Source organism: Nyctibius grandis, chromosome 5, assembly GCF_013368605.1.
Source record: "Nyctibius grandis isolate bNycGra1 chromosome 5, bNycGra1.pri, whole genome shotgun sequence".
NCBI classification, from domain to species: Eukaryota; Metazoa; Chordata; class Aves; order Nyctibiiformes; family Nyctibiidae; genus Nyctibius; species Nyctibius grandis.
In genome coordinates, this window is record NC_090662.1 from 75,791,533 (window position 1) to 75,935,711 (window position 144,179).

At 42.6% G+C, this 144,179-nt stretch overlaps 4 protein-coding genes and 1 pseudogene across 10 annotated transcripts in view; 2 read left to right on the forward strand and 3 right to left on the reverse strand.

The window, feature by feature from the left end:
- Positions 1 to 8,402, forward strand: part of GABARAPL1 (GABA type A receptor associated protein like 1) — a 9,288-nt gene extending 886 nt beyond the window's left edge. The window contains exons 2-4 of the mRNA XM_068401486.1: positions 3,092 to 3,170; positions 4,162 to 4,280; positions 5,685 to 8,402. Coding sequence (XP_068257587.1) covers positions 3,092 to 3,170; positions 4,162 to 4,280; positions 5,685 to 5,750 — 264 coding nt within the window. The 3' untranslated portion in view covers positions 5,751 to 8,402. The remainder of the gene's footprint in view (positions 1 to 3,091; positions 3,171 to 4,161; positions 4,281 to 5,684) is intronic.
- Positions 8,403 to 25,946: 17,544 nt separating this feature from the next.
- LOC137664066 (killer cell lectin-like receptor subfamily G member 1) lies at positions 25,947 to 31,715 on the reverse strand (annotated as a pseudogene).
- An 8,324-nt stretch (positions 31,716 to 40,039) lies between these two features.
- Positions 40,040 to 57,242, reverse strand: STYK1 (serine/threonine/tyrosine kinase 1). The gene is made up of 10 exons (XM_068401352.1): positions 56,999 to 57,242; positions 49,538 to 49,642; positions 48,494 to 48,640; positions 47,262 to 47,510; positions 46,762 to 46,943; positions 44,971 to 45,054; positions 44,506 to 44,714; positions 44,216 to 44,256; positions 43,840 to 43,936; positions 40,040 to 43,144 (listed from the first exon to the last, which is right to left on the reverse strand). Exons 2-10 carry the CDS (start codon positions 49,602 to 49,604, stop codon positions 42,940 to 42,942), a joined length of 1,281 nt encoding a protein of 426 aa, XP_068257453.1. The 5' UTR covers positions 49,605 to 49,642; positions 56,999 to 57,242; the 3' UTR covers positions 40,040 to 42,939.
- A 5,242-nt stretch (positions 57,243 to 62,484) lies between these two features.
- Positions 62,485 to 66,618, forward strand: SYCE3 (synaptonemal complex central element protein 3). Of its 7 annotated transcripts, none has more exons than XM_068401984.1 (4): positions 62,490 to 62,556; positions 63,946 to 63,988; positions 64,629 to 64,737; positions 65,658 to 66,618. In XM_068401984.1, the coding sequence occupies exons 1-4, from the start codon at positions 62,501 to 62,503 to the stop codon at positions 65,825 to 65,827; spliced, it is 378 nt and encodes a 125-aa protein (XP_068258085.1). In that variant the 5' UTR covers positions 62,490 to 62,500; the 3' UTR covers positions 65,828 to 66,618. The 7 variants fall into 7 exon arrangements, with proteins under 7 accessions (XP_068258088.1, XP_068258085.1, XP_068258091.1 ...); XM_068401985.1 differs by lacking the exon at positions 62,490 to 62,556 and adding an exon at positions 62,868 to 62,894; XM_068401988.1 differs by lacking the exon at positions 62,490 to 62,556 and adding an exon at positions 63,372 to 63,436 and having other exon boundaries at positions 63,946 to 64,019.
- Positions 66,619 to 74,286: 7,668 nt separating this feature from the next.
- On the reverse strand, positions 74,287 to 100,380 carry YBX3 (Y-box binding protein 3). The gene is made up of 9 exons (XM_068402265.1): positions 100,035 to 100,380; positions 96,168 to 96,231; positions 94,366 to 94,399; positions 89,719 to 89,808; positions 88,948 to 89,070; positions 82,345 to 82,439; positions 76,021 to 76,192; positions 75,265 to 75,365; positions 74,287 to 74,824 (listed from the first exon to the last, which is right to left on the reverse strand). Exons 1-8 carry the CDS (start codon positions 100,318 to 100,320, stop codon positions 75,300 to 75,302), a joined length of 930 nt encoding a protein of 309 aa, XP_068258366.1. The 5' UTR covers positions 100,321 to 100,380; the 3' UTR covers positions 74,287 to 74,824; positions 75,265 to 75,299.
- Between the last annotated feature and the right edge of the window lie 43,799 nt (positions 100,381 to 144,179).

A 144,179-nucleotide genomic window follows, 5' to 3' on the forward strand; every position in this document is an offset into this window, starting at 1 on the left:
TGCTTCCTCATCCTTAGGTCCCTTTGGAAAACTTCTAGCTTTGTAATTACTCTTAATAATTGGGAAAAAGAAATGACAAATCGAATTAATTGTCATTTTTTTTTGTTCCTTTTTAATAAACGTTTTGCAAATGTTCTTTCTTTCCATCCCCACCGGAGAGATCTGTCCTAGATTTACTGCCCAGGGGTACTGAATGCAAGGTAACTTAGAGTCCCCCGTAAACCTAAGGGCAAAAGGAAACAGTTACACCACGTTTTACCTGCAGGATAATGCCATTTTTTTATCTTGGGAGTGGCCTTCAACTGGACTTGCAAAAGTTTTTGAAAGTCAGTATTTGGGTGCATTTGTCCTAGTTTTTGGGACCCCTACCATATCACAGCAGGTTGAGCACGCAGCGAGTCAATGGTGAAGTGCGTGTGGTTCTGTGTTCCATGATGAGGACCGCAGAGGGCTCTCTAGGTCAGGAGCGAGACAAGCTGTAAACTGAGGATTAGCACAGCAGGTTGTACAGCAGATCATGATAAATGTGTCTGGAAGAGCCCTGTAAGGAGCCCAGGACCACACCTGGTCTGGCAAGAGGTGAAAGAGGTCGAGGTAGAGGGGCATCAGCAGATCTTTATGGGGAAAGCCAGGACCAAAATAACAAGGTATGCTGTAGTTCAGGATAAATGAAGACGACGTATGGCAAGGCCCAGATCTGAATTGTCAAGGGTAGCTGCTTGTCAGAGCTGCATACAGAGCAAATGAATGCAGTAGACATCTGTTATTCACATCACTTCTGTCTCTGCCCTTTCCGACAGCAGGATCCTTGAAGATGACGTCCATTTGGCTGCCTACACTGCAGTGCCCTGATACATCTCAGCATTTTGCTGAGATTATACTGTTGGCAGGGTCCCACATTACCAGAGTCACCACCTAGCAACAACAGACATACGGATAATCTGTATCTGCCTTTTGGATTTTCTTTGTAGGTTTGTTTGTGTGTGTGAAGGGTTTAGTGCTTCGGAAGAGATACCTGCGTTATCAGGCAAACTGACTATAGTTGATAGACTAGCAGAGCACCTCCATTCCTTCCCTGCTTCTTTGCAAGAGGGAGATCTCTCTTAAGCTCAGTGATGATCTGATTTAAATCTTTCCTAGGGGCTTACAAGCCCCAAAACTCTCACCTCTTCCTCATAGGCATGACTTCTTTATTATCTAATGACCAAGCTACAAGCCACCCTTTTGAGTCGGGGTCACATCAGTGCTGCTAGCTAGCAGTTCTGCTTGTCAGTAGTTTTTGAAACTGGAGGCAAGAACTAGAGGTTTCTCTCCACTGCAATTTATTGTGTTAGTTATTGCCTTGTTGGATGTGTGGGTAAAAAAAATGCGCAAGGTGCTGTTGCCATTCAGCCTGCACCTGTTCAGTGAGATTGTGGAACTGACCTTCCTTCACAGCACTTACCAACTGCATCTTGTATGGAAATACGTATCCTGCCACAGACTGTCTGAAAGAGCTTGAGTGACTTCTACTAACTGAGGTGCCTGGAGTTCTTGAAGTAGCACAGACAACAATGTTTCTATTTTAAAAACAAATTTAGAATTTTCAGGGGTTTTGGCTGTGTTGGCAGCATCCAAATGGAGCACAGTGAAGAGATGTCCAAGCTAGCATCTCTATGGTGTGACATGCTTTGCAGACATTCGCTTGGGTCTAGAAGGAGTCGAGTTGGGTTAGCACGGCACTTTGTCCAGGCTAAATACACCAAGCTCATCATCGTAGCTTTTTTTCTCTGGCATAGTGTCTCATTGATGTGACACCACCATTTTGCTTCCAAAGAAGGCTTAGTCCATAGGAGTTCAGCCTTTTCTGTTACAGAACAGATACAGTTGCTGATTTGGGTTGCCAAAGAGCTAAGGGAGCATGGAGCCCTTAGAAATTAGTCCCACAGTGTCTCACATGGAGTATTTACAATTATAGGGTCTAACAGAATTAAAAAATTGAGGTTCAGAAAATCCAGCTTCTTGTTTACATGGTCAAAATGGCTTCTGCAGAACAGCAAGCCACATAGATTGCATCATGTAATGTATCTCTTACCAGTTCAAAAATTCATATCACCAAAAAAAAAGCCCAAAAAAACGCCTGCAATTTTTTTTCTGCACAAATGCAGTGGTTCCATGGAAGCATACCTCCAGCCTTTGGAAAGGTTTCTGAGCGTTTTCATGGAAGGAGCCTAGGTCACTTTGGAATACTTCCTGCTTCTGTGGTAAACATTTTGCCTAGCTCTGGTAACAAAAATTTTCCTGGAGCTGAAGATCTCTTTGTCTGACCTCAATGCTGCTGAGCTTCATATTTTTCTATGTCGTAATGACATTAGAATATAATGAGGATCAGTATTTTGTGTCAAAGGTCTCTGTAGGTCCAGTTGCCTAGATGCTAGCCTGTTTATTAAATATTTATATGAGTAAGGAAATGTCCATAACTATATGAAGTAAGGAAAATAACGCTAAAGGATATGAATTTCAGAGTAGAAAATAACTACTGAAGAACTGGGGATTGGAAAAAAAACACATTCACCAATGACTTGTAGTTTGTCTTTAATTCTTTACTTCATTTTAGAGCACTTGGTATTGGTGAGTGCAGAAATTAGGATGTAGCACTACTGGGACTAGGGCTGATTTTGTACCGGGCAGTTTGAAACTGTAACCTGGAAACAGTTCAACTTACTTGTGATACTTCTTGTGTTCATGTATTAGCCTCCTGGCAGCTCCTTCATGCAAAATTAACCTGCATTGGGACCGTCAAGGTGACCTGATTTTTTTTTTCCTCAGCTATTATGGTTTATTTTTATGTCTGTTCCAATCTCCATTTTTACTCACTGTGCTTACTCCTGCAGTCCTGGGCTCCTAGCACAGCTAATGCCAGTGATTTTAAGTCTTCTTCTCACCTGTCTGTTCTTTAATGTTGTGTGTTTGTTATAGATTAAAGAAATTTCTAAAGGCCTGGTAGCACCATCTCACTCAAAGGGTAATATCCTTTCCCACTGATACTTTTTGGTCCATTTCATTTTATGGTACTCATGGGTTTTTTCTTGCTTTCTCTCACGCTCTCCAGGTAATTGTGGAAAAAGCACCAAAAGCCAGAGTACCTGACCTAGACAAAAGGAAGTATCTTGTGCCTTCTGACCTCACAGGTAACAAAGTCTACCTCCTTTCTTCCTGATTTTCAGCGAAAAGGTCTCAGAAGTGCTTTTTACTCTATGATCAGCACCAAGAAAATACACAGGCAGGCACAGTGTCTTACCATTACTCCAGTTTACCTCGCTGTCCTTGTTATGTTTATGTACCTTACAGCCTGGGTTACAACATGCAGAATTCTCTGAGATCTTCTGAGGCATCCCACTGACATAGCTAACATGCCTGTGTCACTGCTGACTTCTAGCCATGATGAAAATGACTGAGTTGTGTATCATAGGCAGCAGCATAATCATCAGTCAATGATGACCTAGCTGCAGAGTTGCCAGAGGCTGTATCCTTGTTGCAGGAAGAAACAAGTTCTTGAAATAGTCCCATTGTTTTCCACACCTGTGGTTGGAGCCATGGCTACAAAGTTCCTTTTCCGAATGGTCATGGCCATTTTGTGTGTGATTACATTTGTTTTCGTTGAGAACATGAAAGAGTTAAAGGAGCAGCATTTCTTTTTCTTGCAGTGTATAACGGATTGTGGAATATTTTCTTGCGCAACATAGCTCAAGCAAGTAGTCCGGAATTTGTTTTCAGGAATTTGTTTTCAGGAATGGTATGACCATTTACACTGAGGCTAAATTCTCTAAGGTGTCTTTAATCTATAGGATTTAAATGTTAAGCTAGTTAAGGGGTCTTCCCACCAATCCCTGCAGTAGAGCATTTCACACCATCGTAGGTGAAGTGTGGATTTAGAGGGTACATGGCCTGAGAAACTGCTGGCTCCGAGTGGATTGGCTCCTAATATGGTTACAGTCATGAAGTTACTGCTTTCTTTCCCACATTGTTCATTTTTCTCTACTTTTACACACAGCATGTGATTTCCACTGCCAAAAGAAAACAACCGTGGTTAGGGTTAAAAAAACAAACAAACAAAAAAACCCAAACCCAAACAGAAACGTTATTTCTGTATCTAAAGCATTCTTTTCTGTTCCTCTTCAGTTGGCCAATTCTACTTCTTAATCCGAAAGCGTATCCACCTGAGGCCAGAGGATGCCCTGTTCTTCTTTGTCAATAATACCATCCCTCCCACCAGTGCTACCATGGGCCAGCTGTATGAGGTAAGCCTGGCCCATCTCTTTCTCCTTTTGTTGGAGTGTCCAGAAGAATGCATATCCTCACTGAAGGACAACTGAGCACTACTCAACTGGCAGTGGGTGAAGCTTGGTCACAGATGCCTGAACACGGACCCCCTTAGCCTGGGCTATATCACATCATCTGTTTAGGGAAGTTCCATCCTACAGTTATAAAGAGGAGCCCGGGGAGCCTCATCGTTTTAATTGTTTGTTTGCTAGTTGAAAGGTTTGTCATATCTTTCCTCTGAAATATTTCAATACCACTTTATTATTTATATTTCAGAGGAAAGATTGTGTCTGGGGTGGAGGGGGGTGGATGGAACATACACACAGCTTTCCTGTTCATACAAAAGAGATTTCCTTTTAGCCAGTAAAAGAACACAGTATTACTGGGCAACCAACTGTCTATAAATATGTTGTCAAGGAACACTTATTATTTGTTCAGAATTGCTTTTTCATAGCTTGTACTGTATATGTGAGGACCTTGTAGGACACTGTGAACATTGCAGCCCAGCATTTCTGCTGAGCAGTGTTATTTGATCAACATTAAAAGCATATTCTGTGCCCATCAGAGGAACATTCCTCAATTACATAGCCATTATATCATGGCTGATTTGCAGCCTGGATTGATTTCTTGGTGATTTCTCCTGCTGCTGTGTTACTGTGTTTTAATAGGAGAGCTCCACTATGATGCTGTGAGCTTTATTTGACCTATCACATTTTGACAATAACTGGACAATGTGTATGTGGACTGATGAAGCTGATATCAGATTAACACATGCAGGGAGTTTTCCAGATCTGGACATGTAGGAGGAAGGTATGTCTAACTGTCCAGAGATGAGATCAGGACTCTGTTCTTGGCGCTCTGCAGAGTTTTTGTGTCAGTGTAATGACTTACCATCTCAGCTTTACTGCCCATATGTAAAACAGGACTAGAAATACAGCTGCTTGTCAGAGTGTTGTGAAAACTGACAACTATAACCACATCTACCAAATACTGAAGTATCTAGAGATTATTTTTGACTTGTTAAAGGCTTCCAAGTCTCTCCTCTTGGCCTTAAGGCCATACCAGTGCTGGGATTGTGCTGCAGAGCCTGCAACAGTCAGAGCTGTTTCTGTTGCATGTTTGCAGCATGCTTTGGCTGTGGTTCTTCAAGTAAATTCAAGTAAATGTGACATGCCTGAATTTAGCAGTAGATCTGTGGCGAGAGAGAGGCAGTTGCTATATACTCTCTTTGGTAGAGGAAATGAAGCCTTCGATGTAAAGGGGCAGAAACAGTGAAAGAGAGGTTATGCTCTCTTGTTACAATGGTATCTTGATTGGGCTTTTTCCCATGTAGTGAGTTACGGGACTTTAGTTTGTCACTTTTTCCCTTTCTCCCCTTGCAGGATAACCACGAGGAGGACTACTTTCTCTATGTGGCCTACAGCGATGAAAGCGTCTATGGCAAGTGAGCACCAGCCCCCCAGGCATGCAGGCGAGATGGACTGATGGAATGGATTTAGTGGGGGGGATGTTGGAGAGGAGGAAGGAGGATGCCTGAGAAGAGGGGAAGAGAACTGGAAGTGAACCACATGCACAATGCCATCACCTTCCATGCATTAATTATAACCATTATTTTTTAAATTTAGGGGAGGGAGGGTAAGGGGACAGTGTGTGAAAGGGTGAACTGAAAGGCTAACGAGGGGTTCTACACTGAGGGATGGGGAGACTCCACTGTTCATCGTTCTTCTCTTGCCACAGCTGGAAGTAGTTAGCCAGTACTGGAGGCTGCTAGACAAGCCAGTGTGGTAGAGCTCCAGGAGAGTGACTGGGCAGAATGGCCATTTTTATGTACGTCTTTCACTGGATGAAGAAGGCATGCCATGTATCGTACACTGACCTTGTCACACCTTGCCCCTGGCATGGGCTGCACTCCTGTGAGCATTCATTGAGCCGTGAAATACTTCACTCTGCCCACACAAGGCTGTCCTATGCTGTCAGTCCTCACTCCAGCTGCTACCTGTGAAGTGTTCTAAGAGTATTGAGTTTCCCATCACTTCTGTCAGTATTAGAAGGGCTAACTCTGAGGGCTGGGAACTTCTCAGCTGTGAGACGTGAAGGTTGGGGAAAAGAAGGAAGGATTTTATTTTTTTCCTTTATTGCTTTAGTTGCAAGTGCTGGACAGAAAAATTTGAGATGACCCCTTTGTTCTTTTTGGTGAAGCCAACTGATAAACTCATAAGCATAGGGCTAGAAAGGACCTCAAGAGAATGACTAGCCCACTCCATCTCTGAGACAGGACTGAGTATACCAAACATGTCTACCATGGTTGATCATCAAACTTGTTCTTAGTGAATTTCACTGAGGCAGATCCTGGAGGCTGCTGAGATTGTCTGTTCAGTTCCTAGCTAGCCTACAAGTGGGAGAGCTTTTCTTGCTACCGGACTTTAGTCTCCCTTGCTGTGCATTAAGGCAACTAACTACTAATGGTGTTGTTATTGGTGAACACAGAAAATTATATCAGTGTTGTCCTTGTACCAATCTTCTGCAGGTTTGAAGATGGCAGAAGTCCTGTGGGTTTAGCCTTCCCTTCCATGTCTCATCCCTTTACAGCTCTTGCACCACATGCACAAGCGGAAGAAATCAGTCACACCCACCTGTGTTTTGCTGGCTTTTTGTGATTGGACAACAGTGCCACTCTGCTGCGAGAGAGATGCTTTTAGACTTGAAGGGGAAGGGGAATAGATTCTCTGTAGATTTTTTTGTAAATTATTTTATTTTAAGCCAGTGTTGTTCTTGGAAAGGTACCAGATAGATGCTGTCTTGTGCAAGCCTTATGCTCTCATGCCAAAGCAGTTTCTTCCCAGTGGCACAAACCGCAGATTTTCCCATAACTGCCATAACTCTGATGAAGGGGTGGGGTTTGGGGAGTGAGCTGACTTTCAGGAAAATTCTGGAATTTTATCTAAGAATCAGAGAACTGGACCTGAATTACTGTAAACATTCCTACATTTAAGGGAGGGACCAAGAGGGAGGAAGAGACAAGGCAGATTCCAAAATAAGTTGAAGGTGTTTGCTTAATTTACATGAAGTTAGATCCCAGCTCTGCATTCCTCAGGAATGAGAAATCAACATGAGTGCTCCTCTGATTGTGGGAGACAGGAAATCAGGTTTCAGCCTTCTCTGACTGTTGTTCCACAGAGGCACATGAGGCAGAAGAGCAGGCTGGGAGTGTGAAGTGGGAGTCAATGGCAGAACTGTGTCAAGGTCAGGGAGACAGTGTAGTGCAGCAGGAGGGTCACTGCCTCTGTGTTATGGGAAGTGGCAGGTGAAGGGGAGAGAAGGGAGGGTGCGCGAAGGATGTAGACAGAGGAGTCCTAATGGGCAGACAGAAAATGGGGGAGCAAAGGATGAAGTGAGTGCATTAGTATTCCCCAGTCTTTCATCCTGAACTTCAGGTTGCTGTTCCATCATGTGCTTCTCTGGAATAAATGTGTTTGGATGAGTTGTACCTACTGCCAACTTAGATAACTTCAGTTTCTGCCTGCAGTGCTAAGTCCTGTCTTTTTGGGCCTCTCTCCTCCAATTATCAGGATCTTTTCACATCCTTTGAGTGTAAGTCTGCAGCAGTCTCTTGTTTTAGGAAGCTCTGAATGTTCTGAAGCAGAGAACAGACCCAGGAGGCTTTCTAGGGTAAAAGACAAGATGCACGCAGATAGTGCGCATCTCTCTGCCACTGTCCCACTTGCTCACATGGGTGCTGCCAAGCACTGATTGTGTGTTGTCTCAGATGAGCCCATGCTTGGGCACACTCTGGGGGGAAGGAGTTGGCATCTGGGGTGCTTGGTTTTGTGTTCAGACCTCCCCTCCCCTCCCACTGCTGGGTTTATAAGTGACATGTGTGGGACTAATCTCAGCTGTTTGTTACATGTAGAGTTTACAGTTCAATTTAGTTATTTTACAGTTATTTTAACTGGATTGTGGCATTTACTTTTGCTTTTGCGCTGTCCAGTATTGTACGAGGTAATGATGGTAATTTTTTGTGTTGGTTAGCTGCAGGTTCTTGTAAAGTTCATACTACTTGAGCTAAATCAACCAATCAATAAAGACACATTTGAAAATCACAGGCGTGGTCCAGAACAGGTGACTGTAGCATTTCTCCCCACGTGTGTGCTTGTAAATAAAGGAGCAGCTTTATCAGAATTTCTTGCTTCTACTTTTGCCCAGAACCCCAGATTTCCTCTGTCCTGTCCACCAGGACAAGTCATGTCTGCCCTTTTTTTTTTTATTATGTTGTCACACACACGCACTTGGCCATGTCTTGCCGTGCCACCAACACGAACTTTAATTAGACCTGGATGACATGAAAAGGTCTCAAGGAGCATAATGGATGCACTGAGACATTCTCTGCCATTTTAAGGCCCTGAACAGTCCTAGCCAGCTGACGGGGCTCTGAGGGCACCACCAGCCCTGACTGTCCCTGCCCAGCCCCCCAGGGCCACCCCCAACCCTGCCCATGGCCCGGGACCCCATTGCAGCCCCCCAGGGCCATCAGCCTCTGCCCCAACGACACCGCAGCAGGGCTGGTCTCCAGCTCCCACAGCCATGTCCTGCGTGGCCATGAGCCACGCTGAGCCAAGACCACAGGGCCCAGCCTCAGCCCATCCCTGTCCCCACAGCCCTGCCGTCGCTGGGCCTGATTCTGACCCTAACCTGCAGATGGGAATCCCATCTTGACCTGCCTCATCACCGTGATGAGCCTTATGGTTGGGGCTTGTGGCTGGGCCTGACCACCATCCCTGGGCCTGCCCCGCTCCCCACACCAGGTGCTGTAGGATGGGTCCTGTGATACCCTGCCGGCCATGCCCCTCAGGGAGCCGCTCGCCCTCACTGTCTTGTGACAGCTCAGGCTGAGGTGGGACTCTCAGCATGGGCAGAGAGTGTGGGGGAGGCCCTGGGGAGGCCCCTCCATGCCTCAGGGCCCTCTAAAGATAGGAAAGCAGAGAGAAGGAAATCTGGGACTTCTTGAAAAGTAAACCTGCAGTGGCGGCAGATCCTTCCAGATATTTGTGCACTGAGAGGGAAGGAGCCCTGCTGGGAGCTGGTGAGAGCAGCGGGCGCCATTTGCTCAGCACCATAACTCCACGTCAGGTACCAGCAGCACATGAGGATGAAAGGGATGCATGATGTCACCTGGAGAAGCATCGAGAGACATGCTGCTGCTTCTGCCTCCTGCCTCCTCCTTGTCACCTGCAGTTTGTGCAGGTGCCGCTGGCCAGAGCGGCAGAAACGGGCCCTGATGATGCTGCGGAGGAGTGACCGTCAGCTCTTGCCCTGCTGCACACTGAGCAAGAGGGTTGCTTGGAGTGCTGAAGTCAAGAGTTAACGACACTGAAGCCCACAGGAATAAAACTTGCTGGGCCTAATAGGATCTTCTCTTCCCCACTGCATACAGGGTGCAGCCACAATGTGACCTTTTGTTGCTAGTGCTGAGGGAGAGGCAGTAATTCATTCTGCACCCTGTAAACTCAGAGCCTGCCCATAGCAGCAGTTTCTGTGCTTTTTCACCATCGTGACTAAAATAAGTTCCCCCTGTATGGCAGAAGGGTGCTGTCACTCCAGCCAGATGGGCAGAGATCAGCTAAAAGCTTACACTATCAGCTGAAATAATTTGAATTTCAGCTTCAAAGATAGTGCACATTTTATTGTCTAGGTTGTGGCATTGTCTGCCGGCTCAAGGAGGAAACAGCTATGGAGTTGTATCTATCATCTCCCTCACCCCTTTCCTCGAAAAATGGTGCATCAGTGATGTTTGTACCCGCTGTGCTGCTTTGTATGTTTGTCTCAGTGCCATCACTGAGAGAAACAGCAGGCGGGCGCATTTACTGAATGTGATTTCGTCTGTATGTGGAATGTTAGCCTGTGCTCAAAGGCTGTCACCTTTATTCTGTGGGTTATGGAAATGGGATTGGAGCAAGGCCTGTGGGAAAACTAGGGGCTCAGCTGGTTAAGAGAGGTTAAGTAATTAATACTCTGCCTTGGTCACTATCACTGCACCTGGGATCCTCTCTCCAGTTATCCTGATGCTTGCTTTGGAAGAAAATATTCTCCTGGAGCAGCAAGTACCTAAGGAAGAAGATGGCCTGGGGCATTAAGGCCTCACAACATCACCATGAAGGATATCTGGGCTAACATAACAGGTCCCAAATTATGCTGAAGACTGATGTTTTCACTTCCATAAAACAGTCATGTCTGAGATGAAAGAAACACTGATTAAAACAGAAATAAGACTACCAGAGGGAGAAACTCATTTCACTCCTGTCACTCAATCTCTGATAAATGCTCCCCCAGGATTAGCCAGAGTGTGACTAGAGAGCTCATTGCTGGCAGGGCACTCACAGGACTGACCCAGGCAGAGGACAGCTGACCATGAACAGCAGCTGCCCCAGCTTGTGCTGCCAATCCTTAGGAGGATGTCGCAAGTCCCATGGTATTTGTGTTCCTGGAAGCTTGCATGCGTCTCAAAGAACATTGCTCATGCCTGGGTATACATGTGTTACAAAAATTAGTTAATACTCTCCTGAAAAAGCTGGATCTTGCAGCACCTTTGTGTAAAGTAAGGGTCTAATTCTCCCCGATTTTGCACTCTCACCAATGTCATCTGGATATTTTATTGTTCTTTGGGAATTAAAATTTGTTAATAAATGCTGTAAATAGTAATGTGTGGAAGCAGCAGGAGAACATAAAGATGCTCACTTTCAAGTGAAGGCCTTGCTAGAACTGCATTAAGGTTGAATGTACTGGGTTATTAGCTGAGGAAAAATTGATCTGATTCTATATTCAGCACCTTATGCTGGAAATACACACCGTGCTCACCCCAGACACACTTGTACACACACAGGCATCTCTTCCGCCACATCTCACATGGCATTAAGCACACGTAGATCTTCCCATGCTGCGCTGGCCGCATCATGAATATTACCATGTCAAAGTCCACTCTGTGTCTTCAGTTGTACCCCATACCGCAGTGAATTTGCATGCATTTCCATGATACACTGTCAAAAACCATGTGCTTTCTAAACAGAACCTTGTATGACAGCAAATATGCAAAACATATTTGGTCACTATCACTGCACCTGGGATCCTCTCTCCAGTTATCCTGATGCTTGCTTTGGAAGAAAATATTCTCCTGGAGCAGCAAGTCCGAAAAAAAAAAAACAGTCCGACAGTGTTCACCTGTAGCACATGTAAGCAGAAGGGATGTAATGGAAAGAGTGATATACACTGCACACTTAGAATATAGTTCAAGTTACCACATAGATACCATGTATGAAAAACATTGCGGGAAGAAAAGTAAAAGGAAGATGCATGCATACACCAAATATAACACTTTATAGGCCTGAAGTACAGCCACTCTGTCAAATATAGTGTATCTGGGCAATCAAGAAAGAAATACAGCAAAATATATGCCCGTGCACACTCGTTTTCACGCAGCCCTTAATGATGGACAAACATACATTGCACGCTAACATACATTCAGTGCAACCAGAGCCAACACCTGCATGACAAAAATGGCCACTGAGAAGTGGAAATCAATAGGGAAACATAGGATGGAAAAAATGCACAGGGTAATAATACACAGTCATGGGCTTCAGGTGATTACAGAAAAGTTTGCAAGGGTAAAAGCAGGAGTGAAAAAGGAACCTGGAGTGCTCAGAAAAGGTACTGCAGTCTACGCCGACTAAACTGCCTCTTATCTATGGAATGCAAAGGATGACGAGAAAGCATCAGGCTATAGGAAACCTTGGAGGAAAGGAGCCACTACCTACAGCTATATTTCAGAGGTGAAGAAACAGCGGTCCCTCTTTCTGCCATCCTTTGTAATTGAAGGTGAAAATTAGAGTCTCGAAAAGCAGGACCCTTCTGACTAGGACTGGATTTGATTGGGAGGATAGGAAGGAGGTAAAATTGGAATATCAGCAGTTTGTGGAGCATAGAGGAAGGCAGTAGACTGGCAGAGCAAGGTGTGGGAGGAGACCAAGAACAGACTAGTGAAAGGGCTGCAGGATATGAGTGAACCTGGCAGAATTGCGTGGGAAGCCCAACACTGGAATAGCACAGTGGCTCCAAGTCAGGAGTGAAAAGATACAGACAGCTTAAACTAATGCCAAAGGTACTGCAGAAAAAGCTCCTCCTAGATTAGGTGTGTGGTGGCTCCAACAGGTACCTGTGCATTCAGACTGCTGTCCCTACCGGTAGAACTACAGCTGCCTGTAGGGCTCATTCACAAAGCTGAATATCTGGTGGAGCTGTGGTTATTTACCTAGTTCTCTATCTGTCCTGTTGTGCGTAGTCATTACAGTAGCCATCTGAGCTCCCTATGACCATTGTGCTACCTCAGTGCTCTCAATTAACCTCTTTGACAGTAGGTGGACAGGGATATGGGACGGAGTAGATTTTGCCTGACATCACACAGGAAATCTGTAGCAGGGAGTGAACAATTATCACAGGGATGGTCCTTCTTTTTCTTAAGAGGTATTCTGAGCCCACAAGCTAAATAAGAATATAGTTGCAGGAGTGGTATCACCATGCAGATATGAAGGGCAATGGAGTAAAATATTTAGGAGAGAACAACTAGAAGACAATGGGCAAATCAAGGCTTTTAGGATGAGAGCCAAGAAAGGCAGGAGTCAAGCTGCAATGCACTATGTAAGAATGTATATGAAAATGAGGGAGAAGATGCTAATACAGATTAGAATCTGAACTAAGTGTTTTTCCATTTTGCTGTGATTGTTCAGAGGTAACATTGGACTATTTCAGGTCTCCCTCCCAGTTCATTTGTTCCAAGGGACATACAGCAGAAAATGAGCAGTGACAGGTCTAGTATTTCATGAGTCTGCATTTTATTACTTCACACTTACATAAGAAGGTCTGTATGACAGCCTCAGTCCTTTTGAAAATACTGATCTATTCAGCCTCACAGCAGCCCAGTGGGGTAGCTCTTATTGTGCATTTCCTGGCTGAAGAAAAAGAAAGAAATGAGCATTTTAAAATCCGTGTATGTGCTGTGGATGTTGTGGTGATGACTGTTAGAGTGTTTCATTGTTAGAAAAAAATGTCATCCACTGTCTTGGCCTCAGAAGATGAGAAAGCACTTATCCAGTGGTAGAGACTGAAGGCCCTGCAGCTACCTAATAAAATGGAGAAGTGACATTCAGTTAAGATCACTGCAGTGACTGAGATATTTTTGCTTCTTATAAAAAGTTTCAGCTAATTTTGCCTTGAGGATGTCCTGTAAGCAAACTGTATTTCCCCAACTCAGTCACAGAGGAAAATACCTTTTATTAAAACGTTGACTATTCCAGAAGGAAGTATCAGTGCATATTTAGACCAACTTCTGAGCTCCAGAAAAATCACAAAGCTGCTAAGGCAGCTTCATATTTTAGTATATTTTTAGAGTCTATTGTAGGATATTCTTTCACTGAAACATCCTCATACTTTTCCAGAAAGCAGAAAACAAATCCAAATAGTACACCCCGGGTAGCATGAGCTGGAATTTGCTGTAGCAAACTGACACTTCTCCTCTTGACTCAGGCATTGCAGATCAGTTGCTCCCTCAGCATGGACATTTTCTTCTTTTTCTGCAGTTGGTTTCGGGTTGTCCAGAATACAAAAATCTCCTTGAAGTTACCTTCCTGCCTCATGACCCAACTTTTACATGTAGCAGTTCCAGGTCAAGTTCAGCCTTCTGTATGATGCTGTACACTGGGGATGTAGTTCCTTCCACCAGTGACAGCTGTTTTCACTATTTATTGCTGCCTAACTGAGATGGCTGGTAAGTCACCAATTATCTCATTTCGGGTCAGCCCAGGCTGCTTTAGCTTTCTTCCTATAGAAAGCCAATTAATGCCTTTTTCTGGGGCCAATAATGTGTTACAAGGATGTAAACTTGTTAAGAGTTCCTCTGTGTTTCTTGTTTCTGTTGCACACCTGGATCATTTGGAACAGGGCAGATGTGGTTCAGAGCTTTGGGCGAACTTTCCCCATAACAGCTCTTTGTGCTTTCCTTGTTTTTCCCAGTACATACCAGAATCATCTGATGTGTCAAAGCTGACAAAGCAGTTCAGGTCTCATTTTGTCTGAGTGATAGTTTTGGGCAAGTTTCACCACATGACAAGCCTAGCCTTCATTTCTAAAGGTTTTCGAAGCAGTCTACAGAGATTTGATACTAAAATGGTCATCCTACTTACAGAAAGGCAGATGTTCTTTGAGCTGCAGAAAACAATCATCGATCAGCGACAGGGTAGAAAAAGCAGAATAACATCAGGTCTTCGAAGCAGGAGGTGGGGGGATTCTGTCATCTAGAACAGGGTCAACACTTTCATAGACCCACCCACTTTCAGAAATACTGAAGATAATTTACTATTATTCATAAGCTTAGTTTGAAAATTATTTTCTGTCTCCAAATCACATGGTTTTTTGATTGGAAATATGAAAGATGGAAGCCATGCATAGTCTGGGAGTTTTAAAAGCAGAAAAATGGAAGGCTAAATTATATAATGAAATAACAAGAATTATATATTCTGGCTACAGTTTGGGGATAGTCTGTTTTCTGGGGATTTTTGTGATGCCTCTTAAAAAGTACAGAACAAGAGACAGGGTGAACTACTCTAACCCAGTGTGAGACAGAAATCTCCTAGCTATTCCGGTTTTCCACTTTCAGACAATGGTTATTAGAAGCATTTTCTATTAAAAACTCATGTTTCAGTAAAAGAACTCAAATATCCACTGTTTATCTAAGATATTTATTTGCCTGCCTGATGAGGTGTAGGAGTTGTGAATCTCCAAAGTGTAGAACAGAGATTATAAAGTCATCCAATGGGACAGATTCAGTCACGTTAGTGCAGGACTCAAGACCCCAATATTAAGTAGGATTCACTGCTACAAAGTTTAGAGGCTGTAACCAAAACTTGACTCTTCTGGGATTACAGTGTAAAGGAGAATAGTCTCCTCTGGAGCAAGAAGTAGCAATGAGTCTCTAAAGGATAGGAAAGAGCATCAAAAGCGACATAAAGGATTTACACTGGAAGAAAAATATTAGATGCTTGATCCTGCTTTCACTGTCACTAGTGAAGAGCTTCGGTTTGGTTTCTATGAGAGCAGACTCTGCATCCAAATGCAGAGACAAGATTCGTCTCTAGGCTACATTCATGGCACTGAGATTGGTAGAGTTGTACAGAGACAACTGACAATAACATCTTGCCTTGTCTGTAAGCACCAGCTTAAAATCTCTCTCTCCTTCTCCAGCATAAGAACAAGTAAATTGATAAAAATCAGGATTCTTTTATGTTAAAGACTGTTCTAAGCTACTCTTTTTTTTTTTTTCCTGGAGAGTGTATCACTTTTTTTAACATAATCAAATACATATGCATCAAAATACGTGGGAATCTCTTCTGCCAAACCTGTGTATTATTAGTGAATATTATTCAATTTACTTTTTACACAAGGAGATGTTAATAGATTTCATAATGATCTCATTTCACTATAATTTGCAAAAAAAACCCCAGAAAACAGAAGTAATTAGCAGGTCTGACTCACCTGTGTACATTATTTGAAGACAACTGACAAGTTAAAATGGAATGATTTTAGCCTTCTGCTGAAAAAGATGAAGAAAAATTAAAAGAAATTAACTAAAAATACCAACATACAAATCTGCAGAAACATTATGTTTAATTGGAAGTTTATTTCCAATAAATTACTCACTGTTAGTTAATTAGTGTTACCAAGCATATTTTAAAGGTTCAAAGTGCTAAGAACTGCCAGATCTGGCAGAATGGTGCTCATCCACATCTGCTCCTGTAGGAGGTTGATAAGCCAGGGTTATTTTACGCACATAATATTTTCTTCTTCTTTCCAAAATAGCTGGATAAAATAACACCTACTCTCAGAAGTTCTCAGCTGAAAAGAAAGTTGAGAATTCCACCCTGAACCAGAACCATGAGTAGTGGAATAAATGGGTATTTTGCTCATATGATATCCAAAATGCTTTGTTTCCAAGCAGAAAATCTGCTTCTCTCCAAAGTTCAGTGAAAAAATTCCTTCCTTTCTTGGTGGATGTTGAAAAGAATCCAAGAAAGCTTTGTGGTTGTTGTCTGCAGGTCTCCATTATGAATGCTTCAGCCTATGGATGGTGCCACCCTCCTTCGCTGCCCATTTCAGTCATCATCTATGTCAAGCTGGAAAATGCTATTGAGAAGTGATTAATACTGGATTTTAGACTGGATAGATCCCACCTGGGGACAGCCAGCTTGAAAGAACATAAAGCAAGGTTGCTGCCTCTTTGCTTTTGTGCTGTCAGTGGACCCAGCTGGGAAAAGATGCAAGATTTAGAAAGGAAGCTGGGAACTAGATGGAAAAATCATGTTCTAATTGAACTGATATTTCATGACAGGTCTTATTTGCCAGCAAAGCAGCAGAAATGAGGCATTTGGCTGGGTCTGACATATGCCACCGTGTCAGGGTGTTCACAGCCCTCAAAACCTCGTCCACTGAAAATCACTGAAAAATATATCAGATTATTAACAGATGGCTGGTAACAGCTCCTGAGAGCATTCTCCCCCACATTTCCAAGCAACTACCCCTTCAGTGAACATGTCTGCACAGTATTAGCTATCACAAGTGGTCCAAAGAAGTCAGATCACAGTGAAAAATTCTCTTCTGCCTTTAATATTATTAAACAAAATAGACTACAGATACAAATTCTTAAAAAAGAACTGGATTCTTGAAACTTTTTTTTTCTCTCCAGTGTTTTTTTTTCCTAACACTATGTACACAGCAGTACTGCTTTAAATTATATCAAATACAGTAAGAAAAATTCAGCTCTTTTTAGGCATTTAACACCCTGCAGGCAGCATAGAACAGAAAGCTAACAAGGTTTCCACCAAATCAGTCATTAGGAAAGACTGTCAGATGGCATAATGCTGAATGGGTATTGTCAAAAAATATCAAGGTGTAGATGTCAGTCTTGCAAAATTACAAATAGTCTTGCAAAATTACAAATAACAAGCAAGTGGGCGATAGAGCAATTTCCCATCTCCTAGATGTCTGTGACAGCACGATTCTTGTCACAATAGCACCCATGTAACTGCTTTAGAAAACGTGAACTAAATTTGTGTAAATCTTCTTTTGTGGCCCAACCTCCCCTGGGTCAGGACCACTTTTTCTTGATATATCACCATCTTTCTCACACCACTACCTTTGTAAAATGCATTTTGATCTCTGTGCTCTCTGAAGCACTGGGGACTGACGGCCATATACTGTTTCTCAGTGCAGCCATTCTCTTTCCCTGTCCCCATCCTTTTGACAACCAGTGGAGCAGCTCAGCAATGCACAGTGCCTTTAAGAGAAGGCTGTGCTAAAATATTCATTTTTGTCTTAGAATGTGTAAACACTGGTGATCCATTCCAGAGCCCAAATAATTTCCCACCCCTCCAGTGCTGTCAGTATAGTTTATGGATCTAATAGTAGATTATGGAAAAGTCACAAGTCTTACAATCTGCAGAAGTAACCCAAACCCATTCCTTTCATTCCTCAGACTCTACAGGGACAACAGGTCACAAATTCATGTGCTGAGAAAAGATTCGTATATTCATGAGGTGCTATCCTACATACTAAACAGGAGAATGCTTCTCAGAGGCTGAAAAAACACCCAGATGAGAAGAATTGATGTGCCAATAATCCTGCTTGATTTTCTTTACATTCTGCTGGGAGGAAATACAGAAAACAACAGTATTTAGCAAAAAGTATTCAAAGCACCTCTGCTGTTTTTCTCACATGCTGTGTTAGGTTTTGTAACTCAAAGCGAATAGCTATTAAAGAAAACTAATGAGCAAAGGACTAACATTTGCAATTTGTTTATTAATTGCTTCTGAACTGATTGGGCTTTTAAAATAAACTCCTTTTGTATGCATACAATAAGCACGGTCAGGGAAGAGTTCTCTGATTGGAGAGTGACTTGCAGCACGCAGTGTAGGGCTGAAGCTGCTGTTTATTCTTTACTGTAAGGCACAAAAAACCCTAGAAGATTGCTGTGATGGCTGCTGAAAATTTTTAAATCCTTCTAAGGCAATCGAGATGAGTATTTTGCAAAGCAGAGGAGCTACAACTACTGTAGGATTTTTTCTCTAGTATACCGTATCCCTCAGTATTATTCTTAGTAGCATGATTTTCTCTACCTTGTTGACGAGGGGTTTGCCTTACAAAGCCCTTTGTTCACAAATATGAGCTAGTCCTTATGTATAGCCAAAGGAATAAAGGTCTTCTGTTCCAAAAGCAGCCTGGTGTCCTATGCCATCCTGTTTTATTTGAAATCTGAAATTGGAAGACATCTTTTATTGTTAACTTTTCTAATCTTACTATAAAAGGCACATAAAGAAATGGGCCCTCGTTTGCTTCTCTGGGTACCCTTAGTTGTCTTGGAGTTTATAGGGATTCAGCATGGAAGGGGCAGGCAGGTGAGCCATATCAGGCTCTGCTCCATCACAGAAGTCTGTATACAGCAGGCAAAAAGCAAGGCAGATATAGATACACTTAATACTTTCTTAAGAGTCAGCCCAAGAGCTGTAGTTGCTGCTGTAGTTTGCACTGTCAGACAAGAATACATCCCAGTATTGCTTCACAGCCCTGGAAATGGGCACTAATAGACAAAGAGGGTAAGGCTTAAAACAACGAAGAACTCATGGCCACTGTACTGGGAGCTGGGGAAGGGTGAGGGGAGGCCAGGGACAAAGACAAGACAAGGGCCATATCAGTAACACTGTCCTAACTACTCAAAATGCTGTTATACAAGCCTTTGTATGTCCAAGCCTTGAGACAAAACACTCCTCCTTCCTTCTGGAAGAGACTATGCCCAAAGGCATCCACCTCCCAAAGCAGGCTTTGTAAAAGCACAAAATAACAAATAAGGATAAGATAACCGTGAAAACAAAAGACACGCTGATTTCACTTGCTGGAGGGGGATAAAATCTCCTCTGAGTGCTCTATCCTGTCAGGCTGGTCCTTCCCTGCTCCAGTTCTGTGCTTTTTTCAGTGATTCCCTGCATGAAATAAACAATAAGCACCCTCAACCCCCAGAAGGCATGAGGCTGTGCTAGATGTCTGCACCCAGAACAGATCACCTTGCTCTGCTCTGGTTTCAGGGCTCCCCCTTGCTGTGTGACCCCCTGCCTGTCCTGTCTCACCTTCTGGAAGCTGAGCATGTCCAGCCAGCTGCAGGGGAAGTGCCATTTCCCCTCTCCTCAGTGGGGTCTCCTTGACTGAGCATGCTGCAGCAGGGATGGGATGACAGAGCAGTCTTTCTTGTCCTCCCATCTCTGTCATCTGGCTATCTGTCTTACTTTCCTCTCTTGTAATCTATGGCCCTTCAGCATGCTATCAGTGGAGACCGCACATCATACAGCATTGGTGTATATAGGTCTGGGACTGAGAAAGACATTGAAGAGATTTCTAGACTCCCCATCACTTAAAGGTAATACAAAGTCTGTCTAAGGAGTGCTCCGGGCATCCTGAAACAAGGATTTCTTCTTCAAGAAAATACTCCTTTGATATAAAGGAATCTAGTTATGCTTCCTCTCATGTGTACACTTAACCCTCTAGCAATGCCTAAGCTCCCAGCCCTACCTGATGCGTTGCACCTTCTGATAGCCTGTGTGTCCTCACCTTCCATGTAGAGTCAGTGAACACCAGGATCGGTGGTGTTGCATGCCCTTCTCATCTCCTCAGGTTGCTGCTTTGGATGGTGGGATATCTACTTGATAACAGTGCCCCACATATCATCATCTATGATGCGATGATCCTCACATTTCCCCTATGGCACTCTCTGCAGAGAGTTCACCATTTCTCTCTGCTCACACCTCATAGACTGTACTCTGAATAAGAATGTGTTGTCATTCCTGAAACTTTTATAGATCTTGGAGACACTCACTTCTTTACAGTGAAAAGGAAATGTTAGCAGCTTTCTGAAGTCCTGTGCGGAAACAAACTGCATCTCAGGGCTCATTTTTGGTGACTAGATCCCAGGGAATGGACCATGAGTAGTGAGTCCAGGTCAGAGACCAGATCCTCTGATTTAACTAATGATTCTCAACTAAAAGCAACCCTCAGTATATAAATCCTGCCTTAGAACTTTTCAGAAAATATCCCATCATCTCAAGCAAGCCAGTAAGTCCTGTAAAGGTATCAGCCCTGCAATATTCTCATTTTGTAGCAGAGGAAGAACTCTCAACAGAGAGAAGTACTCATTCTCCTTACGCATCTACTAAACACTGACCGGGACTCAGCTCCCTGGCAGAACCACACAGAGCACCACACTTCAAAACCTGAAACCAGGTCCATTGCTGCTTTTACCAGCACTACCACCTGCAGCCTGTCAAGGTCTCCCAGACAGTAAAGTTTTCAGGAAAGAGATTCTGGGGGAAACATGGCTTCATTGAAATAAATGGGAAAACTTCCTTATAAAAAAACATTCTTATAAAGTCACTTTTGTAAAAGTCTTACAAAGGTCCTATCTACAGCAGGTGTAGAAAAAGTAATATGAATTATGCTTATGAAATAATTTATATGGTAATGATACCAATGCTACCCTGTACCAGCGTAAAGGTCTTTGAAAGTGCCTAGAAATGTCTGAGTCTGGGTTTTCATCCAGGAACCCTCCCATTCCCCTCAGGTCGGGGCCAGCCTTTCCTTCCCACTGGGTTAAATAACTGGGAGCTGAGAGAGCATCACCGCCCCAGGGTGTCCAGGGAGAAGACAGCTATCCAGCACCGACCTTTCCTCTGCACAGCCTCTGAGGGACTCACCTGCCAGACTCAAAACAACCCCACCTGTTTTCTTGCAAACCTCAAGCAGGATTTGTCAGACTGACCGAAACTTCCCTGGGCTGCTGAGTGATGTCTGCCTGTATTAGTCTCACTGGAGTGAAAAACCATCTTTCAAATTGTCATTGCAGTAATCTGAAACAAAAGTGCAGTTTTACAGACCTATCTTTTTTAACTCATTAATTTCTGAGTACAGTTAACAAAGTTATTATGTCATTACCACTGTAATGTAAATACAGGAATTGCTTTCTCTTTACATGGGGACATCTGATGTTGCTGTATTAATTTTGAATAGCAGAGGGCACCCTTCAGACTTTCAAATTAGTAGAGAAAAGACTCACATGTACAGGTTATATGTTGTAAATTTTCACAGGATTTTCCTTGGCCTGCTGCCATGCTGGAGCTACGCTGGTTTTATGTGCTTATGCAATAAGCTTCCCCAAACTGGCACTCACCATTCCACTATGCAGCCAGTGGACATTGCAGGAGAAGGTTGATTACACAAATTCCTCCAGGCAAAGCAATAAATTCTTTGACATCATTCATAAATCCTTTCAAAGGTATGAATCTTTCTTTAAAAGCTTCACAGAACAATGTTTGAGAGCCTGCTCTGATTTCTAATCCTGGATTTGTTCCTAATACAAACAAATGGCAGTGGAATGAATAACTGTTGGTTGTTTATTAGTCATTTAAAAGTTATTTGATCAAAACATCTATTACTGCTAATCCAGCAGATGATTCTAAGGAAATTGTTCGTTTGGGGTTTTTTTTCCTGATATATTCTATAATATGAACATAGATGAAAGAGTAAAATAGAAAATTGACTTATTCTAGAGTGACTGGCAATTCATTGTCATCAATGTTCAGAAGACAGAGCTCTGTCCTAGCAAGCTTTAAAGATATCTTATATTTAATTGGCATAGACTGTTTGACCAGTTTGTGTCTGAAGAGCTTGAAAAACAGGCATATTTGTCTGCCTTATAAGAGGATACTTGGGCATGTGTTGTCAAAAATCCTACTGCAAGCTTATATTTGTTTTGTCTTGTTTAGCGTTAAGTTTCATTCCATGCTATTCAATACCCAGGATCTCCTTGGTGGTAAGTATTTGCTGAACCTGAATTTAATGTATAATCTACAGATTATTTATGCGCTAAGGCATTTACACTATAACAAATGCTAATTAGTTATTACATATAAATAACATTATAATTTTTTCATCCATTAAATAATTGGTCAAAATCTCTTAGTATGGGAGACACCTCATGAACCTCTATTAGATCACTGGGTTTCTCACTCCCATAGGTTAGTACTGGGGCTGGTATCTTCTTACAGTTTGTTCAAGACATATCTAGCCGCCCTGGACTCCATGTTGGGTTAAAGCGCTCATATTATAACCATTTCTAATGATGTCATTGCAAGGGCACTCAGTTATTTTTGATAGGTAATGGCAACTGGGATATGTTCCTGAGGACTGGAGAAAAGTAAATGTCAATCCTGTCTTCGAGAAGGTCAAGAAGGAAGATGCAGGGAATTACAGGCCAGTCAGCTTCACATCCGGCCCTGGGAAGCTGATGGAGCAATTTCCAGGCACATGGAAGGACAAGATGATGATCAGGAGTAGTCAGCATGGATTTATGAAGGCGAAATCATGGTTTACCATTATTTCTTCTACAATGAGATTAGAGTCCCAGGTTAAACCTGTGCATGTGTTAACTTTGCGTCTTGACTACAAATGCTTGACTTCTGAAGGGAGCTGGCAACTCTGTCTGTGAAACACAGAACAGCAGTCCAAACAGCTGGTAACCCTGTGTGAAAAATGAGACAGGATTTCTTAGGCTACATACAAGTTAGTCAACTAAATAGTTCTGGGACAAACTGGATTTATATTCTTACCTTATATCTATGTTGTGTGCCACAGTGCTGGTGTCTCTATTCCCCACACTAATTTGGCTTTCTGATGAGGAAGCAGAAGGCGGCCTATTTCTGCAGCTGACAAGGATTCACCTAGGCCACACCATCCACCACGCTCAGTGGAAAAAACTGGAGCTTACCTCCAATAAGTCAGAAACTTGTCCTACACTTACTGACAAGAGAGGAGAGGTAGCAGGGACAGGGACAGGGACATGGACATGGACCATTGCCTCTGCCAGCCATGTTTCTGGTCTCAGCTCCCTGCAAGCCATCCACTCACTACAGAGTAGCTGGCCCATGCTGCTCCTTCACACCTGGTCTCAAACCATCCAGCTTGCAATTTAGGCAAAGCCTTGTTTTGAAGGACAGTGAGCTTATTAGCACATGGTTACGGAGCCCCAGCCAGCTTCAACAGCAGAGAACACGTCTTGGCACATTCAATTCTTCTAGAATAGATGTGGCCTTAGAATAGCACCCTTAAAGTCTCTTGATAGCACATTTCAGAGGACACCTGGTCAAAACATCACAGAAGTGCTGCATAGCAACAATTCCCACTGCTAATGCGCATATGGGCTATATAGGTCTACATAAATCCTGAATCCAGTATCTGAAAAACCTCAAGGGTCAGAGATAGGGAATTTAAAACCACAACCACATACAGCACTGGGAAATGCATAGAGCACAATAGCTACAGCACAACACTGATCCCAAGGGAACGGACTTGAATATGCGAGGAATTTTTTTGTTTTCATTGCTGTCTTTTTATATGACAACATTCCAGTCTAGAAGCTCCATCACTACCACAAGCGCTACTGACAGCAGGACAACAAAAATAGTAGCACCAATTTCAACAGTTAATCCTCCATAGGACCCATCAGTATCTCCCTCTCTACTTACCAACACAGCACAATCCCATAATCAGGGAAAGGAAAGCAACAAGTGAATTTCCAGACCAGACAAGCAGAAGACTTCAAGAACAGTGGGCTGGCGTTGGCAACTGGCAATCCATAACCTTGCAAGCATGGCATTCAAAAACAACAAAGAAAAGCATACAGGGTAGAGCGCAGTAAATTAAGGCTCTGATGGTAAAGATGCATGGAAAATGGGATTACCTTTGGTATGGATAGTATTCATACATGCCACCTGGGAAAAAAGCAGTAGGGTTTGTGGGGTATAGAGATGTTGGGAGTGGATTGCCTATGGTGAGCCAGCTAATCAGGAGTGGAGTGTTTTTTTGCATAAATAAGAGAGAAAATCAGTATCAATACAAGCTAAGGTACGATGAGAATTTAACATTCTTTAAAATACTTGTGAAGAAAACAGGAAAAGAATCATTTACTATTCTTGCATAAATTTAAATGAACCTTACATGTTTTGAACATCAAAGGGGTGCTAAAGATGAGATTTTTGGAAATGTTCTTCAGGTAAACATGGCAACAGTGACTGTTTTGTCATCTCAAGCATCCTGAGTGATACACTAGAACTGAAATTTTATCAGTAAATAACAGCTATCTCACTGTGACAAACACTCTTCTCTCAGATAATTCTGACATAACTTATTTTGTTACTGCTTAGGGGCATGAACCTAACAACATAATCACCAGTATTTTAAGAAATACCATCATGAACTACCACCAGAGTGTCACTAAAAAGTCATCACAGTCATCCTGTCAGGTAATCAAGGTGGTGTTGCACAGTGTAAGACTTTGGGTGACTGTAGCCTTCTTGTCACTAAAATTGGAATTGTATCTATTCATCCACTGGATAGATACCATAGAAGTAGTGGGTGAGGGGTATGGTGGGACTTCTTTAGGGGGAGTGCTGCTCTGGAGGAAACTTGGAGCATGGGGCAAACAGACCACTCAGTCAAGGGCTGATGCAGTGCCCTTGAACCATGGCTGAGGGCACCTTCACAGGTGGGCCTTAGGACAAAGGGGCTAGAAGATGAGGGGCTGCGCTTATTGGGCTACCGACAAAAGTAAGTTTGTCAGTCTGTAGTCCTTCAGGCAGAGCTGGGGTAGGAGTCTGTTTAATAGCTGTAGCTGTAACTTGTCCTCTGCAACAGAAGATGCTCTTCTGAAGCGTTACTGCAAAGAAAGTATTTCACCCCCAGCCCTCCTGACTCTGTTCCTGCCACCAGCTTCCTTTCTGCCCATTTATCAATCACCCAATGCACTAAACAGTGATATTGGGGAGGAAAAGAGAAAAAGTCACTACTGAAGAAATTGTTAGAGGCAGCCCATGTTTATTTTCGTCTCAGCAGGGTTACAGGTTTACTCCTTCACAGCTAGTTACACAGCAATGCAACACTGGGAGCCATGCTCCAGTTTTCTCCAGGTACAAACATAAACCACAGAAGAATTTAGGTTAGAAGGGACCTCTGGATATAATATGATCCAACCACTTGCAAAAGCAGGCCAACTTCAAATTTCAGGCTAGCTTTCAGCCTTGGTGTATGTCACCAATGTTCACAAGAGAGAGAAATTAACCCAGAGCTTGCATGAGCTCACAGATTACAATCCCATATCTCCCTAGGATTTCTGATGCCAGGACAGCATTCCAGTGACAGTGCTCAGGTATCTCTGAAAATGACTGAGAGAGACTTAGAGAAATCTTTCCTTCTCTAACACTTTGAAGACCGTCTGTCGCTACGCAATGGCTATGAATATGAACATCACCAGTGTGATCCTGAACGGAGCCAGGAGCATCACTCAGACCTCCTGTTGCAGCTGCTCATGCCAGGGCTTTGGCTGCAGCTTCGAATTCCTTGCAGAATGGCAGGTGTCACAGCAGCAAGGAGCACAGCAGGCACTCTCTCAGAGAAGCTTCCTGAGTCATTTTCACAGGGATCAAGCCTTAGCACAGCTGTCCAAAGGATGCTTCCTAACACAAGGTCCACAGAGGTCACTGAAGAGATTTCTTGCAGATCCATGGGGCAAGGATTTCACAGCTGGAAGCATGGATGGCACCTTTCAGCAGAACGGCACAGTTCTGCACAGGGCTGTTGGCCAGGACCCTGTGGGAGACATGGGCAGAGCACACAAGCAGGGAGACATGAGAGAGGGATCCCCACTTTGACAGGGGGAAAAACACTTCACAACTTTGGAGGTGGGAGACTCGCTGCAGCTGGACTTCATGACCTCGTGTCAGGGAAGACACATCCTGGGACACAGGAGGTCTGGCAGTGGGGCTTGCTATGCCCGGAGCTCACCACGAGACTTTCAGTTAGCCAGTCTCATTCTGGGCTCTCCATTTCCCATCACTAAAGAGAGAAAAGATTTGTCCCACAAGGAGTTTTTTGGTGTTCCACTTAAGATTGTTGGAGACCTTGGGACAAAGTATCAAGTATTCCAGTTTAAACCTGTTGTAGGGGTATGTGGAAGGTGAAAGCCTCTGCTTCATTAAGGTTATCCAATCAAGGACCCTTTCAATGCAAAAGGGGGTAATAAGGAAGAAATGATTAAACAGAAATCCACAGAGACACAAACCTGATGTACATAAAATAACAGGGGCAAGGCAAAGACCAAAAGTCTTTAGCCACTAATTGATGGGCCATCAAGAAACTCCAGGCACAGCTTTGGAGAGGGCCAGCCTGGGCTTCGTAACTGCTAAGAAGGGGGAAACAAGAGGAACAGGAGGATTTGGGATATTCGAGGGGGTCCTGTGGGACTGTGCAAAACTTGTTGAGGAACACTTAAGGGAAGGGAGGTGAACAGAGAGGAGGGGACAGGTCGTGTGTGAGCAGCTGCTGATGGTGTGTAAGCACTTGTCTGACCCAGCCCTGCCCCTGATCACCGCAGTCTGTCCTGGCTTCTCATTAAACCCTCCCTTCACTGTCTCTCCCTGCAATCTCACTCCCTGCCCCATGTGTGTCAGTGCTGCAACGACAAGATGCCAGCAACCAGGGTCACCCTGCAAGTGGACACAGTGCCAGCTGTGGGTCAGAGGGGGTGCAGAATGCCAGGTGATGGTGCCAGGCACTGGGGTGGGTGAGGGCCTCAGCCCAGCCCCTGGGTCAGGACCAGTGTGTGTGTCTTAAGTGCAGCTGCTGGGGGGAGCAGGGGGAGTGAGGGGTTCAGCACCGGTGGCTGGAGCAGAACCGTGGGTCACAGCCCCTGTGCCAGGTGCTGGGGGGAGAGTGCTTGTGTCTTCCTCCAGCCTGGGGTGTGTGGGCCACGTGTGTGCAATTCCCTAGCAAGCTCCAAGCTGCACTAGCTGGTGAGTAGGAAGCCCTGGGTCTGGGCAGGGGTATCAGGTGGGCAGAAGGTCTGTGCTAGTATTTGGAGGGAGTCCTGTAAGTGTGCAGTGCCTGTGAGATGAGTGTGGGAGTGTTTCTGCTTCCTAGTGAGCACCGAGCTGGATCTGCTGGTGAGTAGGGTACCTATGGGGTGGGTATGAGGGGCTGGGATCTGGGCAGGGATGTCAAATGGAGAGGTGCTGTGCTGGTACTCAGGGGATCTGTGAAAGTGTGTATGTGCTTGTGAACCTAGAGAGCGTTGTGTGTGTGCCTTCACTAGTGAACTTCAGTCCTGAGCAGCCACAGAGGAGGAAGGGGACTTATCTGCCTATAATTGTGCTTTATACAAGTCCTGTTAGCATTACATGTGGGTGCTGCTCAAGGCAGTGCCTTCTAGAGCACAAGTCTTATGAGGAGTGGCTGAGAGAACTGAGGTTGCTTAATTTGGAGAAAAGGAGGCTGAGCGGAGACCTTATCGCTCTCTACAACTACCTGAAAGGAGGTTGTAGTGAGGTGGGGGTTAGTCTCTTCTCCCAAGTAACAAGTGATAGGATGAGAGGAAACGGCCTCAAGTTGCACCAGTGGAGGTTTAGATTGGATATCAGGAAAAATTTCTTCACCAAAAGGGTTGTCAAACATTGGAGCAGGCTGCCCAGGAAAGTGGTAGAGTCACCATCCCTGGAGGTATTTAAAAGACATGTAGATGTGGTGCTTAGGGACATGGTTTAGTGATGGACTTGGCAGTGCTAGGTTAACAGTTGGTCTTGATGATCTTAAAGGTCCTTTCCAACCAAAACGATTCTATGATTCTATGATTTTCTGTGTCAGTCTGTGTAGCCAGCTGTGTCAGAGTCCTTTGCTTGCATGTGTGTCTATGTCCACATTTGTGTCCCTGGGATACACTTAAACATGCAAACAGGAAAGTAACGGCTGTGTCCATCAGCTTGGGATAGAAACTCAGAGGTCTCTGGATGCACCAGACTGGGCTCCAGCAGTTGGGCAGGAGGAACCCCTTAGTTATGGAGCTGCTAGAGCCTGTGGCCATTCTGAACATCCCTTAGCAACTATGTTCATCGTTGGTCAACTTCCATTGACTATAGGTGGGACATTTCATGTAAAAGGGTTAAGGGAATAGGAAGGATCTCAAGCGTTTTATCTAAAAATACAGAGGAAACACCACACTCACTTTTTGCCACTCAGTTTTGAGCCGTCTTCCCAGACCCAGTCACCGCCAGTTCTATTCTGCAAACCAATCCAGTGGGATTCGGTGTGTATAATCTGGAAGAAGTCCTAGCAGGCAAAGAGAGGCGGAGAGAGATCAGTAGACTCAGGGAAACCCAGTCAATCCTGGGTTCTGAGGGAGGGAGAAAGAAAGAGGCACTGTGTGAGAGAGGGAGTTTTGGGGCCATTTCGCAGTGTCCTTTGAATACCCATGCCCTTCCTTCCTACAGGGACCTGCTTTGTGAGACAGCATTTCAGAGTGCCAGGCAGCCCCCCAACTGTGGGGTCTGAGGGCTGAGCCCATGACAAGCTCAGTGGAGGCAGGCAGAGAGAAGTGAGTCCCTCGTGCAAAGGGGCCAAGGGAAAGCCTTGCCTCTGCCACATGTGGGAAGGTGGCAGGTGGGTGCCAGTGCCTTGCAAAGGCCCTTTACAGCCTCCCTGCCTCACAGAGGGGAAGAGCCAGGCAGTACAGTGCCTTGGACCTGCTCCCCTGTAATCCTACCATCCTCCATGGCAAAGGCCCTCTGCCCATGCCACTGAAAAAGCACCCACCATTTCGCTGGTATCACTGATCACTAGGAGATGAGCTCCCTGTGCCCGGCAGGATTCCTGGCTGGAATGCCAGTCTTTCTTCTCCTTGGAGAAGCTGTAGCAGCTCCCTCTGTAGGCTACCCACTGCTCAGGGCAGCGTGGACATGGACAGCCTGCAAAACAATCATAAATCTCTCTTCCCATTCATAGTCATAGCCTAGTTTATCACAAACAGATTTCACAAATACACCCTCTCCAGAAAATTATTCACCACAGTTACAGTAATGCCATCCTTGGAACTCTTTTGGGACTGGCAAAGACAATGTAATTACCTGCATCAGAGTCTCTGAAGGGGTCTGTAAAGGGTGTCCATTTTCCATATTGGGAATAGGCGGAAGAGAATGTAGGGATCTCTTGGGACCTTCCTTTTCCTTCCCAGTGTTTTTACCTTTTTGTTTTTCCCTCCTCTTTTTGTTCTGTCTTCTCCATACAAACTTTGTCTTTGGCCCATGTTTCCTTCTGTCCAATGGGACAGGCAAAGCCCTGGCACCTGACAGGTTTGTGGCAGGTCACCCATTTCCACACAGCCTCCACCACTAGTGCTGGCTGCTGCTAGGTCACATTCTGTAGCACATTTCTGAAGTACTGCTGCTTAGAACAAACAGTATTTTTGATTCCTATACTTGCCTGAACCTCAGCTTCATAGCATTTCACAGCAAGCTGGTCAAAAGGCTTAAACTTCCTAGGAACAGGAATCATTTTATGGCAGCTGCTCTTCATGGAGGTCTTGCAGTTTGAAGCACCCTCCTTCTCCTTCCTAGCAGGAGAGCAGCTGGTGCTACTGGCACATGGATGGCCACCGAACACCTCAGGGTTCATTCTTCTGCTGTACAGCACTGATCTCCGAATCCACAGAGAAGAAATGGGTCTTCAGGTTATGTCCTCCAGCCTAGCGTTGTATTCATCAGGATGTAAACGGTCCTGAGTGGTTGAGCACCCAGCACAGTGTGCTTGCTACACACTGAAATCTACCCAATCGCCCTTTTCAAAGGCATATTTGATACTTTCTACCCCTTACTCTCTTGTTCCTGCTTGAGAGCGGGTCTGACTAGATCAAGCTTAACATTTAAAAATCTCAGAAAAAAGAAGCAAGTCTTTCTTATTATAGAAAAGGTACTTCCACACTCTTCTTGGATCCCTGAGCAGATTTCAAGAGCTCCCTGACAAAGTTCTAAGTTCAAATCAAATATTTTCAATGGAGGAGATTTATTTACCCTTGATAATAAAGCCCACTGTTGTTCCCACGAATGTCAAGAAGAGGATCCCTAGAATCACTGCAATAATCCAGCAGGTAGTACATGAAACAGGAGAATCTAACAAGAAGAAAAAGAACATAAATGTGAGAAAGATGAGGCTTTCTCAATGGGATCAGCTCTAAAAATACAATTTATATCGAACTGCAGTGTCTGTTTACTTTAGCCTGCACTCATGGTAGAGTCCAATACTGTCTGACCGGGTTCTTTTTGATATTCCACAGATGAATAATTTAAGTTTTACTACCACATTTACTTATCTGGAGATATGTGATGTTGCATGAGATTCTGATTTAGCGGAATGATACAGCTATGTGTTGGGAGCACAAGTGCAAATTACACTTAGCAGAATACAGCAATTTCAATACACAGCTGAATCACAATACAAATGTGATTCGCATTGCCATGCTCTATGATATGCTCACCATCGCAAAGCTAGGTGGCACCAGGAAGGAATATGTGGTTTTAAGCAGCTCAAGCCCATGTCTCTCATCAAAGCTCTTTTTGTCAGTTGTTCAGTTGGTTGTACTCTGTGTTAGGCTGAGCCACGTATACCCTCCCTTCATGCTGGTCTGGCTAACTCAGGAAGACATTCTCACTCTTTTGATTAATTCATGGACAAAAATTCACACAACCAGCTGATCCACCCAACTGATAAAACTGTTAATCTAAAAAAAAGGTACCTCTCTGGTCCCCTTAACATTAAGTTCTACTTTCCTTCTGACACCTGTGTTCAATCACTGCATATTTTATGAGCACATTGCACTTGCCCGTTTCCTTTGAGCCTTCTCCCGTTGTAGGGGCTTATTGATCAGTCATAACTCAGCGTTACATCTGAAGAGAAGTCCAAATCCAATGACTGTTTTAATATGGCATCAGCAGAAATTATTAGATCATACATTACTTACTTGCTCTGTTGGAGATGCAAGTCTCCAACTTTAACCTGCCTTGAACTGCCCATCCTTCCCAACTTCAAACAGCAGGATAGAGAAGAAAAATTTTTAGCATACAACTGCAAGTCCCTAATTCAGACATGAAATCTGTTAGACTGTTTATTCACTAATGCATACATCTTTCCCATTATTAACAGACTTTACCTTTGTTCTTGATGTTCTTTTTCTCCTCTATTCTTTGTCTTCTCATAATCTGTTTCTTGGAAGAAGTGCTATGATTCACATTCACATTCAGATAGACGTGCTCCTTTTTATTCCCGTCACATGCTTTTAAGTGTTGCTTTTTTTTACTTTGCTTTACTTGGAATTTAGAAGTCCAATTAGCTACAAAGTCCAGGTCTGGATCTGAATTTCCCTGAAGGTCAATAGAGCTTTTCTTCCAGCAGTTTGGAATCATTTCTAACAACAAATCATATTATTAGCAGAAGAGTAATACATAGAAGGAGTGATGTCCTAAATCAGCTTTCTGGAATAGAAAATCATTTAAGCAATGACAATAGCTCATGAAGAGCTCTATCCTTTGTGATTAAACTGCCGCTGTGACAGATGCTAGGTGGGTCAATGTTAGACAGGAGATCTTGCTTTCACAGGGAAGCTAGCTAGCATTCTCCACATCAACTAATATAAGAAAGCAACTTAGGCTTGACCAAAGTGACAAAGGTGAGGAATTAGATTTCCTTATGTAGCAAATGGATAGACATGGGCAATTCTAGTGGGATAATTTGCAGAACACATTTCTCTCTTTCACTGCAAGCACCGTCAATAAAAGCAATACAGATGATACATTTGATCTGTATCAATGACATACTGATTTAAAGGCAAAAGTCCTTTGAGCAATTGGACAAGAAAATTGTGAGGGTTTACCTTAATTCCACAGGAGGAAGCTGAAATGTAATAGCAGAACAGGTGGTGCATCTGTCCCAGTCTCCATATGCGACTCTGCAGGATGACAGTGATCATTACCATCAGACTGAAACAGGGCAACTGAGAGATGAGAAAAAAGTATTGTGGCGACCCACACAGGAAACTTACATTCTTTTACCCCAGCACAAAGCTCTACCGTTCCAGAGTTATAGTGAAAAAACCTGTTCCTGCCATGGTCACACCAAACTCTGAGCTAATTATAATGTCGTATTCACTGAGCAACAGAATACATTGAACAAGTTGAATCTGTAGAATCCGTTACTAAAATCACAGGTTTTTACTGCCAGTCCTTTTCCTACAAGAACAATTTTTCTGATCTGTCCTACAATATCAGTCTTTCCACCCAACTCTGGTCTGTGTAGAAAAAAGTCACTCATGCTTGCTTTACAGATCAGTTGGGACTTGGCTTCAGATGGAAAAGAGAAATTATAGTACATTCAGAACAGAAGAGGACTTCAAAAATCACTCATTTTGTTAATTCTGAGAATTAATCAAAATCTGGAAACATAATTCTATGAACATATACATAATTATTTTTCACTTTATAGGTTACCAGGAACATATATGTTTAATTTCGAAAGTTAAAAAGATTTTCCATCCTTTTTCTTCATTTCCTTTCCCTTCTTTTTCTTCTTGCTCCATATATTTTTAAGGTCATGGACAAGAATTGGTTGAGGATGTAAAGATTGGGGTTAGGCTTGGCTGCAGTAACCATGAGATGGTGGAGTTCAGAATCCTGAAAAGAAGGGAAAAAAATGAAAAGCAGACTCAATCCTGGACTTGAGGAGAGCAGACTTTGGCCTGCTCAGCAATCTGCTTTCATGAATCCCATGGCAGACAGTCCTGGAGAGAAGAGGGGTTCAGAATCATTGGTTTTCAGCTCCTCTGAACTCAAGAATGGTCCATCCCAATGAGTAGCATATAAAGCAAAAGTGGCAGTGGGCCTTCATGGATGAGCAAGGAGTTCCTGACTAAACTCAAACATAAAAAGGAAGTTTACAAGAGGTTGAAGCAGGGTCCAGTGACCAAGGAGGAATCTCCTAGCTTGCAGGGATGGGGTTAGGAAAGCCAAAGCCCACCTGGATTTGAATCTGATGAGGGATGTGAAGGGCAATAAGAAAGGTTTCTACAGGTACATCAGCAAGACAAAAACTAGGGAAAAATGTGGGCCCGCTGTTGAATATGCAGTGGAGCTGGTCACAAAGACATAGAAAAGGGTGATACACTCCGTGACTCGGTGCCTTCTTCATCTCAGTCTTTGCTGATGTGACTTGCCTTCAGCAATCTCAGGTCTATGAAAACTATGAGAAAGTTCAGTGCAAGGTAGATTTATCCGTGGTGGAGGAGGATCACTTTAGGGACCATTTAAATGAAATGTGTGTACACAAGTCCATGGGCCGTGATGAAACACACCACAAGTGCTGTGGAAGCTGGCTGATGTCATCGTGAGGTCACTCTCAATAACCTTTGAAAGGTCATGGTGATCAGGAGAGGTCCCCAAAGACTGGAAGACACCAAATGTGACTCCTATCTTCGAGGAGGATGCAGACGACTACAGGCCAGTCAGCCTGACATCAGCCCCTGGGAAGCTGAAGGAGCAACTAATCCTAGAAACCATTTCCAGACACAGGCAGGACAAGAAGGTGATTGGGGAGTAGTCAGCATGGGTTTACAAAGGGGAAAACATGCCTGACCTGCCTGATAGCCTGCTACGATGAGGGGACTTGCTCCATGGATGAGGGGAGAGCTATAGATATTATTTATTTTGACTTCAGCTAAGGCTTTTGACACTGTCTCCTGCAACATCCTCACAGACAAGCTGATGAAGTATGAAGCTGGATAAATAGACAGTGAGATGGATTGAAAACTGGCTATAGGGCTGGGTCCAAAGGGTTGTGACCAGTGGCGTGAAGTCCAGCCGCAGGTCACTGATGAGAAGCATGCTCATGGGGTCAATACTGGATGCAGTAGTGTGTAACATCTTGTGTAACATCTTCATTAATGACCTTGACAATGGGGCAGAGTGCACCCTCAGTAAGTTCTCAGATGATACAAAACTGAAAGGAGTGACTGGTACACCAGGTGGTTGTTCCAACGTTCAGAAAGACCTAGACAGGCTGGAGAAATGGACAGAGAGGACCCTCATGAAGTTCAATAAGGGTAAATGCACATGGTGAGGAACCAGTACACAGAGGGGGCCAACTGTGTGGAAAGCAGCTTTGCAGAAAAGGACCTGGGGATTCCTGGCAGACACCAAGTTGAACATGAGCCAGCAGTGTGCCCTCATGGGAAAGAAGGCCAATAGCCTCCTAGGATGCGTTAGGCCGAATGCTGCCAGTAGGTCAATGGAAGTGATCCTTCCCCTCTACTCACCACTGGTCAGGCCGTGTATCAAGTATTGTGTCCAGTTCTGGGCTCCCCTGTACAGCAAGGGTATGGACTTACTGGATCAAGTAGCAAAGGCCCACTAAGGTGATTAAGGGACTGAAGCATCTTTCATATACGGAGAGACTGTGAGAGCTGGGACTGTTCAGCCTGGAAAAGACAAGGCTCAGGGGGATCTTATCAATCAAAGCTTTTTCTTTTTTTTTTTTTTTTTTTTTTATTTACAGTGAGTGTGGTCAAAATCCAGAATGGGTTTCACGGAAAGTTAATAGAGCCTCCATTTTTGAAGATATTCAAAAGCCACTGGACAATGTCCTTAGCAACTTGCTCTAGTTGACCCTACTTTGAGCAGGGTGTTGATGATCACCAGGGCTGCCTTCCAATCTCAACTATTCTGTGATTTTGTGACAAGTAGTGAAATTTCAGTATGAAAGAGAAGATGACAAAGCATGAGTGTAACAGACACCTGATTCCTCTACAGCAGCTTTGGAGAGGCACCCAGCCTTCCAATACAATAAATCTTTGTCTACTGGAAGGGACTTCTTGGACTTAGTAAGTTAAGACAGACTTTAGGTTGCTCTGTCTTGTGCTGTTGATAAGGTCTAAAAGAGATTTTTCCCAGCCCCTGCTTCCCAAAGATCTCCTCCTCCTCCCTCCCTCCACTTTGTGCCTTGTGTGGTTCAAGGTGATGGTGGATCTATGCCAGCTTCAGGGACAGTTCTGCAGGAGTGAGCCACAGAATGCTGCTGACCCATTTTCATAGAAAAATTTAAGTCTGTGGCTTTCAATATTTCAAACTCAGCCAGACAGAGCGCGAGCAACTGTAATGTAAAACATCTCTCTGGGGGCAAAACAAGCTGGTACAGTTCTTCCTAGTAATTATACCATGCACTTTAACTCACAAGATCAAAATCAGTTGTGCACACAGCAGAAATCACATAAAGGATGAACACTGACTGGACGAAGAACTTTAGCATTGTTTTACAAATCTGTGGCTTCTTGTGGGTAGATTTTTGACACAAACATCAGACTTACCACACTCCCCAGCAAGCTGGATCTAAATTCTGCCCCCATGCCCCTGAGTTCTTCATTGTGCTGCTGCAGCTGACTGCATATTCTAGGGCAGGATGTTCTTCATTTGAAACATGGCTGTATAAAAAAATTTAAATATAGAATGCAGGATTAAATTCAATAAAAGGCTTCCTTTTTATAATTAAGTGTAAGAAATTAAGTAATTAAACTTACTAAAACATAACTAATCAAACTAAATGCTATCCTCCAGCTTAGAGCTGGCATATACCTATGCAGGAAGTACACATCTAAAAAAAAAACTTAGGTTACAGACAATTCAGCTTGCATCTGGCTCCTCTTTCTTGTCACAAACAATAAACCACAGCAAATCCACACTTTGAAAAGATAACAGCAGCTCACAGGAAATGCTTTTTCTGCAGACATTAGCTTCAACCAGACAGGAAGCATTAGCTTCACAAAAAGCTTTGTTGCCTGATGTATTGCTCATAGGAAGGAGTGATTAATAAGAAAGCAAATGAGTAAGATCTGAGTGCTTCTCTTCCATGATGCCATATATAGGTCATAAAGCCATTTCTTTGCGTGTTTCAGCAGATAGGCCTGTTTTGCAATATGTCCATAGGTCAAGAACTTAAGCCGAACAAACAGCTCTGTTTCTGGTTTGTTTGTGGGGTTTTTTTGCTGCTCTGGTTTTTGGTTATCTCAGACTCAAGACTTCACATGAAAATACAGAAATACAATTAACAGCAAATAACCTCGTCTAAACAGAGCAGCATATATTTTTTACAGTGTAGATTTCCACAGTGTATAGTACTGCTCCTATCTCTTCACCTCATCTTGAAGCCGGATTGCGGTGAAGAGCTGAGACCTGCAGCTCAACTGCGTACATACAAGGTCACATACATGCTATTGGTACAATAAAGAAAGGAACAGCTGATCATGACCTGACAGAGGTACAAATATTTAATTGTTTTCATTCTTTTTATAGTGATTCAGGAGAAAAGTAATGAAAGATTTCTCCAGTGACAACAGCTCTGCTCTGGCCTTTCCACATCAAAATATTCTCTTTTTATCTACCCAAGCCCCATGCATCTCCTCCATGTAGTGAATTTTGAAGCACTAATCACAGGAAACTGATCAAACCACTTCTGCTCATGCTGACACTACAACACTTCTGTATGGCTATGTGGAAGGTGAGAGCATCCACTTCATTAGTGTCATCCAATCAAGGACTCTTTAAATGCAAAAGAGGATAATAAGTCACAGAGACACAAACCTGGTGCACGTAAAATAACAGAGGCAACGGCAAAGACCAAAAGTCTTCAGCCACTAATTGATGGGCCATCAAGAAACTCCAGGCACAGCTTTGGAGAGGGCCAGCCCGGGCTTTGTAACTGCTAAGAAGGGGGAAACAAGAGGAACAGGAGGATTTGGGATATTCGAGGGGGGCCTGTGGGACTGTGCAAAACTTCTTGAGGAAAGTTAAGGGGAAGGGGAGTGAACAGAATGGATGGGGTAAAACAAGGGACAGATCATGTGTGAGCAGCTGCTGATGGTGTGTAAGGACCTGTCTGACCCAGGCCTGCTTCTGACCACCTCTCACTGGGGGCAGAGGGGGGTGCAGGACCCCAGGCAGTGGTGCCAGGCACTGGGGCAGGTGAGGGGCTCATCCCAGCCTCCGGGTCAGGACCGGTGTGTGTGTGTCCAGAGTGCAGCTGCTGGGGGGGGCAGGGGGAGTGAGGGGCTCAGCACTGGTGGCTGGAGCAGGACCGTGCCAGGTGCTCAGCTTTGCTACTGGTTAAACCTGCAAACGGGAAAGCAGTGGATGTGTCCATCAGCCAGAACCTCAGACGCACTGCTCTGGGCTCCAGTGGCCAGACAGGAGGAATCCCTGAGCCCGAGAGCTGCTGGAGGTGGCATCCACTTAAAACTTCCCTTATCAGCAAGACTATCAGAATTGTGTGTATTAGTTGCCTCATATACTCCTGCTCATTTACTGCTTCAGAGAACTCAGTTTATTTGCTGAGAGTGAGTTCCTTGCTCAGAAGCAAATCCGTCTCCTTCCTCAATCCGTTGTACTTAACACCTTGTCTGTTCTGTTAGTAATTGTTTCTACCAGCATGTGTAATGCGACAGTCAAGCTTCTGGTCTGTAGTTTTAAGACCCTTAAAAAGTGGTGCCACACTTGCCTTTTGTTTCTTTTGTGTTGGGATAAATTCAAGACATATGTGATTGTGGTGCATTGACCCTGGCCAATGGCCAAACACCCATCCAGCCACTCACTCACTCCTCTCTCTGATGTGACAGGGAGAAAATAGAAGTGCGGTGAGAGGACTTGGGGACTGAGATAATGACAGTTCGATTAAGAAAGCAAAAGCTGCGTGCGCAAGCAAAGCAAAAAGTTCTTTCACTACTTCCCACCAGCAGCAGATGTCCAGTCAATACCAGGAAAGATGGGCTCAGCACATGTAGTGGTTGCTTGGGAAGACAAAAGCTATAGCCACGGAACTCCCTCCTTCCTCCTCCTTGCCCTGACCTTGATGTTCGCTCTGTTGTTTCTCACTCCTCTTCTTCACACTAAGCCAGTGGAGACTGACTGAATTATGCAGATGGCCCTGCCATTGTCAAGAAAACTTCAACATAATAATCAAAAGTCAACATTTTTCACAAGATATTCCAGTTAAACAAATAAAACACAGTCTGTCATTGAAAATCCACATTTCTGCACAAAACAACTGTGAAAAATTTGCACCAAGCCCTCAGTGGATTCACTGAGGGGGAATTCATGCATGAGTCTACGCTGATACTAAAAATTTAGACCTGTGCATGAACAGACTGCCATGTGGAAAATATTTCTATATAGACTACTTTAATTAGCATGAAGTGTAGTTAAACTAGGGTAACTCCACATGTATAATTTCTTTTATGCCACTATAAAATTTAATCTGATTTAGATTTGGTCACTTCCAAACTTATATAAACTAAGCTGGGGAAAAAGAAGTCAAACCAGAATAAGAATGCTCACATTGAGAATCAAGCCACTTTGTTGGCAGGAAATTAAATTTAGACATTATCATATAGCAGGAAAATGTCTTTCTGTGGGCAAATTCGTAAGCAGGGTCGTCGCACAGATTTCCTTTCAGGGGAAATTAAAGCAGATCTTTTGTTAGAGGCTGTGAGGTGCTCAGCATCCTGAATTCCCACGGATTCCCTTGATCAGAGCTTTGACAACAGAAACAAAATATGAGGATTTGTGTAAACCAGAACATTGCTTTCTGTGATGTAACAAGATAGGGAGCTTTGAGAACAGTGATGCATTTGTCACATTTATCTCTCCGTTTAACAAAGCTCCCTTTGAACCACTGTGCATTATTCATCAGGTCTGCAGCAGCACTATGGATGCTGTTCACAGTTGTGAGATTGTGTTACCCATCTGAAACACACCCACCTTTCACTGGCAAGACCCTTGAGAATATCCCATTCTTGGGTGGGAGATTTGAATCAAGCAAATGTTTTTTTTAATGAATAGTTTATTCACAAAAAAAAAATAATATTGGCTGACTGGTAACTGTGAATTTGACCTAAATTTACCAGGTAGCTTTGAACCTGTTTTTAAGTGAGGGAGAGAGAAGAGGATGTTATTATTTTAGCATTTTGAAAAGAAGATGTTTCAATTCTTCAAGCCAGGTTTACACCAACAGTGGTTATGGACATCACTGTGGTGATCAGCCAACACCGTAAGAAAAGTTAGAAAGCTAACTGGGTACTCTTTAATGGCGTTTGCAATGTTTCAGTATATAGAGGTGATATATGTGCTGTATGAACTAACATTACTTTTATTTCTGGATGGAAACATAGTTTCTTACAAAGCCTAAGTGATATAAGAAAAACAACTGTTTCATTCATGTTATTTTGCATTTAAAAGAGAAAACTTCTTAACATTGTCTTTGGAAGAAGACAAATTTTGATGGAAAACAGAATTTTGATGGAAAACAGAATCTAAGCTCCTTTTACCGCTGTATATGTTCAATACCTAAAATGATGGTTGAAGACTTCCTTCAGGGTAAATATTCCCCTTTAGTAGAGCCATCATTTAGCTTTTTTTCACAACACCAATTTTCAGCCTTGTATCCTACATGGCTAACACATCTAATTTTGGCCTTTTAGGATGCCGCAGGCCTGCAACTTGTTCTGAAATTATTAGGGATTCAACTACATGAAAGCCTGAAACCTAAGGAATATAACTGCAATTGGCCTTTTGTTGGTCGCTATGCCCTTCGACTTCAAACACATACAAGGGTCATGCTAATTGGAGGGATACTGAGTGAACATTGAATCCACTCTTCACACAGAACAGTAAAACTATTCCTTTAATGTGTATTCATTCTTTTTTTTACAAGAACCTTTATTGCTCCAAGTACCAAAATAATTAGAGAAAAAAAAATTTAAGGCACTGTCAACTTAGAAACCACAAACAGTAGAATTCAGATGAGCAAATTTGTTTCACAGACTGATTCTGCTTCTTTTGAAATGAAGGGAAAATGTTCATGACTTCAAGTGCCCCTGAATTTTTAAAAGGTTTGCATGTTCATTAAATCAATGACGACATATTTTAGGATAAGCTTTGTGCACCTTATATTATAAAATATAAATACTGATCACGCAAAAAGATAACATTTTTGATTGAAGAGACGTGCCCCGGTTCCAGGCAGACACTGAAGACATACAAGTGCATTTCCACTGGGACTTCAACCCCTCCGCTGTCCTAGGGCAAGTCTTAGCATAGGCACTGCTAACTTTTCTGCAATAGCACTGGCACAGGCAGACCCTACTCATAACCTGAATAGTCAAATCATGTGCACTCACGTAAATCACCAGTGCAACAATCCTAGTCATTGAAATCTTTAGTGGAAACAAGTCTGGAACTCACATTAAAATGTATCCACTGATCAATGCATGGTATATAAATGGCTTTCAAGAAAACTACATCCATAAAATTTCTCACACTATTATTGTACACTGAATCTTGAGTTCACATTCAGCAGCTCACTGGGCACAAATTCATATCCTCTGTGTGATTACCATAGTTATCTGTGTTGTTTATATGTGAGACCTTGAAGTAGCTCTGTTATCATCACAGTATTCACAAAATGCTATGGTCATACTTGTCATAGGGTAGCTAAGAAGGTAATGTCCCATATCCAGATCCTCACTGCACAAGTAATATAGCAAAGGTGTCACCACAGAGATAAATACAGTCTACAGTACACTCTCACCATAATCACATGACAATGTCACTACGCATGCTTATTCACATCATATGTTGTTTTTACTGTACATCAACATTTCTTATTTGATGTACTCTTAACATTTCCATACTGTTTTCACAGTAGCTATTATAAGCATGGACAGATGTCCCCAAAAAAACCAAAATAATTAACCCTGCAATTAGCAACTCAAAAGGGAAGCATATGAACAAATGACCTGCTCTGCTCAAAGGAATGATTGGTTAAGGACCATCCCTGAGAAATTCAGGTCTGTAAGGACTTTTTCCTGAGATGAGCATGGGATAATATGCCTTTTGTCTTAAAGTACTCATTTGACTTCACGGCTGCTACAGGGAAGGTACACTCTACAGGAAGATGTATTACATTAATGTAACAACTTCTGCATCCACAGAAATGCAGGGTTTTGTTTTCTTTTTTTAAATACAGTACCCATTCTCCCATGGGAAGCTAGAGTATAAAGCGCTGGAGAAATCCTAGACATTTACTGAACACTTAAAAGGCAAGAACACAACTGTCTTGAACAGGTCCTTAGTGAATGGACAGGAAACTATCCATTTGTATTACACACTCTGTACACTTTTTCCTAGAGGGCTGTGCCCCATAGCATATTCCCCAGGACATCTCCTCTTTTGAACACCCAACTGATGCAGTTTCCTGGGACAGAAAAGATGGGGAGAGATTTCCAGAAACCTCCTTGTGGTGGGTTGACCCTGGCTGAACACCAGGTGCCCACCAAAGCCACTTTATCACTCTGGTCCTCAACTGCACAGGGGAGAGAAAATACAACGAAAGGCTCGTGGGTTGAGATAAGGACAGGGAGATCACTCAGCAGTTACTGTCATGGGCAAAACAGACTTGACTTGGGGAAATTAATTTAATTTATTGCCAATCAAAATCAGAGCAGGATAATGAAAAATAAAAACAAATCTTAAAACACCTTCCCCTCAACCCTGTCTTCTTCCCCAGCTCAACTTCACTCCTGATTTTCTCTACCTCCTCCCTGACTGCGGCGCAAGGGGATGGGGAATGGGGGTTGTGGTCAGTTCATCACACATTGTCTCTGCTGCTCCTTCCTCTTCACACTCTTCCCCTGCTGCAGTGTGGGGTCCCTCTCACAGGAAACAGTCCTCCACGAACTTCTCCAAAGTGGGTCCTTCCCATGGGCTGCAGTTCTTCATGAACTGCTCCAGTGTGGGTCCTTTCCATGGGGTGCAGTCCTTCAGCAACAGACTGCTCCAGCGTGGGTCCCCTGTGGGGTCACAAGTCCTGCCAGCAAACCTGTTCCAGCATGCGCTCCTCTCTCCACGGATCCACAGGTCCTGCCAGGACCCTGCTCCAGCGCGGGCTAGCTCTTCATGGGGTCACAACTTCCTTCGGGGTACATCCACCTGCTCCGGCGTGGGGTCCTCCACAGGCTGCAGGTGGATATCTGCTCCACTGTTAACATCCTGTCCCTCCTTCTTCACTGACCTTGGTGTCTGCAGGGCTGTTTCTCTCACATATTCTCACTCATCTCTCCCAGCCGCTGTTGCACAGTATTTTTTACCCTTTCTTAAATATGTTATCACAGAGATGCCACCAGCATTGCTGATGGGCTCAGCTTTGGCCAGTGGCAAGTCCGTCTTGGAGCCGGCTGGAACTGCCTCTATCAGACACAGGTGAAGCTTCTGGCATCTTCTCACAGAAGCCACCCCTGTAGCCCCCTTGCTACCAAAACCTTGCCATGCAAACCCAATACACTCCTTTAACTCAAGTTTCTCATTACATTTTCTACAGCTTCCTAAATGACCACTGGCAGAGTGATATCAATAGGTTGATTTAATAATCATAATGATAATAGTTTGTTGTTTCTGGCATGGAGGAGAGATCTGATATATAACGTGTTTGAAAAGCAAAGGGATCCCTCCCAACGCACACATCTCATTCTGAGCTTGCAAAGTGTATAGGAAGGGCGAACTCAGAGACTTCTCCTTTACCAACACATGTAAGAGTCCTTCAGAGTATAGTGTATTCACTCACTAGACTGTGCACATCAACACCAGCAATGTTAGCATAGAGTTCAGGCACCACTAGCTCAGGCACCTGCAGTACTGCATGGTCATTGCTGGTCTTTATAGCTGTTTGTAGGGACTGGATCAGGTCTGCTGGAGAAGGCCGGCTAGTCGCATTCCACTGCCAGCAGGACTTCATGATGCCGTACCTGTAAGATGGAGAAGTAGGGAAGTACTGGGAATGAGAAGCACCAACACAAAGTTTTACTACAGTCAAGTCATCTCATATTTAAAATGTCTAGAGACCTCCTCTTTTTCTGCTTCATATAGAGTTCTTTCAATGACCCTTTGAAATTTGTAACCACATAATAATGTGTGGGGACAAAGGTGTGCAGTTGTTTGCCAGGATGTCAACTGTGGGTATGGGAAAAGGGAAAAAGATTGTTTGGCATTCCCTTTTGAAACAGCATTATGGAAGTAAAAGCCTCTGAATATTAAAAGAAATTATGTCTTCACAAGAGGAAATATAATGCCTTAAATCTTCCCTATGGATGCTTTGTTCATTTCAGGGAGAATCCTGCAACTTATAAGAGAAACATTACTCCAGAATAGTCCTGCACCTTGCAGGGAAGCTGTGGAGCAACAAAATGCAAGGGCAGTAAAGAAAGAAGAAAGGAGCAATTTTCAAAAGCAGGAAAGAAAAGTTTTGGCAATCAAGGTTTTATGCAGCAGAATCCAGTAAGGAGATGTGTCAGACATGTGAGAACAAGTCTCCTCAGCTAACAGGTTACTGTTTTTTATAGTCTAGACTTAGAGATCTTCTGTCAGATCTAGTTTTGTATGGCTCACTTCCATTTAGCTCTGCAGATCTCAAGTTCAATTGTCCATAAAACAAGTGGCTTACATGGCTTGCTGGCAGCTTGAGGGCTGCTTCATAATGTTCTGTCTCTGCAGGTATGATAAGATGTCAGAAGGTGGCACCTCAGGATATGGTGGAGCACCTGGAAGGGCAAAAGGAATAACAGTAGAAAAACTATAAGGTAATGGTTGCAGATAGCAGCTTCTGTGTAAGAATGCCTGCCTTTCCTACCAAAATCCATTTTTTTCCTACCATAATTCACACTGACAGAAAGTCTAAAAGGAATTGGCAAGACTTTGAAAGCTGGAAAAACAGGATGCTTATTTAAATGGCCCAACTTTACATTCTAAAATTTGAATTTTGGGTCTTGTTAATTTGCTGCTTCCTTACATTTTTTTTTACTATCATTAAAGCTTCTTACCTAAAGTAATCATTTCATACAGTAGAATTCCAAAAGACCATCTGCAAGAAAAGAAAACAAAGCAATGTTAAGTTTCCATTCTAGGTAGCTAGCTAGCTTAAATACATACAAACAACTAGGCATGACCTGCAGAAATGAGAAGAGAAGGTATGAGCTATGAAGTGGAGCATTATGCTGAGACTAGATATGCCTTACTGTGAACTTCAGGACATGAAATGATACATAAAGGAGTGAAAGAGATGATAGGCCTGACAGACAGATGAACTTCTAGTCCAAAAATTAAATCATACATGTCTGCCTTGATGCTGGGGGGTTTCTTCAGGAGCCGCTCTGGTGCCTGCCACTTGACTGGCACAATCTGTGTGACTGAGTTGGCACCATATGTGTGAGTTTCATAGGCCAGACCCAAACCACAGAGCTTAGCAGTGAAGTTGTGATGAAGGAGGACATTCCTGGCAGCAATGTCACCATGGAACAACTTCTTCTGTTCAAGGTAAGACTGGAAAGTTGGAGAAGAAAGAGACCATGATAATTTGTAAAGGAATTTTAATTGACACAAATTTTCACTTAGTTTATGCCTGTCTTCCGTGCTCTGGAATAGAGATACATGCTCACCAAAACAATGCAAGCATATTTGGCTCAGTTTTATCATAGCACATCCTCAGTGCTCAGGCCAAGAAGACTTAGGCCACCATGCAAACTTGTGTTGCAATCAAGCAAGAAGGAAAAAATGCAGTGAATGTGAGCAGACTTACCAGAGCTGTTGCAACCTGCTGTCCAACTTCATATACTTGTCTCTCAGTGAGGTCATAGGGGATATCATCCATTGTCATTACATCCTAGAGACAAAAGAGTAGACCTTGATTCAAACAAATGCCATAGCTGTAGGGTACTGGGGAATATTTCCTTCTAATCTAATAAAATGAGTACTATTTAATCTTATGCTCCCCCAGATAATTTCACAATTGGTCATAAATTGACTGAAATATAAGGGTACATGGATGGGTGATGTTGATGAATGGATGGTGTGCTAGGTAAGACAACTACACTAGAGACAACTGGTGGGCAAATTGAAGGGTGGAGAAGAGGTTAATAGGCTAGACAGAAATAGGCAGAATGACAGTGCATAATGACAGTCCATACAGATGAATGAAAAATACATTATAAATTAGAATGATGAGTAGAAAAGCACATTTATAACATATGAATGGTTATCCGGTATGAGACTAACAGTCCGTCTCTCTTACTGCCCTGCCTGTAACAGTGACCCTAGTTGGATGCCCAGACGAGAGTAAGAGAATAAGGTAAGCACACAATGCTTTTCCTGTGTAGTTTTCCAGTCCCCAATTACTGTCAATTTAAGGACTTCCTGAGATGGTTATGGTTTCAACATGTTTAGTAACCTTTGAAAGGTTATGTTCCATGAATGTATTCAGTCTTGTCTTGAACCCATGTAAAGTTTCAGTATCCACAGCAGTCAGTGTCAAGGCATTCCGTTAGTCAACTCCCCACTTTGTGAAGAACCACCTCCACTTGTTTGTTTTGAACATGGCACTTGATAGCTTTATTTGCTACCACCTTGACCTTCTGCTGAACAAGACACCAAGCAATCTCTCTGTATTTAGTGTTCCAGATATAGGAGAATGATGGATTTATATAGCGACATGGCAGAGTTCTGTTTCTGTGCCTTTCTTAATAATGCCTAATATATGGTTTCTTTTTTGGCTTGAGTTAACATTTTCATCGGACTGTATATTTTCATACAATCAGACCCATGATTTTACTCCTTATCAGCAATGGGCAGATATGAGGCCATCATTACATATGTGAAGTTAAGATTGCTTTTCTATGTATGCATCATTTCGGTTTTAACTATGCTGAATTTAATCTGTTCTTTTTATTGGCCAGTCTCTCAGTCTTGGAAGATCATTCTGCAATTCCTCAGGGTCAGCCCTTGCCTTTACTGGCTGGAATCATCAGCAACCATCATCACCTCACTGTTATCTCGTTTTCTACGTTATTGATACATGCAACGAACAGCACCAGGTCCTAGATGGGTGACCTCCCTCCAGTGGAAGTACCAACCTTTAACTCTTATGCTGTTTCCTGTCTTTTAATCAATTAGTTATCATTAAATGGCCTTCTCCCTGGTGTTGTAATTGCTCTGCTTTCTTAAAAACATTTGGAGTGAGACATTATTTAAAACTTTTTAAAAATTCAGGTAGCTGTATCAACTCTCACTCTTATTCCTGTGCCTGCTATACCCTTCAAGGTACTGCAATGGTCTGCAAAGTAGGACTGAGCTTTACAAAAGTATGTATGTCAGCTTCTCCAAACTATATCATATAAATTGAGATATCCACTAATTCTATTCCAGTTTAGACTTGTGTAGAACTTCTTTGGGGGATAGAAATAGTTTAGACTGATATAGAGGGATGCATGGAGAGATGAAAAGAATCATCTATGACTTATGGACTATGACTTATGCATAGATATGTACCGAAGGAATTTAAGAAGATATTCTATCATCACTTCTTTTGACTCACCTTCCGACACGTCCATAGAAATGTCAACAGGTCACCAAGAGACACATCTTCCATGATCATATAAAGTGGGAGTTGGTCTACACAGCATCCAACCAATCCAACCAGGTTCTCATGTTGGCCAAGATTTTGATGGAATTTAATCCTTCCCAGGAAATCCTTTACTTCCTGGGGACTAGCCAGGTCTGAAAGAACAAAAAAACCAAACTAAACCAAAAAAATAAAAAACCAAAACCAACAAAACAAGACAAAAAAAAAAAAAACAAACCAAAAAAGACACCCAAATGGAGGCAGCAAAGAACAGGGTGAGTAGCTTAAAATCAACATGAACAGTAATCTTCTTTAGTCCTAACAAGACACTCCTACCAAAACACCACTGTGACTAGCTAACGTCATACTGAATACAGCTTGTTCTTGCCCAGTAAAGACTGCAAAGTTCTGCCCAGCATCATGTCTTTGATACAGAGATCTGTACCAAACAGGATCCTGGCCATATGCCTTACCCTGTAAGGCTTTCAGTACTACAATCTTAGTCTTCCCAGGGTTCCCAGTTTCCAGTTGTGCTCTGTAGATGCTCCCGTAGTGGCCATGTTTTATCAGCTGCAAGGTGCCTCGTGAGAGTTTCTCTCGTGGTATCTCCAGTTCTTTCAGAGCCAAGGATGCAGAATTTAGCAGGCTCTCCACAGATGTCTCACTCAGCTGGATATAGCGGTTCTCTGTTGAGTTGGATTCCTGCTGATTCTTTTCATTTGCTGACAAAAACAAATACACACAAGGCATAAAAACAGACAGATGAACTCTTGTAGCACGTGGCTATGCCTGTCCTTCTATCCTCTTTAATTTTTGCTCCATACTGTTTTTTGAAATCAGGACAAAGTAAGGAAATGTTATTGTATCTTACTTATCTTGGCCCTTGAAGAGGTGAAGGAATTTCCCTCCCACTCTATTCAATGAAAAAGCAGAACAAGCCTGGAGATCTCTACTATATTTAACTAAGTAAACGTTCTACCTAAGACAGATTTTTACTTGATTCGCCTGTGCTTAAGCAACAACCATTTTCTTTTATTACCAGCTACCAGTTGTTATGAAAGTGACATGCACAGGGTGTTCTCACAAAGGCCTTATCTTTGTTCTCAATTATTTCCCTTAATACAGACTTAAGAGGTTTTTTCCTCTACAAAACAAAAATAAGTTCAGAACTGGATTTTCATTTCCACACAGCCACATGTATTTGTGGTACCAACAAATCTTTCCCTACCCCCTCACCAGTCCCTGTTCTATTTCCTGTTGTCCCCATAGGAAGTGGGAGACAGGAGCTTGAAATTAAATTTCTTAAATGACAGTATACAAAATGGATTAAGTAGGTGTGATCTACATCAAAATGACTGTCATTCATAATTACCCCAGTGAAACTCTCCATCCAGTAGCATCTAGAAGGCTGTTACATAAACACACTTTGCAGCTCTCAAGTGATGTTACCACAGTATGTTAATCAGCCTATATGGTATGTTGCTCTAGGTTTTCTCAGATCCATCTATACTGCAGATTCCACTACTACTACTGCAAGTAGGGTAAATCAGGGTTCCTAGTTTTTCTAATGTTCACTGGATTGCTGAATACCATTCAGGCTCTTCATAAATGCTATTGCCTAACAGCGCAAGCAATGGGGAAATGGGATTGACTTCTGGCCACTGAAACCAATGCTCTTTCCTCTGGTTGCAAAACATTTTTTTACCTTGGTGTCCAGATGGTGATGATGATTGCTCCTGCTTTGCTCGCAAGCCTCGACAGTGGAGCCAAAGGATCACAGTTAGCACGATGACAAAAAAACCCACAAGGAGAACTGGGACAACAATCACTTCAGTCTGATATTCACGCACAACTATCAGCAGAAAAAGAAAATGGGAAGCCAAGGAATAAGCAGCACTGCCTGATGCACATCGGTTCTGTATAAGAAAGCAGTAATAACCCATTGCAGTAACTTTCAGACCTAGAAGCTTGTGCATCTATCTTCTGCTCCTTAGAATAGCAACTGATCACTGTTAGTGCTGCCACCCTATTTTTCAAAGGTACTCAGTAACTAAACTGCAAGAAACCACCAGGAGTCCTGCACCTAAGGTCACTTATTTAGATGCAGAGACTAGGAATTGTAACAGTGTGTAAGTATCATCCACCAGTGAAACAGCTGGCCCTGGCAGAGGGACAGAAGGGAGATGGGAAGGGCTGGATATTACCATGCCATTGCAAATACATGTGCAACTACAGGTTCAGTTCCTACCATTAAAATTATAGGGAACATTTTAAAGAAAACAGGGTGTGGTCAGCTGGCTTGGATTTGACCAGAAGACTTTGCAATTAACAGGGATGTTGCAGATAACTGACTCTCTTAGATCCCCAGATTTGGAGGTGGTGCCATCTTTGCACAGGTCAATACTACATTTCAGTTCCCAAAGATGACAGAAAGTCATGAAATCAAAATCTCACAAGACTGGTCCTTAGGGAAGCAGCCGGAAATCTTTAATGACTGTATTATGTCTCATTCAAAGTAGAAATACTCTAATATGGCTAAAATTGTGTGAGATGAATCCCACCACAAAGGCTGCATCCCTTTAAAAGTTTCTACCCTGAGACACAATTCAGGGAGCACTCAGTCAAATCCTTCTGTGTGGGCTGGGATGCAGGTGGAGAAGGGGAAAGGGCTTGGCCCACTTTTTAGCAAAGCTGGCCTTCCTGCTCAGCATGTGAAAGCTTATTACTTAAAGGAATCTGTGAATCTTACCACATAGCTTGTCATTGCTGTTGCATTCCAGTAGCATGCGTGTGAATCTTTTTACATCCTCCGCCATGTTTAACTACAGGCAAGTGGGTCTCTGACCTCTGTCTTCTGCACAGAGATGAAGAACATCATTAATGAAATTCATCAGGAGGAAGGATGACTTATGAAGCAACGAGTGAGCTGAATATGGAGCTTCCTACCCCTTATGATCAGTGGTTGTGTGAAGAAGCAGCACTGGGACTTCAAGGCTTAGAGAATGATACAGGACATCCACTATCAAATCCTATGAATGGCAGGCTGCATGACCAGAGAGAATTTAAGATTAAACTTGTTCTACAGTGCTTCAAAAGCAATTGGGTACCCCTAGGCCTAAAGGCTGGTATATGCACAAAAATTCACGGTCATGAACTTAATTATATTTAAAGAATAACTAATACAGCCAATACACTTCTAGCTAATGCACTTCTCAGGTGCAGAAAGGCTCAGCCTTTTATCTTCTGGTCCATAACAAATGAACAGATCAGCAGCATGTATACAAAATGTCTGTCATTCTTGACTACAGCCCCTGCCACAACTTGTACTATTGCTCCACAAAGACAAGGAGAAAAAAAGTCTTGTCATTAGGGCGTTCTGGTACAGACTCCTTAACGCTGCCAGATCTATAACTAATGTGAAGCACAACATCTGGAACTACTATTTCTGAATTGCAGAAATCAATGTGGTGATTAGTGATGACTGACAGAAAGGCAAGGCATGTACATTTAGCCACTGTTTCTTATAAACATTGACAAAACTTTAAGACTTAACAGCTTCACAAACAGTATCATCTAGAACATTTTATAGGCATTGGGACTTTTATCCTGTAAGTACTTACTTTATTTTCAGCTATAAGTTCAAGGTAATTAACCTCAATGGCAAATGTTAATAATAATATATGGCATTCTTACTGATATTAATATGGTTTTATGGAAGTTGGTGATGGATGAAACACTAAACAGAGTTTGTTCTCATGCTTCAAATTAATGAGTGAAATTATGCTTTATCAGTTCCACAACAGAGGCAATAGAAAGAAGAAAATGGAATATATCTGCACTTTAAGATATCACAAAAAGTCTGTTTCATTTTTTATTTCCTTTGATTGCTAATACACTAGCAAGTTCATCTGGTTTCAGGGTGTGCTACATTAATCCAGTCAAAGAAGCAATAATACAGCAATAACATCAAGCTTTTCAGGTACACTCTGAAAGCAAGCACACTAAGTCAACCTACCTTGGCTATAACACATACACACACTTACACACAAATACACAGATATCACCATAAGAGGAACAGTCCTAGCTTCTTTCGCTCGCAGATACACACGGATACAAAAGACACATACGAACAGACATGACGACATCACAGGAGAGTAGACTTTAGGACTATTAGCCAGCAATCATGTTGTATAATTCGAGTCATAAACAGTCCAAGCTCCACCTTAACACTAGCTAATGACTTTGCTTTGTACAGATTCTCACTAGAAATGCACACTTACATTTAAATGATGTGCATGCACAGGCTTATATAAGCACACACATACCAACTTGTGCTTACTCAGAAACACGCTCATACAGTCACAAAGATCCATGGAAAAAAGCCTTGATGCAGCAACCATGTCTACGCTGGTCCCCTGTCTGTAAAAAAGATTCCTACCTACTCCCTTATGCGCCTCCCATCAGTGGTGCCAGTGGGTGGCACCCAAGTTTTCTAACCATACTCAGGGCAGAACTATGGGATCCCGAAATAAAAACATTGGCAGCCATTGGCACTTTATTTGCACTGGCACTCCCATTTGTTGCTATTGCTTATGGAGCCGCACAGGTGTTACCATGGGAAAAGTGTGATTAGACAAGTCCATTTACCCTCTATGCGTCTATTTTCTTGCAAAACTCATGAAGCAGGAAAAGAAGTTGCACTTGGTAAGATAATTCTGAAGTGCCTTTCAGTGCTACTTTCCAGGCTGAAGTCAAAAGAATTCTCATACTTAGCTCTTTCTGTAGCTTACTATTCTAACAGTAACATTATTGCAGTTCCTACATTTCCATCCTCACAACAAGAGTGGTAACTCAGGAATCCATAGATCTCACATCATACATTTAACAAATATTTTTTGCAGTGTGTCAGTAGGAGACACATGGAGGTTACGTGGAACTAACATTTTCAATGTACAGATGCGTACTCATCACACAGCAGAAAGCACATTGGCAGTGCTCAAATACTTATTTTATTATATGAAGACAGTTTTCCAGTATCAAGCTAGGATAAGGGGGACAAAAATACCTTCAGCGATTCAAAACCTCACTGGAATTCTGATTTCCCTTGTCTGTGTGTTATGCTGTACCAAGACCAGTGCTGCCTAGATCATGAGCACAGTACAACGTATCCTGTATTACTTCAATTTAGAATTTGCATTGAACAATTTGTGCAATCACAAGTAAATGTCATCTTAGTTATTCCACTGTTTTTTTATTACTCTCTTATATACGTTGAAATCCACTCACTGGAATTCTTGAATCTTCATTTCTCTTCATTGTTTACTTTCAAAAACACATCTGCTTCAACAGCCTGCTCTCCTTGCCTGGGCCCATCTAATCTTTCAGATTATTCTGATTTCCTCCTCCTTCAGTTGAAACTCATTAGTTTCGTTGCTACACAAAACCTGGAACTTTCCTTTTTCTCTTGGACATGCATTTTTTTCATCAGGTCCTCTATTGTGCAGCACATCAATGTGACTTAACACCTTATTTAAGAACACTAGTTGGCAGTGCAATACAAAAATCAAACAGGAAAGGTAATGAGCACAGTACTAGGCCACTCTTCCTTCAGAACACCAAGGCTCAGGATAAGGGTGGTTCTTGCTCAGTTTCAGATTCCAAAGCCTTCCTGAAAGACACCTTTCCTTTGATAATAGTGAGCAGAAAGCAAATGAGCTTTTCTAGAACAAAGCTTCTCAACACAAGGGACTGAATGGGAATAACAAGGGGCGGTGCAGGTCTTTGTAAATGAGTTTTGAAAAGGTACTTGTTCCCCTTACTACAGCTCAGAAGGAGGGAATAGGGTTTCCACGAAGCAGATTTGGAGAGATGTGGGAGATTTTGCTGTGGCAGAGGGAAATGAGTATGAATAAACGCAGATACAGTGGCCTAGAGGGCCATGCTCAATGTGTTATTAACAACGTTCAGATACTACACAGTTCCAAGCAGACTGCAACAACGATGACAGTCAAGCCTTTCTTTGACTAATACCCGAATCCAAAGCCCCATGTCCAAGCTAAACATACTAAAAAGACCCTGGTATCTAGAAACAGCAGAAGCGGCTGCCCTTGGACAATGAGATACGAGGCAAAACCGTAGCAGAAGTTAACCTACAGTCAACAGCATTTGCAAACTGCTACTAGGAGACTATTTGGTGAACTGCACACAGCACAGCAGTTTCACAGCCTGGAGACAGTTAATTAGCCCCTATATCTGCCCTACAACGACACGGTGCACGTTTGCCAACAGGATGAACACTGGGGGAAAATGTGGTGGTTTGTTTTCAGCCATGTTTGTTTGCCAAGCTGATTTGCTGCACTGGCAATTTAGACAAAGCACAAAGGGCAACATGGGACAGGAGTAAGTAGCTAAAACATGGCAGTTATGGGGGCTGCTTAAAGCAGTTCAGGAAGCCCCAATACTGAATGTGAATATGGTTTTGTGAATGCAGCTGAGCTGAATTAAGTGCTCACCAATGCCAAAAGAAGGGAGTATCTCTTCTCTCTGCTCTCTTCCCACTCCTTGTTTTGCTCCGAGTTGTGCAATTGATCACTTGATAAACTGATTCAAACCACTAAGCCAGCAGGAAAAATTAACTTTTCTTTTGCCATGGTAATTTCCTGCCATTTTAGTGAGTGGTATTAGTTCACCAAGCAATTCAACAAGTGCCAACGCAGGCTGGAGGAAGTGGCAGGAGCACGCATCCAGAAGAAGGAACAGGGAAAATGGATCTCCCACTACCCAGGGTGGTGAATGGCTGATTTGTCTAAAGCTGTATTGTGAAACCATTCCCGGTTTCAGCACAGACCCACAGGCACTGTGTGCCAGCATAAGCCCTACTATGATTTTTCCAGTCCTCTGTCATTCGTTCCCACACATACACTGTCCCCTTAGTACTAGCACAAGCATTCACATGGTAATGATGTGGTAAACTGGATTGGGAAGGTGATCTGCCCTAAAATAAGCAATCCTCTCCCGCATTTTATGGACTTAATTTCTCATCAGGTTCAACTTACGCTATTTGAAGTGCCAGGACAGAGAAGTCAAGAAGCCTGAGTGACAGACATTGTGGTGAAGACTGAAAAGAAGGAGAAATACAAAGTCTTATGTGTCCATGGAATATATGGGAACAGTCGGCTTGAGAACTGCACGCACAGAACCTTCCTGCTGCTTGCTCCTGCCATGCTCAGGAAAATAAGATGTTGTATGTATTCATGGTAAACACACAGTTTTGCCAGTGAATATGTCTGACTTGGGAACTAACATCAGTTCCCATCATCAATGCAGATGTGTGAATCCCAGAGTATCGATTAGCTATTCTGTCTAAGAAACAGCTGATTAAATTAATTAAATATGATAAAAATAAAGGCTAAGGTTCATTTGGATCTTCCATTAGACCTTTTGCACTGTGCTATGGGCTGATGTGGAAGTTAATGCAGTTATTTCTCCAGACTTCCTGGCCTGCATTAACTGTGCACTACTTTATTATAAAAATATTCTTACAGGTGTTTTTCATGCATTAATTGTGAGGACCAACTGTAATATGACTACAGGCATGTAAAGAACAACTGAGTAATTACTCACTTCAGTCCAGCATACTGCCTGACTGATAAAAGACAAAATAAATCCTTTAACCATGACGGCTTCTATTTAGTTTCTTACAGTGGCAGAACTACACTCTCAAGCTTTTCCAGTCATCATTTCTGTACTTTTATTATTTTCCTCCTCTTTTCTATGACCTTTCAACATGGCCACGAGTCAAGGCTTAGTCAACTGTTATGCACAAGCGCACTGCTCTGGCCGTGCAGCTGAAAGGGAGGGGAGCAATCAGGAAATTCCAGGAACCAAAATGGCAGTGAAACCATGATGTGTGGGCTCAGAACAGCTGAGCAGTTGTGGACACTGCATGCAAGAGAAGAGGAAGAAAAAAAGCACCATGGAAAAGCAAACAGCAAAACAGAGATTTCTTCCCCTGTAATGTCCACCATTTTACTAAAAGCAGTGTCCAAAACAAATAAAAAACAAATCCCACAGGTCTCAAGCCTAAGAACTTGATGCCATAAGAACATATTTCTGCAAAAAGCTATGTATTAGTTAGACTACATATCCTGTCTCTCCTGCCTTCAGAAGACCTTAGTGACTATTTCCAGCGGCCTGGCAGATCATGACATCTTTGCAAGGTTTCCCTGGCCCATCAAGTCATCTCATCTCTCACCGTAAGGCACCTGTGGATTACCAAGCAGTATTTCCAGCTGTGTAGAATGGGAAATTCTGATCATTCAACCCAGGTTATAACATATCAGAGTCACCTCACTTCTGTCCTGAACAAGGATTACTGATAATATCCTGCGGCTTGCTGTACTGGCTGTAATAATGTCTTGGCTATAAACATTTGGTACTCTAATTCACTTTTGCAACAGCTGGTAGCTGTAACACCCTGTAAGAAAACAAAGTGTTTCAAAAAATCAGGTACAGTGACTCAATATTTTCTCTTGATCCAAAATTAGAAGCAGTACCTGAACATCAAACCTAGGCTAGCTGCTACTGAAGCATATTGAAAGAGTGAAAGAAAATTAGGCTGACCACTTCTGAAAAGCTCGACCATAGAGAAAACAGCAAATAATGAGGTCCATGCTGCTATTTGAGCAGATGAATTACTTATGGCAAACTTGGCTCCTTTTCAAGTGAGCAGAAAAAACAGGCAAAGTCAGCAGTCGCATTGAGAAATATGAGTCAGGAGGACTCTGCACTGCTGTGCTTTTATGCTAACAAGGTTAGTCCAAACTGGCACCATATCAGTGCAGATATGCAAATTCTCATAGTACTAAGTTTTGCTTAAACTCAGGTCATCTCACAAAAAGTAATTTATTTGTGCAGCGAGAGGAAGTCTGAGTACAAACTGTGAAACGGTACAGAAACTGAATGGTGATTTAGACAAAATTTTTTTTCTGATGCAGACACAGCCTACTATAGTTTCTGAAAAATTGACATATATCTTGATCACACTCCCCCTGAATTAAGGCCACAAAAAGTAATTCCTTACAGATGATCTGCAAAATAAAAGTTAAAATCATTTTTAAAAAGTGAGGAATACATTAACCTGAAGCCCTTAGTGAGCAGGCTGTTTGGAATACGAAAAGTCTAGAGGCCAAACTCTCAACAGCCCACTCTTACCTATGACTTCCTTTTGTGTAGCCAGAATCACACACCACTTTTGAAAATGCCAGCCATTCTGTCTCTTTCTTACTGATTGACTTCTGATTTTGGTGGTAACTGCCAGTACTAAGCCTGTATCAAACCCTAGCACAAATTCGATACAGATACTCTGAAAAACTGTGACAGCAAAAGCTGTGACAGGACATAAGAATAATGAAGGAGTTTTTCAAAGGACCATGCATACATGTAACTCTTGTAAAAAACAGTGTGATAAAAATACTGCATGATATCGCGTTGCTGCATAATAGCTTAAGAAATAGAAAGTGAATCTGCTTTCATAAATGCACAGCCACAAGGAAACTGAGCTGAAGCTGTGTACACAATGTTGGCTTCACAATTTCCAGACTTTTGGATGTTTCTTGGTGCATTCAACATACATTTTGTTTATAATTTAATCAATAGCTCACGCACACACACACATAGATACACGCAAACAGGTAAACAGAAAAATCTAGATATCTGCACCACTGTGGATTAGTTAGTTTCCTTACAATCAACAGTGATGGAGGTCAAATGCTAATTAGTTCTGAATCCAGCCCTAGGCATGTATTACTTAACCAAACACTGAACATATTTATACACATACACACATGCATTGTTTCAGTGAACTGAGACTAATTTTATATAAAAATTATTTCCTTCATTATTTTCTTCCTGATTAAAATGTGCCTATAAGTTATTTTGCTTAAATCAGCCTGCGTGTAGAGGACATATATCTTTTAATTTTTTCTCAAACCCCAATACCGTTATGATCACAGAAATTTATTACTATAAGTAACTTCAATACAAGCAGTAAGTGCATGCACAGATATATACACATACATACACACACAGACGTATAGACTTCACGGTACAGCTATATGCTAGTTCAGGTCACGTTTATGTAAATAAAAGTCTTTTTTAAAAAAATAAATATCCATTAGCTTATCTTCCAGCAGTGTTTTCTCTCACTTACCTGAATTACACCACTTCTCTTGCCCTGCAGTAGTCTTTTCCTGAAGTTCGCCTGCTGCCAGTTCCCAGTTTGTCTGAGGCCACTCCTGATAACGCTGATGGTTACCTTGTGTGGTTGTAATTCTTACGACTAAGTTCCTCCTCACTGATTTTCCTGCTCCAGACCTGCCCAGCTTCAATTCTTTACTCCTCAAGGTCTTCTCAGCTGTATCCCCAGGGAGATCGCTTGAGTGTACGTCCAACACGTGAGCTGACAGGTAGGCACACACTTGTAAAACGGGTCTGCCTGGCTTCCATGCACCAGCTGCTCACCCACTGATGACAGAGACAGGCAAAGCAAAGAGTCCTCCGGCGGGGACCTGGAGCATAATTTGAAAGGCAGGCAAATACAGATCAAGAGGGATAGGCTAATGTAACAAACAGAAATCGTACACTTCAGATTACAGGTTCATGTTTAGAAAAAACAGGTTCTTGGAACAGAAAATATGTACAAAACTCCTAAGACTCCAGACGCTGAAAAAGCTTTCTATCAGGAACACAATCTGCAAATGAAGAAAGAGAGAAAAGATTAATAATATCAAAACATGCCACAACAGACAGCAGCTACACAGGCTTTTTTCACATTCTGCGTTGCTCATTCATATCCCTCCTGCTTGGGCTGTCCATGCATTCTGTCAGCATTTTCCAGCCCTGCCATCAGCTCTCCCCTGCCTTTTTCTCCCACCAGTCCAGCCCAGAGCTCCCACATAGCCCTGGCAATGTCCCTCACTTACAAACCCCTTCAAAATCCATCCGGAGCTTCCCAACCAGACAAGATAATATTCTTGAACTTGCCCTGTGACCTTTTCCTGCTATGATGCCCTTGGGGTCACCATTGTGCTCTGCTGGTGCCCTCAGATCTCAGCAGCTGTGCCGCGTAATCTTCGTTGCACCTCAGTTCCTCAGCATTTTAGTTCTGGGAACTTTCTTCCCACCTAACCTGTGTATGCAAGTCCCAGCTGTTGGCCTGCCCTCTCCTATCACTGAAAAATCTTGTGTTAAGAGTTTCAGATTCCTCACTCCTGGTTATATGAGTCTGTACAAGATTATTTGCTTACCTACTTCTTATAAGTGAGAGGCAGTTGTATTACAAGAGGAAACAACATGAGACCTATCGTTGAGAGACAAAGTTAATTTCACAGTCAACAATCCCCACCCAGCAGGGGATTTTGGGAAGACGTAGAAGATGATATGATCTCTGCCAACTGTTTGAGCAAAACTTACCTACTGCTGTTAACACTTCGGTGCTGCATATATTAATTTGTTGTGGGAAAATTTTAGTTGTGGTAGAGGCAATAGCTTTAGATACTGAAACACAATGGTTAATTTATCCATAAGAGAGACTGCATATCAATATATTTGTACACTAGTACATCCTAAACTTCTCTCTGGGATTATTCTTCCAGCTGACATTTACTGTCCGTGTATGCAAAATGGTGGAAACCAGGAGTGGTTTTCTTCATTGCTTGATCTCTCTACAGAGCCTGGCAGAAGTGGGCAAAACAGTATTAGTGAAATAGCTCTGTGATGTGGACTTCCATCCCCTGAGAAATCAGGAGAGACATCTTCTAGACCGAAATTTTTCTTGAGTTAGAAAAATCACTACAGCTGCAGAGTGTAGGCTCAGGCTCTTGTTTCAGCTTTCCTCTTATTCTGGTAGTAACTTGCATTGACTCTCCACAGTATTTTCTTCATGACGGAGCAAAGGATCTGTCCTGTACCTCATTGCCCATTAAAAAGTGGCTAAATTGCAAAGGACAGTTCCTCATTTAAACGAGTTCTTTACTGAAATGTGTTGCTTTCCACAGACATTTTCCCCAGGGCACCTGGGGGAACCTATTCAGATTCCTGTTTAAAAATATGATAACTGACAATCTTCCTCCTTTTGCTCCTTCTTTCACAGTTTCTACAGCCCCCAACTGTTGAAGAAAGATTGGGAAAGGCAAATAATATTCAAGGTATGCACATGAAAAGCAGCAACCACTGCTGCTTTTAGTTTCCCCAGTCAATCTCTCTGCTATGCTCCCAGTCGGACTGGTTGGAGAAGATATTTTAATGGTTCAGAGTTCAGGCCTCAGACTATATAATCTTCCTCACTGATCCACAAGCTCCACCCCCTGTTTAGTTAAGGGGCAGCAGTCATTTATTGTCACATTTTGTCCTGTGAAAAACAAACTTCTGCTATAAGTCTTGTATTGTGTGCACATCCACAAAGAAAACACTGCCTGCTTAAATGCCTCTGTCCTTCTCTGTTTTTTCCTTAAGCAAGTACGATTAGGCACACTGAAAGGCAGTGGACTGGCAGTCTTACTAACAAAAATGTCCTCTTTATCTCTAAGACAGCTATAGCACACCTAGCAACCATCCAAACCACACAGCAGCTGCTCAGCGGCCTCAAGATGTATTTCTGGCACTAAACAGCAATTCAACTACAAACCATTCAGCCTTCGTCCTATGTGCTGAGACTGTTAACAAGGGTGCTAATTTTGCAGTTCAACTTCCAGAAGGTAAGCATACTGCAAGTAACTGCTGCTAGACAAGAAAAGGCAAGCTTCAGATGAAAGGATCCCCTTTGTAAATGTCATTGTGGTATTCACTTTTTCTGCAGTAATTTAGAGGCAGTAAGGTCTCTGACTTACTTTCACATCCTAATGTAAGATTTAAAACTGTGACTTATAGCTGATAGACTGTGACTGATCTTTTGGTCAGCCTAAGCCCACAGAGGCTTAAAGGCTCAGTACCTGTTCTTCTGTTTCTGCAAGCCAGCCATTCATCCCCAAATAGGGTAAGAATCAGAACAGATGGTCTAGAAGTGAAAGAAAAACTCCCATCATTATCCCATGTCTCTGTTCTGCCTCATGGGCTTTGCCTCTCAAGATGGCAGGTCTTCTGACTTGAGAACAATTCACGTGCCTACTTAATATTTAGATTTTTTTTGAAAATGGTAGTTCTAGTGTGATTTTCACTTCATACCTGCAGTTTTTGTTGTTTAAAATTTCCAAAGGAACAAAGGTTAGGAGGGGATAGCATTGTATGAAAAGAAATAAAGAAAAAAAAAGAGCTTCTCCTTATAAAAATGAAATGACTGAAAGATTATGCATCAATCTGCACCAGCCAGTTGAAGGTCCAGTAATTTGCTAGCACTTCCTCTATTCAGGGTTAGGCACATCTAATAATAGTCTTTTTCCCAAACTTTCCTGCCAAATTAAGCCTTATCATTACCAACTCTTAGATCTAAATGTAAAATTCATTTGCACATTTTTATGCAGTCACTGGCTTGTTCAGCCCTCCTTGCTCAAACCAGATGCTCAGGAAAGAACCTCAAGGCTGGTCAGATGCTGTAAGCAGGCTACAGTACAGTTTTCCTCTTTGGTTTCTGTGGCAGATTTTCCAGGCCCAGAAGCTGGGATTCATTCAATACAGATAAGAAACTAAGTTAAGGGCATAGTTGCCCTAGGTTCTCTGTATAGTTAATACAAGGTCATAAGAACTTCTGTAAAGCAACTAGAGTACTAAAATCCTCTCTCCCTACACTGACATCACAGGTAGAAAGGGTAGCCTAGCTCCTGATTTACATGTCTTGGTCAAATGTCAAAAGTTAGATGCCATACATTTGGGCTAAATTCCGTTGTCTTCCTCATTTTCAAAGAAATAACTTCCCAGAGCAGGTGCTCTTCGGGCTCCCGAAATCAGTACTTATCCACAACATAACTGGGATGCTTGGCCACAGCCTCTCCCAGAAGTCCAGGGTTGATAGATGAATGGTTAGACTGCAAGTTAGGTGCAGCACGTGTCACATGCATTCAGTTCCACTCTGTCTAGTTCCCAAGTGTTTTTGCCCCGAGCAACCAAAATCCTGAGCACAGTATGTCTGCATATTCCTCTGTTACTTTGACCTTTTCTTTCAGTTTCTTATGTTCTTTTTGTTAAATATGTAAATTTTCATTTTAAGTTCCTGCTCTTTGCCACCACATTTTACACTGTTCACATTTTTCAGTGAGAACCCAACAGCTCCTCTTGGCAAAACCTAGAAGCTGGTGAATAGACTTATAGTGACCTAACCACTCAGTCTCAGGATGGAATTATTTGTAGGGCTTCACACAGAAAGAAGCAGAGAAGCCAGATATCACCTGGAAAGGATGCCCAGAGACCTTAGAAGAACTAGAAAGTAAGTATCACCAAGAGCTGTAACACTGTTACATAAAAATGCACTTAAGAACTATTCCATTTAATAATATAATTTTTACATCTGGTAATTCACCCTCTAACACATTGCTGTGTCCTAATTATAGTAGAGAAGAATCACAAATAAACCGAGACATGTTGAAACAAAACATGCTCCTGTCTGCCAGTGTCACTGGAAATGGATTCTAGCACATTCATTATTATGCAGTAGCAAGGTGGCTGCTAAGCTATTGGAATTACATGCATAAACACATGGCATTTGCTGCCCAGGTTTTCATAGCGTAATGAAGCAGTATTAAAAAGCAACACCACTAGACCAAAAATCGGGCTCCTAACCACATAGACACATATGTACAGCAGAAGGCAGCATCTGGGAGACAGCTCAAAGGCACAGAATTTAGGAGCTGGGGTTACCTAAGAAATGACTGTGCCACCTCAAACCGAGGGTCCATCAGCTTAGGACTGTGCCTCAGACAGCTTTCAGTGTGAGTGCCTAGGGAAACGAAAAGACTGTACCAACATAAACCGATACTTCCCTTAACACTTTCCCCCAGCCTCCAGCAGCCTGTGGTTGAAGGATTTACTTAGCCAAATACAACTTTTTCTTTCATAAGTCTTGAAGGATTTTGCTCAACTGCTTTTGAACCCCTGCAAAACTTTAGCAACACAATTCTCTGTGATAAATTCCACAGCATTCATACAACTTGGCTGAACAGATACTTCATTTTGTTTGTTTTGAAGACAGATTGCCATCTTCAGACCAGCTACTCAGCTGGCAGTGAAATGAGTGGTGATAGCAAGATATGAGTAAGTTTCATGTATGGTGAGAATACTAATATACTCAGTCATTTAAAACGAGGACTAAGTTTGTGTTTGCGTGGATGAAAAAGGAGAACAAGAGACAACCCACACTGTTTAAGGTTTGGATATTGATCTGGAACGAGACGCGATTTGGGGCATGAGCAATTCAGAGAAGGTAGTTGATTCTCACCCTGCTGTATACCAGATAATTCCTGGTATCAGCAAACTCTTGACAAACTTAGAGTCTTGTTGCTCAGTCATCAGAAAATTTCTAACCCTTCTTTGCCAGCTCCTGCAAACACTTTCTCTGATATTTTTTTTTTTATGAAGACAGATATCATAGAATCACAGAATGGTTTGGGTCAGAAGGGACCTTTAAAGACCATGTAGTCCAACCCCCCTGCCATGGGCAGGGACATCTTTCACTAGATCAGGTTGCTCAGAGCCCCATCCAACCTGACCTTGAATGTTTCCAGGGATGGGGCATCTACCACCTCCCTGGGCAACCTGTTCCAGTGTCTCACCACCCTCACTGTAAAGTATTTCTTCCTTATATCTAATCTAAAACTAGTCTCTTAGAGTTTAAAACCGTTGCCCCTTGTCCTGTCGCTGCAGGCCCTGGTCTGAAGTCTCTGTCCATCACACAGGCAGGGAGATGGACCCCCATAGAAAAGAAGCAGAGGCACCACCCAACTTTCAAACTTTGGGCTCAAAAGTAACTTTTGTGTTACTTTCAGGGCAATTCCCGAAAGGAGAGGGGACAGGCCGCCTGGTGCCGGGCAGCCGGCCGTGGCTCGGGGCGGGCAGAGAAGGAGGGTGAGGGGAGGCCCCGGACGTAGGGGGGGAGGGGCTGAGGGACAGCCAGGGGGGCGGTAAGCATGGGGAGGGGGTTACCTCCTGTTGTCCAGCCTCCGGGGAAGGGCAATTAGGGCACCGCGGCGGGCAGGGGACGGGGCGCTGCCCAGCAGGCCCGGCCTGCCCCAGAGGCCGGGGGGGGGGGGGGGCGGGGGCAGGCCGGCTGAGGGGCCCGCCATGCCGCGGCCCAGGACCGGCTGCGGTGTGCTGGGAGGAGGCGGGTGGCGGGACACGGAGCCGTGCCACAGTCCGGCCCCAGGGCCGCGGAACGCCTCCCTGCCGCGGCGCGGGGGGCAAGCCCCTGCCTTTCCCCTTCCTGTCCCTCGGCCGCCCAACTCCACACCGAAGTGCTTGTTTTCGTGAAACACAGAATTAATCGAGTTCGGGAGCTCGGGGTCAGAGCGGGCAGGAGAGGACGGAGGGGACAGAAGGGCGTTTTTTTCGTGTCCCGTTCCCTCCCGCTCCTTTCCCCGCCCCCGCTGGCGACGGCGGCGGGCCGGGGAGGCGGGAGCGCGCGGGCCCCGCGAGCGCGGGGCTGGCGTTAGCGGGAGAGGGGAGGGTGAGGCGGCGGCGGCGGAGGCCGGCGGACACCCTGCCCGGGCGGGAAGGGGAGGAGGGCCTGCCCCGCGGGAGGGAGGAAGCGGGCTGTGGGGTGAGGGCCGGTCACAGGTGGGCGACACCGCCCTCCGAGGGGCGCTCCTCACACGGCCCCCGCGCTGGGCCCAGCAGTACCCCGGCGCCGCGGGCCTAGTGCAGGCCTGGTGGGAAGTTGAAGCGCGCCCCTCGTGGTACAGCGGGGAGGTTTGGGCTTTGTAAGGCCTCTGGTTTTGTGAAGAGACCTTTGAACACCAAGCGTCATTTGATAAGACTTGGCATTGCTTTAAAATGCTGTAAAGCCGTTATAAACCCTTGCATTCCTTGCACATTATCGGCAATAAAAAATGGAAGATGGATACCCACTAACTGAGTTTGTGAAATCATATATTAAGAAAAAGAAAGCTGATAAACTGTGCCTGCTGCATGACGTGTATAAGTTCCTACAGTAAAGCTCTTCTGTCTCCTTCATAGTTTCGTCCCATCCATTGGCGGTTTTCAGAACAGGAAATTAAAGGCAAGGCTGTGTGTCACATTTTTGGTTAAAGGTATCAAGGTTCTGAAATTCTTAATTGCAGAAGTTGGGCCTCTAAATCTACATTTTTGCCCCAAGCGTTTTTACTTCCTGAAATTTTCCTACCTATAACTTAAGCAGATGTTAGTTAATCATAAGCACTTAGCTGCGTATTTGCTGACAGAACTCAGTGTATGTAGTTACCTGGCTGTAACACGCAAGTGTGAAATACTGGGTACAAATGGGGATTTTACAACTAACTTTGAAAATTAGGAATTGCCCTACAGCAGAATATTTGGGAGAGAAGCTTGAAGACAACTGTACCAGGATAATAGATGAAATTTTCTAATGAAGTGTTTGACACAGTGATCTTTGTCTTTACTGGTACCAAAATCTGTATTTGGCACAAACACAGCATATTTGAATGCGATTCTTTCTGCTTAAATTAATTGCAAAATGGATTGAAAATAGTATGCAGCATACAGATGAGGACCAGTAACTTTAAGGTCAGATTCTTAATGAAGTTATGTGTAAATTGTTGTGGGTTTTTTTTTTAATTTATTACAATGTTACTTTTTCTCAGCTGTGAAAATCAACTCATTTAAAAGTAAAATAAAGTATGAAATTCCTGTTTTCCTTTTAGATGGCTGAACCAGAACCTCAGGAAGGAAACTATGATGACATGGTAAAGATGGTGGAGGACCTGAACAGGGACTTAGAAAAACTTCTGGAGGAAATTGAAAAACTAACAGGTACCCATCTTTATTAAGAATGACATGGATTTGTCTACTAGAGTGAAGACACTGAAGATTTATTATTTATATTCACTGCTGTAAACTTCTGTGTGATAGAAATGTTAGCGGAAACAATCACCATCAACTAATGCCCTAATGTTCTTAATTGTGAGAAAGCATGCAAATAATCTAGAAGTTTCAGATGGCTCAGAATTGAAATTAATAGTTGATGGATTTAATCTCAATCCTGTATGTATGGAGGGGTCTGCATATTCCTCTCCATGTTCTGCAAAAATTCTGTCAGAAACTGTGTGCAACTATCAAGAATGGCTGGAAACTGTTAATGAAACTATTTGTAATTAACACAATTTATGAATGCCATTGAGAAAACTGCAGTCAATTTATGGTAAAATGAAAGGGAAAGTATGAAGTAAGTGCTAAAACGATTTGCTCTGCTTTATCAGATACTCGTTATTTCAAAGTCAATTTCGTTATTTATGTTGTTCTTAAAACCTTTCATCTCTATGCTGCAGCCTCCTTGAACTTACTCTTCCTCACCTAACACAAGCCTCCTGACTGTAACTGGTCTGGAGAGAGGATTCTATGGTTCATTTATTCTAAAACAGTCTGTTGAAGCTTTCTTTTTGATTATTTATTTTGTTATAATCTTTAAGTAAAAGTATCTATCTCTCTTTTGTAGTTTACACCAGTATACGTCCATTCTGAAATATTTTGAGACATTTATAAAATAGTACTGAACAGTCTTTTATTTAATCTTGAGTATTACTGTGGGCAGTTTCCACTTTATTTTACAGCAGGCCTTCTCTGACATAAGATCTGAACTGATAATAATTCATGTCCTTTATTCATTTACTGAATCAGCCATTGCTTTTATTTAGCCAAAATTCCTGGCTTAGTAGTATCTGTTGGGTTTGTAGTGCAGGCAACCTGGATGGCATATGACATGGTAGTCCTACGTACCAACCCAGATCTGGCCAGCTCCATGAGGCGTTTGGAAGATGCCTTCCTCAGTTGCAAAGAAGAGATGGAGAAGAAATGGCAAGAGGTCCTAAGCGAGTCTAAAGGTGAAGAGCAAAAAAAGGAATAAATTGAATTCAGTCATGCTGGCAGAACTACATCCCTTGGAAAATCACTCCAGTCTTTTTGTTTTCCAGCCGTGGAGGTTTCACAGACACTGTGGAAAATGGATTGGCTTTCATCTTGCTAAGAACTACTTATATAGTAGTTACATCTATGGAAGTATTTTAATGAGATTACACATATATATATATTTATATTGTTGAAGGTAAAAGGTAACAATGTGTCTATTTTTATTATGCTCTTCAGTAATCCTTGTAGTGTTGTGCATACACAACTTACATGCTTTCTGTGTCTTTCTTCCTGGAAGATCATACTCACTTTATCATCAATATACATGGAATTCTACACCTGAACAAATGGAGGGGGGAGCAGGGGAGGGTACAGTGGACCATCGCAGTGGTATTGCACCAGCACATGCCTTTCAAGGAAAACTGAAGAATTACTTTTTTTTCCAAATGAAAAACAGGTGAAATTCTAGATTTGCAGATACATTGGGTTATTTTGATGTGGGATTGCCAAATAGGTGTTCAGTTACAGAATTGTATTATTTAGATAGTTAATCTGTAGTTGTTTCATTTTGTTTCCTTGGATTTTTAACCATTTCTTTGGACTGGTTTTCCCAGAAAGATTGTGCTTCTCAAACCCTCTGAAGGTAGCATGTCTTGTTTAAGAGAAAATCGTTTACCATTATAGACTGCACTGTGTATGGTGCAGTCCGTGGGGTTGCTGCAGAAACCAAATTAACCATGTTATAAAACATGCTTTTCTCCGTATGTTCCAACTGTGCAATATTAAAAAAGGAAGAAAAGAAAAAAAATTGTGTTTCTTTTGCAGTCAAGCTGTGGATTAAGGGTACCACCTTGTGGCTTGCAGTTAAAGCGCAAATCAGCATTTTATCTCAGATGGAAATCAGTGCAAGTTTTGAGAAGGAACTTCCCTTTCATTAAAATTAGTCTCTTTTAACTAGAAAGTAAGCACCATGTAGGAAGTGAGAGCATCTCAATCTCCTTTGAAGAGCCATTTAATGATTTAAATCACATCTCAATAACCTGTCAAAAGTTTGCTAAGTTTTAGACTAGGTACTCTCTTGAGAATAATCTCCATTCACAGACAGTTTAGACCACCTAAGTGAAAAATATATAAGTAATTTCACTTTTTTTGCCCCCCCCCCTTTTTTCTTTTGCATTGCTAGCAAGTGTTTCTAGAGGCACAAATGATTAAGAACATAAAACTTTTAATTCTACTCTTGATTTTCCAGCAGGTAGGTCTTTATTCCAGCCAAAATAGGGCAAAATGGCAGAGCAGCATGAGGAATCTTGCACTTTGATTAAGTGCAAGTTATTCCTCTCTGGAGGATATTTAATGGCATGTTGTCACTTTGGTACTTTTGGCTATATTGTCTTCATTCTCTAAGTCTGTGTTAAAACCTAAATTCTTTGAAGAGGCACTGACTTTAACAGCTTGTGTAGGAATGTACTGAATTTTGTGATTTTTATGTGACCTTTTGGCCGTAAAGTGCTACGTATAGATTGACTGTAGGTTTTCCAGAAAGCTCACTTTTCATTTAGACAATTAAACTAAGTGGCCAGTGTTAAAAAAAAAAAAAAAAAGAAAATTTTTTTTTGAATCCAGGAGTCCCACTAAGAATAGAAAACACTGCTCAAAACCAACACTTTTAAAAAATATGTCTTTTAATTAATTGTGACATTCAGTGAAGTATTTTTATGTGAAGGTGAATCCCATTTCCTGTGATTGGAAGGCTACAATAAGTGAGTTTGTCAGAATATTGTGTTTCTCCAGAGTGAAGGGTCATGATCAGAGAGTGTAGCTGTAAGGAGAGAAGGCATCTGGTAACATTTTCTTCAGTCCTCAAGTCTCATCACTTTACAACTTTTCCTTTCTGAATTTTGGAAAATGGATTTTTTTCTGTATAACCTCAGAGGCAGAAGGCATTACAGCACCATCAACAGATGGCAGTAAGAGCACCTTGATTTTGTCCTCACCAAAAAGCAGACAAATGATAGCCTATTAACCATCAGGCACCAATTTAGTCTGAAGGGTAGGTGCTTACACTGAGGTACCAGGTCACCCACTGTGAAGGAACAGAATGAGCTTGCAGGAGGGGTGTTGGGGATACCTGTGAATATTTGTCATCTCTGCCACCCTTTTTCTTGCTCCTGAAAGTTCTCACACACGTGACCACAAACACCTAACCGTGATGAGCGCTAGGGACAGAAGTAGGGAATACAGCACCAGCGGCTGCAGCTAGGAGCACAGCATGTACTCTGCTTGGGGAATCTGGCTGGATGAGTAGGCTGGGTCTGCCTCTTTCTCCCCAAGATTTTCTTCCCACCTGTGTGAGGATATGCAGATGAGAGTTAGAGATATGCAACAGCATAGGAACAGCACATATTCCTTGAAAAACTATACAGCAAGATGATGATACTTTTCCTTTACTACTGAAATAATTTGTGTTTCTTTTATTTTTTACACTGAGAATCAGCTTGTGGGGATTGTGAGTGCTGCTTCATGCATCTCACCATCTACCGCATTTCAGCCCAGCTAGATGCTTTAGGCTTGCAGCAGAAACGAGATAGCCCACGTTGAAACACCTTGATTTCATGTCACAGGGGCATGTAATAAAATTTTTCAGTAAAAAGGATGTGGAACAACTGCCCCACCTAGTGCTCACATAACTTAAAAGTAACAGTAATCTGAATTGCTGGGTTGGTATCTCTTCAGTCACCCATCACCAAAGATTTCTGTAATGAAAAGTGTCAGCAGCAGTTTAACTTTATTTTCACTTTCAGTGAACTCCCCTTTTGTGATCTGAGCCTGTACAGCAGTTACACACAGGTGCTTCCTGTACTGCATTTAAGGCAAAGTGAGCTTCTGCAAAACAGCTACAGAAGCAAGAGAAGTTGGCACTGGTGCACTGCCAATCTGTATGCCCAAATACAGCAGTAAGGAATTATGTTTCCTTAGTTATTCATTCCTTCGCCTCTGTTAAGTAACACGTAATAAGCATGTCACAAATCAGTTGACATGTTGGTATTTTTTTTTCTTGTTATGTAGATGCCTGGACAGGTACTGGAATTTGTATTCATCCTGGTTCGTTTTGCATTAATAGATAGGCCAAGTCTTATTTCCACAGTTGGATATCAGCTTTAATCAAGCAGTGTGTGAAGCCTAGCAAAGAGGTTACAGATCAACCCTTAAACACCTATTAAGGGTAGCAGATGTTCTGGTGTTTGACACTGCAATGCTTTTGCTGTCCTTGTCACAACAAAATTTACTGATCATAGTTATATGCTTAAGCTGTCGGCAAGGCGAGAGTTGGATGCCTAAGAGCAAACTATCCCAGAGCCATCAAACTGAGCCAGATGTTGTCTGGTCCAAAGAGCCTGCAATGGCATAGCTCAAAGCACATTCCTCTTCTGAATGTAAACATCTATATGTTGTATAAAACAGAGGGATGCAAGGTGTCCTGTGGCCCATTTTTGTCTAGCAACTCAGGTGCTACTGCACTCATCGGAGCTGCCTGGATTCTCAAGACTGTTTAGTTTCTGTTATCAGTCTCTTACCAAGAAGCAGATGAGACTTAGCTAAAAGGCCAACATGCAGCCTCCCAGGAAATTTTGATGGTTGAAACTGTGTATATGAAACAGTATAAAACAACTGGGAAGGGGCTGTGAACATTTCACATGTCCACTTAGGCATCTCGATCTTTGTCAGAACATGGCCTAGAGCTTTGTTTAGAATATTTATTTCATTTAGTATTAGTGCTTTCCAGCTCTTGATTATTACAGCCCCAATTCAGGTGACCTCAGAAAGGCTCAAAAAGAGAATCCACACTAACTGTTTTGCTTGTTGGCATAAATTGTTTCAAAATTTCAGTCCAGATCTTTGCAGCAATTTTTCGTGAAGTGTGTACAGAGAGATTACTGAATCTCTAACAGCCCTATTTAGACACACTAGTATTAAAATAACGTTCTTTTTGCTGTCATTCTTAGCAGAGAAGCAAAGAGCTTATTGAGAACAAATGGGGTGAACAACATTCCTTCTGAGTCAGTCATTTCCTCCAGGGCAAGGACTGTATCACCTAGGCACTATGGGCATGAAAGTGGCAGTGCCTCTTCTGTGTACCTTCTATTAGTACCGATTTCTTTTTTTATAGCACCGCCTCCTTCCTGCTTCTGCACCACTGTAAAATGGATTTACATTTTTTCCAAAGAAAACATATTAGGATATTTTCTCATTTTTCTGTTTCTGACAAGCTCTTGTCTACCTCACCTGCCTGGTTTTCTCTAGGTGCTCTGGGTTTGGATCACTGGAATACGAACCTAGGTAAGATTACAAATTTTTGAAGCCATATGTATTTTAAAAGGAAGAAGGGCAAGATTTAGCGGCCATTAAAAACTGTGAACAGCACATGGACAAAAATGCAAGTATTACATAATGGAAGTGAAAATAATTGACTAGACCAACACACTGAGCAGTAACCACAGAACAAAGACCCTCTAACCTCTGGAAACAAGACAAGACTATTACAAGTACACTGTACAAAGCACATTTTGACTCTTACCACCTACCCGCGGTTACCTAATACGTTAAAACAGCAGAAGTTTGACTTTGAGGTGCAGCTAAAGTTGAGTTCCAGGCCGACACTAACACAAACTGCTTATCTGAGCTAAGACTGTGTGGATCTTCACACATTTAATCCCCACTCCAAATTTTTTGAGAGCAGATCTCTTTCTGTACTACAGATACGTACTTTATGGCCAATTGTCCTTAGAAATGCACTGTAAAAGCAGTTCCTGACTAATTCTAAGGACCTAAGTGGTCCTACAAAGTCACAATCTACAAGTCAAAACTCCAGACTGATAGCCAAGCATTGAAGAATGATGCATTTTGACAACAGGAAATATGAAGCTCTGAACTCAGGGATAGCTTTCTGTAGGTCTTTCCTATCACATTTTAAAACCTTAAGATATTAGTACCACCAGCTAATAAATTATTACTTCTAAGTCATCAGGATCAATTTTCTGCACAGTACATTGTTGTCTAGCTCTAAGACTCAAATCAGAGCTACACTGCTCCACTATTGTCAACAGCACAAAATGAAGAGTTCAAGCTGCCACTTGTTTGACACAGCTTCCAAAACTTCTCATCTCCTTCACGCTTGACCAAGGGTCCTACTGCCGCTTGGCTTGTGCAGCTGTTCTTCCCCCAAGTATGTCTGAACATCTCTGAGCAGATACTTTCTTTCTACAGAATCCCAGTGATGCTGAAGGCTAGCTGGTTCTCCAAAAAGCCAAACCAGCAGAAAGGATAATAATGACTAAGGCTGTGGGTTAGAACTAGGGACCTACAAATACACTTTCTAAAAAGCCACAACAAATAACTGAGCGTCAGACTTGCATAGCTTTCCATCTTCATTACAAATGTCCATGGATCTACAAATTGAAGTTTCTTCTACAAAATGAAGAGTTTGAAAACCACTGTTCTAGAGCTATTAGGATCTTGCTATCCAGATCACATGCAAGTTCATTCTAGTATTCTATAGGGGAGTCTCAAGCATGTGCCCTGGCATGGAATAAGTATGTGCACAGCTTGCCCTAAGGGCTGTGAAATCAAGTTCTATGCAGCACAGACTTCACTTCCAAAGCTTTTCCAACTGCAGCAGAAAGTCTCTTTCAGTTCCAAGGCATTTGTTGCAGCTGTGTACAAGTCCTCCTGTGGAAGGGGGTGGGAAGGGCTGCACATGGATAAAATATTGCTCAATGCAGAAGTTTACAGGATACATATTTCTCTGAATCGGTAAATATCTTGTCATTGCAAGACTATTATGTTTAAATGAAACAGTGCACAGATGAAGGCCTACAGAACTTTCTTCTTCCCTTCTTTATCCTCCTCAAAAGATCACAAGTCACAGGGAATATTTTTGTGGCTAAGTAACAGTAGACAGCTGCCTTCACAAGCAAAAAGCCTGGTTACAGTCAGGCAGGCAGAGTATTATGAAAACACTGTAAAATGATTACACTATAAAAGTACAATCCGCTCCAAGTGTAAGCCATTATAAGTGCCCATGAAAGGGAAGAATGCTGAAATAAGAGAATGAACATAGCACAAAAACAATAGCTCCAAGTAGGTATAAAAGCATATCAACTACTCTGTAAATTCAAAATCCTGGTAGCTAGAAGTCTTTTAAAAAAGAAAACAGCACAACACAAACTAAGCACTCATCTGAAGTTCTGCTTGAGGCAAGTAACTCGCAGCCTTATTTACAGGTCCACAAGCACCACAGTTGCTAAGAGAACTGACCCTCATTACTGAGCACCAGTTTTACTTTTCTTCAGCCAAACTTTAGCTAAGAGAACAAGTGGCCTAGTAAGGGAACAATTTATGCCTTAAGTCATTTAAAATGTAATTTTAGTAAGTGCTTTAGACTTGCTAGAGTTGAGTCTATATTTTCATAAGCAGGGATGAAGGGGGTTATGTCAGTCACAAGCTTCTGTTTTATGCAAAGATTCTTCTTATCACAAAGGTACAACTGAAATAACTGAAAAAAACTAGATGATAGGACACTATTTGCATCTCTCCCTCAATTTATCCTTTCATAAGATAAAGATAACAAGTTAGATACTTTTGTTAAACTGATTCAAATCTGACCTACACTTTTTCAGAAATGAAAAAATTTGTTCGGCCTGTCAAATCTCACTTTAAGAAAAAACACTTGCTTTTGAACAACTGAAGGCAGTTCAAGTAGTTTTTATGACAAATTCTGCAGTAATGTTTCAATATTTATAAATATCTTACATCTGTTTATATTACAGTGAAACTGCCAACCTTGCCCCAATCTGCTTGAAATAGATCTAGCTCTGAACAAAACTAAAGTCTAATAAGTATTATCCTGCTTAAGAATTTGTAAAAAGGTGCATTACTCATGTTTTCCTCACCTTATTAAGTTTTATTGTGTGTCAAAACAGCTGTATTCTTCATTTTCCAAGGAAAGACTTTAGAATACCACTGTGTATCTCAACATCTTCCTCAGTCTACAGCTTACCAGATCCGGTGCAAAAGTTCAGTCTCACAGTAATCCTTGTATTACTGTACTTTCAGAACTGCTGGGTAAGCGATCCAGTGCTGTAACAGCAGGTTACACTACATGAGCTTGCAGGGAATGCAGCAGTGTATGTCCTCAAGGGAGTCAGGAGCATTCTCCTTCCTGAACCAAGGCTGTAGCTTTCACTTCACATCTCATTAAGAGTTCCTAACTCATTGCAAAAGCAAGCAGAAAGTCCCCAATGAAGTCAGCCGTGGGCAGTGCAACTCATGCATCGCTAAACCTTCCCCTATGCCCCCAAGGCAAAGGCAACAGGGTACAAGGGCCATTCCTCATCTTCCCAGAAGCTGGAAGCAAAGTGCTTTGGAGTTAAATTATCCCCTACACTTCCCCTACTTCTAATTTCCTGTGGAGTAAGATGAGAAAGTGTCTCTCCAGAAAATCTCATATAATTTTTGATTATTCATAGCATGCAAGAACAGGGAAACCAGAGGAGACAAGGACAGAAAGTACCTGCCAAGAATCTCTCTACTCTCATTTAGTCCTACATGGGTACAGTTACAGTGTTGCTCCAGACCAAGGGGGTTTACGTGAAGTGTTACTCAGTAAAGGCTGGGTAAATATTGACTAGCTAAGAACAGAAAGCAGTGTTTTAAGGAAAAAAATATACTATCTGAAGTTTGGATAACAGCAACTGCAAGACAGGAAACATGAGACGTGTTGGACTAGAGAATGAAGGACACAAGATAGCTGAAGAAACACACCCATATTCAACAGCTGGAAGTAGGCTGATAGCGCAAGGCATCCAAGTTTTAGGGAGGAACATTAGAAATACACACACATTAGTAAGGCAGTTCAGTACTTTGCTCATTAACACAAGATAGCACAGGTACAAAGACTTTACTGGTTTCAAGGAAAAGTGGAGAGGCTAATAAAATGTACTGCAATTATTTGGAAGAGAAGCTTGAATAAAGTGGCAGTTAAAGCCCACTGTCTTTTTGAGCAGAGGAGTCTCAAAGCTTGGATCCTACTGTTTACAGAACACAAAAGCCCAGCAAACAAATGGGAAAAATAATATCTCAGTAACCCACTCCAAATCCTCCAAACTCCTGCCACAAGATGGTAACAGAAAAACCCAACTGTTAATGCCATTTTAGCCAGAAGAGCAGACAGGACAGTGTAGGTTATAGCTCTGTTGTATAATTTCTTTGCAGAAGTTGTTTTGGATTGAAGTAGAGCCACCTAACCTAGCCATGTCCTTGCACATGTATCATCCAGCATGGTTTTAGACGAGATACATCAACACATATTAAAGAGGCAGCTCTCATTTTCACATATAAATGCTGAAGCAGCAAGAATTATTTTAAAGGTAAACATGAACAAACACACTAAAACTGATGTTTTTGGTAGTTGAAATCACTTTTATTTGTGAGGAACGTCACCCATGCTGCACAGTTTCAAACTGATCTTACCAAGGAAAGCGGAAGTTTCTCCTCCCCGTGTCCTGCAGTGAACAGGACTGGCACAGAAAAAAAAAAAACTCATCACACCTGGGAGGTTTAGCACCAGCATCCAATAAAAAAAGCATTTGATTTCAATTTCAGTTCTTTGGTTGGGTTTTTTTATCCCTTTTCAGTTTGATACCAAAAGAAAAATTGAAAAATTCAATACTAGTGAAACAGTGAAATTCTAAAAAAAAAAAAAAACCAAAACCCCACAGTTGCTGTTGAAACTGGGGAGGTTGCTCTTTCTGAATCTCGCTCTCTTTTTCTCTCTTCATGCATCTATCTTGCAGGCGTTCCCTGGATCTCAGCTGCTGGTAAATTGTTTTTTTCTTTTAAGTTCTGATGTTTCAAATCTTTGCTTTCGTCATCACTGTTGACAATTTATTGCTTGAATGTTTCTTTGGTGTTACTTTTGAGTTGTATCTTAGGACACCTGTTGAAGAGCCAAATTAAAAAAAAAATGCAGTTTAAGTTTCATTTTCCTGTTGAAGAGGTGGCATGTCAGGTGGAGATGGAGTTATCATAACACACAGGATAAGCATGACTGGCTTATTCTATCTGAAAGCTGAGAGGTACAGTATCTTCTTAAAGCAAAACATTACAAACTCATCAGCAGAGGCTATCGCTGTATGAACAGGACAGATCTTCCTGAAAATCAGACTGATAAAGCAAAATTTACTTTGTGACAAATACAGACACAGAGGAGAGAAAGAAGAGAAAGCAGCAAACAGTTCCTTGGTTTGCCTATACAGCGCACTCAGAAGTTATCACAAATACCTAGCCATAAATAAGGAGATGTGGCCAGAGTCCAAGTCCTAGAAGTACACACGATGCTGCTTCAGTTGGAGAACAGGAACTATCTATATTTCTTACCTGAGGGATGGCAAAGGTGCCTGGGGAGCCAGACATTACTCAGCACCACTCTTCTCAGCCACTGGAGCAGGATTTTCAGCAGGTGTTTCAGTCACCTTTGTCTGAAACACAATAAACCTTCATTATAGGCAACGACTGACCTCCAGACCCTTCCCTCTGTTCAGTGGTAGCACCAGCATAACCCAGGTTTTAAAATAATCAAGGAAGACTAATCCTCAGAAAATATTAACTATAGGAAATACACATAAGTTTAAGTATCACACAGCAGACTCTGTCAGGGGACCACCTCAAGTAGATGTATAATGAGAAGGTCTTTCCTCATCAAGGTAAAAATCTGTGTTTGCAAACAGTTCCCTGAAATAACCTGGTTCAAGCAGTTCAGGAAATTGATCTGGAGCTTTCAAATCCATCTCTCATATTACAGACAGACTGAAGGTTTGAGGAAGCTGGAACACACAGCTGTTTCTCTCCACTTCAAAAATATTTATTACAGTCTGACCCCCAATTAAGAACTACCCAGAAGCAATCCCTATTCCACTGCTGGTTCCATTTAAGACAAGCTGCTTGTTCTCAGAGAAGTTCCCAAGGAACAGGCAATGAAACCAGCTACCTTCAACCATCAGCACTTTGGACTTTAGCCAAACTCCTCCAGCACACCAACACCACACTTGTTAAAACTCCCACAGAACAGATGGTCTTGAACATTCACCACATCAAAACTCTGTCTCTGATGCATTTTGCCAGGAGCGTGCATACCTCTTTCCCATCCTGAGTTGGAGCACTGGGTGGACGAGGTCGACGCCGGTAGTTGTATGGGCGCCTATACCCACGGCGAAGCGGCTGCTGACTCATAGCATTGGCCTCATGATGGTTCTCTTTGTTTTCAGCCTCTCCAGACACCGGGGCAGGGCGTGGACGTGGGGGCCCTCTGAAGAGAGGGAGAAATGTGTTAAGTATGAGAAGCCCGAGGTTAAACTGCCCTAATTTTAGCCCAGTAAAAAGCTTTTTAACAAAGTACTATCTGTAACAATTCTGAATGCTAGCAAATCATTCCTTTGCAGTTTGGCTGGCATATAGTTGAAAGGGAAAGATGTTTCATTGGGTTAGGCAAGCAACCTGGGTGTCTCCACTGCTGAAGCTACATCAGCATATTCCGCTGTCTGTCCTACAATAAAGAGGTAGCACATTTGAATTGCTGGCTAGGAGAAGAAACAAGCCAGTAGTGGCCACACTGGCTGACTCTGCCAAGTTAGCTTTGGACTAGCTATATACCAGTCCAGCCCTCTTCCTAATTAATGGTGTGATCCCTGAGAATTGCAATTCCACCTGTAAACCACTGCTGGATCTTCCCTCTTTGTCTTGTATTGCCCCTCTTGACCATATAAGAAAGCATAGCATGTACCTCAGTCAGGCAAGTTGGACCTCATTAACACTAACATGTTAATGACACAGGGAGATCTCTGGGATTGGTTATTCAAAAGAAGACAGAGAGGCTTTTCATTTGGAACTACAACGTATGGTCACGTCTCAAATGTCTGGATACATGCCACAGTCTACAACTAAGGTCTGCAGCTTCCTCAAGGGGGGCAGCAGAGGATGGGGTGCTGATCTCCTCTCTCTGGTGACCAGCAATAGGACAGGAGGAAATGGAATGAAGCTGCGACAGGGGAAGTTCAGACTGGACATTAGGAAAAGGTTCTTCACCGAGAGGCTGGTTGCTCACTGGACCAGGCTCCCCAGGAAAGTGATCATGGCACCAAGCCTTCGGAGTTCAAGGAGTGTCTGGACAATGCTCTTAGTCATATGGTTTAGTTTTAGGTAGTCATGCAAGGAGCAAGGAGTTGGACTTGATCCTTACGAGTCCCTTCCAACTTGAGATATTCTAAGATTCTATAAGCTATCAAGTCCATGATCCTGAAAGTATGCAAGAGCATTTCATCCGATTTCCAGTATAAACAAAGTATGCTTATAAACTGCCAAAACACAGCTGAAAGTGATGACAAAGTCACTGCCTACTATCTAGTTCCCATTAGCTAGCTCAGCTAATCCACAGCTATCTAGTTCCAAAAGCCAATTTAGTTTTTCCAAAGGAATCTAACATAAAAGCACTAGTGTCACTGGATTTAGTGCACATAAATGCAAGCAATACCTACCTGTTAAACAGAAGCATTCTGCACTCATATAGCATATATAATACCTCTTACAGGAAAAATGCATCAGAAATGCATAAATTCCCACTAGCCATGGGAAAATCACCCAGCTTGTGATTCACCCACATGACATGCAAAAGCTCAGGTGCCTCATTGTACTTGTTGTGGTGCTATTCCTCACTGCCCAATACTAATGAAGACTTTCACAAATAAAATTCATTCAGCTCAGATCCCTACAAGTAGCAGCATCAGTATTATCCCAGTTCTCACAATCCTAGATAAGAGTCAACTTTAAACACAAACATTCACAGACAGAAAAGCAGAGAGCAGAGGTGGAAGGCTTGTGATTCTAGACCCAGCATCCAGAAAGGAGTTAAGTTTATTTTTCATGGAACAGGTAGTCATTACAATTAAGGACAATCTTCTTGTTGCTATGAAATTCAGTTTCTTATTGCTCTTGCACTATTATTTACCTCTTGCTGTTTGTTTTTGAACAAACACACATATAAAAGAGTAGGGATTACATCCATTTTATAGTTCATCTCTCTAAGTTCAATGTTAAGAGCTTGACCTCATAAGCTAGTTGATACAAAGACACGGACAAGATGAAGAGCAGCAAGTGAGTGAATGGCAGACTTACAATTCATCTCGAGAGCAGAATCTAAAATGCTTTATGAAGAACACCAGTGAAAGTAATCCAGTGTTTTATCTAACCTGTCACTCATTCTGCAAGATAAAACAAGTCACAAGAAGCCAAGAATCTGAATAAGCTTTTCCAACTTAAGGGAATTCAATTGAAAAAAAAAAAGTGAGGCACCCTCTCAAAAGGTATGATAGTCAGAGGCTGAGTATTTCACACTGGTATTTTTAACTGCACTGAATTCCTCAGCTATGGAATTGTTCCCTCAGTGTAGGGGCTGGAAGCAGGAGCGGTCATGTCAGAACTAAGGCTGGAAAATGAAGAAAACAACACTACACTGATCACTTTTAAGGGATGACTAACACAGATGACTCAGCAACTTACTCTGCATACCCCACTGGAAAGCATCAGTGTTCTTGTGAAATCCAAAGAATCTTTACTAAGAACCTAAGCATGGCCTACTGGGTCTTCAAGTATCCATTTATCCCAGGTCTAGGAATCCCTAGAGAAAAATGAGGACAAGGAAACCTACTTCCCAAATAGCCTCCTAGCCTCCAATTGTTTTCCACACTGGGGACTTCCCAAGCCAGATAGGCAAACTCTGTTTAGAGATATCACAATGGTGTTTTCTTCCAGCTTATCCGACAGCCTCCCCCAAGCTCATGCAAGCTTTTAACATCACCAACATCCCACGGCAAAAAGCTCCAACAATCTGCTGTATGCATAACAACCCGAGTCAGCAACCTGAACATGAGTCAGCAGTGCACCACTGAAGCAACAAAGGCAAACTGGATCCTGAGCTGCATCCACAGAGGCATTATTAGCAGAGAGACAGCAAGAGATGTGAACATCCGCTTATCAGTACTGTGTCCAGTTCTGGTCCCCACAATTCACAAGTGAGGCAGGCAGAGTGGATATGGTCTAAAGGAGGGTCATGATGAGCAAAGGGCTGCAAAACCTGCCCTATGAGGAACAACTGAGGGAGTTGGGTCTTTTCTCCCCAGAGAAGGGAAGGCTTAGTAGGGAACTTATCACAGTATTCCAGTACTTAAAGGGCAGCTACAAAGAAGACAGAGGTTCTCTCTTCACAAGGAGCCACACTGAGAAGACAAGGAGCAACAGATACAAGTTGCAACGGAGACATTTTGTCTTGATATAAGAAAGATTTACAGTGAGAACAATCATTTACTGGAATAACCTCCCCAGGAATGCGGTAGGATCCCCATCACTGAAGGTTTTCAGTATGTCATTGGACAGGCGCTAGATAATCTCATCTAGGCTCCCTTTCCCGCAAAAGGTTTGCCCAGATCATTTTTTGAGGTACCTTCCAAAACAACCCTCTCTTTGTGGGCTGTTCTATGGTGTTATGAGCCTCCTTTTGTTTTTCAGCACGTCTCTCGCTTCCTTCATTTGAAGGCTCCTCACAGAATCACAGAATCACAGAATCACAGAATCACAGAATCACAGAATCACAGAATCACAGAATCACAGAATGTTAGGGATTGGAAGGGACCTCGAAAGATCATCTAGTCCAATCCCCCTGCCGGAGCAGGATTGCCTAGACCATATCACACAGGAACGCGTCCAGGCGCGTTTTGAATGTCTCCAGAGAAGGAGACTCCACAACCTCTCTGGGCAGCCTGTTCCAGTGTTCGGTCACCCTCACCGTAAAGAAGTTTTTCCTCATATTTATGTGGAACCTCCTGTGTTCCAGCTTGTACCCATTGCCCCTTGTCCTGTCAAGGGATGTCACTGAGAAGAGCCTGGCTCCATCCTCATGACACTTGCCCTTTCCATATTTATAAACATTAATGAGGTCACCCCTCAGTCTCCTCTTCTCTAAGCTAAAGAGACCCAGCTCCCTCAGCCTCTCCTCATAAGGGAGGTGTTCCACCCCCTTAATCATCTTCGTGGCTCTGCGCTGGACTCTCTCTAGCAGTTCCCTGTCCTTCTTGAACTGAGGGGCCCAGAACTGGACACAATATTCCAGATGCGGCCTCACCAGGGCAGAGTAGAGGGGGAGGAGAACCTCTCTCGACCTGCTAACCACACCCCTTCTAATACACCCCAGGATGCCATTGGCCTTCTTGGCCACAAGGGCACACTGCTGGCTCATGGTCATTCTGCTGTCCACTACGACCCCCAGGTCCCTTTCCCCTACGCTGCTCTCCAACAGGTCTGTCCCCAACTTGTACTCATACATGGGGTTGTTCTTGCCCAGATGCAGGACTCTACACTTGTCCTTGTTATATTTCATTAAGTTTCTCCCCGCCCAACTCTCCAGCCTGTCCAGGTCTCTCTGAATGGCTGCGCAGCCTTCCGTTGGGTCAGCCACTCCTCCCAGTTTTGTGTCATCAGCGAACTTGCTGACAGTGCACTCTATTCCCTCATCCAAGTCATTAATGAATATATTGAATAGAACTGGTCCCAGTACCGACCCTTGAGGGACTCCGCTAGACACAGGCCTCCAACTGGACTCTGTCCCATTGACCACCACTCTCTGGCTTCTTTCCTTCAGCCAGTTCACAATCCACCTCACTACCTGATCATCCAGACCACACTTCCTCAGTTTAGCTGCGAGGATGCTGTGGGAGACCGTGTCAAACGCTTTACTGAAATCGAGATAGACCACATCCACAGCTTTACCATCATCTGTCCACCGGGTTACGTCCTCATAAAAGGCTATCAAGTTGGTTAAGCATGACTTCCCCTTGGTGAAGCCATGCTGAGTACCCCTAATGATCCCCCTATCCTTGATGTGCCTAGAGACAGCACCAAGGACAAGTTGTTCCATCACCTTTCCAGGGATGGAGGTGAGGCTGACCGGTCTATAGTTACCCGGGTCCTCCTTCTTGCCCTTTTTGAAGACTGGAGTGACATTCGCTTTCCTCCAGTCCTCAGGCACCTCTCCCGTTGTCCACGACTTAGCAAAGATGATGGAGAGTGGCCTAGCAATGACTTCCGCCAGCTCCCTCAGCACCCGTGGGTGCATCCCATCAGGGCCCATGGATTTATGGACGTCCAGATTGCTTAATTGGTCCCTGACCCAGCCCTCATCTACCAAGACAGATTCCTCCTCTATCCTGATGACTTCTGGGGCCGCAGGGGTCCGGGGCTCCTCAGGACAGCCTCCAGCAGTATAGACAGAGGCAAAAGGCGGCATTCAGTAACTCCGCCTTCTTTTTATCCTCTGTCTCCAGGGCCCCCACCTCATTCATCAGTGGGCCTACACTGCCTCTAGTGTTGGCTTTACCTGCAATGTATTATTTGCTTTACCTGCAATATACATTGCTTTACCTGCAATGTATATAAACTAAAGAATAGTTTATTCTTTTATCAGAAGAAAAAGAAAAAACAAGTTTCATCCATCCTTTCCATGCCACTTATTATTCTGAGGACCTCTATAATCTATCTTCATTTGTCTCCCAGCCTCAGTCCTCAGTCACTTCCACTCTTCACACATTTTTTCTCCTTTCAATCATTTTGATGAGTTTTATCTTATTATTCTGGAAGCTCTCCAGTCTCTTTAGCACCTCCTTTCTCCAAAAGTTCTATCAAGAGTAACTAATAATCCTGTTTTGTTACCTTCTCCCTTAGGAGCCCTCAAGGAACCTAAAATTTAAATCTTGACTGATGGCAATACCCTCCACTAGCACAGGATACTACAAGGTAACTATAACACTACCATATGATCTAATGGCCTGTAAGAGATAGGACACAGCTTCATTTTTTACTAAACAGTAGGCTTTCTTCTGTACCTACAAGTAGCACCAGTGCTTAAAACCAAGCCTGTGTGACACATAGGACTGAGCTGGATGCGCACAAGCTACAAACCCAGTGCTGAACTGCAAACTACTGTCTGCAGTCCACAATAAAGTTATAAAGCACACCCTGCCCCTGCAGATGGTGGGCCTAGATGTCCCAGATCAAGTGGGATTTGGATTCGGTATCCGTTCAGGAAAGCGTAAGAGTCCAGCTGGGAAGACATGGACCCTGCAACTCACTTCAATATGTTGCTCAATTGTGAGAAGCAACAGGATACAAAGAATTCTTCACCCTTTCTTGACTTACTCCTGGCTCTGAGCAATACATAAGCACGTTAAACAAATTCTACAGTTGTTTCCTTACTCCTGTGGCCCACTTTTCTCCTCCTAATTAAAACTGTTCTCACTGTCCCTTCCTTTTACATACACATTAATGCCAGGAAATACAGCTTCCTGCTCTTAATGAAGCCTGTGTACATCACAAAAGCATCCAAACGTAACGATGAGTGAAGGAAATAGCACAAACCTGCGATAGCGGGGACGATAGGTAGGATTCCTTTGGACTTGTTGCTGAAGTTGTCCTCCTTCTGTGACTCCATCCTTGATTTCTCCCTCACCACCCTACAACCAAAAGAAAACAGGAGACAAATATGAAGTGTTATCTTATTTCATGGGCAGTATATCAACTATAAAGCCCAATAATCTGAACACAAGTTCAAAAACAGTACATCAGTACAAAAACACCAGCATGTCAGGTAAAAAGAAGCAGACACTCAAAAGACTTTAATTTGAGCAAAGGCAAGAGTAGCACAGAACAAGAGCCAATAATGCTGCCTTTGTTCCTCACAGTAACAGACTAAGAAGCTACCTGACAATGCCTCCTCACTGTCTGCCAAGAAAGGCAGAGAACCTGACAGTTCTCTGATGCATATGAAAGTGCATTTCAAGACACAACACTGCATTGATCAGAATACTTCTGAACTTGGAAAGCTAACTGAAAGACATCACACTGAAACTTGCCAGAGACCACTTCTGGCTTCATTCTACACAAAGCCCCATTCCACAAAGAACTCCCACAACAACATCAAGAAATTTAAAGAGAGAAAAATTATACTACATCACACCCAGTACTCTTCTACACATTCAACATTTTCAGCCTTTCAGAGATGCAGTGGTTATCTTTCCCCTTTAGTTGTTAACTGATAAAGCTGTATTTCAGTTTGGGTTTTTTCCTAGTTTGTTGGGGTTTTTTTGTTTTGTTTTTTAAATGCCAACCATCAGTAATGTCTGCTTTATAAAAGTTACATTATTAACTGTTCCCATTACACTATTCTTCCCTTTAAAAGAAGGAATTTAACAAGAGATGGACTTCTGTTTCCAGATCTTCTGGATATGATCCAGCAGAAAACAAAACTATTGCTTCCTGACAGCCTTCAGTAGTCTACACTAAGGTCTCCTTCCAATTCCACACAGCTATTTTAACCACCACCATCATATTTTGCTCTAGTTTAACTTGCAGTCTCAGTTAACTGCACGGACAGTGAACTTCTCCTTAGCTAAGATAACATGATAATTAGTATCTAGAAAGGCTGGAGTGTTGTAGGTTGTAACAAGAAATCTTGGGGAATTAAATGAACCTCAGTAACCAACCTGGACAATTTTCTCCTCTAACCACAGTAAAATACCCTCCAAACACATTAATAGTTTCAAGCACTCTTTGTAGCTTTCCAATTTGCCAAAAAGCAGAGACATGGCCTAACAGCAACTGGAATATTTCACATGCTATACCAGCTATTCTTAACGATGTGACAGGGTCAGCTGCTGAGGTGAGTAGAGAGAAGTCAGAATTCTATTTAAAAAAACCCACAATCATAAATAATCTGTTATGTTCTCTCATGTATAAAACTGACCAGCTAACTAAATATCAACAGGAACTTCCACTGACTAAACAGATAGCAATAAGAGGTAGCATCTGATAGTAGTTGAGAAGTACTTGAGAGACTCAGAACCCAAAAAGAAAATTACACTTCTCAGTTTACCACAGCATTATACTACTTATATCTACCTTGCAATCCCAATCTGTCCTGTTTGTATCAAGATGCTTTGTATTACTTAACTTTTCCATTTGTTAGACCTCTGATGGGTGGTCAAAACTGTCTCAGACAGAAAGGCGAGAAATAGCACTGCCAGTATTGAGTGTGGCAATAGTGATTCAGAAGTCTTGGGATTTGCCTTTTGTGAAGCAAGGACCTAATGATGCTCCTGCTTTCACTCTCTTCCTCACATGAGGATGGGTAAAGCACAGAAACAAGAGAAGAGAGCAGCAAGGTGGGAAGGAAAGAAGAGAGGACACAAAACTAAAACAATCCTGAACATGTTCCAGCATAATCGCCATTTCTCTTCCCCAGTATCTCTGAGCAAGCACACGTGGAATCAGTGCTCAGTTCTAGCACTGCAGTGCCAGAAATATGGAACCATGAAGGCCTAGTAGCTCTTGTCTGCAGGACAATGTGCCAGAAGCTAACTAAGCATCAACCAGCCTAATTGTAGGGAGGGGCACATAATATTTTTCAATCAGCCAAAGCTCTCCTATAGCACTTGACAATCAGCATCACATTCACAGCTCTTTAAAATGCAGTGATGAATTAATGGCACAGCCCAAGCCCACTCCTCCCTGCAGAGGGCTGCATTGGAATCTCAGATAAAAGGCTCCATCTCCTGTAGTGATGGGCTAAACCTGATGAAGCATTACTCAAAACCAATGCAAACATTTTCCTATTCATCTTTAACTGAATGTTGCTATGTCAGTATTTTAAGTAGGTTTGGCTTAAACAATCAGTTGAAAACAGAGCAGCAAAGCAACAGAATTGCTTAGCCCAGAAGTCCTGATAATTTCCTGCACTTTCTATAGTGTCACAAAAATTCAATTAACACATTACATTAGTATCACTGTCCATTGATCTAGGTCTATTGGCCAGAAGTGAAGTATGACTCCTGAATAAAACAATTATGCTGTCAGAAGTCACTGAACAGATGTAATTTGACCAGAAAACAGAGCCTGAGCTTTGAGGTCTTGTTTTACTATCAGCATAGTTAAGTATATTAGATTCATTTATTAGGAAAGCTTCATTTGTACTCTTAAAAGCACCACACCATGTCTAGCACACACATGATCCTGTTCACTCAATCTCCTCCACAGGAACCTTCCAACTCAGCATAATACCGTCTAACAAAATATTAGGTCATCCTAAAGGCCAAATGAATGAAGCTGCCCTGCTGCACTCTACATTTTCCTCTGAAGAAGGCCAAAACAGGCAGGCAGCCTGTGATTCCCCATCAAGATCTCACACAGATTTCTCTAACCTTAAAGGTACAAAATTTTATTGCTGTCCCCCAAAGAAAAGTTTTGTAAACATTAACTGTAACTGCAATGAGCTTTTTACCCACCTGCTTACTCTAATTTCTCCTTCATTTGTTCTTACACCTCTTCAGATCAGTCTCTAGGCTTTTGTATAATACTAGCCATCTTTTCAGGTCTCCTCTCTACAAGAAATAGTGTCAGCCTATAAAACAGCTCTCAAACTATTTCGCTTATTTTCCAACTCACTGATGTAGAGGCTTCTTCTATTAGTAATGCACACAATATGTACATGAGGACATCATCGGTCCTCAAGGTTATTCCACAATTCATTGTCTGTTCTAACATTCTGACTACAGATCCATGCCATGTCTATGTTGTCACAGTTTAGTGAAGAGCACAGCCTATTTTCTATAGTGGATATAATTAAGAAATTTCTGATACAAACAAATACTCCTACTTCCCATAGAACTCTCCACGAAATCCAGACACAGTTCCACGAAATCCAGACACAGTTCCACTGGAGCTGGTTAAATAGCTCAGATTCCTCAAGGTTCTCTTCGCTCTTGAGGAATTCACATAACATGTTCAAAAACAGACCCAGTAAGTTACACACAAAGTACAGACACATTTGAGCTAGCACAGCAAACAAAGGATAGCATCTTTAGTTTGCCTAAAACCATGAAAGTGAGGAAGAAGAAATCAACTCTTGCTGCACTACAAGGTTGGACTGGAGTTGCTAACCACATCAATTAAAAGTTCTTGAAACCTAGAAGGCCACCCTGTCAAAAGCCACCTCAACAAATTAAACAATTTTTTTTCCCAGTAAATACAGGATTGGTGATGTTGTCAGCTGAGCTCTGGGAAAGCCTTTCACCTCTGCAGCCTAGTAAATCTTTTAAGCATAGCAGGCACAGGTACATGGAAACCTTTTCCTTCATGTGTGCAGCCAGAGTTGCCTGCAGCTGAGTAACACTCAGCCCAAGAGTGCCATACCATCAACAACTCAAACTTGTCTCAGAAATATTCTGCAGGACAGTTAGCTGGAAATGCTTCCTCAAGTAGAGAGGCACAACCTTTAATGCACCTGTTAATGGCACCATACAGAATAGCATATACATACTGCTGTGGCTCACAGACATTGCTACTTTTCTCCCCCCTTTACACACATGGGAATGGAAGGGGAAAGAGAAGGCCATGCTAAATGAAAAGGATATTAGAAAGAAGCATCTTTCTAGATGCAGTAGACATGCAGTTTCAATGTGAAGAACAGGTTAACTGATGCAAGTGAAAAATTTCCAGAAGGAAATACTGACAGCTTCAGATGAGGATTCACTCTACTCTCAACTGATCTATCAAGGCAAGCACACAGGGGATGACAAGACTATCTAGACAAGTTTGAGTGGTTTCACTGACCTACACTAGGACAACTTCAGTGACAGTCCCTGCAAAGACCTCCTTAATGGAGCTTTGACTTGTTCAGGCAACTAATAGGTGAGTGGGCAAGCAGGCCCAGCAGAACTGGTTGCACCTCAAACTAGCACAGAACACAAGAAAGGTCCACTGCAACATGCAGAAAGTTGAGCAGACATAGCAGAATGTCAACTTCAGCTGCACAAGGAACTCCTGTGTTCAAACATGAAAAGGAAATATCACTTAAACAACTCTTACACATCTGCGTCTATGAGACCACACAGAATACATTCGAGAGTGCTGAAGGAGCTGGCCAATGTCACTGCCTGGTCAGTATCATCTTCGAAAGGTCACAGCAACCATGGAGTTTTACCTTGTTACCTGTTAGAGTGGCATGCTAAGGAAATGGTACTATAAGGTCTTCATCATCCTTGAATGAAACAGAATTTACTCTTAATTTTAACAGATGATACCAAATCTAGAGGGGCAGTCAGTGCATTGATGGGAAGGCCTGACATTCAGAGGATACTCAACAAGCTAAAGAGAAGGACCAACAAACCTCATGAACAATGGGAAACAATGAACACCCGGGTTAGTTTCCTTTTGTAAATTGTCATTTCCAAGTTTTGAAGGCTGTAATTCTTCCACAGTCAATGATCCCAGAGAAAGAGCAGTATGGTTTAGGTTATAAAATGAGAGATTACTTCATAGGACATCAGTCACACAACAGCTAAGGTCTGGTACCCACACCAAATCAGTCTGGGGACTCAGATATAAGCAAGCCAAAGGAAAACAGCGTGATATCACAATTTGTTCCCCTTGTGTACATCTTCAAGTACCAGCATCCAAGCGTGTTATAGTGTCATATGCAAGTCAGATTTTTAGCTGGGTGAGTTTGCATTAGACATCCAAGAGAACATGTCCCAGCATGAGTACCCCAAGACTGAATGTTGCCCACATCCTAGACAGGTCTCACATTATCACTCTTCAGGCAGAAAGAAAGAGCTGCTTTCCATACTCAGCAGTACACAGGGTTGTCTAAGCCTTGATATGTCTGCTCATTTAAAATCTGAAGCAGCTCCAAGACAACACCAATACCAACTAAAGCATTCACTCCCAATAAAGACAGTTGAGGGAGATTTTAATCTCAGAGCAAAAGGAAACAGAATCGATACTGGAATGTAGCTGGCTGATGAGCTAACAGATAAGACTGGAAATATCAAAAAGCTGAATAAAACCAAGCATCCTAGTTCTTTGCTACTTGACATGAAAGCTGAAGCTGCAAACAGTATCACCACAAAAAACAAAGACATACTCAGTAACAAGCCATCAGTTACCAGCACCAACTTCCAGCCATCTCCAAGGGACTCAGAAAGAACACCTTTCATATATTTAAGGCTCAGTGGTGTCCAGCAGCATTAAAGAAAAGACCTCATGATAGCTAGTACAAACACCTAGGCTTTAATGAAGGATTTGACAACACTTGTTCTGTTTGCTCCTGTGCTGTCAACTCTGTAGAACAAGATGAGAAGAGAGTTATGGTGCTTGGGTAGAGACTTCCACCAGGGCTCTCATACTGGATTGTTCACACATTCCTGCAAGCGATGATGACAGACTCAACTATTAAAGAAAAGATTGTCAAGCCTGGAGTATGTTCTGGCTTGTTGGATTGTTCCAGGCACCAATTTAGCACAAGCATGATGTGGATAGGAGTAGTAACTGCTAGAACCACAGCTGTGTACCTCACTTCTTCTGAAAAAACTTGCAGGGAAGCTGCTTAGGAAGGCTTGCAGATGTTATGAACAGTGGAGCATAGCTAGTTTAAAGAGAAAAATGCATTACCTTTACACTGAACTGCTGTAGGCAGAGGTCTATGAGGGCATGATACACAGAGGTTTCAACTAGTTGGTCAAACTACTACCATGCCATGGAAAAGTGAAACTTCTAAACAAATCCTGTTTTCCAAGTAACCCTTCCAAGTTATGGTTATACTACTTAGAGTAGTATAAATACTTCCCCTTGCTTCAGGTAAAGGGCCATGGTGAACCACTTCAGTGTCTCACTCCTTTGTGTTTACTCTTCAAACAAACAGATACCTTAATATCCAAAGAGATGCTTTTAACACATTCTAGAAAGACATGCTAAGGAAGGGCCTACAGGACACCCAATAATAGAATATGACTATCAACATCAATGATGTGCTGGAGGAACTCAGAACATTACTGAAGAACACTCACAACTTAGTTCAGCATTGACAGTTTACTACATGCCAGTACCAAACCTGTAGTTGCCTCTCATGAGAGGGTCAGAAGACTGCTAAGCAGGTAGGATGACCACCACTAAAGAAATTAAACTCACACTTCGAGGAGGTCCACGGCGTCGGCCAAAATAGCCACGTCGATAGCGGCGCCGGTCTGCAGCATAGCGGCTGCCTTCTACAGGGACTCCATCTGGACCAGTGACATTAGCTGCTTCTGCACCCTAGAAGGCCAAAAGAAAGTAAGCCAGGGTGGTGTGAGAAAAGAACATCCAGCTATAAGGAAAAGGGGAAGGGAGAAGATGAAACAGGAAAGAGGCTTGTCTGCATCAGTTCCAAACTACAGATTCCTTCCTCCCAAGTAGTGCAAAAGTAGGTCTGTTATTCTCAACCCCGTAACATAAAAGAGTTATGATCATGAGTTAAGATCCACTTTAGCCAGACAGTTCAGAGAAAAAGGAAGTAGTAACTGATTAAAAAAAAAAATCTCAGGGGACAGGGGAAATCAACAAATGTTTGAGAAAGTAGAAGCACAAAGAACTTGAAGGTTCTTACAGTTATGAAGCTACCAGACTCCAAGACAAGTTCTTCAGGGTAATATATGCATCAGTTAATACTTATTGGGCAGACTGCAAGCTTCAAATGCTCTATTAAGTAAAAATTACAGATTCTAGGAGCACCAGGACATAGTTAAAGTAGAATTTTGATACATATCTAGAAACGCTTCAGAATGAAGCCTTTAAAAAAACAGCCCCAGTGATTAACACATTAGGCAAAACCATCAGATACACAGCTTAAGGCTCTGTGTTACTCCCCACTACAGTGATGTTAACTCTGTTGGATCACATCCCTAAGTCTCCATGATCTCTCACCTTCTCTCCCTCGACCACATCGAATTCTACAGTCTCTCCATCACCAACACTGCGCAGATATTTCCGCGGGTTGTTTTTCTTTATTGCCGTCTTTAAAGAAAGAAGATACAGAAAAATATATTAGTTTATCTTACTCATTATCTTACACATGTGTAGCCCTGTAGATGAGAGAAGTACAGTGTTACTCTGCTACAACCTCAACTCTACGCACCAGATCAGTCACCACACCAAGATATTTCAAGTACATACATGTCTCTTATTCCACAGGCCCTCCAATACTCAGTCAAGGTTTACTCCTTTCTCAATACTTACGAGTTTACAAATCAGTTGTTGCCCCTCTGTCAAGCCTACTAAATATCCAGATCATTACATATTTCTGCATGAACAGAGTTCACACTGAGTGATCTCCTGCAAGCTGTACCAAGGCAGCTCCATCAGCAAGCGTGACCCATGCCTTCACTGTCATTAGAAGACCTGTAGATAATCTACAGGGAACTTAAGGCCAGGAGCATTTTTGTAGAAGATGGCATTAACTATAAGGCATCATGGCAACTCACAGTAACTATAAAAGAATTACTATAACTCTGGTGTAACATAAATAAGCATTTTACCTAAGGGAGACCCCCAAAAATTAGGTGAGTCTCTAAAGAACACAGGAACAGTACTAGAACAATCACAGTCTTAGTCATCTCCTAGATAGAAACCCCAAAATACTATTAACAACATGGCTTTGGATCAAAATCTGTTGAAAACCTCCTCAGACTCACAGGAACACTCAAACCTCCTGGAGCAATTTTCAGCATGTCAACTACAGATGTCTTTCACTCTGTGGAGTATTTCTAGGATTACACAGAAGGCAGTTAGCAAGACAAGCCTACTATCTGTTCATTAGGTAAGGGTTCAAACTGGAAGAGGCTGGGGGAGAAAAAACCCCAAACAAAACTAAAACACACACATTGTACAAGCTAACCTAGTAGCCAGCTTTTTACTGAAGTTTTCTTAGATGATTAAAGACCAATTCAGTTTAAGTTTCCTGATATGGGCATCTTTTGATAGCATGAAGGAGGCAGGTGCAAATCCAGTAGATAGAAGCACACACAGAAATACAGGGCACAAATCTCGCTTAAGAAATGGGATGCAGAAACAGAAGAGACAGTTGCTGAATCTGCCTGCAGTTCACAAAAAAACAGGTAGAATGAAGATCAGCTGAGTTGTCTGTGCGTGGCAACCATATTCATTCAGTCAACAATAGGCCAAAAATATTTCCCACTGAAGGAAAAGTTCTGATCAGTTTAAAGTTGAGCTTGACCAGTTTAGGAAAAGTATTCTCATTGTTGCTGATCATAGTCCCCTTTGTGTTTCAGGCAATAGGCCAGCATGTTCTTTTAGCCCTACATCTAGCCACACCTTTCCCTGTACCCTGCAGCGTCCCCGAATAGCTTCAGGAAGAATGCAAGAGTGTACATATTATTGCTGCCAAAGCAAAAACAACCCAAGAGCTGTTTTTCTGATACAAGAAGAGAACGAGCTTCTCAAGTGAATTCTTTTGGGAATTACTTTACAAAACAGAGACTCCCACCATCAGCTGAGACAGCTTTGTTTGCTTTCTGGTGACCTATTAGTGTAACTGCCTTATTTCTAAAATCAGCTGGAAGTGCTAGCTTTTCCATAAGTGTTATATACTAATACTAAAATCTTTATCTTTACTGCAAATTAAGGGTTTAATTCTTTCACCACCACTTGTACTGAGACAACTGACTCAAACTCATAAGACTTGTGCTCTGCATACAATGGAGATGTCAACAAGCTGTATTTCAAACTCCTTCCCCTTCCTTGTTAAGTGCAGAGGAAGGAAGAACTACCAGATTTCTTTTCAGCAGGGGCTGTACTTAAAATTAATCAAGCTCCTCAAACATCCTCCAAGAATGGTAATGGAGGAGAAATTCAACAGGATTCCACATGTTTTGTTCCAGCGTTATGGACAGAAACTTCAAAATTCAGATTTGCAATTGAAAAACCTGCCAATAGGAGATAGAGGCTGACACAGAGTAGGCTGAGGTTTGTTTATAATATAAAGGCAACCAGGAACAATTTTGAGTAATTCAGAGCAGAAACTATACGGCTTTATTACTTAGTACTTCAGCTGCAAGTAAACATTGCTGAAATAAGCCTCTAACAAGCCTAAGCTCCAGGCTTGGTGAAGAGACTTTTACTCTGTATATCCAGAGGGGGGAAGAGAGCACTATTCTCCCTGTCACTGTTCACCAGCATCCTGCAGGCTTCAGCTTCTTTAATTCAAAAGACAAATGCTTTGTGTTAACACAGACAGCACTCAACAATTAAGACAGAGCCTTTCCTTTCCCAAGGGGACAGCAGTCAACAGACAGCTATAAGAGTCTTCAGAGCTAGTTCAGTATTTTGTTTGGATGAGTTCTTTCCATATCCTCATGGTATCACCACATCACATGCACATCCAGCATTGTCACAGCAATAGCCAAAATTTGTTACACCAGTCACTGGTGCACGTACCCCAGGCTCTGCACAACAAATACAATCCAGTGAAGAAAAAGACTTGTGCAGCAGCAGCAGCAGAGATCAACTCCTCACTGCTTGTTGATTCAAACTATGCCTAATTAAATGGGACTTCTCTGGCTCCTGACACTTTTACAGGTGTTAAATTGCAAGACCCTCCTCCCCCCAGACACACTCCCCCCCCACGAAGGCAGATTGATGCCTGCTGCTCACACCGCCTCCAACTGACACAGTGCCCTAAACAGCACCTTGCAGCAAACCAACCAGACGCGGATGCAAGCAAGTCGAAGCAGGTGAAGAATTGCCCTTCCCCAAAACACTGCCTGGGTCCCCCGCAAGACAACGGGTTAATTCAAAGCAAGCCATGCATGCCCTAAAGAGAAAAGCATTTTAATCTGTACTAGGTTTATAAATAGCACCCAATAGCCAGACACTGAGCATTAACCCCCATTCCAATCATGAGATCAGCCTGTTCCCTCCCTGCTGCGGATCATGCCAGGCAGGCAGGGAAGAGGCTGTATCTATTCAACTAGGTCAGCCTTATTCTGAAGGGATTAGGTGTGTAATCCAGCCCCTCCCCGGACTGCCATGGGGAGGAGGGGCACAACCTGCACTAACTGGGGGGAGGGAGCTCGCAGCAGGATGTTTGCTTACGCCATGGATTTGCCTCCCTTGCAGGACAGGCCCCACACGCTGGCCCTGCCGAGTCCAGCGCTCAGGCAGGACCTCTGGCCAGAAAGCCCAAAGCTCCAGGAGCAAGCATGTTCCACCTACAGGAACAGCTTGAAATGGAACTCCTGAGGAACATTCAGCTGCAGCCAACCCAGGCCAGAGCTGGAAGCATCTACTCTGCCATGCACAGCCCACCAAGAGGGTTAATCGGATGCAAGCTTGCACGTGATGTATTTCTGAAGCGCCAAGCCAGTTTTGCTCAGGGCTCACTCAGAGGATTTCAGCCACCGGAGATGGGAAATAAGTTGTGTCCCATCCCTCCATTCCCCTACCCCCCCCGTTTACATTTAGGTGAATAACCTTCTCCACAGGTGAAGGAGACAAAAAAAGCACAGATAACACTAGCTTGCTGTGGGCCTTCACCCTCTGGGTCTCCACAGTCAGCCTTCCCAACATGAATCAGTGTTATTCTGCTTATCTCTGTCACCAGTACAACAACCATTTTCCAGGATATCTTCTCACAAGGCTCAAGGAGATCTTGTCTTCAAGGGAGTTTTGCAGTGCTGCCTAGTTTCCTGGTTACATTTTATGCAAATACTGCCACTTACGCCACAGAGAAAGCTCATGCTTTTAAGGATCATACGGACCTGTGGACATTTCATATGGGACAAGCTCCAGAGGCAGTATTTCATTTTCTGGTGAAAATGATGTAAAAGTCTCAGATGATGCAAAAGCAGATCTAAGCCAACTAATCAGTTTATGTTAGCACAGAGACAGCATCCTCTGTCTTCCCACTAGTTGCCTGCGACCTGAGAGTTGCCAGTATAAACTTAGAACAGCCTACTGACAGTTCAAGGAAAGTTAGCCAATGACAAGACTCTGGGCAACCTCTCTCTGCCTCGGCACACTTGGCATACAGCCTTCCTCCTCTTCTTCCTAAGAGTAGCTGCCTCATGTAGCAACAGCTGATGGCAACCCAGGCTGGTCAAGAGCCAGACTAGATCACTTTCTCTCCAATACCAGCAAGGGCAGACATGCAAACAAAGAGGGCTGGAAGAAACACAATATGCAAGGAGCATGAGGAAGTAGGGGGGAAGGACAGACAACAAGTAGCAAGGTATTTACAGAACAGGAGTCCTCTCCCCAGGGGAGGAACAAAACAAAAACACCAAAAAAACCCCAAAAAACACTTGGTGTTCAAATCAGAGCAGACAAAAGAAAGCATGAAGGGTTATAATACCTACTCCTTCAGTTATAGCTCCAGAGAGAAGGAAAACATACCCTAATAGTCCTCCCTGAAAATTTCAACATACACATCCATTCAAGGTATTTGCAGTAAATATTCTAAGGAGAAGCCAGGACAAGGTTAGGTGGCTGGTTCAATAAGTTGCATTAGAAACCTATCATAGTGCACATCTCTAAGTACAATTACTGCTGTCTTACCTGATGAACAAACACATCTTCTTTGGTATCATTTCTGTGAAAAGAAAGTGAGAAATCATAATGAGTTTTGACTAAGAGACTTAAATAGAAATCCCTGACTTCACAAGTGAAACCCTTCCCCCAGCCTGTAGTACATCCCCTGGATTCCATACATTCTGTGTAAGTCTATGCTACCAAGACCCTGCTCTGAATTTCCAGGGTCATATGCTTAACAACATATGCCCACCCTTCAGAAGAGTGGGGGGACAGGGGGAGGTTCCCTGTAATCTTCTGGCAAACATTCAATATTTTGTTTTGACATGGGGCAGAGTTAATAACTGGACTGCTTGCCTTTCACTATTCCACCCCAACTCCCCCCCCCCCTCACCCCCCCAAAAAAAAAAAACTTCCACAGGGGCTGCAACCTGAGCTGTTATCTCAGAGGTCAAGTGAGACTACCAACAGGACTGGTCACAGCTGTTAACAGGGCTCTCCTTTCAGTGAAACTCAAAGCAACCATGCACAAGAGGTGTTAGGAGAGTCCATTGGAGGGGGACCCAGACATGAACGTGAGGCCGCCTGGATTAGGCCAGCCAGTGCAGGCTTCCACATGCAAAACATGAAGACAGGTCTGAGACCTTGATTCTGTGTTCCCATACAAAGAAACAACCTAGTCCCTGCTGTCTGTTCACTCAATTCCTTCTCTGAAGAGGGAAGAGGTGGGTCAAAGAGTTTGTGAAGATAATGCATAATCCAAAACTTGTTGCAATGGACTACAGTAATAGTAAACTTCAGTTTAGCAAGAAAGCTAACAAGTTACTACACCATATCCAGCTGAAGGCTATCACATCAACTGCTATGAAAGACTTGAAGAGTACTTCCTAATTCAAGCTTTTCTTCTAAGCTTACATAACACTAGATAGGAGTCTCCAGAGACAGGGATCAATACTGTACCAGAACTGGCTTCACATCCATGAAACAGGAGCCTTCTCTCCGTTTCTACAGTGTCCAGCTTACCCAAATCTGCCTGCTGTGTAACAGTTCAAGGACTTGCACAACTAAATAACTTGCCAGACATGTCTTTTGCAAGAGAAGTGTTCACCATGGAGAAGCTTCATTTTCCATAAAGCACATGACATTTAAGCCCCTCAACCCCACCAATATTACAGCCTTAAAAGCTAGAGTTTCCTCCAGTAACTTGGAAGCATGGGTCTTGTGTCCCTATGGTTGGAGTGTGATCAGTATCACTTGCAGCTATTTGGTTTATCAACCCCATTCAGAGGTTTGTTCATGTTCAGAGGAGAAGAAAAAAAGAAAGATATATAGAGAGAATTTCTGTGAACCCAGGCCTGGAATATCTTCAGTTAGATGATATTGGAGAATCGCAATGTGTATTTAGAGCAGGTATTTTGACCAATCAATTAACACTTGAATTTTTATCCAGAAGTATTTCGTCTCATCCTCCAACTTTACCCCCACCTTCAAAAAAAAAGCCAGGCAGTCATGAAAGAACATACAGCTAATTAAAAGTAATATAGGTAAACATGAGAAACAAGTAACAGATGAAGTTTGTTGTGAGTTTCACCCTGTTTTCTCCTCATACACACAACCTTCGATGGAGGGCAGAGGAAAAAAAAAAAAAAAAAAGAAAGAGTCCCCTGAGACGATATCAGTTTGTTGAATGCCTGGCCAAATCTGGCTGTCAGCTGCATGAACTTCTAGTCAGGTCCTCAGGTCTCTGTTGCAATTACTAATACATGGCATATTGTCTGTACCATGAGCCTTAGTACAGTATAAATATGACTATCATAATTTAAACATACCTGTTGATAAAGCCATATCCATTTCTGACATTGAACCACTTGACTGTGCCAAGAACTTTGGTGGCTGAAAAGAAAAAGTTAAAGTTACTCTAAAACATAAGGAAGTAAAGAATGTTACAAAAATACTATTATACCTGCAGATGAAGTCACAACCAGACCTGTTCTGTTCCCTTAACACTCAAAGTGTTACCTTCAACTCCACTTCAGTTTATACTAAGGCAGTAGCAGGAAGCAGTGCTTTAACTTGCTGTTCTTCAGCCAGAAGTTCACCACCCAGCATCTAGAATGAAGTCCAGCTCTATTTTCAGAATTGGCCATCCATCCTTCTCTTTTTTTTTTTCCCCCACTCATCCCAGGAATGGGCAGTGAAGCTGAAAATCCCACTGCCATTCATCATTTCTCTTTAGCTTAGTAGCTAGACATGAAACACAGATGAAGAAAGCTGTTTAAAAGCCCCCTCTTTCACTCAGATTTACCCTTCCTTTCTTCCTTGGAGACCAGAACTGGCCAAGGAAGTAGTATCAAGCACCATGCAACTCTTTCAAGTGGAGAGAGAGCACACCCTTATTTTGGACAAGCTCTTTCTTGCACTGTCAAGATCACTCCCACCAAACGAGACACCATAAGATGCTATTCTTTTTATATTCCTGCTTCTAGAGATCTTCTATAATTTATCAGCTACAAACTGACCAACTTTATGTCCAAGGCTTCTAGGATCAAGACAAGCTCCTGTCTCGCACAACACCGAAACAAGTATCTATCTTAGAAGACACACTGCAGTGTCTTATAGGATCTGGCAAAACCTGTTCCTCCAACCTATAGGAACGTGTGGGAGGAACTCAACAGTGATGGAGGTAGTTCAACCTCTCCTTCCCTCTCAGCAACTGGGTGGAGACCACAAACTTATACTTTTCAAATCTGTAGGAAAGGGAGAATTTTGGGCTCTAAACTGTAATAGATGTTACTTATTACATAGCATGACCACAACTATCTAAGCAATCTACATGGTACTTATTTGAAAAGAGCCTAGTTGGCTACAGATGACTGCTTGTTAAAAACCTTACATATGTTTGGGGGGTGGGGGGAAACCCAAGAGGCAACTAAAAGGAAAACAGTCAAGAGACAATCTCCAGTTCAGAAGTCCAAGACAGTCTGCTAGAGGCAACAACACACTGCAAATCGTCACCTTCATCTGCTCTACACCCGTGTTCTTCCCTAACCATCCACTAAGAGATGATGGAGCTAGACAGACCCTTGGTCTCACACAGTCTTGCCATTTTTATATGCCCCTCTGACAGACAAAAAGAGCAACCTTTTCCTCCTCCCCCTGACACAGAACTAAAGCAGGAATGTTTGCGGATAGCAGTATTGTAGTACTGTTGATGTTACTGAAACTAATAACAGGCCATTTCCCACTGCACTTTTAGAAGTGAAGATTTTGGTCGTCTTTAATACAATTTTGTAGCAGAAAATGTTCATATTGAGAAGCAGCAAAACAATGTTAAGACTGAGACAGTTATTAGAGAAAAGGGCTCTATGTCATACAGTACCCATTCCCAAGACTTCTTGTTTACAGATATAAAACCCCAAAGTTTCACTGCCTAGCACTGATTCAGTAACAGCCTTCAGCATCAACATTTCTAGCTGTGCGTTTAGGTTTAGTTTCACAGGGACATCACTAGGCACAGACACTTACTGCTACCACAAAGGCACTGGCTACATGCAAGATATCACTCCAGTAAGAAAAGTTAACAGGGGAAGACAGCACAAAAACAGGTGCCAACAGCACATGCAGATTTTAGCCTGCTTTAAGAAACAAGGCTAATACCCCCGATTCCCCCACCATCATCCTTTCCCTCTCCCACAAACTAGCTATTGAATCTGTTGGCCTATTTCAATCAGATTAGGAAGAGGGTGAGAAGCCTAGGAAGCCTGACAAAAACCCTCAGAGGAGTCAGAAAGCTGGTGGAAGGAGAGGCAGTCAAAACTCACGCTACACAGCCAGCTGGCTGCTGATAAATGCAAGTTCCCACACACACAGCTTCAGAGCAACATTGCTTCTTTTGCACAAGGTGCCAGAGACCAGGGGCAAGTCTCCAATATATTCCCAAAGACAGTGTACTGGGGAAGTATCATTCCCTACCCACACATATTTTACAGTCCCCCCCATGGTAATGCTTAGAGGGGAAGAATGTCAGACACAACAGCATTACACTGAACATCCCCATGGCCATAGTGCAGCCATTGTTAAGCCTGAGCTGTCACAGTGGGGAGATCAGGCAAGGAGGAGGACAAGCCCAGAGGAAACCATAGCCAGTTTTACTGACAAAGTCAGAGATGGCAGTTGATGTGATGATGCCTATCCCAGGAGCAAGTGAAAGCCTACATAATTCTGCAAGGTGCTGTACTCTGATACTATCAGAGGAAACAATCACCAGCTACTCCTACTCATGCCAAAATAGCCTTTTCATTAGTTTTAACAAGGAAAGCCAAAGCTTCCTGTGACCAAGAGAGAAGAGAAAAATCGACTAACCTTTATCCTTATTCCTAGAAGTCAGAAATTTGGATGCCCTGGGCAAGCGTCACACCTTGCTTCTAATGGGATCTTTGTAAGAGGAGACTTAAGCAAACATAATTGAAGACCACTAACAGGGACATCTGAGGTGGACTTGAACACAAGTCCATTTTCAATTATCAATGATCATTTTCCTCACAACTCCAGCTAAAAAGCATGCCTAACAATAAGGCCAGTGTGCTAAACCATCATCACCATGGTGGTTTTCTTTTTCCTGCTAGACCAGGAAAGGCACTTGTGCCTTCACTTTCCTCCCCACCCCTCTCCAAGCAATAGCAAGAGGTGAACAAGAAAAACGTTACCAAGAACAAAGCAAGCCACGTTAAGGCAAGAAGCAGCCAGACATACATGGATGTGCCTGGACTAATTACTGACAAATCAGATAACAGAACAGGGGAAAACCACATAAACTGCACGTCCAATTTCTGTTTTGCTCGAATCCTTCCTACCTCAGCTCCAGAGAAACCCTTTAGCTGGCTCTGCTATCTGCTGTGGTAAGACCTCAGCCTTTCCCTTCAGAAGAGAAGATGCTGTCTTTCCTCAGTGAACTTCGGGACTCAGCACTAAGTAGTCAGCCTCAGCTTTGCCTTACTGACCTCTTGAAGTTAGGCATTTACAAACACCAGATCCCTATTTCCACTGCAGACTGAAGTCTCGCCCTTTGCAACAGGTTGATCCTGTTTAATCACAATAAAGAAACGCCAGCTATGCACTGGGCTTAAGCACAGAGATGGCAACTTGGCACTTTGCTTGCCTCTTTACTGATGAAGTAAAAAACCAAAAAACAAAAAACAACCCCACACAAACCACTAATCCTAGAGGCATAACTAAAGCAGGTTTGTTTTTTGTTTTTTTTTTTAACAGATAGAGAAGTTATAAGACCTTAAGATTAAGGGGGGGCACGCTGGGTTTACCAGCAACCCCTTCCAAGGGGAGATGGCCCTGCAGGGCACGGGGCCAAAAGCCCCTCAACATGGCTGCACCTCACTATCCCCGCCCGGCCCCGGGCGCTTCTCCGGGGCCGGGCGGGGCAGTGGACGCCGCCGCCGCGCACAGGTGCTCCCGCCCAACTCCGAGTTGGTGTCCCGGCCAAGCGCCGCTCGGCTCCCCCCGGCCGGAGAAGGAGGAGGCACAGCCACCTCCCCCGAGCGCAGCCTGACTCATAGCCGCGGCGGGGGGGTGAAGCCGGGCTAGGCCCCGGGCGGCGGCCATGTGCTGCCCCCGCCCCGCTCCCCGCTCCCGCCGCAGGTGTCCCGGTCCCGGGGAAGTTGGGAGCGGGGCCCGGCACTCACCCAGCACTTTCTTCTCCGTCTCGGCCGCAGCTGTTGTGGTGGTGGCGGCGGCGGCAGCAGCAGCAGCAGCAGCAGCAGCAGCACCGGGAGCCGCCTCACCAACAGCCGCGCCCGGTGCGGCGGCGCTGACGGGGCTCTTGGGCTTGGCGTCCGGGGCGGCGGGCGCTGGTGGCGCGGCGACTCCGGCGGGGGCAGCAGCGGCGGCGGTCGTGGCGGCGGTCGTAGCGGTGGTGGTGGCCGTGGTGGGCGCCGGGCTGGCGGTGCTGGTCTCCGCCGCCTCGCTCATGGTGCCTGGCGTAAGGGAGGGCGGGCGGGTGCGCGGCGCTCGGCGGCGGGTGTCCCTCGGGCCCGCGCTGGGTCTTACTGCCCCCAAAATGGCCCCGCCGAAGTTTTAACACAGTCAGCGGGGGCCGGCGCCGGCACTCGCACCGCCTCGTTCGCGTTTAAAGGGGCCGCGCCGACACTGAGCGGGCGGCGGGGAGCGGCTCCTCCGTGTCGGGGCGCGCGTGGGGCGGCGGCGGGGCCGTGTGGGCATGGCATGGCATGGCATGGCATGGCATGGCATGGCATGGCATAGCATGGCATGGCATAAGAGGCAAGTGGGTGGGTGGGTGGATGCGCTCCGGCCGTTTGTGCGTGCGCGCCTGTGGGGATATATACGTGGCCGCGTGTTTACACAGGAGTGTGTGTACGTGCGTGGGGCGTGCGCGTGGCCGCGGCGTGGAGCTGAGTGCCGCGTGTGCGCGTTCGTGTCCGTGGGTACACGCGGGCGTGCTCCCTGCGCGCGGGCGCGTAGCTGCGGGTACGTGTGGTATATACGTGCGCGGAGAGGCAGCGGCGCGTGGGAGCGCGGAGGGGCCGAGCTGTTCGTGGGTACCCGCGTACGTGAGCGTGGCTTTGTGTGCGCACAGCTGCGCGGGTGGCGGCGCGGCGGGTTGGTGCGCAGGGGCGTGCGGTGGGGTGCGTGTGCCCCGGAGGGAAGCGTGCCTGTTTGGGGCATGGGTGGACATGCGGTTTGTGGGGGGGTGTGCTGGGGCACAGCCGTGTCGGTGAGCGTGGGTGTGCATGCGTTGGCGTTGTCACTTCTTTTCCTTTCCTTGTCACCTTTTCCGCAGTGGAAGTTTTTCTCCCGTGGTGTCCTCCACTTTGCACCCCCCAGGACGTCTGGTTTTCACCCCTCCTGTCCTACTGCTGCTTCATTTCCTTGCCACTGCCCTTACCTCTCCCTCGCCTTCCCTCCTAGCTCTTCTTCTTCCCTGTCTTTTCCCCAGTTTTTGTACAGCCTCCCCGAGTGTCCTTTCAGTGATGTTTCTTCTCTCCTTTGCAGTTTGCACACTAGCACCCCGTGTTTGTCCCACACTCCCACCACATCACTTTTCTTAATTGCCTCTGCTTTGTCTCCATCTTTCCCTCCAAGATCGATGCCTGAATTGGAGCTTCAAGCACCTGGCCTTCTGCAGTTTCTTAAAGTTTTGCTTTGCTTCTCTGTGTTCCTGAACACTCAAAGAGCGATCCTGTTTGGTTTTAGCTTTGTACCCCCTCCTGATCTCCACTTCTCTACAGTTCCTTGATAGTTCTCACAACAAAAATGAAGGGGGGCATCAGAGGGCAGCCCTTGCTGAACATCGCTCAGGTAGCAATGCCAACATCAGCTCCAAAGCAGTCTCAGATGAAGTGTTCACTGGGAAGGCGCACCTTGGGGTATGTTTTAAACTGCACAAGGTCTCACCTACCGAAACTCCTCAGGAACCTTGAACCTGGGTTTGACAGATGTCAGAGCCAAAAGAAAGAGATGCTACAATGCTGTGACATGGACCCTCCAACAGCTGCAAACAGGCTAAGGGTTAGCTGCTCTAGAGACCCATAACGACCTAGTGAGCTGTTCTGAAATTCAAAATGCCTTCGGAGGATTCAGAGGTATTTCCACCCACACAGGCATCACTGCTCCCAATTCAATTACTTACACCATTCTCTAAATCCTGGATGGCCATTATTGTTACAGTTCTCCTCATTGCACCCCACTGTACTCGTAAGAAAGAAAAAAATTATTTATGTCCACTGTATGTTAATTTCATTATTTTAAGATTATGTCACTTTGTGTCCTTTTTCATTTTCAGGGTACGTGAGGATTTCTAAGACGATGCTTATTTGAATGAAGTTTGAGAGGAAGGCTTATTATGCTAAGTCGAATGTGTTATAAAAATTCAGACACTGACATGCACTTGAGGCGTCAAAATTTATTTTCAATGAAGTTGTTAATTAATTTTTCTTGCTTGAGTTAATTTTAGAGTTTTATTGAAAAGCCCATTCAACAAACACCTACAGTATACAAGCTGTGGAAATGTACTGTGCTTTATTCCAGTCCTTTGTGGAAAATTGGCAGAGTTTTCCTCTATTTTTTTCAATTATTTCAGAAATGAGAAAATGTAAGAATTTGAGAATAGTCTCATTTTTTCTTTTCTTGCTGACATTTGGTAATACATTTCCTCTGCTTCAGTATTCAATCTCTTTTCAAAAATTACGTTGGAAGAAATTAATAATAAATGAAAAATTATAACTGTTGCATGTGGAGACTAATTGCTGCATCCCTACATTTTCTGAATACTTCCTATCAACTAGTTGTAAATAACTATTTTATAAAATTTAGAACAGTACAGAATCACAGATTGGTTGAGATTGGCAGGGACCTCTGGAGGTCATCTGGTCCAACCCCCCTGTTCAAGCAGGGCCACCTAGAGCCAGTTGTCCAGGACCTGCTGCTGCCCTGGCTTCCCAAGTGGAAGGTGTCTGAGCTGAAGCCTTGGAGAGCTAGACCTGCTTCTTGCTTGGGTTGGTCAAAGTGGCTGTGTGGGACAAAAGCGCTATTCCCCAGCCTGGGGTTTATTGCTGGTGTACTTTTGGAAGGGAACTGAAACCCATTCGAGAAAACAGTAAAGCTGTGAAGTTAAGCACGAAAAAGTTAAGAAATACTAGGAATGAGGTTACTTGTGAGCTTGAAGTTTGGCCCCTTTAAGTGTAGGGTTGATTATATATTTCTTAATTAGATGATCACATATTCCTTTTCCCACAGAATCCTGCCTTTTTTTCAGCAAATGAACTGGTTTTCAATAGTCCCTTTCATCTTCCTCACTCGATGTGCAGCTCAAACTATTATTTAATGCATATTATATAACCCTCAGACTAGATGCAGAATTATTCATTCCCTTCTTTCTTTGGGATCCTGTGGGGCTTTTACTGTTACATACCCATGGATCACAAGCATTGATGAATGTGTTTTATCCGGCAGCATGTGCAAACAGTTGGGATTATCATCTCCATTCTGGGAGTGGGGAACAGAGGCAAAAAGAGATTAATGCTACTGTTCTCAAGTATCTGCTGATTCTGGGTAGCTGTCTTGAACATATATGCATTTCTTTTCTAGGGAACTTGGTGTTTTTACAAGTTGGGTAGGACACGAGACACCTGCGCGGGGCTGGGACATGTAGCATGGGAACTGTTTTATGGGGCCATTTATGTCCCTGGCTTCAGGGGAGGTTGCTCCTGCAGATCTCGAGTGAGAGATGTCTCGCTGCAGTGCTGAGTCGGCAGCCTGGCCTCCTTGGAGGGGCTGGTTTGAGCCCCGTTTTATCTTGCCGTTTCCCACCAGTGAGTGTAGGTCGTTGTTCATCATGTCCTGTGAATTTCCCTCCTTCAGTGACTAATCCCTCCCATGCTCTGTGTGGGCAGCCCAGGCACCCATCTCCATCTTCTGAATCCTGCAGAGCTGTCTTTTACAATCCTCTCCTCTGGAGTCCTGTGATAACCTAAAAATCTGTGCTTTCATTTTTTTATGCAGAACCTGCTTACTCCACACTGGCTGCAGAAGAGGTCTTGAAATGCACTATTTAAGGCTTAAATACCAAAAGACACATCAGAAGGGCTAAAATTCATCGTTGTTCTAAAAATGTCATGATTTTAAACCAACCCCAGTGAATTTGGAGTGATGGGAATTGGCAGGAGTGTGCCATAAGACTTCTAGATCAGATAGGTAGAGTCTGTTTGACGATTTATGGATATGAGTAACATTTTCTACTTATAAAGTAGCTCCTTAGCAGCCTCAGACTTTACTGAGAAATCTGAGGAGAAAATAGGATTTCTGAAGATTTTACAAGGTGAATGATGTGCAAGGTGTATGATGTGCAAGGTGTCTGCATTCGCCTGTCTAACAGGACACACTGATCCAATAGGCTAGAGTTCAAAGAGTATATTGAACTAACAGGTTTTGTAGTTAGAAAACATGGTGTTCACCGAAGCAGAAACATTTTGCAGATACTAATCAATTTCTGTGATTTTATTTCTTGGAAAAAAATGAGATAACACCTTTCAATAAAGTGGAAAAGCTCTGTTTCAACAATTTCAGAAACTAACATTTCAATATAGTATTTCCAAATGATTTCATGTACTGAAATTATTTTATGTAATACAAAAAGAATGTTGAAATGTTTTTTTTCTATGCAGTAAACAGTATTTTTCAGGGGATATATTTTATAAAATACATCTAGTAATACTAATTTTTCTTCCAATTTTGGAAAGGAGACATTTAAAGCTGCAGAATTTCCTTTAAAATAGAAAACCCTGGTCTTCCCAGGTCTAGCTGGATAAGTAAGAGATTTATTGGGCCTTAACCCTGAATTTAAACCCTAAATTCTTCAAATTATAAATGGTCCTTTAGTGTGTTCTTATACACACCCTGACATAGTTGGGACCTTATCTTCACTGCAGCATGTGCTTGTGTTGATACTGTCACAAAACTGATAATATAATGATCTACCACAGGCAGGTCATTTAAACTCTCTACTTACCTTCCTTATTGAATAATTGAAGTTATAATATTTATTTACAAAAGCAAGCTCAAAAAGTCAGAAAATCATAAATTAAAAAAAACGTAGCACTTGATCCACTGAGTCAGTGGAAAAATGGGCTTGGAATTATCCCCAAGTGTATGGATGGGTCTAAAACATAGAGGATTGCTTGATCTTAATTACTTTTGCATTGCATTTTGTATTTTCAACTGCTACTTCTCAAGTAACATCTTTAATATTGGACTGAAGGCAGTTTTACAAAATCCAGAAAGTTGTTTGGTTTTTGTTTTTTGGAAGGTTTTTATTAAAAAAAACAACTTACACTGACTTTAATGGAAAGTATTGATAGTCTTGTAAATCCTTTAATCTAGAAGGAATTTTAAAAAAATTTAAAAAAAAAAACCAGTTTATAGATTAAATATCTGCAGGGTACAGCAGTCAAATGCAAAATGCTGCTCCACCAACCTGTGCCCAGAATACTTCAGAGTGTCTTTGTTTAGCCCACACCCAGGGCTAAACAATAACAGTTTTTCTCTCACTTAATGTCCCTTCCCCAACTGAGGAAGGGAATTGGGGAAAAAGAGGGAGACTCGTGGGTTAAAATTAAACAGATTTAATAAAATAAAGAAACCAATACATATACTAACACAAAACACAGTGAAGTATACTTAGCTACCGAGTTGCAGCAGGTTCCAGGAATACCAATCATTGGCAATGAGAACAGTTACCAGAAGAGAGGAGAACAAAAACAGCCCCACCTTCTCCTACCAAGCCCTCCCTTTTATAGTGAGCTTGATGTTAATGATATAGAATACACCTGTGGGCCAGCCTGGGTCAGCTGCTCTGGATTTAGCTCCTAATGGCCCTGATCACCATGGCTGGCCACAAACTGAAACCAAATCCCAATGAAACCCCGACACAGAGTAATGACGTAAGAGGGAAGTAAAGAATATCTTTCCCATTAAAGATGTGGAAGGTGATCTTGGAAAATATAACAAAGTTACTGTGGTAGGAAAGTAACAAAGGCTCCAGAAGTCACTGTGCCTTGATCTTGTCCTGCAAGCATCTCCCAGCCCACTCTGAGAAACATGATGTTGAACCTGGGAAAAAAATTCTCCAGTGAACAATTTATGAGAGAATGCTGTGAATTGAGATCACATTAATTCATAATTTTACGCAAAATAAAATTAACAAAATACTACAAAATTGTCAAAGAATCCATTTGAATATCTTAAATGAGTATGTAGGTAGTCTACATACAGTACACCTGCTTCAGCATGGCAAATGAAGAACAATCCATCCCAAAATAACTTGTGCCTTGGCACTAACTTGAGAAGTGTTGGCTCGAATTCACTCTTACGACTGCCGTGTTCTACCACACAGAGGAAGTGTTTTAAACTTGGTTGAAATACCCAAGAATTACTGTTTATAAGCAATTTTGGTTCATTCCAGATGGAAGGACTTAAAAGGACAGTCAATGATTTCCATCAGGATTTGTGTGTTGTAAATAAAAAAACTTACGAGCAAAATAATTTTGATTATCTGGCTATCTGTGAGATATGAAGAACCTGATTCCAGGCCAGAGTTGAAAGACATGAACTTGAGAAAATGCTGCTGGTGAAGAATGAGAATTTCTTTGCTAAGAGATGAAGGACCTGACCAGCGGTCAGTGAAGGAAAAATTTCTGTTGATGGATTGACATCTGCAAAGTTTTGATCAGATCCTGAGTATGTCAAAAACTGGATAGTTGACTAGGCTTAAATATTACTGTACTACCATGCAAATATGACTTTTAATGAAGAAACTGAGGAAAGGGTTTAGTATGAGCTTGCTAGAGCCGTTCTCGGCCTCGCTCGGTGGCTGGGGAGCCTCCGCCAACTCACTGCCCTGGCTTAGCGTCCTGAGACATGTTATCCTGCAGAAGTGGGGTCAGCCATCTGCATTCCTGTTCTCTGGATGCTCCCTGTCTTGCTGATCCAGCCAAGGCTTCTTGCCGTGTCTTAAGGGTTAAGGTGACATAAGGCGAATGCACAATAGGCGGTGTTACTCTAACAGAGTATAAAGTATATCTGGAAGGACCTTATCAAGATAAGGAATTAGCTCACCAGAGCACTGAATTGTGTAGTGACAGTCACATCGGCCTGCTTCCGGATCTTTGTTTATTTACCGTTATAAAAAGACTGGATGACAGCCAGCTGTTGGCTCTGGGAGGAGGCAAAGGAACAAGATGTCTACATTGGCAAAGGACTTTGCAAGCTGTAATTTGTGTTATAGTGACAAACAAGTATGGAACACAGTACCTAAGTTTCAACTCAGAAAACCATTCCTCAGCCACATACACACACCACAAACCACACATTCACAAATTCAAGTGCACATATAATACAGAGACCACACACAAATAGAACTATACCCAGCACATCCTCTCTTAGGTCACAGGCAAATTTGCATTTGCCTGCACTACAAAACAAAAACTCAGATTGCCAGAACCCCACGGGGAGCCTTGATTGTACTAAGGTGGGGAGCTGCAGAGCAAACCTCATGCAGAGGCTTGGCGTAAGCAGCTCAGCTCAGTACAGCGGTGAGAAGGGTTGAAGTGAGAGAGTAACAGAGAGGTGCAATAACATGCTGCACTCCCTAGAGAACACAAGAACAATCTTCTTGTGTCCTCCAGCATTTCTCTTGGAAATGGTCTTTCACTTGCATTTCATTATTATTTCTAAAGTCATGAGCATTGACTGCCTTTGTCATCTTTTCTACAGTGATAGTCTTCATATCACTATTGAAAGTACAATGGCAGTAAGGATCAGGGGGGCGTGAGTGGAAAAGTGTAAAAGGAATGTAAACTGACCTCTGACATCAAGTAAATAACACACTCAGAGGAGCGTGTTGTCCAGGAGTATCCTCCACCCATGCACTTTCTACAAAGTGCGTTATGTGTAAGTGCAATACCAAGATGAAGAATGCCGTGACATCCACCTACGGCACTGGATCCTCCTTTTGCCTCTCGTGGTGACTGAAGATCGCAGAGTTAATAAGTTCCTTCTCCGCTGCCAAGTATGCCATCAGCTTTTTTACTTCCTTGTCCTCTGGGAGTTTCATGGAGGAAGTGTGTGTTAAAGCAGACTTGGACACTGTGACTTCATTCTTAAGTCTGAGGCCTCCTCCTCTGAAACAGGCTTTCTCCTTTTTCTCTGAGCCTGCTCCCACTAGCTGTAATGTAGCATATGACTGCATGTGCCTACAGGGAAAAAGGGTTGGGACATACATTGAGCATAGTCAATTCAAGCTTTTATGGCAAGTCATTAAAGATTTTTTTAAAAGTTAAAAGTGGCAAGTGAAGAGGGGAATTGTCTGAGCCAGTGCAAAAGGTATATAATTAGGAAAGAAAGCACTGGAATAAAGAAAAATTATCCTGGCCCACAGGGCGGGTATCTGCAGGCAGGTAGCAACTCTGTGCCTGGCAGAAGGAGGCATGCTGATAGCTAAGTGGTTCAATACTTTGTTCATAAAAGCAAGTGTCCAACTCCGTGGGGGTGGCAAAAATCCTGTTTAATTTACAGCTATGTTGCATTAAAGCAAAGCAATATTGCAAAGAATAGATTGTAGAGAGGAATCCTGCTCTGCCAAGTAAGATGTGTCTAAGGTGTGCTGTAATACAGTGCCTTTTCTCTAGGCATTTACAGGACCCTGTGAAATGCATATGCTCCAGGAATGCCTCCTGTCTAAGTTGCAACATGAGCTAAATGCTGTTGGACTCACAACAGCTCCCAGCAGACTGACAGCCCAAGATAGCAAGAGTGCTCTTCTGGGAGGTTGTGTTGCACCAACATGGAAGAGGCTGGATTTGGAGCCTGCTCTCCTATTCTGTTTAGACACCGGGAGCATCGGTTCAGGTGGGCTTACCTAATAATTGTTGCCTGTAAGAGGGGAGAAGAAGAAATCCGTCAAGGGCCAACCATAATAAAAATCCATCCAATATCGCTTCCCTTTATCAACAGGAAAAATCAAAGCATTGACCTTTTCTGACTGATTTCTACTTGACTTAATGCCTACCTGATCATTTACAAGACACTAATTAAAGAGTTACATTACCTGCAGCAGTAGAGCAGGCCCAGTTTCCTGAAGCAAAGAAACCAGCTGGTGCGTGAATGACGTTACTGCCTGACAGCACATATAAAGAGCGGCATACCGCAGGATGCTGTTGTCCAAGGAGGTGGTTGCTTTCCTTCACTTGAGAGAGCTTAAAAGTGTCTCTTGGAGCCATTTTTGGTCCTGGCTGCAGGTTAGGCCACAAAGCTGTAGTGCTCTGAGATTGACTCTAAAGATGATTTTTGTCCCCTTTATTATAAAGCCCTATTTAAATTATACTTTGGGAGGGTTGTGTTTTGTTTTTTTTTCCAAAAAAAAGCCTTACTTCAAAATAAAAAATCAAAATTCTTTGTTCTCAAAATGCTAAAATGCAATACTTGGCTCTTCTAGATTGGCTGTCCCAGTCTGTAGGAAGGCAAGCCGTAGGGGAAAAAGACCGGCCTGGTTAAACAGGGAACTTAGACTAGAACTTAAGGAAAAAAAGAGAGCCTACTTGCTCTGGAAGAAGGGTCGGGTAACTTGGGAGGTCTATAGGGACACGGCCAGGTCGTGTAGGGAGAAGATTAGAAGGGCCAAAGCTCAATTAGAGCTCGATTTGGCTGCTACAGTCAAAGACAACAAAAAAAAGCTTTTATAAATACATCAACAGCAAAAGGAGGGTCAACTCTGGATGTGTTTAAGAAAAGACTGGACATGGCACTTAGTGCCATGGTCTAGTTGACAGCGTGGTGTAGGGGCAGCGGTTGGACTCGATGATCCCTGAGGTCTCTTCCAACCTGGTTGATTCTGTGATTCTGTGATTCTGTGATTCTGTCTTCCCCTTTCTTTAGCCAAGACTTCTCCCCAAGTACATCCTGAGCTTGCCATCACACAAGCGCTGCGTTTCTCAGTTAATCCATTCCAAAAGCCCTCTCTGTGGTTCCCTTGTTGGTACACTGCTGTTCCACATGATACAGAGTGCTGTGTGTCACACGAGGGACCATGCTGACAGAAGCAACTCAGATCTCCTGCTCTAATCTCTGATGGTTTGTGATTATAAAATTTTGGGGGTGAATGCCAGCCATCCTCATGAATATGAGGGACATTCCCCTTCACTCCACCCCACCACTGCAAGAAGATGTGAGGTGGTGATGGAATTTACCTTCCTCTGAAAACATGACATAGTCAGCATTGTCTGACGTAATAAAAAGCGACCCAGTTCCTATTAAAGCAAATCCCATTCCCCTGCTCTACACAGCCAGCCCTTTTTATTACTCCTTCCCAGGAGTTTCTGAACTCACTCAGGAATCCTGCAAGCAGCGTCGTCACATGCAGAAAGGCTGCTACACTGCACGCACCTCCTCTTCCCTTTTGAACCAAAAAAGCCGTTATTTTTTTTTCCACCGGTAACTCAATATATCTGTGCTGAAAAGCTAACAGGGAACCAAAGATATTTAAAATGGAAAGGAAGACAAACCTTCCACGGCCAGGAGAAACAATGGTTTTATCAAAATTTGTCGCTGTTAGATAAATAGAGTAAAGCAGAGACATGTTTATTCAAGGTCCAGCGATGAGTCCATTCAGTCGTAGCCTGTAGATGGCAGTAAAAGATGGGGAATAAGGAAGATTTAACCTGTAATTGGGAAACAGCAGGCAGGTTCACATTTTGATGCAGAGACCTCGCTAACCTGGTGCCGTATTCTGCAGTTAGATTAGAAAGGCATGGTTTCTTGGAGAGCCTTTTTTTTTCTTATGTCTCTTGCCTTTCTCGTTAGGTTCTTTGAATTCTCTAAAGAAGTCTTGCAAGTACAATTCGTAGGTAGGATCGTGCACAGTCTGATGAAAATCAGCTCCCCCTCACCAAAGGCCCAGTAACTGGTGGGTATGATCCAGCAACTGAATAACAGCTCATGGAGAAAGCAAAGACTACAGCCAGCTGACATGCAGATAACCAGCTGAAGTAACCCACAGCCCATTTGTCCACAGTAGTGTTTGGTCAGCATTTGGATTAGCAAATTGAATATGGCAAAGAAAAACCATTCTGGGACCTTGAGCGAGCGTAGTGGTCAAAGCCCAGTCTGTGCACTTTAATACAAAGCAAAACCTTGTGCAGCAGAATACTGTGTAGTCCTGCATTGTGTGAGCTGAACAAAACGCTCGGTGTTGTGGTCCACATTAGTTCTGATGCCACTCTGCAACAACTGAGCGCTTCCCACCTGGGCAGTAAGGGACATGACTCTCGTCTGTCACGTTGAGAGGGATGAAACATGGGAGCGTAAGTCTGGAGGGAGTCCTGGGACTCTGACTTTGCATTCATCATCATCACATTATATCCTCAGGAAATGTAGTAAGCTCCATCCCAAAACTCATTTGTTCTCCTCCTTTTCCCTCCCCATAAATGCCCTCTGATTATTGCCTGTAGTATCCCATAGGCTGCATTCTGCTCCAGCTATGACATATACCATAATTCTATAAACTACAATGAACATAAACACAATTATTATTATATAATATATAAAATACAGAATTAATATAATTAGTTCCATTAAAATACATTAAAAAGTCTAAATATAAGTATTACAATGTCCAGTTCACATTGGAAGCAGGTTGACATTTTTCACAGAAAAAGGCTTCTGACAAGTGAAAAATTAGTTCAAAGTTCTTCAAATTCTAAAACTTTTTCAGCAGGTAAAACTTTTCAAAGAAACTTTTTCAATGAAAATAGAAGCATTAATTCCACTGAAAAGTTTTCTCAGGGGAAAGCTGCTTTATTACAAGCTATATGTAACACCTAGAGGAAATAGCATCCTTAGCTGAGTCACCAGCAACCACAAAGACTCCTGGATTTTATATTCTGGGCCTGTCCCTGCTGAGAGTGAGAGATCCCTCATGTCACCGCCCTAGGAGGGTTTAAATTAAACCAACCTCACACACATTGTGTGAGGCTGAACTTAATTTAATGGCTTCTGCCTGATACCCTAGAGGGGTACGTGTTCTCTGAAGACACTTCAACAAGACCCTTTAGTAAGTTCCAATTTGTTTGAATTTCTCCTTGAAATGTACTATTGTTCCCTTTCCTCTCCTTTTCACAGCCATCACTATTTTAGAATCACAGAAAGATTTATGTAGGAAGAAGGTCATCTAGTTCCGCTCCCTGCTTAGACCAGAGCTAACTTCAAAGTTTGATAAAGTCGATCAGGTTTTCTTGTAAAGCTGAGAAATCTAATAAAATCCTGTAACTAGGACAACTGAAAGCTTATTGAATGGCAAGGAAATTCTTTGTCGTGGCATCTCTTCAAGCCACAGCCAAAGGCTTTCACTGACACAGTTATTAATAGAGAGTTACATGGTCGCTGTTATAGACTCTGTAAAGAACCAGTATGAACTGCACATGTGATTCCTGTTCCTGTTTTGTGTAAAGTATGACTATCAGTGTGCATTGTGCTTATATAAAACATAAGTTGCAGTGTATAAAGCAGTAATGCACTGAGATACCCAGACAGGTATTTAATGCCAGTAGTGACTTGTCTACTGTTTAATGCCATGACGGCTGTTACCAGGTTCTGTTCACTGTTTGGTGGGGCGGTGGCTTTACCTTGCCAGGTGCTTTCTGAAGTTAACTTTGGGGATTAGCAGTCCTCCAGAGGACTGTAAAAAGCGAATACCAGATTAAGGTATGAATCACGGGAAGCCCTTGTGGGGTTGGGCTACAAGGTTTGCACTTGAATAGGATCTGCTTGGGGATAATTTGACAGTGCTGTGAAAGCAGTACCTGGGACAAGGATTTGGTAAATCCTAGCCTTAAGGTTCTATAAGTGGCTGGACAATTGCAGGAAACTGATATTGAAACCTTCTGGTTTCGATATACATTTATGCATAAGCTGAGTGAACATACTGCTTCAATTTCTGTACACACAGAGCCACTGAAATCTTCTGAGCTCTGCAGGCAAAGTCCATTTTGTTGTCCCAGAATAAGATGCAAAAGCCAGACTGATCCTGACTTAGGAAGTGGAATGGGGAGGGGAAGAGGAGAGCTAGAATGGAAAGATGGGGGAGAAAGTCTGGCAGGGCTGTTCCTCATCCTGCTGTTCCCTGAGGAGGATGGCATCTGCTTCCCACTGGCACAATCCTCCGGGAAGCAGGTCCCAAGCCTGCCCTCAAGCACAGCGGCAGCAACCCTTGTCTTCCTGTGCTGCAGCAGGGGCAAGAGCCTTGACTATTGCCACTTGTGTGCACACAGTAAATGTGTTGTCAGCATCTGAATGTAGTAAATGCTTCATTTCCTTATTTTTACTTTAGTGCTTATCTGCTGTAAAGGATGATTTCAGAGTGGCTGGTGAGAAGCAAGGCATTGCATTCCTGTGGGTGAGTGAAGTTTCTACACATGAGCAAAAGACCATCTCCCCCACATCCAGCCTTTCCAGTACAGGATTCATGGATAGCAAGGCTGTTCCTCCAGTGAGCTCCAGCAAGTAAGGTGGGAGCTAGTGAAATAGGATGTTGGGAGCCTTTGATGACTAGCTGTGGCCAGATGCTCCTTGGCTCTCTTCCTGAGAGCAGAAATTCCAAGGAAGGTTGTTGCTCCCCTGAGGGTGCAGTTCTCCATAGGAATTTATTACATCACAATATTTTCATCAAGATTTACTCTTTCATTTAGAAAAAGTGTCATCTAGAAAAGTGGTTTCTAAATGTTCTCTTTGAAAAAAGACACAGGGATCACATGAAGAACCATTGTCTCTGTTTAGCCCGCACCCAGGGCTAAACAGTAACCCGTTGTTCTATCACCCAATCTTCCCTCCCCGACCAAGAAAGGGAATTGGAAAAGGAAGGAGACTCATGGGTTGAAATTTAAACAGATTTAATAAAATAAGAAAACCAATATCAATAGTAATACAAAAGACATAAAATTATACTTAGCTCATAGAGTGGTGGCAAGTCCCTCCAGGGATAGTAACCATTGAAAGAGGGGAAATAAAGACAAAACAAAGAACCCCAGCTATCACCAGCAATCTTTCCCATTTATAGTGAACCTGACGTTGATGTTATAGAATACACCTGTTGGCCAGCCTGGGTCAGCTGCCCTGGCTTTCACTGCTAATGGCCTTGATCACCATACCATGGCTGGCCACAAACTGAAATAAAATGTAACAGAAAATTGATTCTATAATTTTATCCCCACAAAACCAGTACAACCGTCTTTGATCTCTGGAAAAAGCAGCACGGATGGGTTCAGTTGATTGAACAGAGGTATGTACTTTCATCTAGGATGACCTACTATTTCTGAGACAACTCCAAGGGACTGGCAGATATTACACAGGATCTACAGGAGACCTTCCCCCTTCTGGAGAGGCACCTGAAGGCTAGAAGGAAGACCTAGGTCATATAAGATGGCTCTAGATGTTCATGTTTAGGCATCCTGCCAGTAAACTCTCTGTACTAAATGGCTTTTCCATTTCATCAGGAGAAGGTCTTCAGAAATCAATTTGCTTCTTTCAGAAATGAACAATTTGGCGGTAATTCAGGCCCAGTGCTGGGCCCTGTTGCTGCTTCTAGCCTCTCTCTGGCTTCAACCAGGCAGTACATTGCAGCCAGCCACCTGACCATTGTCACTGTCTCTCTGGCCACCATGGGGCAGCCAAATTCAGGTGGCCACCTAGAAAACTGAGGGCTGGGCTGTAAGCCTGGGCGTTTATGGCTCCATCCTTGAGGTATCTGTAGGAACCCCACTAACTGCTCTGGGCTGTCTGACCCTTTGCTGCAGCCATGACCCGGAGCCTTGTACCTGAGCTGAAGCAGGCAAGCTCTCAGTGACCCAGGCTGGTAGGAGCTAGAGGAAAAACGAAGTGGCTGGAGACAGGGGAGAAGAAGGGGAGAGTGGGAATGGCAGAACTTCCCTCCGTGTGAATGCCATGCAATGATCTGTTTGGTAACTACCACACCCTGCTATGTCCTAGAGCTATTTTCATCTGATGACATTTCTGTGCTGACTCATCCCAGTACTCAGCTTCTGACACATGCCTGTGAACCACCAGGCAAAATATCCACCCATACTCATGCTTTATCTCTAAACGCACTGTTCTCCTCCCTATAATGCAGCAGTGCTTTAAAGCATGAAAGGAACATAACATGTTTTATTTTTAACAAGACCCAATGACATACATGTACCCTGTTATCACAGCACAGTGATATTATCTGCCAGCTCCTTAGATAATTAGGACATGCTCAAGTATTCTTAAAATTACAGTCAATGTGAGTAATATTGTCATCATCTGGAAGAGGTGGACTTCTGTAGCACAGCCAATACGGTCCTAAACCATACCTCAGCAACAACATGTCACAACAGTAACTTCAGGTTCGTGTATTGAAAGTCTTAGTGTTAGGAACAGCAATTGGGCTGAGAGGAAAATGCCTCACAGAGCCTGAAAGTGATTTGGCAAAATTATCTCACATTCAGTAAAATCATACTTGAACTGTCTTCCCTCTACCAGATCTGTCAGTGCAGAGTTCCTCTCTCCTGGGCCTGATTCATTCTCATTTAAAAAGGCCACCAACGGTGGTGGGCTTCCTACCACAATTTATACACTGTAAATTGCCCAGCCTGATGTTTCACAGTGTTAGAACTGACCAGAGTTGGTTCAATGGAATCATATTCCCTGAGATATAATTTTGCTTGTTAGTTATGTTTGGTTTCTTTAGGTGACAGCATCCTTTCTATCACCAAAGAAACTGCTACAGAATCACTTCCATTGATAAATCCTTCTGACTTGTTTTCTTCTTATCAATCACTGTTACCTGCTAGTACCTGCTATCACTGTTATACAGCTTGTTTTGTGTGGTCTCCAGAAATAGTCTCTTCCTGCAACTACAGCCACCAGGTATAGACAGGAAATAATTGACTAGTTCACTCCCTGGTCATCTTCTGTGTGATAGATCTTCTTCTTCAGTGGCCCCTGAACACCCCAGTCAAGAGGGATCCTCTACGCCCCCCACTTCCTATCTGTGCCTTTCACTAAATTCCATTTCATACACTCTCTCACAGCTACAGTCTCTCTGTGCTGAGCCATGCTTCTACCACCTTTCTGGTTTGATGCCACTTATATGCTAGGATTTTGGATGACGCAAGTTTTTTCTCCTCTCAGGTAAAAGAAGAAGAGCAGTTACACTCTTCTGCAACAGGCATGTGACAGTAAGAGATGAAATGAAGAAACTGGGAGTCTAGAATGTGTTAAGTGATGCACCCTGAAGAAAAGGAATGACTTCTATCACTTATCATCCTGCTGATCCACTTTCCTAGCTACCAAACATTACACATCCTAGATTAAACCTTCTCAACTACTCAAACCCTACAATCTAGTCAATACAGGCCTCAGGACTTGGATGAGTTCTGTGAGTCTCAGGAAAATTTTCTCTTACATATAACCTTCAGCCTCAGTTCATAAATTCTTTGCCTGGGAATTTATGGGAATTGCCTAGGAATACTTCAGAGACAATCCAATGAGATTAGTACTTGATTCCTGTAAGGCTTGAGAGCAACCTAATAAACTTAATTATGGGCTCAATAAAACCCTACTCCTAGGCGTATCATCAGTTTTTCTCATGACTCATTTTTGTTGTGTTTAGAGGTCATCCCTGAGTACACCTCTGTGCCGACATAAGAACCAAGTGTAATTGGTAAATCCTTTTCACTTTTCTCTTCACTGACTCCCGCTTCATAGAACCCATAAGAAATGTAGAAACTAGAGTCAGGATCAGTCAAACGTTTTGCTTACCATCCTTTTCACTTCACATGCTGCAGTCTTGACATACAAAAGTGCCACCTGCTTAATCAGGATCAGACCTATCTTGTAAAATGATGCTTCTCAGACAGAAGACTGCCAAGTACCAATTATACCTGGTGGTCCAAATTAGAGTCATTAATTGAAATTAGAAGGATTGATCTTATGAGAAGATCACATTAGAACTCATCTCATTGGGAATAATTCCCCATATTATTTTCAGTTTTAACATTTTTTTCCCCGGAAATGAAGAGACTCAGTGGATGCAGCCATACCTCTTCTCACGGAGAAGACATCCAGATATTTCACTGTGGAGGACAGCTAGAAATAGTCTACTTAAACTCCAAATAATCAGACATGTTTTCTGCATCACATGTGCTATCTTTCCTGAGATAACAACAGCACAAAAGAATGGATGCAAAACCAACTGGCAAGTATCTGTTTTCCTTCATTTATCCTTATTCTGAAAGCTTTGAAATGATCATGTTTTGGGAAATAGAAACATGAATTACTGGTTAAAGAGGCTCAGTCCATGTCACTGGCATTTCATGAAGTTCTTCACCTTGTTATCACTTTAACAACAGGTCTCTTGGCTGCAACGTCAAAGCCTATGTTTTGCCCTCCTCTCTGTCCCTGCAGAGGACACCCACGTGGCCTTCCTCACAGGTCTCCCAAACGAATCCCTCCAGGCGACAAAACCACACGTGTCATCTGAAAGGCGTCTCACCTGAGGAGTCTTGTCTTCAACACTGGGGAGGTCCAGCACCTACCTTTCCATCCCTGCTTCTTCCACTGTCCTTCTCCTTCCTCTCTTAAATGTTCAACCATGTCCCATAGAGATGATGGAGACTGAGAATGAGACTGCAAGTGCTGTGCAAATGCCTGCTATGCAGTGTGTGAAACCTTACTTTCAATGCATAGTTGTGCAGTCCAGAAAACTATATGAGAACACTCTGGAGATCGGTTTGTCCTCTTGAGCCTCATGGGGAATTAATAAGATGCTAATTTAAAATAAAGCTGTAGATAAAAAAAAAAAAACAAAGCATTAAAAAGGTCTGAATTTAAAAAACATTTTCCAAGTTGTGTGTTTACATGATGTTGTGAATGAACTCACATGATGTGTGAGTGTCACCAGAAACTCTCTTTTGCCCCAATGATAACAGAACCATTTGCTGCTCAACCACTTCTCCCAGGGCCTGAAGGGAGTTTGACCTTTTTTTTTCATTGCTCTCTTTTTGACAGGCAAAGATACAGCATACAGTGGTTTTCTTCTGTAATTTAGATACCTATTTAATCAAGAGCAAAGTGAGGCTTACTGCTTTACAGCGAATGGAACAACGGGGCACACCATCCTGTAGCCAGACAGGAATTGAAAACCACGAGCTGAAAACTTCCAAAATTTCTTTTAAAAAGAAATCATTACTGTCCTGTACTAGCTAGCCTTTAGTGGTCTTACAGCTCACTTTACATCTTTATATACATTACATCTTTATTTACTTTAACTATACTTCTCAGCTCATGTCAGCAACGAGGAAAAGGGTTTGCCATACCTAAACCCACTGCTTTACAGGATATGTTTTCAAACATTCAGCTGGACAAGAGACAGGGAAAATAGCTAAGGGCAGTCTCTGAAAAACACCTTCACATCTATTGTTGCATTGAAACTCATGCCTTCAGTTTCTTTGCAACTACAGTAAGGAGCCTAAGTATACAGAGGTTTCAGTCAGTGGAGGGCAGCAGCAGCTGTGTCTTAACAATAGTTATTTGAAAATTGGCTGAAAAATCTTTAGAATTTGCAGTTCAGCCTCAGAACATGGAGAAATAGATTAGTACAGTGCGTGATTATTTTTAAATCTGTTTATGTTTCTAATTCATTAACAAAGATGGTAGTAACAGATTTCAAGTAAAGAGAAAGATCAACCTAGCAAAAATACTAACAAAGACAGGAACCCAAGTCCCAAATAATTTTTGGCATCTGACAGAAAGTGAGATTTGCAATTACAACAACAAACATCGATAATGCTATCAGCCTTGGGAGAACAGATCCAAGGTCATGTCAGTGGCAAAAACATACACATTCTGAGCAGTCTATGTTGTAACTGTAGTAAAATGCAGTTAACTTTCAGGAAGAACTGCATAAAGCAGGTACAAGAAAATTAATGCCATCAACTAAAGTTATTAAATACTTCAAAAGCAGCATCGATATTGTTAAAAAGCAGTCAGGGAAAGGCTCAAGGAAAATATTTCAAGAAGACTCTATCCTAATTTGTTCCTTCCTAAAGTCTGGAAGGCCAAGCAACCCACTAACATAGAAATTTAAGAGTAATAAGCAATTCTACAAAAAGTTGAAAACCTGTCCAAGCAAACAAAGTAGAAAAAAACACATATTTTGGCAAATAGGTTACAAAACCACAATTAAAATCTGGAGGGAGAAAAATTCAGGAAAACCTTCCCCATGGTGGCATAGAAATTACCTGATGATTAAAGCTGAGGAGTCAGGAATCCTACCTGAGGGTCTGTAGGGCCAATTGATTATGCTTTTTTAAAGGAAACATTAAAAAAAAAAGACAAAAGCATGGCAAAAAAAGGCAAAGAAACTCTTGGCCTGTATTGTGGAGTAGGTTAAGGAGGTTCCTACATCAGAACTTCTCTTAATGAGGGATGCAAAGGAAGACCTATCTCACACCAAAGTATTAGTTGATGAGATTTCAATAAGATGTAAGAAGAAGAGCAAACATGGCTTTTAACAAGGGCATTCATGGCTCATCAATGTGCTGGAACTCTGTATATAGGCAAAGGTGATCTGGTTTACATAATATTTTCGGATGTTTTTAAATGTTCACGAGGAAATCCCTTGGAGTGTCCCAAAGAAAAGAAAAATGAAATAAAAAAGGTAATTTTCTGTATTATTGTCTAATTAAGAATAAGAAATAAAGATGAGAAATACATTGTTCACTTTCCAAAGGATGAAAGTGATCATTTATGTCCTAAATGGAACTTTGCTATAGCCTGTTGTGTCTTACATATTTGTGAATGACCTTGAAAACGGAGTACAGGAAAGGGCACAAAATCTACTGATACCACATTGTTCAGGACCACAAAAAAAAAAGCATGCTGTGAAGAGTTAAGAAATACTAAGTCACTAGACAATAAACCAGCAGATATTAATTCATTCTTTATTGAAAAATGCAGAGATGCACATCATGAAAAACAATCATACACATACAGACTGATCAGCTCTAAACTACATGTGGCCAGCTGGAAAAAAGATACTGGTCTAAACACACTTGTATTGCAGGGACAGTATAGGAGATTTCTGGTTAGCAATTCTAGCATATATGAATTCACCAGATTGCAAGACCAAAATAAACAAAAGCAGGAACTTTTTCAGTGTTGTTAAATTAAATTGTCAAACACGTGGTTATAGGATGTTGTACAACCTCAAAACTTACATTTACACAAGAGAATTAGGTAAATTCCTAAAATTCCTTGGAGGATTAGTAGACACTGATATGCAAATCTTGATATGAAAAATCACTAATTAACAGATTGCTGAGAGCTGGGAGGTAGGACCAGAAGTAGTATCAGTGCATAATTGCCTTGTCTTCATTTTCTTCCCTCCATATCTGCTTTTGGCCACTAAGTGAGAGAGCATACCGACAGGGTAGGTAGATGTACTATCTGCCCTTGTACACAGCCTGCTGTATAGCAAAACTACTTTACCACTGATAGATACGGACCAGTTGAGTGACAACGCAGCCCTAACTGAGGAATGTCATCACCAGCTCAGACTAGAAAAGAGCCCCAGCCAAAAGAGACTTTTTCTAAGATGACAGTGAGTTTGTGAAGCAGTTTGCCCCTCATTTTAGAGAGGGACAGTGAGACTCAGAGCATGTGGAAGCTTGAGTTTTAGCAATGCTTACCTCACAGATTCAGGGAGCGTTTTTGGTGATTTGCACATCCCAAAACAAAGCCAACAGATCTGCCACAGAACCTGTGACAGCCTTGACTCACAGCCACCAGACCACCATGCAGTGTAGCAGCATCTTGGCATCTTAAAAGATTTTACTATCTTCTTCCATACTCTATCGGCCTACCCATTCCTCTTCTGTTGCTATTCCTAAAGAGGATTAAATTCTTTTATGGCTCAGAACACCCACTTTTGCGGCCCACAGCCCCAAAGGCTTTCTCTTGTGCGTAATCTCTTCTGGTCCTTTTTTGCTATCTAGAATCACAACTCAGTTCCTCCTCATGTAGCTTTCAGCCTGAGATGGTGGCTAGTGATTGGTGGCAAAGAAAAGTAAGCCATACTAGAAGACCAAGTCAGATGGGACACTGAGTAAGACAGGTCAGGCAATGCTCTGCAGGGTCCCAACACATTTAATCTGTGTCTGGAGAGCTGAAGTGATCACTGTTTTGGCGGTATGCAAGAAGCCAATTGTGCTGCATCAATCAGAGCTGTAGCTGTCCATCCCCATTCATCTTTGACTTGCCAAGCCAGCCAGGAAAAGAACAATGAGATAGACTAAAAAAAGAAGTGGTTTTCTGAAGGCTTTCCACAGAGCTTTCAAAAGTGATTTTTGTTTTCATTTTGCTAGTTTATTTTATTTCAAATTTGAGGCTTTGTATGGTCCATTTTTTTGCTCCTCAAGAATCAGCAGAAGTATTTCCAGCCCACAACACACTGTTATCACACCTAGCAAGGGTGTGGACAGAGCATCTTCTTCTGCTTGCAGGGAACTTGACCTCTAAGCCCAGCCAAGCAGCCAGGGTTCTCTACCTCTTGGCCCTCTTACTAAAGAAAAAAATAAAGGCACTACAGCATGGCAGGGCAAACATTAATGCTGATGTATTGCAATCCAGATACTAACAATAACACAAAGAGGATTCAAAGCAAATTTTACAACAGGATTCCCACCCTACAAAACAAATTCTGTACTTTAGGAATCAAATGTTCCTGTGATGAAGCTGACATCGCCAGCTGATGACCAGGTTTCTTCACTCTGTGCATCTCTTTCTATATGGAAAGAGAAGAAAAGAGTTAGGTACCAAATCATGTGGTCCTGAGGTAGTTCTCAACTGTCCCAGCATGATGTAACACTACGGACTGTTCCATCTGTTGGGAGACACTATGGGTATCTGCTAATCCCCTTTGCCTTACTATCTCATAACAAAGGTTCTTTTAAAAAAAAGTGCAGATAAAATGCATAGTTATCTTAGTTTGGATGCCTACAAAAAGTGTTCACTTACAAGGCTGATCTTTTCCTCCGGCATTTTCCTCGCCATAGGAGGATCCCTCTGTAACAAGACATCAGAAGGGTCACACTGCTGGACATTACCCCCCTACACACACCCAGTGAAGACAGCAACACAGCCCCATGCCTTAATCTGCCAAGCAGGATACAGTGGTGCCTGACGGGCTTGACACAGGTCAGGGTAGTCACAAGAGAAGACTGAAGGGGAAGTGCAAAAATGGGATGCTCTGGAAGAGCCCAGGCTGTCTTTTCAACTAAAAGGGTTTATTACCTAAAAAAGCAGCCATGCAACAAGCAATTCTAGGTAATTTTAATTCACCCAAAGCCACATCATCTTATGCTTTTATTTCCATCCAAATAAATCACCCTCAGAAGCAGACATAACCTTACATTTCAAAATGAAGATCTAGAACCAGTTCCAGATCTAGACATGTCCGATCAGATATGGCAGGTTGAGCCCAGTCACTAATGAGCCAGGACCCAGATACGAACTTGAGTTAACAACTTCTGCCCTTCCTTGTGCACACACAACTGGTGGGAGAAAGTTGTTTTGTTTGTTTTTTTTCCAATCAAGCAACAGAGCACTGTGTTTAGATCATGAAGATCTGTGATCTCCAAGTTGACCAAGACCCTGAAGCATACAGATTAGGTAACATGTATATAAGAAGAAAAGCAGATTTTTGCTGTAGAGGAGCAGAAAAAAAGAAAAAAAGGAACAGAAAGAAAAACTCACGTGGACCCCCAATCACAGATCCTTCATTCAAACTGATGCTGTGCTCAACTGCTGGCATAAGAAAAAGGTATTAAAAAAACAAAGACAAGCAAAAAACCCAAACCAGTAAAGCCTTTTATATTTTATCTTTATAACAAAGTACTCTACAATTCGTTTGGTCTTTTTCCTTCCCAACTTGATATGAGGTACCCAAAAGAAGGTTATCCAGAAGCCAGGCAGCATTGGTAACTGGCACACAGCATGAACCGCCTGGCATTGGCATGCAGGACCTGATGCCTCTCCGGCTATGCTGTGTTTACAGGAAGAAGGAAGATGCAGCTACGACATCCTATAATGGTAAAACCAAGAATCTTAGAATGGCTGTGCACTGGCCACATCCCTTGCAATGTACATTTCTTCCCACATCTTAATTGTTGATGCTTTAAGGATGGTTTGCCTTATCCTGAATTTAGATCAGAACCCTAGCACAGCCAGGAGGCCTCCATAAGTGATATTAAGATAACTGCTTATTATTTATATTACCAGAATATCTGGGTACACTCGTTATGAACCATGGGACTATTTTATTAGGCACTATTATTTAATATCACAGCAAAAAATATCTATTCTTGCCATGTTTTCCTCAGACAAGGGTTACAGGCCTCATGCATATCTTTATCAAGTTATTGAGGCAAAACCTACTGCTTGATGCTCCCTCAGTGTAAAGAAATTTATGTGGATTTAAAAAAGTCCCCACAGTCACAAGCCCCCTCTCCAGTATTTTCATGCTTACAGTTCTTTACAATGCACCTGAAAAAATAAATTTTTCACACAGTGTAATAAAACCACAGATGTCACTATTTATAAGCTAAATAAAAATAAAGAGGAAACTACTTACATGTTCTCTTCTGCACTTCTTGTTCAGCGGAGATGATGCTGGGCTCATCTACAGAAAAGCAAAAATCAGTACTCTATGGAAATGTACATTTCACATCCTTTGCAGCAAAATTCTTTGTAAATTGCCACCGTGGGGTAGTGGGGTAGCGTAGGGCAGGCTGCACTAAGCCGAGGAAGCAGAAGTAGCAAGCTAGCTGAATTTCCTGCACCCCCGGCCCCACGAGCAATATCAGTAACTGGTAACAGAGTTTTTCATGCAAAGTTGGCCGTTTACCACATATGTAAAATGGACTGTGCTATTTTTGCCTTCTTAAAATAAGTGCCCACAGACACTTTTTCCCTCTGCTTATGTTTTATATACATAAGTTGTATCTTGAAGAATTTACAGCAAGAATAAAAATTAGTAAAATACTGGCAATACAACAGACAAAAATGAAAAATTGTGCCAAATGAGAAGGACATTTGGATACTGTTAAACAGGGTTTTGGAGGTCTGCTTGCATTTATTTCACTTCCATAGTATATTTACAGTTGGAGAAAGGAAATGGATAAAAACTTAGCTATTTCTCCTATTTCCAGCATAATATAGCATACTAAAAATAACTACCTCATCTCTGAGACCTCCAAGAAATTTCCTGACTAAACTAGGAGACCAGATGTGAAACTTTTAATATTCTCAGAATGATGAAAAAGGCCAGGAACAATAAAAAAACACAGTCCTTCTGCCTCTCATTATACTTCACAAAGGAACAGGCTAATAAGCCAATGACCATAAAATTTTCCTTCGTCTCTCTACAGACCATCACATGCTGTAGGAATCCAAGGTGTGTGTGATAGAGGGTAACTCTGAGGCTGTTGGCTGAAGACTTTTGCCGGCAGAAGGGTAGAAGAAATGGAGCTCCCCAGACATACCAGTCATGTAGTCTTCATCTGTGATAGAGTCGTATTCAAGTACTAATAAAAGTATTAATAAAATTATTAAAAATAATATTAGCATCTTTTAAAAGGCAAGGCTTTAGAAGAAACCTCAGCCTGTGAGAAATGCACCAAGGTTCAAGTTTAATTCTGTGGAAGAACTGCTCAAACAAGATGTAGAAGAGAAAGAGGAAGACAACGGGATCCTGATCCACCCCCCTCTTCTCCCCATCACCCCAAATCCTCTTGAAATCCATACGACCAAGGAAAGAGTATTAACTATTTTACTTGCTACCAAGCAGACTGAAAAGTAATATTGCTGGTGGGAGCTACAGCCCTCAGATTTCTCAAGGTTTTTGGACAACTGCACAAGTGTTGTGTGATGAGACAGGGAAGCTGCTCCTCTTGGGCACACATCCCACCAGAGGGCACTCACTTCCCACAGCATGCAAAAGAAGCTGCGAGCACGCTGAACAACTGTGAATGTTTTGGATTTCTCCTGGATTTAGGGATCCAGGACATGGAAGATGTTTTGGATTTGTGCTACACAAGCACAAATGCAAGAGCAAGGGCAGGAGAGCCATAGTCAAGGGCCAGATGAGCAAGATTTGTGCAGACTGTATGAAAGTGCAGATAAACATGAATTCTACAAAGCAGAAGAGAAACCACTGAAGCCTCAAGGCAATGGAAAAGCTGAATTCAGAGCTATTTTTGTTGGCGTGGCAATTTGCCAAGTTTAATAGTAATACATCTGGCCTATTTCATGTGGAATATTGTGTCTTCTTGGGGTGCTTTTTTTTAATCAGCTGTTGAAAAGAAAGACGATAACGAGTGGCAGAGGACACCGCAGTAAGGAGGGGTGGAGGGAGGACACAGCTGGCACGGCAGACGGAGTGTAGGTCAAGACTGGAGGGATACTGGCAGTATTATTAAAGGAAGATTTTATAGGAATAAGGCCTTCAAAACTAAGCACAGAGGACTCTGGTGGTAAAAAGAGAAAGGAATTTGAAGAGCATTAATCGGTGACTCCAGTTGAAGCTGTGTTTCCCGTAGTTTTCTGGTATGAAAACATGGCTTGGGGGTCCCAAAGCAAAATATACACACCTTTAACAGTCTGGGTCTTAGTCTGTCTGTGGCCCCTGCAAGCTCCCATACAATGGGAGCTACAGCCTTTCATGCAGGAATCACAAGGATATATATCACAGTAACAAGAGTTAGGTACTTTAAAAGTAGCAAGTCTAACTTACTGTATTCACTCCTCCTGCCTCTGCTTCCACTGGTGGTCACTTCATCTGCAGCAATGAATACAAGAGAGTACATTTAGGCCAGCCATGCTCTACCAGATGCTCTCCAACACCTCCAAATCCTTAGGTACATGTGGACAGCTGCTGTGGCTATGCACCAAAGGAACAAGGTCAAAACATCTGGGCTACTAGGAAAATATGACATCTAAGAGATGCTCCGCTGAATCACTGGTGTTGCAACCGCAATGCCAGTTTGTGCAAGCTGTTACCTCTGCCATAAGCTTTGGCTCCTTCTTGTTCTGTACCAGAGAATACTGAGCTTTCAGTTGTGATGACTGAATTATCTGAGACACTATGCTGTGAGCCCAGGCCAAAGAACTGATCCAAATGGGGGAAAAATACAAAAAGGAAAGCTGGGGTTTCAGCTCATGCTCCAAAAATCAACCAAGAGCTTTAAAGAATCAGTCATAGGCCGTGGCTATCAGGTAGTCCCTTTCTGAAAATAGAAGGGTCTTGTGCGGCACAGCAAAAGAAAAAATATAATGAAAAAGAAAAAATATAACACAAAAGAAATATTTAAGTTGCAGGATACTCACTGAGCTTATCTCCATTTGGGTCAAAGGTGAGTTCAGCTAGACAAAAAGAAAACATTACAAATACATATTGCCATAGATAAATGTTGATTACTGCTATTCTTTTACATAGGGTATCTTTTTCTTAAAAATGCTTTAAAACCATCTGCTAAGGACAGTGTAACATGACATCTCAGACTAACCTCCAATCACACCAAAAGCCAGAAGCAAACAATTGCTGTAGGGTGGAACCAAGGTGTGTCAGCACAGCAATGAAAAGTATTAAAAAAAACCCTAAAACTGACCTGGGATATACAGAAACATATAAATAAAGCTGTGGGGGGAGCCCTGGGCTGGTCTAGCAGGGGGGCTTCAGGGCGGGAGTGCAAAGCCCTGGCAGAGCTGTGTGGAAACAAAATTAAAATAGAAATTATATGTTATTTTAGGATCACTGGACTCAATTATGCTATATTCTTCACTCTTTAATACCACACTTTAAAATGGAACTAGTAAAGTCAGTTAAAGCTTTAAAGTCATTTTGCTTAGACCATCAGCAAACAGAAAAATAGGCTTACACTTCTTGAAAAAAACTCGGTCAAATTTTTTTTTGAGTTTAGCAATTTATCAGGTAGAGATAAGAGATATCAAGGTTAGGAAGGGTTTTGAAGAAAAGAAGGAAGACACTAATTCACCTGTTGCTTGTCCAGAGTCTTCATTGTAAAAGTGGATATTTAGGAAAGCTAATTAAAGCACACAAATTAGTTACATTCTTTCTAGTTTTGTGCACTTGCCAGTGTTAGTCGAAGATCGAAGTATGAAAGAAAGACATCCAGACTTCACAAAAATACTTCTCCCTATTGTTCTAAAGATTATTTTTAAATGCTTGTAAATTTTTTCTTTTATATTTCCTTATACTTTATTTTTTCCTGACAATTTCTCTCATGTAGTCATTGACAATGAACATAATAGACAGAGACACAGCTACAGGAAGATCCTTTTTCTTTTCCTGTGTAGATTTAGAGAAAGTCTTTGATAAAAATTGCTTGTTTCCAAAAAAATGAGCAATGTCCAGGTGGACAGCTGAACCATAACAATGTCACCTCTAAAAGAACAAATTTCCTGACAGGACAGAAGATGCAGAGTACAGTTAGATTAACCCAAAGGAAAAAGTAATGTAATTACCAATAACAAACCACCAGTGGGTAATGGAAAAATTTCTTAGATAAAAAAAAGTAGAAGCAGCATTAACAGAGAAATGCATATTGCTATTAACGAAAACGTTACAGGCTAGGAATTGAACTACTGCATTTTTTAGAGAAGAACTAGGACAGCTCAGATATGGACTCACTCCTTTTTTCTGTACTTATTTCTTCGAAAGAAAAGCTGAAACGTGGGATAAACAAAAGTAGCTTTCATTAAAAACCTATAATACATGCTGGAAAACTGGAAAAAAAGAGTCTTTTACTCAAAAACTCACTTTTTTTGATAGTGGAAATTCATTATTCCTAAGTGCAAGATTTTAATGTTCTTTTTCCAGCCAGGGAAAGGACAAGATCCATCATTTCATAGCTTTGCTTTTCCTTTAATATCACTAACATTGGGATATTTTAGAGGCATTAGCATGCTTCCGTGGGATCCCATGTTTCTAGGAAATTGAATAACTTAGGTGGAAACTCACCAGATATCTTTGTTATTCCTTGGTCAGTAAAAGATTGGGTGAAACCTGGTGAAACAAAGAGAAAGACTCAAAAGCAGTTGGAAACACTTTAGAAAAAAAATTACTAAGTTTATCTTAATTACATCAATCAGATGTTTCATACTCTCATCATGTATGGCGAGTACTAAATGAGACAAAATGAACAAGGGGAAATTTTGCCTATGAACATATTTCTAAAGAGTTAGTTTCTAGTGACAGCATTCCTCTGGGAAGTGATTTACATTACTCTAGTCTCTTGATCTATACTAGGTGACAGCATATGTTGTATGACTCAGTCCTGCAAAGACAAGAGCAGGAACAAACTATATGTAATCAAATCTCATACATATCCAATTTCTAGAATATTGTGTTGCTTCTCTTGGGCATTTTTAAAGACTTTTAACTACACTGGATACTAACTTGACATAATTTAAATGTTTTGAAGAACACTTTTCTTCTGTTAAGAATCCGTTCTGAAGTTTCTGCCAATAATATCCACTCGAACTCATTGAAATATATGCCCTAGGGGCTGACATACTCTAGAAAGCATTCTAGTTATCAGTTTTCCTCATTTTTAGGGCTGATTTTCATAGCAGGAAGTTTTCGCTGCTTAAAATGTCACATGAGCCATCACACAATGCCACACGTAAACCACTCCTCTGCATCGCTCCCCGGGGAGCTCCTGGTCTAGATGTCCATTCCTTCTGTAGTTGGTTAAGGGGAAAAGAAACTCACCAGTAGCTTCTGTGGTTGTGTCCTCCAGGTAAGAAGCTGTGATATCTGAGGACAATAATTATGAGAAATAATTAAATATCTCCTGTACACTCAGAGGCCATTAAATGCTTTCTGGAAGTTTTAATCTCCTGCTGAGTAACCCAGCACTCTCCACTGTCTTGAAAGACCTTCAACTGTGGGTCCCTAAGAGCTGTTTTGATCTCCAGAGGTCACAGGCATGCACAGTCATGAGACCAGCTGAATTTTCCATCATTGCTTCCCAAGAGCATCTTAGGTCTCCGCACTGCACTTGTCTTATCATAGACTCATCGAATTATTTGGGTTGGAAGGGACCTTTAAAGGTCATCTAGTCCAACCCCCCTGCGATGAGCAGGGACATCTTCAACTAGATCAGGTTGCTCTGGGACCCGTCCAGCTTGACGTTGCTCGGAGCTGCTTTCAGCACCTGGTAAATGTGCTAGAAAACCCTCCTGTGAAGATTTCATCTTAGAAAGAAAACAGGATTGAGCTATTGCGATGTTTATCTCAACTGAGGGGCAGATGGAGCACAACAGGCAACAACCTGCAGGCAAACCCGTGAAGATGGGGATACCAGGGAAGAGCCCCTAGGACAAACATGGTCTAAAGCTGTGAAATCCCCCAAATATGGTTGTCTGGAGGAAGCTGCTCTACCCAAACAAACCCCATTATGCTGGATGGACCGTACGCCCTTGCCTCGCTGCCACACGCACCAGCGAGGCTGCTGGGCACACGCCAGCCTGCATCTACCCAAATGGCGAGCTGCCCCTCAGGCAGCCTGTCCAGGGTCCCACGGAGCGGCCGTGCCACCTCAGCCCACCCGGCAGGGACGGTCCCGGTTACCTGGTGCGGCGGTGGGGAAGGCCAGCAGCGGGGCCAGCCAGGCCAGGAGGAGCAGGGCTTCCCTCGCCATGGTCCCCCGCCTGCCCGCTGCGGGAGCCCGGCGGGGCAGCGCGGCCCCGCCGCTACTTGAGGAGCAGCCGGAGGCGGGGCGGGGGGGTCTCGGGGGTTGCGGGGGGACACACAGGCTGAGCACGCCGAGGTCACCCAGAAACGCATTCCCGCATTTTACGGGCAGTGGAAATTCCCCTCTTCAGCCGCTCATTGGCTTCCAAAAGCGTGGCCCGGGGGCAGCGCTCCACGGCCCCCCGCCCCGCGTCCCACCCCGCCTCATGGGTCCTCTCCCCCCCGGGGTGGGCGGCCGGGCCCTTCCGAAAGGGGGGAAGGCGAGAGCCGTGTGTGCCTGGCCGAGCTCCCGCCGCGCCCGGCACCCACCCGCCCGGCGGGGTTCAAGGGAGCTGCTCTCCGCTTCCTCCCGGCTTTGGTATTTCCAGCTCCTCCAGCAGCCCCGAAGGGCCAGCATCTCTGACCGCATGGATAGGCTTTTTTTTTTTTGCATGCTGTAAGCTCGTCTAACATCTAAAATGTATTTGCAAAGGAGGATCATCGCGAACTTGCCCCCCCAGGTGCAGTTAGGAAAAAAATCAGATGGACTGCTGAAGGACATACACACCCACAGAACTGGTCCCCACCTCATCCTCTGTAAAAATGAAGGAAGTTCATCTGAATGGACCAGAACTGTAACACCGTGATGATACAGGTCAGAAAATTTCCTTTGAGTTCAGGGCCAGTCCAGACCTCAGTGGTCAGAGGTAGTTTTTTGTTCAATACGGACAGAGAGTGACTTAGATTCACCAGAATCAGCAAGAAGCAATGCAGAGCAAGATATATTTGAGACTTTCACAATATTTTAATGCTGCCAATTAATTCTGAAAGAAAACCTACGTTTGATGAGTAAGGCATGTACGGCCTTCTGATTCTTGTCCATCGTTGAGCATCTTGTACATCAACAGCCTGGTCTTGCTAACAACTAATGACAATATTGCAGTCACTGAATTTGCTGCTTCGGGAATGCAGACAAGCCATTCTTGGCAGCTTTGAAGAAAAAAGAGTTCTAGGCAAAATCTCTCACCTGAAATATCAATGAACTTCAAAATGTGCTAAGGTTACCTTGTGTTTGTATCAGAGAAGTCGTAAGGAAAATAAGCAGTATCACCACCTTTTCCAGCATTGGTGCTATCTTGAATGAAGCCCCCCTGGCAGGCAGAGACTAGAGAGGAAGAGCTCTGGATGTGTTTGAAGAAAGTCCTCCTCCTTAGTGAACCTTACTGTAGCAAAAAGATTTCAGAATCACCTACTCAAGTCTCCTACCTCGTAGGATGATTGCCTATATGGACTGGAGAATCCAGCTATGCAGATAGGTGGTTAGCTGATTTATTACAAAGACAGTGGACTATGGTATATCCTGTCATTTAGGAGGAGCTCTGTGAGTTTTACTGTTGCAAGACACCTGAAGTCCAGGAAGTGATGGAGTCTTTGGCTTATTGATAGACAGCAACACATCTCCAGCATGTGCACACCAAATACCCAGTTGCAGGCAAGCAAGCCCTATGGAAAGGTACAAAATGAACCCACACAGCTCACAGAAGTTCCCCCATGTTCACGGCTCAGGTCCTAACCAGATCCTTGGTCTCCCAAGCACTTCCGCTGGAAGATCTGCTGGGATGCACCATGGCTCCCTTACTGCCCAAGCAGCCAAGGGGGGATGCACAGCTGCCTCCGATCTTCTGTCCACATAGAGGCAGGACACAATTGAGATCAGATCTCCTGGCTTTGCTCTGGGATGATTTCCTATATAGGCAGGTAGAGAGCTTTTTCTCAACAACTTCTCACACTGGTGACTTGATTTTTAGTATTTCTATTGCTTTCCATATAAGTAGACTTCGTTACTTTCTCTCAGGAGTTGATGCAATGGTGAGAATTGCTAGGCAGATCCTGAATATTGAGTGTTCTACTAGCTCAGAATTTGGCTATCTAGGGAAGAAGGTGTACAGGGTTGAAAACATGAATGATAATACCTCCTTCTTCAGATGAGCTCCTGTCCCTACTATTCCCACACTGCAGCCTCTAAAAAGAGTGTGATGAATTTCCAAAGAAAATGGTTTGACTCTACCCCTAGTTTAGGGTTTTAGTTGTTCTTTTTACATTTTTGTATTTGCCTTCACCAAGGTCGTAAAATGTTTTTTCTAGCCTGTGCAATTTAATCAAAGTCATCCTTTTAATGGCTTGTTTGCATTCTTTTAATTATCTCCTTCAGTCTTTACACATGCATTACTGTGTCCATGAACAAAAGGGATGGTGCTTATCAGCCAGGGCTGAGAGAATGGCTGAAAGGCCAGGAAAGAAAAGGCCAAGCCAGAACAGCAGGAATGATTGTCACTCATAGCTCCGGGATGTGCCTGAAGCCAGAGGGGGAGAAAATGAAATATAAGGAATCAGGAAAGCTACAGAGAAAAGGAAAGGGGCAAGAAGCAAAGAATAGAGACAACTCCCTAGCGCCAGATTTACAGTTACATATGATTTTTTAGTTGTCATGTTTAATATGTATAAAGTCATATATATAACCAATGGCAAACTTGTTTTAACAATTCAGTAACAGATAGGGCATTTTCCTCTCAAACTGTGTATAAGGATTTTGCCTTTATGTTTGAGAGCAGGAGAGTGTGAGCATGAAACAGATGCAAGGAGAGAGGCATTTTGTTTGCCCATATCCTTTATTGTTAGGATGAGAAACCCTCACAAGCTGTTCTGAGAGCAACCAGGCTGATGAAGCACAGAGCTGATCAGCTGGGCTGGCTCCACTGGCCAAGAAGTAACTAGAGCTCAGCAGGGATCCACAGGAGCTTGATGCACACCTGCCCATTCGTCATCCATAGCTTCTTGTCTGCCAAGAGCCATCAGCCAGGAAATACTTTCCATTTCAGAAATGCTAAGTAGAATATAAATATTGACAAACTCCCCAAATTGAGTGAACACAATTATACTGTCTGCCTGCAAAGCATGAAATTCAGATTGAAGTTTGTTAAACTTGCCTTAAATGCTGTAGTGTATTGCCAAAACCACAGGCCAGTCTCCCAAATTCTCCATTATCAGAAAAAAAACCAGTCACTTTGGTTTTAGTTAACAACTTCTCATTTTAATTGGAGTACTTTCCTCATTCAGAGTTACCGGGCAGTATATGCATGCTTCTTACCAGGTTGTCTACACAATGCAAATAGTTGCCTTTCAGATGCTAGGACCTGCCATTGAAATTCCTGGAGATCTGCCTGCAGCAACTGGAGACCTGGTTATCTGCAGTGAGTCCATGTCTTATCACCAGTGATGATTTCTCATTGGTCCTGAAATGCCTTTCCCTTTTGCTGTGTTCACATATGCAGCATCTGGGTGCCTGCGCGTTCAGCTCCTTGTTTTGAAATGAAGAATTTCTACTTGGTAGAGCCTGTATGCCAGGAACTAATGACCGCTGCTGGTGTGTGTCCCTTTTCAATAACCTGCTATTATTGAACAAGTTATATATGCAAAACCACATCACTTTAGCTCTCAAAGACTGTGTAATTTTTCTTGCTTCTAAAGAAAGCTGGAGCTAATTAATTTGGACTGGCAATTTCATTTGGTTGTACGGGTTATCTGAGAGTCTGATGTGAAAGACAACTATGTGAAGAATCTTCTAGCTAAAGTCAAATCAGGTTAGTGAATGACAACAACGTGAAGCTCCATTTCAGGTCAAAATGTCACCTGCCACCTCTTCTATTATCTCTGTTTTTTAAACCTTTCTTTCTCCACTGGTTTTTGAAGACCTGGATTTATCCCAGAGCACCTGGCAAACAAAATAATGATCTCAAGTAAAATGTAACCATTTTCTTCTACTATTCCTTTGGTGCTCCACTCTGTGGGACAGGGATTCTGCCTTTAGACCATACTTACCAGAGCAGCATCCTGCTTCATGACAACAGCTCAGAGGTGTTACAGTCATACAAATACTGTTATTTTTCTTCTAGTCTGACTAACATAAAAACAAACACCAGCATGTCAAGTGCTTAACTAAATCTCTTTATTGATTTCTGGTGCATATGCTATAAAAATAGGGTACATTATCAACAGCAACAACATGGCTTAGTACATGGTAAGCTTAGATACAGGGAACAATTCTAGAAATAGTTGCTGTACAGACACCTCCTACTCAGGGTCTGCACAAATCATTGATATCAGCCTGCCCCGAAGGAGTTATAACATAACTGATGACAACTGAAAATAATATAAAAACAGAAAGCAAAATGATAATTACAAACAAATGCATTTGAACCTGAGGTGGCTTAGTTCCAGTGGAGGATGCTGATTTAACTGAAGCTACAGCATTTGGGAAAAAAAAAATCCCAAAACTAATTAATTAATACCCCAAGATGGAAACAACATGTTGTATCTCTGTGAGATACTCTTCCGGACAAGTAGATCAGAATAATTTTATTCAATCCAATGGAGAGGATGAGACTGAGCCTTCTCTACTAAACGAATAGTTTCTTGCACATTCAATATCCCTTTCATACAAATCCCACTAAAGGCTGTTAGGAGAAGAAAAATCACATCCAAACCTGGGCTTCATAAAAAAGTTCAGTGCAACCTTTCACATTCTCTGTTTTATCCATGAATTTTTGCTCTTGCACATATGGATCAAAAAACTTATCTATATTGCAAATTATTGCAAAATCAAGTCAGGTGTGCATTAAAAATGATGTCTCAAACTGGTCCACCCGGTCATTTGCGTTGTATAGACAAGACTCATGTCCAACTTTTGATGCAGCATCTTGAGTCCGTGCCTTGATACACACACGGATATAATTGGATGGTTGCTGGTATTACAGGATTAAGCAAATTCCAAATAAAAGTAATAATATATGTTTTGTCCATATATGGAGAGGTTAGAGGTTTAATGGAGATCCTGGAAGACATTACTGAAGAGTGATCAGAGTAATGGAATGTCTTCTGTCATAAAGGTCTCTTCAGATAAAATAATGTAAAAGTAAACAAGCATTATGTCTTGTTTTGTTGAAGAAGCAGAGCCATCTCGAGTTGATTTATCTGCAAATGAAAAAGCAAAAGCTAATAGGAGTATCTCACCGAAGTTCAACCTGCTGTGAGTGTCCTATGAGTAAAGAGAGGGCACCTGCATTCCATAAGGACTATGGCAAGATGTGTCGTGCCTTGGGATGGAGGGGTAGTAGTGCAAATATGACTAGTGAGATGCTCAGTGACAGGGGCACTTGATTCTGGCACAGAGTGGGACATGGTGTCTTCAGCATGGCCAGTGACAGCTTGCAGGGACAGGGATCCAGAGGAGTGATTAAACATGCTTTGTAGCTCTACAAGAAGTGCTAGGTGTGGATGGGAAGGTTTCTCTGGAGGGCTGTTCACTGCCATTCCTAGGCTGAATCAGACAACTGTTCTCCTGGTTTCCTTCAAATCCCAGACTGGACAACACAGCTGGCTTTTTTCCTGTCTCTTCACCAGATCACTGTCAATCCTGGCCCAGATAGTGGTTATGGGAATCACCTCCAGCTGCACGCAGCCATGAACTTGTTTCACGTCATGGCAGGCTTGTGGGGTTATTTCACTCCACAGCTGGGAGACACCTACGATTAAGTGATGAATTTTCTTGGAGTAAAAGCAGCAGAACCCAATATTTGCTCTGGCAGGTGGTTCTGGTTCTGCCAAAGCTGCTGGGTATTCAGACGTGCTCCATTAAGTGGCAGGGAGCCACCATGTTATCTAGTGCTACTGTGAACTGATGACTGGTTAAATTTGTAACAGTGACTTTAGTATTTGGTTTGGGACGCTTCCTTGCACCTCCTCTGAGAAATGCAAACGTATTGTATGAAAATACAAACATGGCTAAAAATGGCTTACCCTGTAGGTCAGCAGGATGGCAGGGTCCGCCTCAGAGGTGATGACATTTCACTGCCAAGAGGATGACAGTGACGAGCAGAACCACTGCAGTGAAGAACAGGGTGACAGCAACGTAACACCAGTGTGAGTTCTCCGAGCAGGTCACTGCCAAAGGGACAAGGGAGAGGGGTCTCACCACAGGCAGAAGCAAGTCAGCTTTTGTTCTGAGTTATGGGACTATGTAAAATCGTTTTAGCTAGGCCTTCAGCAGGAATGTGTTACACTGTGTGCTGTAGATCTAGCACCTGTGGAAAGTGAACAGCTAATTTATGAGGATATCCTCAGTGTGCTGGAGATGCAAGTGAAAACATTCTGGGGTTTTTTTTTTCAGCTAAATGTACCTGTAGAAGCTAAATCTTGCTTTGGAAATTCTTTTCTTAACCAAAAACCAAATGCTTGAAAACTGGAAAGCTGAGGATCCTAGCATTTTAGTTATTAATTGAAAATAAAACCTTTATATATTTATACAGGTTTATATGTATATACATACATTTATACATGAAATCATATTTTCAGGGTGAGAAGAACCCTTTTCCTGGCCAGTCCTAGTTTTTATCATCATAGCTGTTGAGAAGATGCCTACAAATGTGGCCTCTCACCCTCTGTGGCAGTGCACAGCGTTGCCAACACCGCTGTGTCAACACTTTGCCATGCAGTTTGCCTGTAACTCCCACACAGCTCTGCCAGTGCTTCTCACTCTGGAATATACCCTGCCTTTCCCTTGGAGAAAGGCTTGCAATGGTCGTCCTATCGTGGGTTATTTTTCTGACGTTACACAACTGAAAACTCACAAGGACATCCTGAAGTTCACATACAGGATTTAAAAAATGGTTTTACAGGTAATTTGAAATTCTAGAGACCCTTTTTCCAGATTATCTTTGTTTTTAAGCACAACAAAGAAACATACATTTAATTAGCCATTAAATCCCTGCCTCCATCATTTTCTTATCCAGCTGTAATCCTGTTCTGGATCTCTGTGCCTGGGCTCTTTTGATCTCCATCCCTTAACACTTTCCAGGTTGATCTGTATGATAAAAAACCCCAATCTAAACCAGAATTAGAACAAACATCTGACTTCTGTGGTTTTAAAGAGGTTTCAGTGAAGAACGTGAAGGGACAGAACTAACCTATAGCATTTATCCATATATAGCATCTATGGTTTTTGATATTCCTAGGCCAAAATTCTGAAAACTTGGAAATACGGACAGTGTAGGCAGAATCAGAGAAGGCAAGGGAGGAAGTGAGGACTGGGGTATAAAAGGCAGACAACAAACAGATGGGCCGATGGCGATATATCAAAACTGCATTACTGACAATACTTTCACTGCTGCAGTCCAATCCCAGTTTAACTGGCATAAAATCAGAGGGTGCTTAAGAAACCAGTAAATTGGTTTTGCCTTTGTAACAGCAGGACCGAGATCTCCACTTGGCCCACTCTCTTGTCTGGCCGACTCGACCACTTTTAATGAGAAAGACCATCTGAAGCTTTCAGTTTCTTTTTCCTTGTAGTAAGGTCAAATTAACCCAGCAATGGAAACATTTGGTCTCACTTAGCATTTTCTGCAGCTAACATTTTTTCTATAAATATCTCAGTCCACGGTCTATGTGAGACCCCTTATTACATTCCCTGCAGCATATTGCAATGTATTCTGTGCCATGCTATTAAAAAAAAACCCTACTTTGTTAAGGCACATTTTCGAACCAGAACACCACAACCAAACAAGTCTCACCGGGCCCAAAGGAGGTAAGCGGCCAGCAGCTACTCTGTGCAGAAGCAGCTGGTTTGCTCCAGCATGGCTTGCACTGAGGAGCATGGACACAAATCCGTCTACACCAACGGGCCCTGGGGCCATCCTTTGCTCACAGGTGCCATCTATACTGGCAGCGCAGACATAAGCCAAAGGCTCGCTAGACTTTGGCTCACTAGACTGAGCCCCAGAGGCAAGGGACATGCACGCTGTGAATCCTCACAGGCTTAGCTGGGGCTGAGGGACAATGAGTTTAGCCTAATGCAAAGTTGGGGACCTGTAACTCTACCTGTGAACTGCTGGTGACAGTGTTGTCACTGTCACCAGCAGCCTTCAGGCACCCCCAGGGAAAACCAGCAGCTGGGAAAGGTTTTGAAGGTCATTTTGCCTAGATCATATCAACACCTCTTTCGGCATCTAGCCCTAAGCAATTCCTCCATTGTATGTAAATATGTAATTATGATGGCATACAAAGAGGATAAAACATGATGAGAAAATGTGAAGTGTCCTGCAGTGTTGCAGTACCTGTATGTGTAGTCTTGGGTGTGCTGTCAGGTCTGTCAGATCTCCATTTCACATTCACCTCGGCGTATGTGATTGGATCACCTGTAGTGACAAACAGTGCTTCAATTAGAGAACCTGCCCGAGGCTAGCCCTTGCCATTCTCATTGCATCCAGCATCAGACCTTCTCTGAGAAAACGGGAAGAGCAAGAACACATGAGAGAGGTTGTTTTCATTTTTTTTTTTCTGATAAGACTTGCATGTTGCTGAATGAATGTGCCAAAAAGAAATTACTAGAAGAGTTCATGCAAATAATCATCACACTGTGCACTTTTCAAAAGAAATAAAAACAATGTTATTCGGTTATTAAATTTCAGAAAATTTTAAAAAACTCTGTAGGTTATCACACACTGAACTACTCTAATGTTAATTATATTTTTCTTATTGTTCCGTATTTATACACACAGGTATACATTCTGTCAATCTTTAAGCAGAAGGTAATCAATGGCAACATTTTTTGGCTAATTTTTTTTTCTATGTACTTCTTAATAAACTTTTTCTTCCTGATGAATTCAGATCTTGCCCATGGGTACGAAACATGCCTGTTTTCTGCTGTTTCTTCTTTCACAGAGGAGCACGGTTCCTATTGGAACAAAGCTATGCTGTACTGCATGTGCATAGAGCAGAGACAAGTTATTTTTCAATCACTTTTGAATTAAACATATTTTTTAACAATTCACAGTAAAACACCAAATGTAAAACATTATGCAAAATATAAATATACTATTTTCATTTCATCCACAGATTTTTCTTCCTCAAGTTCATTCTTCCAAGTATTTAAATGAGATTTTAATTAATGGTTGGTACGCACCACTGCAGGCAGAGCGCAGATTTTCAGTGCAAACCATTATTTCAACTTTCTTTACAAAAAGGAGAAAGGAAAGCCTGTCTGCAGTTAATTCTCAGGCAGAATAGTCCAAAAGCAGTTGTTTTTTTTTTAATTCCTGCTGTTAGTCACAGAAGACAGAAACTTAGGGAGAGAAGATTTAACAATAGAATTATCTGAATTTTTATTGTCTTACTAATTTATGACCATTCTCATTTGCCAGCAGAGGAGGCCCTCTCCTCTCTTACATCAGTGCCCCGGACAGATGCTTTCTGTGACTAAGAACCACTTGCAAGGAAAGCTTTCCATACTCGCTGCAGAGCTGGCACAACCGCTCAAATTGCAGCAGCCATCATCTCCGCTGAGTCGAGACACCCATTCCTCCGGGCTTAGAAATTTCTATTTCACAAACCAAGACAACAGAAAAGGTCTTTCTCTCACTATGAACATTTATGCTGTTTGTTGTAATGAGGTCTAGAAACCACAGGGAACAACTAATCTTCCTCCAGTCACTGCTTTCTTCTCTGTTTCTTCTGAGTGCTACTCGTCATGCTTCTTCATGACTTTTTTCCTGTTTGTCAGCTGCTCATCAGGATAAAGATCTTCCCAGACCATCCTTGTTCTCAGATATCTGTTTTTAGGATTTATTTTGCAAAAAAGCTCCTCTACTCTTTCAGTTGATCTGGCTGCCTTTACACATGTCAAGAAGAAGTCTTTGTCAGATGCTCATGCCTCAGAGCATGCACCTGTTCCCTCTGAAAACTACCTAGCATCTCCAGATTGCTCGGAGATATTTGTCTACATAAATTATACCAGACTAAGATATGGCTGCACTGAAAAAACTGCCCTGAGACAGAGCACATTCAGGCAAAATAAACCATGGCTTTTCTGTTAGTGGGAGACATGCCTTCCAAGTGCAAAAGGATTGCCTCTTGTGCGTGGAGCCTGTGGCAAGCACTCCAGCACTTTCTATAGCACTGTCTCACGTTAGGCTTTCAAATGTGACACAGCAGAGATCAGCGCACATACCAGGGGCTGCTGGAAATGTCCCCATTCCGTATCTGGTGGCCAGTCAGTAGAAAACCCTCATATGCTCTGGTAACCAGTAGCATGGTTGTGACACTCATGGTTGCAACCATCAAAAAAAATGTTTTCATCATGCCTAACAAGATTTTTGGGACCAATGGAGAGCGTAAAAAGTGTTGTCAGGGTGGGTTTCCCCAAAGGCATAGGATTGCCTGACAAACTGCACATTCCCTGCCTTCCCAGCCTCAACAGGGGAGAATTCCCTGTCTGCTGCACTATCACCAGTGACTGATGGCCTGGGTGGAATCACTAACAATAATGCAAGCTGGGCTGAGAAAGCAACTGGCAATAAGATTTTCAGCAGCTGCCATTCATTTTCCCAAGAAAGGAGGGTGGTTTGCTACGATTGCTTTGCTTTAACATCAAAAGCATAAACATGGCTCTCCTTATCTTTGGAGGCCTTGCCTACACTTGCCTGTTATTATGTATGGATGCTTACGCTGGCTGTCTGCATAACAGAAGAGATCTGTTTCACTATCACTGTAAAAGCAGCGCATCCTTTGGCTACTAGTAGTTCAGTGGCCAGTGCTAGCTGTAAACCTCAAGGAAGGCAAACATGATGTTTAAGTACCTGACCTCTGTTACTTGGTCAAGCTGCATCACATAGGCAATGCTTTCAAATTCATATACTTAAAGGTATGCCCAGAAGACATCTCACTGCCCAGAGGGTCTCTACAGGACTGTTGGCCCATATCAGCAATATTGTGCAATCAGAAAAGCTCATGGGGAAGAGGTATAAGTAGGAAGATGACTGCAGATGTCATAAGGTGGGGGACTGCCCTATGACACAGTTTCTCCTCCATCTTGCGATATTAAATCTGCAGATATGAATTGTCATATTAAATCCACAGATGAATTGTCAGAGTGGAAGGGAGAGGGAAAGTGACGAGTGATGGGACATGCCTGACTGACCCCAGCAGTTTTTGGTAGGTGTGGCAGCGGAAGGAAGGAAGGAAGGAAGAAGCTTTATTTTTATATCAACTGCAACGCACCACCTTGTAGGTTGCCTGCTTTGCATGTTTTGCCTCATTTCCCAGGAGCTACTTATATTACATTTGCTTGCTGATAGTGTATGAAATAAGATGGGTTTTTCTTAAGAGAGAAGCCAAACAGATTTTTCTCTGAAGTGCCATGGGGAAGACGGGCAAATGCAAACTTCCAGCAGTGCAAAATGTAGGACAAGTCCAGCAACGTGGAGATTAAAACTTCTATCCACGACATGCAAAAACTCAATGAAGCAGAAGTGGGCTGAAAGGAGAGGAGAAGCAGGGTGCAGACTAGCCAGGAGATAGGCATAGTGGACATGGGGAGCAGACCAAACGTAGAGCTATGCAATCAGATAAGACAGCACAAACATTGACCTCTGTAATTCAAAAAAATGCTCAGAGGCAGGACAGTATGAAACCCCTTTTCTTTGCTGGCCTTGGCGATTATTCCTGTCTCACTGGTGCAACTTCAGCCTTTCCAAGTCTTGCTGTATCAATGATCTAATGTAAAATATGCATGGAGTAAGACAGGAACTGCTTCCTTTGAGCTCTTTCAGGCAGGTGGTTGATAGCCAACTTAACTGCTCTGAACTCATTGTAGCATGGCAAATACCAAGCTTTTGCCTGAAGAAAAGCAACCTCCTAAGGGTGCCAGGGCTGCTGAGATCTGCCTTAGACTTATGAAAAAAGTTGAATCTAAACCATTTTTAGTACCAAGCATTATTAAATCCCTGTCGTGTTGAACACAGCATCTTTCTGATGCAGCAGCCAAGGTGTTAGGACAGTTAACAGTGTTGGGCAGAAGATGAGCACCCCAGCTTCCTGCACTCGTGCTCTCAACTATGAAAGCAATGGAGCACATGTAGAAATCAAAGATAGAGATTGTAAGAATGTATAATGGAAATTTATATATATAAGAACATGAAAAAAAATAACTATATAGATAGGTGTTTTTTCACTATATCTCACTAGGACACACTGACAATATTAATAGGTGGCAAATTCAAGACTGATTAAAATATTTCTTAATGCAAGATATTAGAATTAGCCTGTAGAAGTCATTGTTTTAAGATTTTATTAAAGTAAAGCATTCTTAATGCAAGATATTAGAATTAGCCTGTAGAAGTCATTGTTTTAAGATTTTATTAAAGTAAAGCATTTATTAGGACACCAAAAGGGATGCAAGATTCGCAGAAGTGACAAGAATATTGGTATTACAATTGAAAAGATTTTTCAAAAAGATTATGACAGGGTAAACACCATGCCATCATACTCTAAAGCACAAGAAAAACATTTTGCCTGAAATTTGGTTACTTAATTAGCTTCATAATTGGTCATCAACATTTTTAGGCACCGTCTTTCCAAGCACCTCATACTGGCAACTTTCAGAAGTATGTTACTGGGTTAGAGGGCTCTCAGGATAACTTAGAGCAGCAATTTCTAAGCGTAACTACCAAAGTGTATTAAAAGCTGTGTGAAAGCACTAAAACCTATAAAATATAACTGGAAATTTAAAGTATAGTCTCAGGTGAGGAAACAAAAAAAGATCAGATGGAACAGACTTTCATGCTCTCAAATTTTGAAACATTTTGTACAGATGGTTGTAATGGGCATGTGTGTGCATCGTCAATAAGTACTTATGGGGTAGTTCTACACTGGGGTACCAAAGATTGCCCTGGCAATGCAGCTCTTCTACAGTGAACTTATTACAGAATCTAAGGGGCAAACTGAGTACCACTTGAAAGACAAAGACATCATACCTGTACAGATGCTTTTAGTACTGTGTCCCAAGGAGCGAATCTGCAAAACTTATTTTATACAATAAATTTTGCTTGCTAGCATATCCAGGACACATTTTTCTTTCATACTGTTCATACTGTGACCTCTGAATATTATAATTTTAAATAAATTTTCCATGCTTAATTGTCTTATAACTAGCAAAGACCTTTTTATCAGAATCTAAAAAATATAACTTGATACTTTTGTTTCAAAAACATGAATTATTTCCTACTTATATCCATTAATGGCTATCTTTTGGACTTTATTTCTTGAAAATAAATTTTTAAAGTAATGCAGGTATATAGTTGAAAACATCAGTAGGTCATACACAAATTGTAGGACTAGGTTTTCAAAATTATAGAAACCTCTACTGATTCTTTACTGATATTTTTCTCAACACAGAACTTTTAGAAGAGAAAGAATGAGGCTAAGAGACAGAAAGAGAGAGAAAGAAAGAAAAAAATGGGAAGAAAGATAGAGAAAGAAAGAAAAGATAAACAGACCTATCATTTTACAATTTAAAAATATTTCCGGTGTCTATGAAAATGAATCGAACTAAAATATAAAATGTAAATGTACTGCAGGAGAGAGAAGTCCATTCCGTGTCATCGGTGCACTGTAATTGCCAACGAGTTTCCAATAATCCATATTAATATCTTCAATGTCTGATCATTAATGTGTTTCAGAAACAGCACATTTCAGCCATACTACTGAAATCCAGAATGGGATTTTAAAGGTCTTACTTTTGCTAGAATTCAGTATTTCTTCTATTAATAAACATGAATTTGCCAAGCAAATAGTTCTATAACAAACAGAGGTGAATATTAATAGTTATAAAAATGTTTTCAACATGACTCCAGCTTCCTACGAATGCTTCGATTTAAGAAAGAAAGTTTTAAGAACATGTCAGTGAGCAAGGGAAAAGTAATATTAGGATGACCATTTTTTACCTGTATCTGAAGTTTGTGAAGTAAAATGCACTCTTTCCTTGGGCGATACCTCTGCATAAAGCACCTCACTTGCCATTTTGAAAAGATGCTTTCAGATCTGCAATCAAAATGGACTCATTGAAGAAGTAGTACCCCGTATTACATCCTTTCTGGCCTCCCGCCACCCATCACACCACATTAGGTCAAAAGAAATGTTTAGATGTCTGCAAAACGGAAGGAAACTAGATAGATACTTTTTTTTTCAAATGTAAATTCTCACCTTGTAGCTTTTTATAAACAGTTCTTAGTTCTTAGCCCCTTCTGTTGGTGTATATTCTATTAAAAACAGTATAGCTGTGATTTTTATCAACTTTCTCATAAATTGTGACCTTCAGCCCACACATAATTTCCATTTGGAACCTGAGCTGGCAACACACCGAGTATGTACATATCCTCCTTAAACCAACCGGACACTAAAATGTATTTCAACAGAAAACTCAGATCGTGATGATTAAATTGCTTCGGTTTGTGATTATCAGATCACTTCCTCTTAAACTTCAGTAGTTCAGGGTTGAAACCAGAAAGCAATGTCAAGAGTAGGAATGGAGGGAATATGTGACATCATTGCTGAAATGTCTCATTTCAAGACTTTTGAGATA

What these genes read in the sequence shown, in the direction of transcription:
- STYK1 (XM_068401352.1), bottom strand. Translation starts at nt 49,604, where the DNA reads ATGGCGGAGGATGTAAAAAGATTCACACGCATGCTACTGGAATGCAAC. An exon ending in CCCAGCATCAAGGCAGACAT is followed by an intron (nt 44,257 to 44,505) that starts GTATGATTTAAT and finishes CTTTTCTTGCAG; the next exon opens with ATGGTCTTTTGGAATTCTAC. An exon ending in TCAAGCTGCCAGCAAGCCAT is followed by an intron (nt 43,145 to 43,839) that starts GTAAGCCACTTG and finishes TCCATCTTACAG; the next exon opens with GTACGGCATCATGAAGTCCT.
- SYCE3 (XM_068401984.1), top strand. Translation starts at nt 62,501, where the DNA reads ATGGGGCATCTACCACCTCCCTGGGCAACCTGTTCCAGTGTCTCACCA. An exon ending in AGTGTCTCACCACCCTCACT is followed by an intron (nt 62,557 to 63,945) that starts GTAAAGTATTTC and finishes TCTCCTTCATAG; the next exon opens with TTTCGTCCCATCCATTGGCG. An exon ending in TTCAGAACAGGAAATTAAAG is followed by an intron (nt 63,989 to 64,628) that starts GCAAGGCTGTGT and finishes TTTTCCTTTTAG; the next exon opens with ATGGCTGAACCAGAACCTCA.
- YBX3 (XM_068402265.1), bottom strand. Translation starts at nt 100,320, where the DNA reads ATGAGCGAGGCGGCGGAGACCAGCACCGCCAGCCCGGCGCCCACCACG. An exon ending in AAGATGTGTTTGTTCATCAG is followed by an intron (nt 89,809 to 94,365) that starts GTAAGACAGCAG and finishes CTTTCTTTAAAG; the next exon opens with ACGGCAATAAAGAAAAACAA. An exon ending in CAACTCAGGATGGGAAAGAG is followed by an intron (nt 75,366 to 76,020) that starts GTATGCACGCTC and finishes ATTGTGTTTCAG; the next exon opens with ACAAAGGTGACTGAAACACC.